The 134,326-nt window shown below is 35.8% G+C and overlaps 4 protein-coding genes, 1 long non-coding RNA gene and 1 pseudogene across 7 annotated transcripts; 5 read left to right on the top strand and 1 right to left on the bottom strand.

The window, feature by feature from the left end:
• Positions 1 to 16,888: 16,888 nt before the first annotated feature.
• On the top strand, positions 16,889 to 37,014 carry LOC132561783 (uncharacterized). Of its 3 annotated transcripts, none has more exons than XM_060226482.1 (4): positions 16,889 to 16,987; positions 30,265 to 30,397; positions 32,258 to 32,378; positions 35,877 to 37,014. In XM_060226482.1, exons 1-4 carry the CDS (start codon positions 16,985 to 16,987, stop codon positions 36,037 to 36,039), a joined length of 420 nt encoding a protein of 139 aa, XP_060082465.1. In that variant the 5' UTR covers positions 16,889 to 16,984; the 3' UTR covers positions 36,040 to 37,014. The 3 variants fall into 3 exon arrangements, with proteins under 3 accessions (XP_060082465.1, XP_060082463.1, XP_060082464.1); XM_060226480.1 differs by lacking the exon at positions 16,889 to 16,987 and adding an exon at positions 19,296 to 19,334; XM_060226481.1 differs by lacking the exon at positions 16,889 to 16,987 and adding an exon at positions 22,493 to 22,602.
• Positions 37,015 to 39,582: 2,568 nt separating this feature from the next.
• LOC132561768 (bifunctional protein GlmU-like) lies at positions 39,583 to 43,191 on the bottom strand. Its single transcript, XM_060226467.1, has 3 exons — positions 43,183 to 43,191; positions 42,908 to 43,093; positions 39,583 to 40,129 (listed from the first exon to the last, which is right to left on the bottom strand). The coding sequence occupies exons 1-3, from the start codon at positions 43,189 to 43,191 to the stop codon at positions 39,893 to 39,895; spliced, it is 432 nt and encodes a 143-aa protein (XP_060082450.1). The 3' UTR covers positions 39,583 to 39,892.
• Positions 43,192 to 45,345: 2,154 nt separating this feature from the next.
• LOC132561772 (putative E3 ubiquitin-protein ligase UBR7) lies at positions 45,346 to 61,150 on the top strand. The gene is made up of 11 exons (XM_060226471.1): positions 45,346 to 45,499; positions 47,011 to 47,132; positions 47,826 to 47,886; positions 48,224 to 48,319; positions 52,660 to 52,713; positions 53,119 to 53,221; positions 55,503 to 55,639; positions 55,828 to 56,016; positions 57,925 to 58,090; positions 60,035 to 60,096; positions 60,292 to 61,150. Exons 1-11 carry the CDS (start codon positions 45,347 to 45,349, stop codon positions 60,385 to 60,387), a joined length of 1,239 nt encoding a protein of 412 aa, XP_060082454.1. The 5' UTR covers position 45,346; the 3' UTR covers positions 60,388 to 61,150.
• Positions 61,151 to 64,522: 3,372 nt separating this feature from the next.
• On the top strand, positions 64,523 to 70,842 carry LOC132561779 (uncharacterized). Its single transcript, XR_009554723.1, has 4 exons — positions 64,523 to 64,545; positions 68,671 to 68,824; positions 70,100 to 70,149; positions 70,761 to 70,842. It is a non-coding gene; the product is annotated as an uncharacterized LOC132561779 (long non-coding RNA).
• Positions 70,843 to 76,568: 5,726 nt separating this feature from the next.
• LOC132561778 (uncharacterized) lies at positions 76,569 to 99,514 on the top strand. Its single transcript, XM_060226477.1, has 8 exons — positions 76,569 to 76,582; positions 77,093 to 77,171; positions 78,123 to 78,161; positions 80,817 to 80,952; positions 81,084 to 81,239; positions 83,596 to 83,904; positions 89,110 to 89,146; positions 99,225 to 99,514. The coding sequence occupies exons 2-8, from the start codon at positions 77,100 to 77,102 to the stop codon at positions 99,235 to 99,237; spliced, it is 762 nt and encodes a 253-aa protein (XP_060082460.1). The 5' UTR covers positions 76,569 to 76,582; positions 77,093 to 77,099; the 3' UTR covers positions 99,238 to 99,514.
• Positions 99,515 to 104,745: 5,231 nt separating this feature from the next.
• LOC132561767 (TNF receptor-associated factor 3-like) lies at positions 104,746 to 117,251 on the top strand (annotated as a pseudogene).
• The last annotated feature ends 17,075 nt before the right edge of the window (positions 117,252 to 134,326 follow it).

The raw sequence follows: 134,326 nt of genomic DNA, 5'->3' as shown, positions 1-134,326 counted from the left end.
ATTCCATTTTGATGGAGATGGAGGGGTATATTGTGTAGGACAATGAGGGGAATATTCCATTTTGATGGATATGGAGGGGTATATTGTGTAGGACAATGAGGGGAATATTCCATTTTGATGGAGGTGGATTGGTATATTGTGTAGGGCAGTGAGGGGAATATTCCATTTTGATGGAGATGGAGGGGTATATTGTGTAGGACATTGAAGGGAATATTCAATTTTGATGGATATGGAGATGTATATTGTGTAGGGCAATGAGGGGAATATTCCATTTTGATGGATATGGAGATGTTTATTGTGTAAGACAATGAGAATATTCCATTTTGATGGAGGTGGATTGGTATATTGTGTAGGGCAGTGAGGGGAATATTCCATTTTGATGGAGATGGAGGGGTATATTGTGTAGGACATTGAAGGGAATATTCAATTTTGATGGATATGGAGATGTATATTGTGTAGGGCAATGAGGGGAATATTCCATTTTGATGGATATGGAGATGTTTATTGTGTAAGACAATGAGAATATTCCATTTTGATGGAGATGGAGGGGTATATTGTGTAGGACAATGAGGGGAATATTCCATTTTGATGGATATGGAGATGTATATTGTGTAGGACAATGAGGGGAATATTCCATTTTGATGGATATGGAGATGTTTATTGTGTAAGACAATGAGAATATTCCATTTTGATGGAGATGGAGGGGTATATTGTGTAGGACAATGAGGGGAATATTCCATTTTGATGGATATGGAGATGTATATTGTGTAGGACAATGAGGGGAATATTCTATTTTGATGGATATGGAGATGTTTATTGTGTAAGACAATGAGAATATTCCATTTTCATGGAGATGGAGGGGTATATTGTGTAGGACAATGAGGGGAATATTCCATTTTGATGGATATAGAGGAAAAATCTTTTTGTGAAAATTCTGTTGTTGGTGAAATTTCAGGTGAGTAGTCCAAGCTTTGGAGGATTGAAATACAGACTAATCTAATGTGGATCATCAAGTACAATTTACAATTGATGAGACAGAGTAGCTGTACAGTATACATTGTTGATATCAGTCTTAAGTTCAAGTTTACTCTGTTGTCATTGAGGAAGTTTATTTTGAAACTAGAATTTCATCCTAAATTATTTGTAAATTGATTTGTAAATTTGTAAAGTATATTGTAAAAACAATATTTTTATATTGTATTTATTTTGATGAATTATTTTCAGCGCGCAGAATTGTTTTTACAGTATTCTGTGTATGTTTGGATCACTGTAGACTTTTGTATGGAAATATACATGATAAACAATGATATTTTATGTGGAAAGATTCCCGATAAGTCCAGTGATCAATATACAGTTTAAGTCCTTTTCATATTCATTGTTCAGAACAATGGCTCCCACTAGGTGAAATTTAAGTTCTATGAGTATAGGACTCGGGACTCGCATGTAGATTTATCACTACAAGTCATGAATGGCCAACTTAACATTTTTAAGGAAAGTCGTAGATAACACCATATTTGTTATTTACAGAGTGCTTCTTTTTCTAAATAGAATATTAAATACAAAACAAAAAGTTAAACATGCTAATTGATTTAAGTTCATTATGGGTGGTGAAAGTGAAGAACAGTTTAACTGGAAGCTAGTTGATTGATGGGTTAAAAAGTTGATAATGTGATATCAAATGTCTGTGCAAATGTTGAAATTTATAACTGTAAATTCAGTATCTGTGTTATAATGGTGTTAACTGACTGGAATGTTCACAATGATGAACCAATTGTAAGCTTTTTGGAGAATTTCAGCCTTTTTTTTCATTCATTCAGAACAATGCAAACTTAAATCTTTTCCCATTAACAGGACTAAAAACTTCAGTTTCAGTCTTTTTTAATCCAATTTCTGTCTCTGCTGTCAGAGGATACAGTATTTTCAAACCAGAGAGAAAGCAGTCAGTACAAAATAGAATTATGCCAGTAATTTATAGCTTAAGAGATTTGTTTTGTTGGCTCATGCAATTATGCTCATTTTGAAATGTCAAAAGGCTGTATATATGAAGAAATGAATATGAATTATATATGGATGTGCATGGATGAAGAACTATACATGAATTGTGTATAAATGAAGGAATTCTGTACTTGAACCTTGTATGGATCAAGAATTATGTACATGAACCTTGTATGGGCAAAGAATTATGTATGTGAACCTTGTATGGATGAAAAATTATGTATGCGAACCTTGTATGGGCAAAGAATTAGGTATGTGAACCTTGTATGGATGAAAAATTGTATGTGAACCTTGTATGGATGAAAAATTATGTATGTGAACCTGGTATGGACAAAGAATTTTATAAACATGCAGATTGAGAATTATCAGTTTACAAGTTCATGGATGAAAAATTACAAAAGTTTGTGATTAAATGATTATAAAGAGCAGCAAGGATGATGTTGATTATTACATCCTACGTTTATTTCATCAGAGTTTCAATACTTTATTTAATTTAACTACATCTGAAATTTCGTATAAAGTGTAAGAATGAAAAGAATTTTCTTGTTTTTAGTCCACCATTTATTAAGGTTCGACTAAATAGGGATGATTTTGTCTGTGTGTCCATCTGTGGATGTGCAGTGCTCATGTAGAAGGTGTTGATATTCAGACCATAGCATCACATTATCAGGTTCTACACTTGATGATAGTAAGTTGGTCATTAGTCAAGGTTAAAGATGTTTTTTCAATAAAAAAAAACCAGACTTTCATACAAGACAACTTCATGAAGAGATTATTTCATGTTCACAAGAAGTTCTACACTTGATCAGAATTTGGCGGCCATTGTGAAGGCAAAAGGTCACTCTTGAATGCTTATATATGAAACGAAAAAAAAAAAAACGCAAGTTGGAAAATTGTTATTAATTTTGTATTAAATATACATAGCTGTATAAAAATCGCGGAAATAAAAGTGCACCATGCCTATCACCCTAACCAATGTTCAAAATTAACCAGGTGTGACGAGAAACCTATGCACATCCGGCGCGGTAAAAACATCAAAAACCGTGCTGTACAAACATATGCTTTCTTTTTCATTCAAACCAGTATCAATTTATCACTAACATCGAGACACATCATCGCCAATACTTTTGCAAACAAAAATTCCTTTTACAATTATGCCACGGTTATCACAGGTTGATAGAGGTCGTGCTATCGCGATGTTTATGGCAGAGAGCACGCAACTTCACGTCGCTCGACACTTCAGAGTTCACAAATCGACTATTAGTCGATTAGTTTCACGTCTTAACGCCACAGGAAGAGTCGATGACCGGCCAAGACCAGGACGTCCACGCGTAACGTCGCGACGTCAAGACCGGGTTGTTAGGCTGGCACACTTGCGTAACAGGAGGTTAATGGCTGCTGAAACGGCAAGGAATACGATTGGTAATCATAACCATCGGATTCATCCCCAAACAGTGATCAACAGACTGCGTGAGGCTAATTTGCGTGCAAGGCGACAGTACGTTGGTTTACCACTAACACCGCAACGTCGAGCACGTCGTATGCAATGGTTGACGGCACATATGCCCAGACGTTTTCCTATGAGACGTTGGAGGTCCATGCTCTTCACCGATGAATCTCGATTCACGTTATTTCGAGCAGATGGCCGTCAGCGTGTGTACCGGCGTCGAGGCGAACGTTTTGCTGACGCCTGTGTTTTGGAGCATGACCGATTTGGGGGTGGATCAGTTATGGTTTGGGCGGGAATCTCCCATGGTTTGAAGATACCTTTGGTGATAGTCAATGGGAATTTAACGGCCGTACGCTATCGGGATGAGATCCTTAGGCCCCATGTTGTGCCGTTTGTTAGGCAGCATCATCTAACCTTGCAGCAAGATAACGCGAGACCACACGTTGCAAGAGTCTGTAGAGACTTTCTTGCGACACAACATTGTTCCTATAGATTGGCCTCCATATAGCCCCGATTTGTCCCCAATCGAGCATTTGTGGGATGAACTAGACAGAAGAATTCGCAATCGCCGTAACCCCCCAAATACCCTCCCCCAGTTAGCAAATGCACTCGTCCAAGAATAGAATAACATTCCAATACGGACAGTCAATGCCCTGATGAACTCGATGCAACGAAGAATTAGAGATGCTATAGCTGTTCGAGGAGGACACACACGATATTAGGGCACGGTTTCAAAACTGCTGCCATTTCAACTTGGATTAACGTAGGGTACTACCAATCATGACCTTCTAGCGAAGTGACCTTTTCTTAAAAATCTCCAAACATTTAGAGGATGTTACATCAATATTCAATATTAACTATTACATATGAAATTTAGACATAATGCTCACAAGTATTATTTTATTAAACCTACAATTTGAAGTTGCGTTTCTGATTCGTTTCAGTATATATAATACCAAAAGACCAAGTCTGAGGATGAGAAAAACACTAGTAGACCTATTCCGGTTTCTTTTTCATCCACAGAAGTCAAAAAGATTCTTTTCAAGAACATTAAAAAACTCCAAAAGGAAGAAGTCTACAAGGAAGTCAGGGTTAGTAATGATTTAACTAAGACTGAAAGAGACAATGAAAAGTCACTAAAAGAGGAAGCCAAAAGGAAAACCATCAATGGGAAATCGGGGGAATATGTCCACTTAGTAAGAGACCCGGAACAGGATTATCCGAGTGGCGGCCAAAAAAGGACCAAACTTTTCATTCCTAATCTGAAGAAATATCTGTCTTGTCTATATACCAATGCAGACAGCTTACTAAACAAACTGGATGAACTGAAATCAAGAGTAATTAACGCTGATAAAAATATACACATGATTGGAGTAACAGAAGTTTATTCTAAAAATAGCAGATTTTCACCAAACAAAAGCGAATATTTAATAGATGGCTATGATATATTCATAAATGATAATGCAGAGACACACCACAGAGGTGTGGCAATATATGTTAGAAAAGAACTTAATGCTGTAGAGATTAATGTGGGTACAACATTTAAAGAAAGCATTTGGGTTAAGATTAAATTAAACGATAATGATTGTCTATTAGCAGGCTGCGTCTATAAAAGCCCAAATTCCCAGAATGAAAATATTGAGGAACTTTATAAGCTTTTAAATTCCGTAACAATGTTAAAAGAATTCACTCATATATTGATTATGGGAGATTTCAATCTTCCAAAAATTGACTGGAATTTACAATCAGCGAAAAATGATCAAGAGAGCGAAAATTTCCTAGAATGCCTAACAGATAACTTTTTTACCCAACATACAAGGAACCAGAATGAGCGTGGGTTGTGAACCGAGTATTGGACCTGATGATAACAAATGAGAATGAAATAATTAACGACATAAGGCATGAAAGTCCTCTCGGTCACAGTGACCACTTTGTACTGCTATTTGATTACATATGCTGTAATAAGTCTGTTAGTCAAGTACCACGCAGAAATTACAACAAGGGTGATTATGAGGAAAGAACTGGAGAAAGTTGAATGGGACAAGATATTGACATGAGATGAGGATATGTATAGAAAATTTACAGACCTTTTTCAATCAACTGTTAGCAAATTTTTACCATTAATTAAAGCAAATGGGTCAATAGAGAGGAAAGAAAGATTGATTCCATTGAACGAGGATGCGAGGAAGAAACTCCATAAAAAGCACATGGCTTGGCAGAAATACATGGAAAGTAGATCGGAAGCCAATTACAAAGAATACACAAAATTAAGAAATCAAGTGAAAACTTTACTTAGGAAAGCACGTCGTGATATGGAAAAGGATATTGCAAGAAATATTAAGTCTAACCCCAAGAAATTCTGGAAGTATATAAACTCAAAGCGAAAAGTGAAAACGGGGATCTCGGATTTGAAAGGGCTAAATGGAGACTCGTCCCTAGTTGCAACACATGACAAAAATAAAGCCGATGCTTTAGCAAGTTTCTTCAGTAGTGTGTTTACACAAGAACCTGAAGGTGACATAACAAATATGGAAAATAAATTTGTAATCCAGCAATTTGAAGACCCTATATGTACGGAAGAAAGCATAGGCAAACTTCTTTCAGTGCTTGATAGTAGTAAATCCCAAGGACCAGATCAAATTCATCCTAAGGCTATAAAGGAATTATACTCAACTATTAATAAACCATTAAGCATAATCTTTCTTCAATCTTTGAAAGACAGCGCGGTACCATTTGCTTGGAAGGAGGCAAATATTACAGCTATATTCAAGAAAGGACCAAAATCGGAACCGAGAAATTATAGACCGGTAAGCCTCACCGGCATATTTGGAAAAACAATAGAAAAGTTCGAAATGCTATCGTTAGTCATATGGAAAATAATAACTTTTTCAGCAAGAAACAATTCGGATTCATTTCTAGAAGATCAACCGTACTGCAGTTATTTATGGTGATGGAAGACTAGACTAATAAATAGATAACGGTGGCGAACTTGATGTCATTTACATTGATTTTATGAAGGCCTTTGACAGTCCCCCACCGTAGACTATTGGGGAAATTACGAAGTTACGGAATTAGTAACCAAATCGTTAAAACACTACTAATTCAAAGTATACAATCTTATTAATTTGAACTCCCCTGTAAGAAGGAGAAATGCTGTTACTTAGGTGTGTAACGTCTATCGTTCTCCTAGTGATATTATTTTTCTTTTAAGCAACCTATTATTTGCCTAGATGTTCAGAGTCGTGAATATTGGGTCTGTAGCATGCTTGCATGGAGGACTACCGAGTTCGAAAGAGTGGCCCTAAAGATTCTTTCAGGATCATCGGGGTCAGATATGATGAACAATTTTAGATAACTTCTCACTATTCAAGATGCTTTGGATAATGGAATAGGGCATACATGTGGTAACCTTGAGATATATTGAAGGTCGCTGAGGTCTTATGTGTTGAAACCCTTTGTACAACTCCTTGTTAACAGCGATGCACATTCTGATATTAGGCTGTAAAAACTATGAAATATAAACTCTTTCGGAACAAGTTTTAAGCTTATATCAATTATTGTTATGAATTGCAAAACATACGTGGTTAGGCGAAGATTATTTATCAAAGCAATGAATTGCTTATTTAATTTTGTTATCCATTTCAACGATCAAGCGTGTGGAATATGTCTAAAAATGCATCCCAATAACTCTTTTTAGAATCCCAAGGTCATGCTATTATTGGCTCAGTATCATGCTGGAGAGGAGGTCTGCCGAGTTTGTTCTTATGAATTACCTTGGCCTAGTTTCAAGGTCACAGGTGTCAAATGTGATTGATGATCTTTAAACAACATCTCAATACTCATGAGGCCCACGGTACAGGAACATTTGCAGTTACTGTATTTGTAATAGTATTGACGATTATTTTGTGAGCACAATGGCTGTACAATATACTATTATTTTTCCCAAAGTATTACAGATCTATTTCACATTTTAATCCCTATTACATTACCCGAATATAAGCAAGAACCAAGTAGTGTTTGATCTACGGTCATAGTCGATGAACGTTTATTTCGATATATTCGCAGTTATATCTCCTCTTTCTGAAATAATTTAATGTATCCACATGTGTCAAAGAGGACTTTAGTGTTCGACACATATCTAGATATATAAGTGTCGAAAAAAACTGCAATGCTAGATACTTGTGTTAAACATGACGCTATGTATGTCTAAAAATACTTTAATATTAGACACATGCCTATGTATACAAGTGTTAGAAAAGCCTTCAATATTAGACACATATCTATGTATACAAGTGTTGAAAAAGCCTTCAATATTAGACATATATCTATGTATACAAGTGTTGAAAAAGCCTTCAATATTAGAGATATGCCTGTATAAATTAAGTGTCGAAAAAGACTGAAATGTTAGAAACGTGTGTTCAACGTGACACGATATATACGTGCCGAAAAAGACTTCGATATTAAGCACATGTCTATGTATAAATTAAGTGTCGAAAAAATACCGCAGTGTTAGAGACATGTGTTAAACATGACGCTGTGTATAGATTGTGCATGTAAGTAGACAAACTCAAGTTTGTTGGTTATGGAATGTTTTGTATGTGCCTTTTCTAGCTGTTTCTGTAGACTGCTTGCACTATGCCAACACAAAGATATATGACGGAGACTTGCAGCGTGATACACGAATATTTTTACACTCTGAAGGTAGTTGAGTTTGTGCTAACAATGGTCCCGCTGAACTGTACAGGGAGGTATTTTACCCATTGGGCTGTGAAACTTGGAATGTGTTAGTTACACACAATATGCGACTTCACTCCACACCACAGCAAGACTCCAAATAATCCTTGTGACGTCATGCTAGACGGGAGTGATAAAAATGACCCTCAGTGGAAGGTCTCCACGTGTACTAGAAATTTGTGGCACGTGTCATCTGACTATCAAGTAGTAGATTTGCTTCCGGGTTAATGAACAGCACGTTACGTCAGTTCTTGTTGTGTTAACTTTGAGCGAGTAAATAAACGCTTTATAGACAAAAAACAAACCCTTTAACATTTCGTAGTTCGTGGTCCAGGTGTATAAAACAATATTTATACAAATGAAAGTTAATTCCTGTTCCAAGCCTCTAGATTAAATTCAGCTGTAGCTTGGATGTTTACTGGAACCAAGGTGTACTGAATCCTGCTCTACATTGTTATATGCTAGAGATAACGCTCACCTCCCGTGCTACCCGCTGTGTACAACGTAGATACTGTATGTAGTGTCCCTCCCCGATATCTACGCCTATCGCTGGCATGTGTACAGACTTCTTCGACGGCGCGTGAACGCACGTGAGCACACGCGCCGGAGTTAATACACTCTCACTCAAGGGCTACTTGGCAGCCCTCTGTAGGAGATCTATTCGTGTCATAGGTTTCAGGAAAACATCATAGAATTCTGAGCCTGTTGGTGTAATTAAGGCGTCTGTTATCTACATTAAGTACAAAAGGAAATTATCGAAATTGAATTCCACTATCATATTGTCCAGTATCAAGTTGTTCGGTAAACAAAAGACAATGAGTTTATACTGAAGTGTGGCGTCACTGAAGTTTGTGTTTGAAAACTTCTAGGCAAGAAGTGCTTAACAGATTTTGAACATCATTAGTGCCATAGAAATTTAGTTAAATGTTACAACATTGTCGTGGACAGAGCTACTTTCCGATAGGGCTAGAACATTATTCGACACGATCCCTTTGTTTGTATAAAGAGTATGACACATCAAGCGACAGAATCGGCTTTTTTTCTAATTTCAACCATCAATGTACAAAACTTTGTGAATGTGATTCGAAAATTTTGAAAAATTTGAAATCATGTCAAAAGAAATTTAGCATCACATAATACAATGGAACCCATGATAAAGGCTTTATGTTAGTATAGAGAGGCAGCGTTTTAGATAGAATACTGTGTAAATCCTTTTTGTCGTTCTCATTTTCTCATAGGTTAGCATTTTGAAGACTTTAAGCATACTTTCGTATGAAGAATTCTTCAACAAATGATTTAAATGGAACAGACAAAGTCAGGCCACTAAAAACAGAGATGCGGGGTCATGTAGGAACTATGGTATGAATCTTCCTCTATTTCAGGCGGTGTCCATCAATAATATATCTATTCTATATAAAGTATTTCGGTTGCACTTGGCTTCTGATAGACCTGATTAATAACACTTGTCATCTCTCAGACCTGAGCTGGTAATTTAGTCTTCTCTCAGACCTGGCTAGTAACACTTGTATTCTCTAAAACCTGACTAGTAACCTAGTGTTCCCTACAACCTGACTAGCAACCTTTGTCTTCTCTTAGACCTGACTAGTAACCCTTCTATTATCTAAAACCTGACTAGTAACCCTTGTCATCTCTAAAACCTTACTAGTAACCCTTGTCTTCTCTAAAACCTGACTAGTAACACTTGTATTCTCTAAAAACTGACTAGTAACACTTGTCTTCTCTAAAACCTGACTAGTAACCCTTGTCATCTCTAAAACCTGACTAGTAACACTTGTATTCTCTGAAAACTTACTAGTAACACTTGTGTTCTCTCAGATCTGAGTAGTAACACTTGTCTTTTCTAAGTCCTGAAAGGTAACCCTTGTCTTCTCTCAAACCTTTCTAGTAACACTTATCTCCTCTTAGAATTGACTTGTCACATTTGTCTTCTCTCAGACCTGACTGGTTACATTTGTCTTCTCTAAAACCTAAGACATTTGTCTTCTGTTGTTGATGTGTATTATACCCACATGAGGGTATGTCGACGAGGGTATGTATAGATCTTCTCGTTCTGAAGTTCGTACGTATCCCAAACGGCGACACCGCTTTTGGGACTGGATTTCTTATCCTTATGTCACGATACTTCACACACGTGTTCACAAACAATACCGTTTGTACGAGCTTGCGTTTTCGTCTTCTCTTGTTAAAAACTAGGTCATCGTTACTTGAAATAGATATTGACAATACTATGACGTCACCGTTCTACATACTTGATTTCTTTTCCGGTGGTCAGAATTATTTACACACATGTTCACAAACATAACTTCTTGTAAAATTTCGCGTTTCGATCTTATTCGGCCAAAAAGAATTAGGTCATTGTTACTGAGTTTTTTTTTACTACAACGCTCTACAAACTGCATTTCTTTTCCGATTGACATGAATGTTCACAAACATAACCTCTTGTTCGAGTTCGCGTTTCAACTTTCTGCGGTCATAAATTATGTCAACGTCACTTTAAATAAAAAAGAACAGAATTTTCGATGTTACCGCTCTACAGCATACATTTTCATAAACATCACCTCTTAAATGAGTTCGCGTTTTAAGATTCAGCGGTCAAACAATTATGTCATCGTTACTATAAACATAAATTGACAAAATTGTTTAAACTAAATTTTAATCATAGTTTCAACGTCCTCACTTACGATAAACTGTATCAATCTTAACATATGATACAAATTTCTCATGAACTTGTGTTTTCATTGTCTCGGCAATTAATTATGAAGTATGGTTCATGCACCATTTTCGCATTTAGAAACCCTTAAAGCCGGTGAGTTATCGATATCAAACGCCGTTTTTTCCCAATTCCTTACTCACTCTAGGTAGGTCAATGATATTCTATGTGAACGCTATTTGGAGCTGTTGCTCAAGGGTAACTTTTCTCGAATCTTAGACTTGGAGGAAATTTCCCAAGTGTTACCGAATGGATTTTTTTACCTGCCTGCAAATTCCAGACACATTAATCTTCGGGAAGTACCATCCTTGTTGATGTTAAACAAATTCAAAACTCGTTGTTGTTGTATTATCGCAGTACTTACACCAACGTTGTAAGTTTCTCTAGTAACTTTCCACATGATCCAAAGCTTGAGAGGCAATGGCAACATTGTAATCGGGGTCGAAATTATCTCACCACTTTCCCAGTTGAGAATAGTTACCGCTGTCGAGCGATATATGGCCCCCAACGGGTACGAAGAGTAGAAACAATGTAGATCTAGATGGATATACAAGCAATTGTGAAAGGGAAGCCCACTTTTTTTGTGATTCATATCCGTAATGTAAACATAGTTGTAGAAATAGACAAAATTAAGTGACTTCGAGGTGAACACCGAGCCGTGAGCCTTGACTTCATCTATATTGACTATTGCTAACATATATTTTGATTAAAAAACACTGATAACAAAATCTGAAAAAAATAGTTGTCAACAGATATTTTGACATCTTTACGTTCCCAACAGCTCTCTTGACAACCGCCATCTCGACGTTGTCATTTCATATTGTAACATAATCTATGTGGAAAGATTCCCGATAAGTCCAGTGATCAATATACAGTTTAAGTCCTTTTCATATTCATTGTTCAGAACAATGGCTCCCACTAGGTGAAATTTAAGTTCTATGAGTATAGGACTCGGGACTCGCATGTAGATTTATCACTACAAGTCATGAATGGCCAACTTAACATTTTTAAGGAAAGTCGTAGATAACACCATATTTGTTATTTACACAGTGCTTCTTTTTCTAAATAGAATATTAAATACAAAACAAAAAGTTAAATGTGCTAATTGATTTAAGTTCATTATGGGTGGTGAAAGTGGAGAACAGTTTAACTGGAAGCTATTTGATTGATGGGTAAAAAGTTGATAATGTGATATCAAATAAGTGTCTGTGCAAATGTTGAAATTTATAACTGTGAATTCAGTATCTGTGTTATAATGGTGTTAACTGACTGTAATGTTCACAATGATGAACCAATTGTAAGCTTTTGGAAAATTTCAGCCTTTTTTTTCATTCATTCAGAACAATGCAAACTTAGATCTTTTCCCATTAACAGGACTAAAAACTTCAGTTTCAGTCTTTTTTAATCCAATTTCTGTCTCTGCTGTCAGAGGATACAGTATTTTCAAACCAGAGAGAAAGCAGTCAGTACAAAATAGAATTATGCCAGTAATTTATAGCTTAAGAGATTTGTTTTGTTGGCTCATGCAATTATGCTCATTTTGAAATGTCAAAAGGGTGTATATATGAAGAAATGAATACGAATTATGTATGGATGTGCATGGATGAAGAACTATACATGAATTGTGTATAAATGAAGGAATTCTGTACTTGAACCTTGTATGGATCAAGAATTATGTACATGAACCTTGTATGGGCGAAGAATTATGTATGTGAACCTTGTATGGATGAAAAATTATGTATGCGAACCTTGTATAGGCAAAGAATTAGGTATGTGAACCTTGTATGGATGAAAAATTGTAAGTGAACCTTGTATGGATGAAAAATTATGTATGTGAACCTGGTATGGACAAAGAATTTTATAAACATGCAGATTGAGAATTATCAGTTTACAAGTTCATGGATGAAAAATTACAAAAGTTTGTGATTCAATGATTATAAAGAGCAGCAAGGATGAAGTTGATTATTACATCCTACGTTTATTTCATCAGAGTTTCAATACTTTATTTAATTTAACTACATCTGAAGTTTCATATAAAGTGTAAGAATAAAAAGAATTTTCTTGTTTTTAGTCCACCATTTATTAAGGTTCGACTAAAAAGTGATGATTTTGTCTGTGTGTCCATCTGTGGATGTGCAGTGCTCATGTACAAGGTGTTGATATTCAGACCATAGCATCACATTATCAGGTTCTACACTTGATAATAGTAAGTTGGTCATTAGTCAAGGTTAAAGATGTTTTTTTCAATAAAAAACCCAGACTTTCAAACAAGACAACTTCATGAAGAGATTATTTCATGTTCACAAGAAGTTCTACACTTGATCAGAATTTGGTGGCCATTGTGAAGGCAAAAGGTCACTCTTGAATGCTTATATATATATAATACCAAAAGACCAAGTCTGAGGATGAGAAAAACACTAGTAGACCTATTCCGGTTTCTTTTTCATCCACAGAAGTCAAAAAGATTCTTTTCAAGAACATTAAAAAACTCCAAAAGGAAGAAGTCTACAAGGAAGTCAGGGTTAGTAATGATTTAACTAAGACTGAAAGAGACAATGAAAAGTCACTAAAAGAGGAAGCTGAAAGGAAAACCATCAATGGGAAATCGGGGGAATATGTCCACTTAGTAAGGGGCCCGGAACACAGATTATCCGAGTGGCGGCCAAAAAAGGACCAAACTTTTAATTCCTAATCTAAAGAAATATCTGTCTTGTCTATATACCAATGCAGACAGCTTACTAAACAAGCTGGATGAACTGAAATCAAGAGTAATTAACGCTGATAAAAATATACACATGATTGGAGTAACAAAAGTTTATTCTAAAAATAGCAGATTTTCACCAAACAAAAGCGAATATTTAATAGATGGCTATGATATATTCATAAATGATAATGCAGAGACACACCACAGAGGTGTGGCAATATATGTTAGAAAAGAACTTAATGCTGTAGAGATTAATGTGGGTACAACATTTAAAGAAAGCATTTGGGTTAAGATTAAATTAAACGATAATGATTGTCTATTAGCAGGCTGCGTCTATAAAAGCCCAAATTCCCAGAATGAAAATATTGAGGAACTTTATAAGCTTTTAAATTCCGTAACAATGTTAAAAGAATTCACTCATATATTGATTATGGGAGATTTCAACCTTCCAAAACTTGACTGGAATTTACAATCAGCGAAAAATGACCAAGAGAGCGAAAATTTCCTAGAATGCCTAACAGATAACTTTTTTACCCAACATACAAGGAACCAGAATGAGCGTGGGTTGTGAACCGAGTATTGGACCTGGTAATAACAAATGAGAATGAAATGATTAACGACATAAGGCATGAAAGTCCTCTCGGTCACAGTGACCACTTTGTACTGCTATTTGATTACATATGCTGTAATAAGTCTGTTAGTCAAGTACCACGCAGAAATTACAACAAGGGTGATTATGAGGAAAGAACTGGAGAAAGTTGAATGGGACAAGATATTGACATGAGATGAGGATATGTATAGAAAATTTACAGACCTTTTTCAATCAACTGTTAGCAAATTTGTACCATTAATTAAAGCAAATAGGTCAATAGAGAGGAAAGAAAGATTGATTCCATTGAACGAGGATGCGAGGAAGAAACTCCATAAAAAGCACATGGCTTGGCAGAGATACATGGAAAGTAGATCGGAAGCCAATTACAAAGAATACACAAAATTAAGAAATCAAGTGAAAACTTTACTTAGGAAAGCACGTCGTGATATGGAAAAGGATATTGCAAGAAATATTAAGTCTAACCCCAAGAAATTCTGGAAGTATATAAACTCAAAGCGAAAAGTGAAAACGGGGATCTCGGATTTGAAAGGGCTAAATGGAGACTCGTCCCTAGTTGCAACACATGACAAAAATAAAGCCGATGCTTTAGCAAGTTTCTTCAGTAGTGTGTTTACACAAGAACCTGAAGGTGACATAACAAATATGGAAAATAAATTTGTAATCCAGCAATTTGAAGACCCTATATGTACGGAAGAAAGCATAGGCAAACTTCTTTCAGTGCTTGATAGTAGTAAATCCCAAGGACCAGATCAAATTCATCCTAAGGCTATAAAGGAATTATACTCAACTATTAATAAACCATTAAGCATAATCTTTCTTCAATCTTTGAAAGACAGCGCGGTACCATTTGCTTGGAAGGAGGCAAATATTACAGCTATATTCAAGAAAGGACCAAAATCGGAACCGAGAAATTATAGACCGGTAAGCCTCACCGGCATATTTGGAAAAACAATAGAAAAGTTCGAAATGCTATCGTTAGTCATATGGAAAATAATAACTTTTTCAGCAAGAAACAATTCGGATTCATTTCTAGAAGATCAACCGTACTGCAGTTATTTATGGTGATGGAAGACTAGACTAATAAATAGATAACGGTGGCGAACTTGATGTCATTTACATTGATTTTATGAAGGCCTTTGACAGTCCCCCACCGTAGACTATTGGGGAAATTACGAAGTTACGGAATTAGTAACCAAATCGTTAAAACACTACTAATTCAAAGTATACAATCTTATTAATTTGAACTCCCCTGTAAGAAGGAGAAATGCTGTTACTTAGGTGTGTAACGTCTATCGTTCTCCTAGTGATATTATTTTTCTTTTAAGCAACCTATTATTTGCCTAGATGTTCAGAGTCGTGAATATTGGGTCTGTAGCATGCTTGCATGGAGGACTACCGAGTTCGAAAGAGTGGCCTTAACCTTCTTTCAGGATCATCGGGGTCAGATATGATGAACAATTTTAGATAACTTCTCACTATTCAAGATGCTTTGGATAATGGAATAGGGCATACATGTGGTAACCTTGAGATATATTGAAGGTCGCTGAGGTCTTATGTGTTGAAACCCTTTGTACAACTCCTTGTTAACAGCGATGCCCATTCTGATATTAGGCTGTAGCATGACGTGACGGATAAACTATGAAATATAAACTCTTTCGGAACAAGTTTTAAGCTTATATCAATCACTCGTTTTGGCGCTGATGGAAGCGTGCGAGGAGTCTTACTGTGGAAAGAAACTGTGGAGTACCAGGGGAAAACATACGTGGTTAGGCAGATTACCACATCTTTCCACATCTGTTCTGGGAATCAAATCGCCCAAGTGAAAGGGTAAATGCGCCATCAAAGCAGCGTGGTGGTATGAATTGCAACGAAGATTATTTAAACTAAATTTTGTTATCCATTTCAACGATCAAGCGTGTGGAATATGTCTAAAAATACATCCCAATAACTCTTTTTAGAATCCCAAGGTCATGCTATTATTGGCTCAGTATCATGCTGGAGAGGAGGTCTGCCGAGTTTGTTCTTATGAATTACCTTGGCCTAGTTTCAAGGTCACAGGTGTCAAATGTGATTGATGATCTTTAAACAACATCTCAATACTCATGAGGCCCACGGTCCTGATATTTGGTCAATTACATGCTGGGGTGGAAGTCTAGATCTATATTTGGTAAAGTGACTCACGACACTCCTTATATAAACCATAGAGGAGTGTCATCTTTTCCGAATATTGATGTTACTTCTGAAACATGTAAAAAACTAAACCTAAATTCCCATGTCCCTGTGCTCAGAGCAACATTCATATTACGACCTGAAGTAGAAATATTACTCGGTACCCTAGCCAAATCAGTTCACTTGGGGCTTTAACAGTGAGACTAGAACTTTTACTAGTCGATGAAGGAAACTACTCCAGTTATGTTATGCCCCCATTTTTACACTAGAAGTCATACATAACCAGTCTATTATTTACACTATCCCTTCGAAGAAGCCTGCGCCCTCCTGACCAAATATGGTGACCTTGGAAAACTCGAAGAATTGATGGCAGTGACCGTTGTACTGTTTGTGACAGACCAGTGTCCCCACCCTGTTGGGCTGGCCCAGTACGGCACTGAGTCACTCCCCCGAGGATCTGCGAGGGAGCGGTTTAGTATGTCAGAGCAGCACCTAGAGCTATTTATAGTAACTCGGTAAGGAAAGCACGCGAGACTTTCCATTGATAGTTTCGCGTCAGTGTTCACGGATCTCAGTACCCATTTCGTCATGGTAAGTCTTAATTTATGTAATACTTAAGAATGGATCGCATGATTACCTGTCAAAAGTCGAACAATCATCAGTCGTTTTAACAATAGTTTAGTGACAAATTTTCTTACAGAAAAACGTACAGGAACATTTGCAGTTACTGTATTTGTAATAGTATTGACGATTATTTTGTGAGCACAATGGCTGTACAATATACTATTATTTTTCCCAAAGTATTACAGATCTATTTCACATTTTAATCCCTATTACATTACCCGAATATAAGCAAGAACCAAGTAGTGTTTGATCTACGGTCATAGTCGATGAACGTTTATTTCGATATATTCGCAGTTATATCTCCTCTTTCTGAAATAATTGTAATGTATTCACATGTGTCAAAGAGGACTTTAGTGTTCGACACATATCTAGATATATAAGTGTCGAAAAAAAAACTGCAATGTTAGATACTTGTGTTAAACATGACGCTATGTATGTCTAAAAATACTTTAATATTAGACACATATCTATGTATACATTGGTTGAAAAAGCCTTCAATATTAGACATATGTCTATGTATACAAGTGTTGAAAAAGCCTTCAATATTAGAGATATGCCTGTATAAATTAAGTGTCGAAAAAGACTGAAATGTTAGAAACGTGTGTTCAACGTGACACAATATATACGTGCCGAAAAAGACTTCGATATTAAGCACATGTCTATGTATAAATTAAGTGTCGAAAAAATACCGCAGTGTTAGAGACATGTGTTAAACATGACGCTGTGTATAGATTATGCATGTAAGTAGACAAACTCAAGTTTGTTGGTTATGGAATGTTTTGTATGTGCCTTTTCTAGCTGTTTCTGTAGACTGCTTGCACTATGCCAACACAAAGATATATGACGGAGACTTGCAGCGTGATACACGAATATTTTTACACTCTGAAGGTAGTTGAGTTTGTGCTAACAATGGTCCCGCTGAACTGTACAGGGAGGTATTTTACCCATTGGGCTGTGAAACTTGGAATGTGTTAGTTACACACAATATGCGACTTCGCTCCACACCACAGCAAGACTCCGAATCATCCTTGTGACGTCATGCTAGACGGGAGTGAGGAAAATGACCCTCAGTGGAAGGTCTCCACGTGTACTAGAAATTTGTGGCACGTGTCATCTGACTATCAAGTAGTAGATTTGCTTCCGGGTTAATGAACAGCACGTTACGTCAGTTCTTGTTGTGTTAACTTTGAGTGAGTAAATAAACGCTTTATAGACAATAAACAAACCCTTTAAAATTTGGTAGTTCGTAGTCCAGGTGTATAAAACAATATTTATACAAATGAAAGTTAATTCCTGTTCCAAGCCTCTAGATTAAATTCAGCTGTAGCTTGGATGTTTACTGGAACCAAGGTGTACTGAATCCTGCTCTACATTGTTATATGCTAGAGATAACGCTCACCTCCCGTGCTACCCGCTGTGTACAACGTAGATACTGTATGTAGTGTCCCTCCCCGATATCTACGCCCATCGCTGGCATATGTACAGACTTCGTCGACGGCGCGTGAACGCTCGTGAGCACACGCGCCGGAGTTAATACACTCTCACTCAAGGACTACTTGGCAGCCCTCTGTAGGAGATCTATTCGTGTCATAGGTTTCAGGAAAACATCATAGAATTCTGAGCCGGTCGGTGTAATTAAGGCGTCTATTATCTACATTAAGTACAAAAGGAAATTATCGAAATTAAATTCCACTATTGTATTGTCCAGTATCAAGTTGTTCGGTAAACTAAAGACAATGAGTTTATACTGAAGTGTGGCGTCACTGAAGTTTGTGTTTGAAAACTTCTAGGCAAGAAATGCTTAACAGATTTTGAACATCATTAGTGCCATAGAAATTTAGTTATATGTTACAACATTGTCGTGGACAAAGCTACAGTCCGATAGGGCTAGAACATTATTCGACACGTTTCCTTTGTTTGTATAAAGAGTATGACACATCAAGCGACAGAATCGGCTTTTTTTCTAATTTCAACCATCAATGTAATCTACAAAACTTTGTGAATGTGATTCGACGTAATCTGTTATTGTAATTGATGCCTATTTCAAATTTTATTTTTGAAATTATGTCAAAAGAAATTTAGCATCACATAATACAATGGAACCCATGATAAAGGCTTTATGTTAGTATAGAGAGGCAGCGTTTTAGATAGAATACTGTGTAAATCCTTTTTGTCGTTCTCATTTTCTCATAGGTTAGCATTTTGAAGACTTTAAGCATATTTTCTTATGAAGAATTCTTCAACAAATGATTTAAATGGAACAGACAAAGTCAGGCCACTAAAAACAGAGATGCGGGGTCATGCAGGAACTATGGTATGGATTTTTCTCTATTTCAGGCAGTGTCCATCGATAATATATCTATTCTATATAAAGTATTTCGGTTGCATTTGGCTTTTGATAGACCTGACTAGTAACACTTATCATCTCTCAGACCTGAGCAGGTACTTTAGTCTTCTCTCAGACCTGGCTAGTAACACTTGTATTCTCTAAAACCTGGCTAGTAACCTAGTGTTCCCTGAAACCTGACTAGTTACACTTGTATTATCTAAAACCTGACTAGTAACCTTTGTCTTCTCTTAGACCTGACTAGTAACCCTTGTCTTCTCTAAAACCTGACTAGTAACCTAGTGTTCCCTAAAACCTGACTAGTAACACTTGTATTATCTAAAACCTGACTAGTAACCTTTGTCTTCTCTTAGACCTGACTAGTAACCCTTGTCATCTCTAAAACCTGACTAGTAACACTTGTATTCTCTAAAACCTGGCTAGTAACCTAGTGTTCCCTGAAACCTGACTAGTTACACTTGTATTATCTAAAACCTGACTAGTAACCTTTGTCTTCTCTTAGACCTGACTAGTAACCCTTGTCATCTCTAAAACCTGACTAGTAACCTAGTGTTCCCTAAAACCTGACTAGTAACACTTGTATTATCTAAAACCTGACTAGTAACCTTTGTCTTCTCTTAGACCTGACTAGTAACCCTTGTCTTCTCTAAAACCTGACTAGTAACACTTGTATTCTCTAAAACCTGACTAGTAACCTAGTGTTCCCTAAAACCTGACTAGTAACACTTGTATTATCTAAAACCTGACTGGTAACCTTTGTCTTCACTTAGACCTGACTAGTAACCCTTATCTTCTCTAAAACCTGACTAGTAACACTTGTGTTCTCTAAAAACTGACTAGTAACACTTGTGTTCTCTAAAACCTGACTAGTAACACTTGTGCTCTAAAACCTGACTAGTAACCCTTGTCTTCTCTAAAACCTGACTAGTAACCCTTGTCTTCTCTAAAACCTGACTAGTAACTCTTGTCTTCTCTAAAACCTGACTAGTAACACTTGTCATCTCTAAAACCTGACTAGTAACCCTTGTCTTCTCTAAATACTGACTAGTAACACTTTTCTTCTCTTAGACTTGACTTGTCACATGTGTCTTCTCTCAGACCTGACTGGTTACATTTGTCTTCTCTAAAACCTGACTAGTAACACTTGTATTCTTTAAAACCTTACTAGTAACACTTGTGTTTTCTCAGATCTGAGTTGTAACACTTGTCTTTTCTAAGTCCTGAAAGGTAACACTTGTCTTCTCTCAGACCTTTCTAGTAACACTTATCTTCTCTTAGAATTGACTTGTCACATTCGTCTTCTCTCAGACCTGACTGGTTACATTTGTCTTCTCTAAAACCTGAGACATTTGTCTTCTCTCGTTGATGTGTATTATACCCACACGACGGAAGTCGACGAGGGTATGTATAGATCTTCTCGTTCTGAAGTTCGTACGTATCCCAAACGACGACACCGCTCTTGGGACTGGATTTCTTATCCTAATGTCACGATACTTCACACACGTGTTCACAAACAATACCGTTTGTACGAGCTTGCGTTTTCGTCTTCTCTTGTTAAAAACTAGGTCATCGTTACTTGAAATAGATATTGACAATACTATGACGCCACCGCTCTACATACTTGATTTCTTTTCCGGTGGTCAGAATTATTTACACACATGTTCACAAACATAACCTCTTGTAAAATTTCGCGTTTCGATCTTATTCGGCCAAAAAGAACTAGGTCATTGTCACTGAAAAGTAGAAATTGACAGAGTTTTTTTTACTACAATGCTCTACAAACTGCATTTCTTTTCCGATTGACATGAAAGTTTGCGTTTCAACTTTCTGCGGTTATAAACTATGTCAACGTCACTTTAAATAAAAAAGAACAGAATTTTCAATGTTACCGCTCTACAGCATACATTTTCATAAACATCACCTCTTAAATGAGTTCGCGTTTTAAGATTCAACGGTCAAACAATTATGTCATCGTTACTATAAACATCAATTGACAGAATTGTTTAAACTAAATTTTAATCATAGTTTCAACGTCCTCACTTACGATAAACTGTATCAATCTTAACATATGATACAAATTTCTCATGAACTTGTGTTTTCATTGTCTCGGCAATTAATTATGAGGTATGGTTCATGCACCATTTTCGCATTTAGAAACCCTTAAAGCCGGTGAATTATCGATATCAAACGCCGTTTTTTCCCAATTCCTTACTCACTCTAGGTAGGTCAATGATGTTCTATGTGAACGCTATTTGGGGCTGTTGCTCAAGGGTAACTTTTCTCGAATCTTAGACTTGGAGGAAATTTCTCAAGTGTTACTGAATGGAATTTTTTTACCTGCCTGCAAATTCCAGTAAACATAGTTGTAGAAATAGACAAAATTAAGTGACTTCGAGGTGAACACCGAGCCGTGAGCCTTAACTTCATCTATATTGACTATTGCTAACATATATTTTGATTAAAAAACATTGATAACAAAATCTGAAAAAAATAGTTGTCAACAGATATTTTGACATCTTTACGTTCCCAACAGCTCTCTTGACAACCGCCATCTCGACGTTGTCATTTCATATTGTAACATAATTTCATCCACCCACATTACGCTGACGCGTCATAGTGTCATATTTCGTCGTCACTCTTCATTGTTGATATATTCAAAAAAAGATCTGTTGATAGAAAACGTCTCCAACATCCAAACTATTCTTACTAACAGTGAAATGCTGTTAATGAAGTGCTGCAGGATCGGCCTATCTAGAACTACGGTACTGTCCGTTAGGTAGTAATTGTGGTATTTGGTACTGCTTGTAAATGTTAATATTAGGCTAGTCATAACATAGATACGATTATTAGGCTATCAACATAATATTTATGTAAGGAGTATGCAAAGACTCATCAACACGGGACACATTGCCGGGTGTTTCGAGTGACTGATGAGGAGACGTGTTCTAGTTATAATGGAGAGGAATGTACGCGGACAGAACTTCAATAAGGAAGATCTCCCATCATACCACAGTCGATATATATGTACACACCGACAGAAATGTGGTTTTGATAAACACACTCGTAGCTAAGCTGAGCACTATACACGTAATATACGATGGAATGCATGTGCATTTCGTACGAGCACTTCTCCGCAGAGACTGTAACGTAGCACTGGATAAACAAGTAAGCAGGCAGAGGACTTCTTATGGCGTTTCTAACGTGGCAGGGACAACGATACACTAGCGGTGCACCCGTAAGTCAGCATCTCCTTAATATTTGTCTTACCCCGAGTCCAATCAATTCTACCCCGGATTCCGCTGCCCTACTCCAGAACAGATTGTCACGTGTGCCATACTTTACAAAGCTATGCCAACAGCTCTGGCTTGGCTCTCCTTGCTTCCGTTTGGTCTTGACCTCCCATATCGAGTTAATAGTATGATCTAGGTATTTAATATAATCGACATCTACAGAAAGCCTAGGCTAGTCTCAGTGTTTTGCTTTGACATCATCAGGGCTCAACACTGTTTCCGGAAATGAATCATCTGGGGTCTAAAACCTGTATCCAGAAATTGATTATTAAAGGTCTGATGCCTGTATCGGGAAATGGATCATAAGGTTTTAAACCTGTTTCTGGAAACGATATATTCAAGACTGTAAGCCTATATCCGGAAATGAATCACCTAAGGTATGATGTGTGTATCCAAAAACGGGCTATATACGGTTTCACACCTGTATCCATACACGAATCACCAGGGATCCAATGGCTGTATCCTGCATACCAGGAACAAGTTATGTTTGATGAGAGTTATCAATAAACAATTCATTTAAGTTTAAGCCTGTTTCCGGAAACGAAATAATTTGGAGCAGATTCAACAATAAAGCTTAACGACCAGCTTCAACACCAATCCAATAACGGGGGCATACCGAGAGTAAGGAGAGCACGAAGTGTCCGAGAAAGTCGTTGCCGCGTGTTACAGTGGTGCGTGACTACTGTGTGAAGGTTGTTCTGCTGAAACTCTGTCTGAATGATACCAGCTGTTTCAAAAGACAATCTGCAGCTGTCGGTCAGGCATGTGTCCAAACCAATATCAACAAACTCAATCTTTATTGGAATGATCAGGAAGTCGTGCGATTTGTCCTATTAATACTACAAGATGCACCGGATATGACGTTATACCGGAAGTTTTACATATATTATTATCCACATTTAAACAGTCCGGTGGCGAGGACATATTACCAATGTGCGTACACGTTTTGATTTACTAAGCGTGTTATAAATGAAAAGAAGTGATGGATTCAAGTTAAGGGAACGGATGTAAAGCATGGAGAAATTCTCAACAGTACTTTCTGATCGGTTACAGTAACCAAAACAATGGGAAAAGAACTGATTGCATTATCGAAACTGTTTTATTAAAACCAAGAAACAATTTTCGATGTACACTTGGTGGCAACGAAGACTATCATTTTATGAAGATATTTTGAATATCATTTAGTGGAGCAGTAACAAAAATGAAATACATGTCACAGCAAAGAAAGGTTTATCAAACGTTCATTTGAAGATTACTCGAATGTAAAATCACGCTCGCGAGAATAGGACAAAACTTCGCCAGAGTTGGCATTCTTTACACTCGTGGGTGGGGAAAGGGGTGTGGATGCATGGTTGGGGGTGGGGGTGTTGTTGTTGAATGTAATTGCGCATTCTCTCACAGAGTGGCTTGCGGTACCTTGCAACCCTATATAGCTGTGACTGTCAAGAACAATAACGCTATCTTTAGAGGAGTAGGTGGATAGTTGGCCATACCGTCACAGTTCAAGGTTATACTTCGTGTTTCTCAACTGGATTGCTGCTTTCGGTTGAGGTAAATCTGTTCAGTCTGTTCCGAAAACATTCATCTGAAAGCAATCCAGTTTACTTGGGTTGAGACACAAAACTGGCTGGCGTTATAAAAGGGAGGATACTGGTAGATATCCACAGATCAGGGAGAGAGTATTAAGACTTCAATGATAAAAGCGATTTGATGTTTGTTGTCATTAATGGTTATACCGAACAGAGGTACACGACTGGTGTGAAGAGAACGAAAATAGCACACATGACGCAGTGAAGCATCAACTCAAGTACACCATCCCCCTCCTTACTTAAATCAGGCCCCACAGGTCGAGAATACTACTTCGGAAAACTGCAAACATTGGGCAAAAATCCACGTTTTAATTGTAAACTCTAAACTGAAATTGTTATAGTCTTGTGCTACCTCTTGTAGTTATCAGACAGCAACATCATGAATAGAAGCGAGGAACCCGTCTCAAGTGTCTACATATACAGACGGTAACAGACGGTAACCGTAATAATCGACACTACTGTATAACTGATGTCAACAGTTACAGACGGTAACCTAAACACACTCGACACTACTGTATACCTGATGACAACAGTTACAGACGGTAACAGTCGACACTACTGTATAACTGGTGTCAACAGTTACAGACGGTAACAGTCGACACTACTGTATAACTGATGTCAACAGTTACAGACGGTAACAGTCGACACTACTGTATAACTGATGTCAACAATTACAGGCGGTAACATTTACAGTCGACACTACTGTATAACTGGTGTCAACAGTTACAGGCGATAACAGTCGACACTACTGTATAACTGATGTCAACAGTTACAGTCGACACTACTGTATAACTGATGTCAACAGTTACAGACGGTAACAGTCGACACTACTGTATAACTGATGTCAACAGTTATAGACGGTAACAGTCGACACTACTGTATAACTGATGTCAATAATTACAGGCGGTAACATTTACAGTCGACACTACTGTATCACTAGTGTCAACAGTTACAGGCGATAACAGTCGCCACTACTGTATAACTGATGTCAACAGTTACAGACGGTAACCGTACCAGTCGACACTACTGTATAACTGATGTCAATAGTTACAGACGGTAACCGTTACAGTCGACACTACTGTATAACTGATGTCAACAGTTACAGACGGTAACCGTAACAGTCGACACTTCTGTATAATTAATATCAATAGTTACAGAAGGTAACCGTAATAGTCGACACTACTGTATAACTGATGTCAACAGTTACAGACGGTAACAGTCGACACTACTGTATAACTGATGTCAACAGTTACAGACGGTAACAGTCGACACTACTGTATAACTGATGTCAACAGTTATAGACGGTAACAGTCGACACTACTGTATAACTTATGTCAATAATTACAGGCGGTAACATTTACAGTCGACACTACTGTATCACTGGTGTCAACAGTTACAGGCGATAACAGTCGCCACTACTGTATAACTGATGTCAACAGTTACAGACGGTAACCTAAACACACTCGACATTACTGTATTACTGATGTCAACATTTACAGACGGTAACCTAAACACACTCGACACTACTGTATACCTGATGTCAATAGTTACAGACGGTAACAGTCGACACTACTGTATAACTGATGTCAACAGTTACAGACGGTGTCAGTCGACACTTCTGTATAACTGGTGTCAACAATTACAGGCGATAACATTTACAGTCGACACTACTGTATAACTGATGTCAATAGTTACAGACGGTAACCGTAACAGTCGACACTACTTTATAACTGATGTCAACAGTTACAGACGGTAACAGTCGACACTACTGTATAACTGATGTCAACAGTTACAGACGGTAACCATAACAGTCGACACTTCTGTATAACTGATGTCAACAGTTACAGATGGTAACCGTAACAGTCGACACTTCTGTATAACTGATGTCAGCAGTTACAGATGGTAACCGTACACTTCTGTATAACTGACGCAACAGTTATAGATGGTAACCGTACACTACAAACACGTGCAGAAGATTCTGGTGTCAAAATTATCATGGACATTTGATGTTCCGTTAATCCTAATACAATATACGACAAAAGAACTTATGCACAAGAATGTGAACCAGATTGATTACTGAAAATGTCGTTATTACGTTTCCCATTTTTTTTTTTTTTATAACAAATTCATTAGATGTCAACAAAAGCACGTAGGTATACAATATACTTATAGTATGTCCTCATGCAAGAGGGCTCTCACTCACCACACATATACAAATTGTACACGTAGACAAAGCATTGGAAAATATATCAGACTTTATATTGAAATACAGATTCGCCGGCGTGGATAGGGAGTAGCGAGAACCGCCTCACTAACATCCACGATCCAAGTCGAATATGTATATTCAGAATACTATTTAAACTTCTAAAGCAGAATTTTGTAGGGTATGTAGAAATTTTGAAACTCGTGTTCAAGTGTTTGATTTATAATACCAGAGACGTATATATGTGATATATACGTCTCTGATAATACTCTGTCATTTTAGATAGTGTGCAGGTACAAGTACTGTGTCGTGATACTATCATTCGTACTATCACCTTCCTCATCTTTTTCATTCATTCGCCCATTTATTTTTTTTCGTCATACCTATTCATTCATTCATTCATTCATAAATACTTAATTTATATAAGTCCGGATATACATTACCATGCTCCGTTACAAAATGTATTAACATCAAAACGTATTTCCGGCTGCACAAGGAGGATGGTAAATATAAATTTTGTTGCAAATTTCGTGGGTTTTTCTAGAAGAATACTAGAAATAATTTAGAATTTGTACTTAAATACATATACAATAAGTCCAATCGCCACTGAATAAGGAGTAAAGAATGTAATCATGTAAACGATTGTACCTAGTCCGGCACATCCACGATCCAAGTCGAATATGTATATTCAGAATACCATTTAAACTTCTAAAGCAGAATTTTGTAGGGTATGTAGAAATTTTGAAACTCGTGTTCAAATGTTTGATTTATAATACCAGAGACGTATATATGTGATATATACGTCTCTGATAATACTCTGTCATTTTAGATAGTGTGCAGGTACAAGTACTGTGTCGTGATACTATCATTCGTACTATTACCTTCCTCATCTTTTTCATTCATTCGCCCATTTATTTTTTTTCGTCATACCTATTCATTCATTCATCCATTCATTCATTCATTCATTTCATTCATTCATTCATTCATTCATTCATAAATACTTAATTTATATAAGTCCGGATATACATTACCATGCTCCGTTACAAAATGTATTAACATCAAAACGTATTTCCGGCTGCACAAGGAGGATGGTAAATATAAATTTTGTTGCAAATTTCGTGGGTTTTTCTAGAAGAATACTAGAAATAATTTAGAATTTGTACTTAAATACATATACAATAAGTCAAATCGCCACTGAATAAGGAGTAAAGAATGTAATCATGTAAACGATTGTACCTAGTCCGGCACATCCACGATCCAAGTCGAATATGTATATTCAGAATACCATTTAAACTTCTAAAGCAGAATTTTGTAGGGTATGTAGAAATTTTGAAACTCGTGTTCAAATGTTTGATTTATAATACCAGAGACGTATATATGTGATATATACGTCTCTGATAATACTCTGTCATTTTAGATAGTGTGCAGGTACAAGTACTGTGTCGTGATACTATCATTCGTACTATTACCTTCCTCATCTTTTTCATTCATTCGCCCATTTATTTTTTTTCGTCATACCTATTCATTCATTCATTCATTCATTCATTCATTCATTCATTCATTCATTCATTCATTCATTCATTCATTCATAAATACTTAATTTATATAAGTCCGGATATACATTACCATGCTCCGTTACAAAATGTATTAACATCAAAACGTATTTCCGGCTGCACAAGGAGGATGGTAAATATAAATTTTGTTGCAAATTTCGTGGGTTTTTCTAGAAGAATACTAGAAATAATTTAGAATTTGTACTTAAATACATATACAATAAGTCAAATCGCCACTGAATAAGGAGTAAAGAATGTAATCATGTAAACGATTGTACCTAGTCCGGCACATCCACGATCCAAGTCGAATATGTATATTCAGAATACCATTTAAACTTCTAAAGCAGAATTTTGTAGGGTATGTAGAAATTTTGAAACTTACTTCGGTTATGATTCCTGGTGTTTCAGGTAATAGTTCATTTTGTACTAAAGTTATGAACTGTTCTGTAAATTTACAATGATAAAACAAATGATTTTGGGTTTCAATAATTTGCTTTCTGCACAAGTGGCAGGTGCCATCAGATATATTCATGAGACTTAGTTTGTATTCTGTATATATGATTTGATGAATTGCTTTCCAATGAAATTCTTTTATTTCATTTTCTGCAACAATTAATTTGTTACAACAATTATTCCATATTTTATCCCAGTCAAAAGTCATTTCTAACTTTGTTTCACACTTTTTTTTTCTGATCTAGGCTTAGAAGTTTTGACTAAGAATTGTTGTAATAGTTTCAATTTTATGTCTTTACTTTCCAATATTTTCATTTTGTTTTTCATATTTAAGCAAATCTGAAAATTTTCGTTTACAAAAATATCTGGTTTAAATGTCAATAGATTTATTGTTTCTTGATCTTGGTCTTTCATTATTTGAATAAAATGTCAAGGAATGGAATTCCTATTTTAATTTCAATTTCACTTTTTAGAAAAGATGGAAAAACAAGAGGTTTATTCTGAGATTGAAAATGAATACTACAAAAGAGATTTTGGTTCATTAAGTCTATTTTACTGGTAATTTGCCTAAGACTCAAAAATTTTGACCAAGCTTTCAAACTGTCAGAGTAGAATTTTGACAATATTCTGTCAAAATTGCTTCTTTTCAAATCAGAACATGTACATAAAAAATACTTCATATCATACTTTCATTTAATTTAGAGAGAAAATATCTACCAACTACACGCCAGCTATCAGATTCAGTGTTTAGTATAATATAGTCGGCTGGTATATTGATTGGACTACACCCCTAGACTACACCTATATGGTCGGCTTGTATATTGATGGGACTACACCCCTAGACTACACCTATATGGTCGGCTTGTATATTGATGGGACTTCATCCCTAGACTACAACTATACAGTTGGCTGGTATATTAATTGGGCTACACCAAAATAGTCGGCTGGTATATCGACTGGACTACACCCCTAGACTACACCTATATGGTCGGCTGGTATATTGATGTGACTTCATCCCTAGACTACACCTATATAGTCGACTGGTATATTGATGGGACTACACCTATATAGTCGACTGGTATATCAATTGGACTACACCCCTAGACTACACCTATATGGTCGGCTTGTATATTGATGTGACTTCATCCCTAGACTACACCTATATAGTCGGCTGGTATATTGATGGGACTACACCCCTAGACTGGTATATTGATGGGACTACACCCCTAGACTACACCTATTTAGTCGACTGGTATATTGATGGGACTACACCTATATAGTCGGCTTGTATATTGATGGGACTACACGCCTAGACTACACCTATATAGTCTGCTGGTATATTGATGGGACTACACCCCTAGACTACACCTATATAGTCGGCTTGTATATTGATGGGACTACACCCCTAGACTACACTTATATAGTCAGCTTGTATATTGATGGGACTACAGCCCTAGACTCCACCTATATAGTCGGCTGGTATATTGATGGGACTACACCCCTAGACTACACCTATATAGTTGGCTGGTATATTAATTGGACTACATCGCTAGACTACACCTATATAGTCGGCTGTTATATTGATTAGATTACCTTACTTGACCACACCTATATGGTCGGCTGGTAAATTCATTAGAGTACATTTACTGATCTTCACATACATGATTGACCGGTAACCATCAGCTACTGTAAGAAAACCCAGCCTCAGACCTTGGCCGTTAAACCCAGAAGTAAATATGTATTGTGCTCATAGATTAACACTTCAAATACATGCTTAGTTGTTGTATACTTGATACAATACTTTTACAGACGTCCGGAGTAACTGTCAAAGATGAGTGCATGAAGGTATTTGAAGAAATGAAACTTGGGCACAAATGGAAGTATGTGATATTCAAAATCTCTGAAGACAAAAAGGAGATAGTGGTAGAACAAACGTCTGCAGGTGAGAGCCTTTAGTAGATACATGTACACGTAATGTGTAAGAACGCCAGGTGTGAGCATCACCTGACGTTTGTTGGTACTTTTATGTGTAATATCTGTTGGTACCCGTGAACGTGATGTTTTACATTTGTATGTAATATCTGTTGGTACCCGTGTACCTGATGTTTGTTCGTACATTTGTACGTAATATCTGTTAGTACCCGTGCACGTGATGTTTGTTGTTACCTTTGTACGTAATATCTGTTGGTACCCGTGTATGTGATGTTTTTTGTCACCTTTGTACGTAATATTGTTACAGGTGCACGTGATGTTTGTTGTTATTTTTGTACGTAATATATGTTGGTACCCGTGTACCTGATGTTTGTCACCTTTGTACGTAATATCTGTTGGTACCAATGTACATGATGTTTGTTGGTACCTGTGCACATGATGTTTGTTTGTAACTTTGTACGTACTATCTGTTGGTACCAGTGTTCGTGATGTTTGTTATTATTTTTAGCCCACCATCAGCAGATGGTCCGTGGTCCGTCCATCCATAAACAATTCTTGTTACCGCTATTTCTGGGAAAGTATTAGATGGATCTTTCTCAAATTTCATATGCAGTTTCCCAATGGTCCCTAGTTGTGCATTGTACATTTTTTGGACTGATTTGAATTCAAGATGGCTGACAGGTGGCCATCTTGGAGGTTGAAAGTAAAAGTTTGTTACCGCTATTTCTGGGAAAGTACTGGATGGATCTTTCTCAAATTTCATATGCAGGTTCCCCTTGGTCCCTAGTTGTGCATTGTACCTTTTTGGACTGATCTGAAATGAAGATGGCTGACAGGCAGCCATCTTGGATTTTGAGAGTAAAATCTTGTTACTGCTCGTTCTGGGAAAGTACTGGATGGATCTTTCTCAAATTTCATATGCAGGTTACCCTTGGTCCCTAGTTGTGCATTTTCTGGACTGATTTGAATTCAAGTTGCCCCACAGGCAGCTATCTTGGATGTCAGTAATACAGCACAAGCATATTTTCTTAGATATTCTATCATATTGATTCAAGACCATCTCCATTATCCACCTGTAACTGACTGATCTAATAATACTTTGGGATCTTTTTCAAATGATATTTGCTAATAGGTGCTTAATAAAAATATCTTGTGCCATCATTGAGTACATTCAATGAAGACCAGTTCATGAACATTTACAAAACCTGTAACACCAAAAAAAAAAAAATAAACAAATCTTCAAGAACTGAAAACAGATCCTCAAATGGTGGGCGCCAAGATCCCTCTGGGATCTCTTGTTGTATGTAATATCTGTTGGTACTAGTGCACATGTTTGTTGTTATTTTTGTATGTAATATCTGTTGGTACCAGTGTACTTAATGTTTGTTGTCACCTTTGTATGTAATATCTGTTGGAGCCAGTGTACGTGATGTTTGTTGTCACCTTTGTACCTAATATATGTTGGTACCCGTATACCTGATGTTTGTCGGTACCTTTGTACATAATATCTGTTGGTACCAATGTACGTGATGTTTGTTCGTACCTTTGTACATAATATCTGTTGGTACCTCTGTACGTGATGTTTGTCACCTTTGTACGTAATATCTGTTGGTACCAATGTACACGATGTTTGTTGTTATTTTTGTACGTAATGTCTGTTGGTACCCGTGTACGTGATGTTTGTTCGTACCTTTGTACGTAATATCTGTTGGTACCTGTGCACGTGAGTTGGTAGGGTTGACAGATGAGGGCCTTTAGTGTTTATCTATGTACGTAATATTTGTAAGAATGCTGAATAAGGGCTTTTTGTACAGTATATACATGTATATGCTGCATTAATATGTTTCAAAATTTTCTTTGTCCATTTCAGATGATACGTACGAAACATTTCAAGAACAGTTGAAGGCAGGAGGACATTGTCGATATGGCGTGTTTGATGTGCAAATGAATGCACCACCCATAATCAAGGAAAAACTTGCATTCTTCCACTGGTGAGTTCAGGCCAGTCTCGGTGTCGAAATCAAGTGCCCTGTATACCACAAGTTATGACATAGTGGTTTACATATTAACATAGATAGCATAAAAGATAACATATTCACATAGAAAACATACATTGTATCGTTATAACATTAATAACATACAACCCATACAATTAAAAACGTAAACGCAACCCATATAATTGTAAACGTATTCCCAACACGTGTAAACACAACCCATATAATTGTAAACGTATTCCCAACACATGTAAACACAACCCATATAATTGTAGACGTATTCCCAACACGTGTAAACACAACCCATATAATTGTAAACGTATTCCCAACATGTGTAAACACAACCCATTCAATTGTAAAGGTATTCACAACACGTGTAAATACAACCCGTACAATTGTAAACGTATTCACAACACGTGTAAACACAACCCATACCATTGTAAACGTATTTCCAACATGTGTAAACACAACCCATACCATTGTAAACGTATTCCCAATACGTGTAAATACAACCCATTCAATTGTAAACGTATTCACAACACATGTAAACACAACCCATACAATTGTAAACGTATTTCTTACACGTGTCAACACAACTCGTTACACTTATCAACACAATTATTACACTAGATTTTACATTAACACTATTTTGTAGTGTAATCGCATTCCTTCCACGCATGAACAAAACCCTTACACAAGTAAACGTGCTTCTGTCATGCGCAACCACAATCCTTACATGTACGTAAATCTTACACGTGCTATTTGCAATCGTAACGTGTGTAAACGCACTCCTTACATATATTTAAAACCATTTCTAACATGTCTGTTCCAACTCCTAACATGTATGAACCCACACCTAACACGTGACACACCACTTTCAACATATGTAAACCACCCCCATACACGTGTAAACACACTCCTTACAATTTTGTCAATCAACGTTTGTTTTCTAATTTTAAAATCCAACAAGAGAAAAAAAATCCGTGGATATTAGTTAATACTGCTTCATCTGGCAGAAATAAACTTGCTTGTAAACAAATCCACGAGCAAGAAAGCATAACCCTCACTTTCATGTAACCTGAAGATAAGGTTACATTTCAGTGATGGTTATGTTTAGCACGTTTACACCTAACTTTGAACCACTTACAGGTAACACCATATGCCTTGTGTAAGTTAAAGGTCAAAAGTAGGTGAGCGTGACCTACTTTTGATACGTGACACACAACCTCGTGTAGTCACTAATCCCTGTCCCGAAAATGAAGTTTAAGCTATTAGTTTGTAGGAGATATAGCACAGAAAAATGTTTAATTTATGTCGGCCAACGGGCTCACCGAGTATTCCAACAATGCTAGAGTATGCGCGGCAGGAGACATAGGACGGCCACCTTGTCGCAATGTCAATATAACCCTGAACCACTTAATAGTAACCCTAACGAGTGTAAACATTACCTAGAATCACTTAATAGTAACCCTAACGAGTGTAAACATTACCTAGAATCACTTAAATATAACCCTAACGAGTGTAAACATTACCTAGAATCACTTAAATATAACCCTAACGAGTGTAAACATTACCTAGAATCACTTAAAGATAACCCTAACGAGTGTAAACATTACCTAGAATCACTTAAAGATAACCCTAACGAGTGTAAACATTACCTAGAATCACTTAATAGTAACCCTAACGAGTGTAAACATTACCTAGAATCACTTAAAGATAACCCTAACGAGTGTAAACATTACCTAGAATCACTTAATAGTAACCCTAACGAGTGTAAACATTACCTAGAATCACTTAAAGATAAGCCTAACGAGTGTAAACATTACCTAGAATCACTTAAAGATAACCCTAACGAGTGTAAACATTACCTAGAATCACTTAAAGATAACCCTAACGAGTGTAAACATTACCTAGAATCACTTAAAGATAACCCTAACGAGTGTAAACATTACCTAGAATCACTTAAAGATAACCCTAACGAGTGTAAACATTACCTAGAATCACTTAAAGATAACCCTAACGAGTGTAAACATTACCTAGAATCACTTAAAGATAACCCTAACGAGTGTAAACATTACCTAGAATCACTTAAAGATAACCCTAACGAGTGTAAACATTACCTAGAATCACTTAAAGATAACCCTAACGAGTGTAAACATTACCTAGAATCACTTAATAGTAACCCTAACGAGTGTAAACATTACCTAGAATCACTTAAAGTTAACCCTAACGAGTGTAAACATTACCTAGAATCACTTAAAGATAACCCTAACGAGTGTAAACATTACCTAGAATCACTTAAAGATAACCCTAACGAGTGTAAACATTACCTAGAATCACTTAAAGATAACCCTAACGAGTGTAAACATTACCTAGAATCACTTAAACTTAACCCTAACGAGTGTAAACATTACCTAGAATCACTTAAAGATAACCCTAACGAGTGTAAACATTACCTAGAATCACTTAAAGATAACCCTAACGAGTGTAACCTAACGCCTGAAAACTTTACCTAGAATCACTTAAAGATAACCCTAACGAGTGTAAACATTACCTAGAATCACTTAAAGATAACCCTAACGAGTGTAAACATTACCTAGAATCACTTAAAGATAACCCTAACGAGTGTAAACATTACCTAGAATCACTTAATATTAACCCTAACGAGTGTAAACATTACCTAGAATCACTTAAAGATAACCCTAACGAGTGTAAACATTACCTAGAATCACTTAATAGTAACCCTAACGAGTGTAAACATTACCTAGAATCACTTAAAGATAACCCTAACGAGTGTAAACATTACCTAGAATCACTTAAAGATAACCCTAACGAGTGTAAACATTACCTAGAATCACTTAAAGATAACCCTAACGAGTGTAAACATTACCTAGAATCACTTATAGATAACCCTAACGAGTGTAAACATTACCTAGAATCACTTAAAGATAACCCTAACGAGTGTAAACATTACCTAGAATCACTTAAAGATAACCCTAACGAGTGTAAACATTACCTAGAATCACTTAATAGTAACCCTAACGAGTGTAAACATTACCTAGAATCACTTAAAGATAACCCTAACGAGTGTAAACATTACCTAGAATCACTTAATAGTAACCCTAACGAGTGTAAACATTACCTAGAATCACTTAAAGATAACCCTAACGAGTGTAAACATTACCTAGAATCACTTAAAGATAAACATTACCCTAACCCGAGTGTAAACATTACCTAGAATCACTTAAAGATAACCCTAACGAGTGTAAACATTACCTAGAATCACTTAATAGTAACCCTAACGAGTGTAAACATTACCTAGAATCACTTAAAGATAACCCTAACAAGTGTAAACATTACCTAGAATCACTTAAAGATAACCCTAACGAGTGTAAATATTACCTAGAATCACTTAAAGGTAACCTTAACGTGTATATATACATAACATTGGACCACTTGATGATAACATTAACATATATTATGTTACGTCCACAGGAATCCGGACACGTGTAATATCAAGGAGAAAATGTTGTACGCTTCCAGTTTGAAAGAACTGAAAATGAAACTGAAAGGAATTCAAACAGACATCCAAGCCAAAGACGACGATGATCTATCGCTGGCCAATGTACATGAGAAGTGTTCAGACAGATATGCATAGCCATCACGTGATCAGTTAATAGACATGGTCAAATGACAACGGACATATCTCGTATCATTGTGAACACTCGACAAACAGCCTTCACCAGTATTTACAAGAGAAAAGTTTACATGACGCTTATCACTAGATGGTATCTGTAGGTAATTTAGGTTAAAACACCATTGTCTGTACGTCCGAGCTATTTGTACGTCTCTTGGTTCGTCTGTCCAGGATTACAGTTTTGTTTTGGATGTAGATGTTGAATAACAGAAGTGTAGGGCATCTAGATTACTAGTTTTTAAAATATATGAAATTATAAAGATAATTAAGGGACATTTAATATATGTATGTACGTATTATAGTGATATTTGTAGCATTTTACTCTCGAGAAATTCCGACAGTGTTTTATATATTTAGAGTTTATACAGAGCTGGTGATAAAGCAATATATTAATATATAAAGACTAGACCCTAATACGTTTACTTATCACAGTTTGTTATAAATGTATATATATATACATCTAAATCCACTTTTCATTCCAAAGTTAAACACTTAATACACTTACAAAATAACCAATTATATACAATTAATTGTCAGAAAAACGTGCATGTAATGGGACACGTGTATTGAATTATATAATATGTAGATGATGGATTTATCATCACAGTTAATCAGATGAAAGGTATTTCAGTGTGGCCACGAAAAGAGAGTGGTAGAGTGAGTACGCACATTGATGCACGTGCGCACAACGTAAACTCGGCAGGGGCGTTCTGTAAAGTATGGATTGTAGTTTGGCGGACCTTCCGTTGAGATGGAATCGGACAAAGACATGAAACAGTGATGGGAACAGGCCGTTCATTTTCAGCAACATGCTTTTTTCCTGCAGTAAGAATGTCACAATATCGTTTGCACGTGAGCTACGAGAAGGACGGCCAGATACTTGTACATTCTCTCATCATCAAGCGAATCTCATATTAAAAATATATTCATGGCTGAGATGATGGGGTTTGTGTTTTGTTTTCGTGTGTATGCCAACAAAGTCTCCAAATTGAAGTTATAAAGCCGCTATCTTGTGCCTTTGTTAACTTTCGGTATTGTATTTGTTATTGGAACTTAACAACTGAGACTAATTTTAATGGCTAATAAGAGAATTGACGCTTTTTTTATACAGTCTTGTTATATCTTTTTATACAGTCGAACTTTGTCGATTCGAACTATGAAAACCCGAATACCCCGCTTAACTGAAAGTAGTTTACTTATTTGTAAACAGTTCTGCATTGTCAATTGTAACATCTACTGATTAGTTGAAAAGCTCCAAGTAAAAAAAAAAAGAAAAATGAACTTAATGCCCAACCCTTGCCTGTTGGGGTGAATGTCATTTGAATCAAATGCATCAAATTAAGTTAGCCTTCTATCCATGTATACGCTAACTAGTCACCGACAAGCTATGCTGCCAAGTGCAATCTCTACAAACCAGAGTTACATAGTCTAGGATGAGAGCTAATTTTCAGTTCTAACCAAAACCAACAGAGATACCTGGTTACTGACAAATGACACTTTAGTTCCAACCTTAAGCAATTGAGCAACCTAGACACCAACGAGACAAGTCCCAGTATTAACCAACTTAGTTACTGACAACTTATACAAAACAACAGTGAACAGAGCTATCTTGTTACCGAAAAGCAACACTGTCAAGTTATACTAACCAACACAGCTACCTGATCACCGACAAGCGACAGTGTAAAGTTAAACTAACCAACACAGCTACCTGATCACCGACAAGCGACACTGTCAAGTTATACTAACCAACACAGCTACCTGATCACCGACAAGCGATACTGTCAAGTTATACTAACCAACACAGTTACCTGATCACCGACAAGCGACAGTGTAAAGTTAAACTAACCAACACCGTTACCTGGTCACCGACGAGCGACACTGTAAAGTTATACTAACCAACACAGCTACCTGATCACCGAAAACCAACACTGTCCAGTTAAACTAACCAACACAGCTACATAGTCACCGACAAGCGACACTGTCAAGTTATACTAACCAACACAGCTACCTGATCACCGACAAGCGATACTGTCAAGTTATACTAACCAACACAGTTACCTGATCACCGACAAGCGACAGTGTAAAGTTAAACTAACCAACACAGCTACCTGATCACCGAAAACCAACACTGTCCAGTTAAACTAACCAACACAGCTACATAGTCACCGACAAGCGACACTGTCAAGTTATACTAACCAACACAGCTACCTGATCACCGACAAGCGATACTGTCAAGTTATACTAACAAACACAGCTACCTGATCACCGACAAGCGACACTGTCAAGTTATACTAACCAACACAGCTACCTCATCACCGACAAGCGATATGTCAAGTTATACTAACCAACACAGCTACCTGATCACCGACAAGCGACACTGTCAAGTTATACTAACCAACACAGCTACCTCATCACCGACAAGCGACACTGTCAAGTTATACTAACCAACACAGCTACCTGATCACCGACAAGCGATACTGTCAAGTTATACTAACCAACACAGCTACCTGATCACCGACAAGCGACACTGTCAAGTTATACTAACCAACACAGCTACCTCATCACCGACAAGCGACACTGTCAAGTTATACTAACCAACACAGCTACCTGATCACCGACAAGCGATACTGTCAAGTTATACTAACAAACACAGCTACCTGATCACCGACAAATGATACTGCCAAGTTATACTAACCAACACAGCTACCTGATCACCGAAAACCAACACTGTCCAGTTAAACTAACCAACACAGCTACATAGTCACTGACAAGCGACAGTGTCAAGTTAAACTAACCAACAGAGCTACCTAGTCACCGACAAGCGACATTGTCAAGTTATACTAACCAACACAGCTGCCTAGTCACCGACGAGCGACACTGTCAACTTATACTCACCAACACAGCTACATAGTCACCGACGAGCGACACTGTGAAGTTATACTAACCAACACAGCTACCTGATCACCGACAAACGATACTGTCAAGTTATACTAACCAACACAGCTACCTAGTCACCGACAAGCGACACTGTCAAGTTAAACTAACAAACACAGCTACCTGGTCACCGACGAGCGACACTGTCAAGTTTTACTAAACAACACAGCTTCCTAGTCACCGACAAGCGACATTGTCAAGTTATACTAACCAACACAGCTATCTGATCACCGACAAGCGATGCTGTCAAGTTATACTAACCAACACAGCTACCTGATCACCGACAAGCGATACTGTCAAGTTATACTAACCAACAGAGCTACCTCATCACCGACAAGCGACACTGTCAACTTATACTAACCAACACAGCTACCTAGTAACCGACAAGTAAGACTATCCAGCATGTTATTACATATGTAGTTAATAGTTTATCTAAGTTGAGTCTTTTGACTGCCACCATGAACATGTGCGACACACTGATAATGTAATTCATTAATAAGTAATTGCATTTGAGAGACATACCATGTCGGATGTACAATGCGAAGGTCTGATCTTCACTTAGTCCCGACAATGGTAAGTTTGGACAAGTTATTCAATTTCTTCTTATTTGAAAATGTAAGTAAATTGACTAGTTCAACCACACTTTTTGTCGTTATTTAAAATATCCATCAATATAATGTTCCTTAAAGTTAAGGTCACGTTATACGAGCATTGCATTGCCAGTGCAGTTCATATAGCACGTGTTATTTACATTCCACAATGATATACTGTCGAAATGCTGCGCTTCTGAGTAGGACGAGAGTGATATTGGTAAACAGACATTTTAATAAATTCTCCGTGTCGACGCTCGCCAAGTTTGTAATAGAGCAAAGCACGAGACTTATGAATTAATGATGAGCTCGTTATATCCTGTCTGAGTGTCCAACTCCCTGGTAAAAACCACACCCCCTGTGTTACCAATAACGACTTCCGCAGTTGTGAACACGACCAAGTCACCAATCACGTGACCTCCGATGACATGCCCGTCGACGTCGCTGAGACTAATGTGGAGATGACCTCCGCCGGACAAAGTTCCTACTAGCGATACGATCTCAAAGTGACCCTCAAATGTCTTCACCTGAAAAGCAGAAGGATATAATCAAAATGAAGTAATCCAGATCACGTGGTCAGAACACCGTAATGTACGTAGTCCAGAGATATCAAGGTGGCGACGGCAAAGCGCACATTACTGTGGTACCGACATGCTGATAGCGTACATTTCTGCGGTGTAGGTATCATAACAGAGTTGTCGAATGTTGTCATCTAAGTAAAAGTTACAAACGAGTTTCGAAATCTGTGTAATAATCCGACATCGATTTTGGCAGTAACTTGGAATTTGGTGCAGTTAGGATGCAAGAAATTTTCATTTATCTTTTAGTTTTCTAGCTCCAAAGTTTACATATCACACTAGTTAGCGTTTTAACAGTGATAAACATATAGTAAACATCAGAATATTGGTTTAGACCTAGACGCACTTTTCAAAGGAGGGAACGTTCCAATGGAAATTCAAAATGGCATGCTCCTAGTGCTCATTCAGTTGTTACATGATTTCGTATCAGTACGAACATCATCACATAAATATGATAATTTCATATCAGTACGAACATCATCACATAAATATGATCATTTCATATCAGTACAAACATAACCACATAAATATGATAATTTCATATCAGTAGGAACATATCATAAATATGATACATATCACATAACCACGTAAATATGATCATTTCATATCAGTACAAACATAACCACATAAATATGATCATTTCATATCAGTACAAACACCATCACATAAATATGATCATTTCATATCAGTACAAACATCATCACATAAATATGATCATTTCATATCAGTACAAACATAACCACGTAAATATGATCATTTCATATCAGTACAAACATAACCACATAAATATGATCATTTCATATCAGTACAAACATCATCACGTAAATATGATAATTTCATATCAGTACAAACACCATCACATAAATATGATCATTTCATATCAGTACAAACATAACCACGTCATTTCATAAACAAACATCATCACATAAATATGATAATTTCATATCAGTACAAACATCATCACGTAAATATGATAATTTCATATCAGTACAAACACCATCACATAAATATGATCATTTCATATCAGTACAAACATAACCACGTAAATATGATCATTTCATATCAGTACAAACATAACCACATAAATATGATCATTTCATATCAGTACAAACACCATCACGTAAATATGATCATTTCATATCAGTACAAACATAACCACATAAATATGATCATTTCATATCAGTACAAACATAACCACGTAAATATGATCATTTCATATCAGTACAAACATAACCACATAAATATGATCATTTCATATCAGTACAAACACCATCACGTAAATATGATCATTTCATATCAGTACAAACATAACCACATAAATATGATCATTTCATATCAGTACAAACATCATCACATAAATATGATCATTTCATATCAGTACAAACACCATCACATAAATATGATCATTTCATATCAGTACAAACATCATCACGTAAATATGATCATTTCATATCAGTACAAACACCATCACGTAAATATGATCATTTCATATCAGTACAAACATCATCACGTAAATATGATCATTTCATATCAGTACAAACACCATCACGTAAATATGATCATTTCATATCAGTACAAACATCATCACGTAAATATGATCATGAAATGTTTTAAATGAATACTACGACATTCAGCAGTTATAAAATTTCATATATAACCCTAACACATTCACTCGGGAAAGTAACCGATGTGTCAGCTTTCGGATGAAGCTCAGTTTTAAATGAACAGAAATTAACTTTTCATGTTGTAAATACCTGCCTTTGTTTATGTAGTGTCGAGACCAAAGTTTTGTCTAAAAGTGTGTGTAATGATTTGGTAAAATAATGTTAAATAACATCGGATATATGCATCGAAATCCCGTAATAGCTGCCCATTTTCTTAAACGCCGCCATCTTAGTGTGACCCCTCCGGTTCACGGATGAACCAGTACACAGTAACAATGGCCTTTCATATGTCATATGACAATCAGGCTATGGTCCAAATCGAAACGGTACCTATGCCGGTTAGATGCTGTGAGAGCTCAATACGTGTTTCTGATCGCCAATCCAAACTTCAGCAGTTAAGATATTATAATCATCAGAACATGGCCATGTAACTCTATTAAATCATATACGCTTAACGAGAGAAAGGGTGAAAGACTAGGAAGTCAGAGGGCCAATGTTCGATCCCTGATTCAAATGATGTCCGATCTCCGTTTAACGACAATGCCGCTTTAACTACTCCCAGATCCCTCCAAATACGTAGCTTTATAGTGTAATATCTTAATGGCCGACTTGTTCATTCTTTAAAAATGCTTATCACATTACTTCTACGTCAAACACATAAACGTCACGACTTTACATGTTACTGGTTATCGAACTTGTCCGTAATTTTGTAAATGAACATATCCATCCGAATAAACTGGAGTAATGGTAAAAAATAATGATCAAGACTATGTGAACTTTCTTAGTAATAAACATTTTCGATAAAGCAATAACTGATCCTTCAATATCTACTAGCGACACTGCACTTAACTAACCCGCTGCGCTGGACAATGCAATACATAACAGCTAAAGGGACACCGGGGGCCCTCTCATTAAAACGTGTGACTAGCCTCTCGATTTATTACCTAAACAGAGGATGACCATGTCTATGGAGAGAGGAAACTTTCAGATTTAGATGATGTGTGTGGCCACAGGGATTTGGCACGAATTTCCGACCATATGATGCGATATACATTATACATACAGTGGTACTGTCCGACATTCGCAGTGTAGCTTTCGTCACACTTCCGACACATGTCAGCACAAAAGCACCTCGTAAACCTAAGGTCTGTACCACGTTCAACAGTTCATGTTTGATTTCCTCGCCTGGTCTCAGTCGGACTGGATAACAGGTCAGTGCATACGTGCTGACACCTCTTGCTTCCTCGGCCTAAAACACGTGGCAATAAAAATGAATTGATTTGAATAAAGAGATATTTTTCAAGGGTTGGCAAAAGTAAATACACAAACAGCGAGTACCTCTTCCATGATGAATGCCCGGGTATAACTTTGCTTCGGAAATTAGATTGCGGCGCGCTGTAATTTTGACGGCGTGAGCGGCTGAAACACAGTTACGTATTCAAATACCAGATTTTATTTAGATCTTATTTCATTTGAAAATCATAGAATGTCATTTCAACCTCAGTACAGAAAGACAAAAGTATCACGCAAGAGGCTTGCCATTTTTGTATCTCTTCATCCTTGTCAAAATACAGCTTATATCTTAAAGAGACTGACCATGTATTCTCTATGTCACTCATCACATATAGCTGATACCAAATGGCGAAATAACGACATATCAATCACTATAAATAGCTGATACCAGATGGCGAAATAACGACATATCAATCACTACAAACAGTTGATACCAAATGGCGAAATAACGACATATCAATCACTATAAATAGCTGATACCAAATGGCGAATAAACGACACATCAATCACCACAAACAGTTGATACCAAATGACGAATTAACGACATATCAATCACCACAAATAGCTGATACCAAATGGCGAATTAACGACATATCAATCACCACAAATAGCTGATACCAGATGGCGAATTAACGACATATCAATCACCACAAATAGCTGATACCAAATGGCGAATTAACGACATATCAATCGCAACAAATAGCTGATACCAAATGGCGAATTAACGACATATCAATCACCACAAATAGCTGATACCAAATGGCAAATTAACGACATATCAATCACTATAAATAGCTGATACCAAATGACGAAATAGGACAATTCAGTCACTACACATATCTAATATCAAATACAACATAACAGAAAATTCAAATGAGATTAACACTGTGAATGGCCCGTACACGTAAGCAATCTAATTACCACTGTTATATATTGTTACACGAATTAATCAAGCAGAAGTACTTTGTTTGTTATAAAAACGCGCTAATGATCTCTGGAATAAATACAAAATTAAACTTGAGCAATTAATTTAAAAGCCGACGAATCTGTGGCTTATTTAGTCATCATTTGTGTAAGGACGTCAATATAATGTGAAATATTCTCATGTCTTTTAGTTAAAAATTCGTACCAATTAAGAAAAGTTTTCTTAAAAATAAATTGTACGGGAAACATTCCAGTCATATATAATTGGAAATTATTATTACCACTAACTGCAATTATGGATCTAACTAAATGGATTGGTATTTTTTTGTATCTTTGGCCGATTTCGTTCGTCGATATGACTAGTTGGACGTACCTGTCAACTTAATTATAATCCAAACTCTAATTCAATAAAACGTGGGCAAAATACGAACAAAAGAAATGTTACTCGGAGACTCCTTAAAAGGTACAAAGAAAATAAGACCAGTTGTTCCTGAAGAGTAAGCGTTTCCTGCTTCAACGACGACACTCGCCATGTAAACATTTGTCAATCCAAGTAAATAATATCACGTTTTCAAATGACAAAAAGGTATACACCAACGGAATCAACGGGTAAACTAAAGTGCATCAAACACGTCGAGCTTCATATTGCACAAAGAAGAAAATATTTCTCAATGAGATGAAGTTACTATGACGACCGTAAAATTTCTCCATATTTTTATCAATCTGCATCTCTTGAAATCCTGTGTTCAGTACCAGTTTGTCCCTCTTAGTTTACGACTTCTCGCACGAACACTTAAGACCCTTGACTATCGAATCATCTGCGACATGTAAACTTCCAGTTCTGGTAGGTATATGCGATCGACGTAGTTAATCAACTTTTTTGTTATTTAAAGACAAGACGTGATCAATATATATGAAAGTGAAATTAAAACCATGTTCAAACTCCAAGTCATATTAGGAAGGAACTAGCGATCTTATTTTGCTTTTTGATCTGCATTAAACAATCAGGTGCCCACCCTAACATTACTTATTCGAGTATTAACTAAACGTCGAGCGAACAGAATTGTCCGGCTGTAATGAAAATGGTTAAATAAATACTCATCAAAAACACACGGTAGATAAATAATGAACTGCATATAAATTATATATTCATTTGTTTATGTATCTTTATTTCATTATCAGTTATGGCCACATGTTCGTCGTAATTTGTTTCATTTTGTAATTCTAATCGCTTCAGCCAATTATTGGAAAGCTGTGCGATCTCACTTCCGGAACGAACGTAAACATGGCTTCTGAAAGTTTGGCGCCATCTACGAGTAATGACTGTGAAACCAGCTGTGTTTCGATGGTAGATGTGCTGAGAGAGGAGGAGGAACTGGAAGCAGACGCCACCGCCGTCCTGGGAGATAGTGACATTCATAATTGTACATATCCATCGGTACGCGTCATGACAGTAACTTTTGTGTATTTCATGAATCAGCAGATTTTCTTGGGACAAGGATATTTTTCACTTGCATTTCTGATAATCATTGTTGACCACAGCGATTTCCGCTGTTAGAATCTCTTATTCCGTGCTTTAAAATCATCTTAACATTATACGACACATTTCGAAAGTAGACATATTCATGGCTACTGCTAGCAACGTTGAAAAAGGACATTATTTGTGGCTACTGCTAGCAACATTGAAACTTGAAATACGTCATTACTGTACGGACATCTTTATAACTGAGGGATTATTTGATGTTAGGGATTGATAGAAGTGAAGAGAAAAGAAATAAGTTCAGAAACAGAGACATAGTATTTGTTATTTTTACTCAAGGATCTATTACTTATTTGATCTCCAAATGTAAATGGAACATGTATAGGTGTCGATTTTCATACAAGCTAGCTCTATGGGCCTTGTATATAGAAATGTTTTCGAATTTCTTGTTTACTTACAAAGTAGCCTTTTAATTTAACTAAAATGATTTGATGACTGTGATACACAGTTTCTTGTTTAATTTTAAAGGAAAATTATTGTGACATTTGTAAGGAAATGTGCTGGAGCCTAAGTTTTTTTTTCATCTTCAGGAAAGATTGGATTGGAGTTATGATGCATCCTCTCATTGATCATCCAATTAAATGTGTCATAACTCCCCAAGTTATTAAATGGCAAGTTGTTCCAGACCTTCCAGTCAACAGTTACAAGTTCTTGGGCAAAATGAGTATGGAATAACTTTAAATAAGACATCCAATATACAGACAGAAGAGTTTGGCTACAAAAAATATGTCCATCCACACTTATAATAATCTAGTTTATGTTAGGATCCATGGCAGGCCAAAAAAAAAAAAAAAAAAACAAATGGTACAAGACCTGGCAGATTGTTGTTCACAACAGTTACATCAGCTGTGTCACAGACATACTTGAAACCTGCAGCTATCCTTCACTTGAACACAGATGGGAACATGCTTCTGTCTGTCTATTTGCTATAAAAAAATAAAAAAAAAAATAGATAGTTCAGTTGTGTATGATGGTGATCTCCTGATTTTACTGCATATCTGACATTACAGATTCCAGATACCACACACCTCTACACACTAACACTCCAGTAGTCGTTCTTCTTCAGAACAATCCAAATTTGGAACAGCCTGCAAACTTGCATCACATATTGCCAGCAGTGTTATCCTTGTGACACTGAAGTCACAAATTAAATGTTCACTTTCTTTTCATCTTATGTGTGAAAAAAGATTGAAAAAAATTAGTGTATCAACACTCCTGAAACTCCCTGATTCCTCTGGAAGGTTCATGATATTGAACATACCACAGTGCTTATTTGGAAGTAAGTGGGTGTCCTACAGGAAGGAAATGGAAAATGGTTCTGATGCATTTTTCGAAAGTAAATTGGCTCAGGGCAGAGGAAGTGAAATTTTGATAGGGAAAGATAGTGACAGAATGTTTTTATATTGCAGGGATACATTCCTAGACAGGCCCTTTATTCCTGTTTGACATGTAATGGACAAGCTGGGATATGTTTGGCCTGCAGTTATGAGTGCCATGAAGGCCATGATCTTTGTGAACTCTACACCAAAAGGTGACGTACAACTTGTATGATAGTACTGTTTATTTGTTGTCTGTGTACTTAGTAAGCAACTCATTCATCCAAGGACTTGAAATTCTACAACAAACATGGCGAGTAAGGGGCAATATTGATTTGAAGTTGCATATCATTTACATTAAAATTTTGAAAAAGAACAATGGAAACAGTCATGGTTAAAAGTTCTGGAATACATTGATACAAAAGGTTGAAGAACAGAGGATGAGTTGATACAACTATGGTATAATTCCCAAAGATTTAATTCTCTGGGCAAGTAGCTGTTGGTTTAGATACAGGACAACCGAGACATCTTAAATAATACTGTGAAATTTGTAAATGAATATTTGAAAAAGGAAATTGTGCATGATATTAGCTTGGCTGAAGATATGAGAAATTGATATTAGTAAAATCTTAAAAAGAACCTATCTTTGTTTTGAATCATTTTAGTGCATATGTGATCAAGGTGGATGCATGTGGCCGATATACACATTAGCTCAAATTTCTACCCTTGTCTCACTAATACCAGAATAAGTGAAGTTTCCACACCAATACCAGTACAATGTAATTACGATTAATGTTACTGAACTTTTAACATGAAAATGTTTTTAATGTGTGTAACTCAGGTACTGTACAAACAGAAGAAAATTTGAGATTATATTATTATTGTTAGTTAATCTGTTTTATTTTCAGAAATTTTAGATGTGATTGTGGTAATGACAAGTTTCCTGGCAGCAAATGCAAGTTATATCCAGTAAGTCCAGAAAGCTGTACCTATTAAGCATGATTAATAAACCTTCTGAATCATGGTTTATGAGCAATGAATTACCAACTGCGCAGGTTTGGTTTTTGATCCTTTCTTACAATTTCAAGGAATTAAATGTGAGATAAAAAACTGTGATTAAAATTTAACTTCCTTTCTTTTATACAGTACACCATGTTATATCACCTATTAAGCTCTATAACATTGTTTGATTATTTAATTAATAATCATGTGACAAAATTTGACAAAGTTAAACCAAATTTGTCTGAATCACAATATCTTATTTGCTACTAGTGGCTACTTTTTTCTGTCAATTGCATCATTTCAGACAAAGGATCCCTCAAATGCTCGGAACAAATACAACCAGAATTTCAAGGGGCTGTATTGTGTGTGTGTGCGACCCTACCCCGATCCTGAGGATGAGGTGTGTAGTCTGTATAGTGTATATAACAGTACCCAGATCCCAAGGATGAGATGTGTAGTATGTATAGTGTATAGAACACTACCCAAATCCCCAGGATGAGGTGTGTAGTCTGCATAGTGTATATAACACTATCCAGATCCCAAGGATGAGGTGTATAGTCTGTATAGTGTGTATAACACTACCCAGATCCCCAGGATTAGTTGTGTAGTATAGTGTATATAACACTACCCAGATCCCAAGGATGAGGTGTGTAGTCTGTATAGTGTACACAACACTACCCAGATCCCCAGGATGAGGTGTGTGGTCTGTATAGTGTGTATAACACTACCCAGATCCTCAGGATGAGGTGTGTAGTATGTATAGTGTATAGAACACTACCCAGATCCCCAGGATGAGGTGTGTAGTCTTTTTAGTGTATATAACACTACCCAAATCCCCAGGATGAGGTGTGTAGTCTGTATAGTGTGTATAACACTACCCAGATCCTCAGGATGAGGTGTGTAGTATGTATAGTGTATAGAACACTACCCAGATCCCCAGGATGAGGTGTGTAGTCTGTATAGTGTATATAACACTACCCAAATCCCCAGGATGAGGTGTGTAGTCTGTATAGTGTGTATAACACTACCCAGATCCCCAGGATGAGGTGTGTAGTATGTATAGAACACTACCCAAATCCCCAGGATGAGGTGTGTAGTCTGTATAGTGTATATAACACTACCCAGATCCTCAGGATGAGGTGTGTAGTATGTATAGTGTATATAACACTACCCAGATCCCCAGGATGAGGTGTGTAGTCTGTATAGTGTATATAACACTACCCAAATCCCCAGGATGAGGTGTGTAGTCTGCATAGTGTATATAACACTATCCAGATCCCAAGGATGAGGTGTATAGTCTGTATAGTGTGTATAACACTACCCAGATCCCCAGGATGAGTGTAGTCTGTATAGTGTATATAGGTGTGTAGTCTGCATAGTGTATATAACACTACCTAGATCCCCAGGATGAGGTGTGTAGTCTGTATAGTGTATATAACACTACCCAGATCCCCAGGATGAGGTGTGTGGTCTGTATAGTGTATATAACACTACCCAGATCCTCAGGATGAGGTGTGTAGTATGTATAGTGTATAGAACACTACCCAGATCCCCAGGATGAGGTGTGTAGTCTTTTTAGTGTATATAACACTACCCAAATCCCCAGGATGAGGTGTGTAGTCTGTATAGTGTGTATAACACTACCCAGATCCTCAGGATGAGGTGTGTAGTATGTATAGTGTATAGAACACTACCCAGATCCCCAGGATGAGGTGTGTAGTCTGTATAGTGTATATATACCCAAATCCCCAGGATGAGGTGTGTAGTCTGTATAGTGTGTATAACACTACCCAGATCCCCAGGATGAGGTGTGTAGTATGTATAGTGTATAGAACACTACCCAAATCCCCAGGATGAGGTGTGTAGTCTGCATAGTGTATATAACACTATCCAGATCCCAAGGATGAGGTGTATAGTCTGTATAGTGTGTATAACACTACCCAGATCCCCAGGATGAGGTGTGTAGTCTGCATAGTGTATATAACACTACCTAGATCCCCAGGATGAGGTGTGTAGTCTGTATAGTGTATATAACACTATCCAAATCCCCAGGATGAGGTGTGTAGTCTGTATAGTGTATAAAACACTACCCAGATCCCCAGGATGAGGTGTGTAGTCTGTATAGTGTATATAACACTACCTAGATCCCCAGGATGAGGTGTGTAGTCTGTATAGTGTATATAACACTATCCAGATCCCCAGGATGAGGTGTGTAGTCTGTATAGTGTATATAACTTTATCCAGATCCCAAGGATGAGGTGTGTAGTCTGTATAGTGTATATAACACTATCCAGATCCCAAGGATGAGGTGTGTAGTCTGTATAGTGTATACAACACTACCCAGATCCCCAGGATGAGGTGTGTAGTCTGCATAGTGTATATAACACTATCCAGATCCCAAGGATGAGGTGTGTAGTCTGTATAGTGTATATAACACTACCCAGATCCCCAGGATTAGTTGTGTAGTATAGTGTATAGAACACTACCCAGATCCCCAGGATGAGGTGTGTAGTCTGTATAGTGTATATAACACTACCTAACTCCCCAGGATGAGATGTGTAGTCTGTATAGTGTATACAACACTACCCAGATCCCCAGGATGAGGTGTGTAGTCTGCATAGTGTATATAACACTATCCAGATCCCAAGGATGAGGTGTGTAGTCTGCATAGTGTATATAACACTACCCAGATCCCCAGGATTAGTTGTGTAGTATAGTGTATAGAACACTACCCAGATCCCCAGGATGAGGTGTGTAGTCTGTATAGTGTATATAACACTACCTAGATCCCCAGGATGAGGTGTGTAGTCTGTATAGTGTATATAACACTACCTAACTCCCCAGGATGAGGTGTGTAGTCTGTATAGTGTATATAACACTACCCAGATCCCAAGGATGAGGTGTGTAGTCTGTTTAGTGTATATAACACTACCTAGATCCCCAGGATGAGGTGTGTAGTCTGTATAGTGTATACAACACTAACAAGATCCCCAGGATGAGATGTGTAGTCTGTATAGTGTATATAACACTACCCAGATCCCCAGGATGAGGTGTGTAGTCTGTATAGTGTGTATAACACTACCCAGGATGAGGTGTGTAGTCTGTATAGTGTATATAACACTACCCAGGATGAGGTGTGTAGTCTGTATAGTGTGTATAACACTACCCAGGATGAGGTGTGTAGTCTGCATAGTGTATATAACACTACCCAGATCCCCAGGATGAGATGTGTAGTCTGTATAGTGTATATAACACTACCCAGATCCCAAGGATGAGGTGTGTAGTCTGTATAGTGTGTATAACACTAACCAGGATGAGATGTGTAGTCTGTACAGTGTGTATAACACTACCCAGGATGAGGTGTGTAGTCTGTATAGTGTGTATAACACTACTCAGGATGAGGTGTGTAGTCTGTATAGTGTGTAGTGTATATGATCCTACCCTGATTCATAGGTGAGGAATATAGACTGTATAGTTGATGTCACCACACCCAGATCTCGTGACGGAGTTGTGCAGTCTGCATCAAGTATGAAATATGTCCTGGCAGATATTCTATAACATCTCATTATCAGTTTCACCTTGAATGAGGTTTTGTTACAGAATATCATGAGCATGTGCTTACATCATCTTTATTCTTTTGTTTATGAAGTGCACATCATCCATTATGTCTCATATTAAATATGTTTACATGCAATAGCTGGATATGGACATGGGGGTTGGGTTGGACATTTGTAAACACCTTCATGCTGGGACAGATTTTGGTCAAATTCTTGGTGACAGTGGTATTTATGTCTTGGAGACATTTTTAGCACACCATCATCAGAAGGTGGGCTATTCAAATTGCTCTGTGTCTGTGATCCGTCGTAGGTTCTCCTTGGTCCATATCTGTGCCTGTTTGATTTTGGGACTGATGAAAAAAAACACTGGCTGACAGGCAGCCATCTTGGATTTTTACTTTGAAAGTTTGTTATCACTATTTCTTGAGAAGTACTTAATGGATCTTTCTTAGATATAAGTTCCTCTTTGTCCCTTGTTGTGCCCATTTAATTTTGGAACTGATCAAGAATAACAAAATGGTCATCAGGGGGTTATCTTAGATTAACTTTGCAAGTTTGTTATCACTATTTCTTGAGATCTACTCTGTAGATCTTTCTACAATTACATGTATAGGTTCCTTTAGGTCCCTAGTTGTGCCTGTGTGAGTTTGTGACTGATCAGAAAAACAAAATGGCCCACAGGTGCCCATCTTGGATTTTGTCTAGTAGATATTGTTATTGCTATTTCTAAAGAAGTACAGAATGGATATCTCTCAAATTTCATACATATGTTCCCTTTGGTCTCTCCTTGTGCTTGTTTGCTTTTGGGACTGATCAGATGATTGGCTTGACCCATTTTTAAAGTCTCAGGAGTCAAATGTTTTGAAATATTCAAATGACTTCTTTTGTATATCCAAAGGCCCAGACTATATATTTGCTCATTAAAATAAATTGATGAATGACTTCCAAGAATGTTCAAATGAATGATCTTGACCCTTTTTCAAGGTCACAGATATAAACAGTTTTGAGAACTTAAAAGCTTCTTCTTTCAATAAATAATCAGTCCTGTGGAAAAAATATATCATGTATGGGCTGTTAAGGCCCAGGACTTTTCGTTGTTGATAAAAATACATGTTTAACCAAAGGTAATTTATTCACACAGTCCTAAATTATAATAAACTCATTGGTTGTTGTGTGTTTTCAGATTGAGGACGAGATGATACAATGTGTTATATGTGAAGACTGGTACCATGGACGGGTATATACTATATTTTTTCTCAGTAGTTGTATACTATTCAAACTAAGGTGGGGGAAGTAGCTGAAGTATCTTTTATTTTTGGATTGCTTTTCAAGTTTAAATGTTGATTTAAGTTAAATTCACAGTTGCAATAAATTGAAAATTCTTTTCAACTTAATTTTGTATGTTTCACTCACTACACCAATCCCCCTGGAATGATCAATTATAAAAATCATGAAAAAAACCTGTTACAATCAGCTGATTGTGAGGATTAGTATTTTCAGTGATACCATGTTTCTATATAAGTTGATTTGACTGGTGTTGTAGCATTTTCATAACTGGATATATGTTTCTAGATTATACAGTCAAAACAACATTCAGACAGGAATATTTCTACATATATTGAAGTTTTTTTTTTACTTACAGCATCTTGGAAACAAAGACATACCATTAGACTTTGAAGAAATGGTATGCACAGGATGTATGCAGAAGTTTGACTTTCTTTGGGCGTACAACCTCTACAGTCAAGGTACCAGCCTATTAGTGTTTATTCTGTCTAGAGATATCCCTAGCATTTATCTTCTGTCCAGAGATATCCCCAGCATTTATCTTCTGTCTAGAGATATCCCCAGCATTTATCTTCTGTCTAGAGATATCCTCAGCATTTATCTTCTGTCTAGAGCTATCCCCCAAATTTATCCTCTGTCCAGAGATATCCCATGTACACACAACACTTACATTTAATAGTGACACATACACATAAATACTCATACTGATACATGCTTACACACAATAAACACATTCAATATAATAAATTATGCAAAAATATACTTCGTTTACATACTTGCATATCACAGAATATAATATGTAGAGAAATGAAAGTGAAGACAAAAGAGTAGAAAAATACTAGACATTGCTAACTTGCTAACTGTGGAAAAGAAATATTAGAAGAAGAGGGTTGGAGATGTGAGATGGGTTTTTTTGTTTGTTTGCTGTTTTACTTAAGGAATGTCAAGGATAATTAGTTGAAAATGTTTAGATATCAAGCTGAATAAGGTTTTTCCATTTACTCCATTTCTAGATTTTTAGATCGAAAAAGTAATCTTTACTATTTGTTATATACTTCTGTAAGTCATAGTAATCGTTCTTATTGTTGAGTAAAACGTTGACATTTACGGACCTTTTAAGACATCTGTTTCTCTAGATATATTGTATAATGATAAGAATGATTATGTTATCAACAGGAAAATTAAGACTTTTGTCATTAATTCCAAATAGGAAGGATTGATTATTGATTGAAAAGGGTATATAAAGATCATCTAGGAGTGTTTTAGAGTTTCTAGACTTTGTGGTAGATTTTGTACTCCCTGGCATTCCCACATTAAGTGATTTATAGTTTCCCTTTATGAATTACAAAATGAACATAGTGGACTAACAACTATAATTACAATAGTTTTGAATTTGTGGTAAGAATTTATAGTGTGATATTTGAAATTGAAGCCATTGAAATTTAGTATTTTTTGTGACTTTATACAGAACTGTATCAATTTTATTCCATCCTCTTTAATCAAACAGGAATTGTTCTAGCCATTTTATTGTACCAGAAGCTATGATGTTATTTTGATTAAAAATGTTAAAGAAAAATTTGGATCCAGAAGTTTTTGCAAAAATATCTTTATTTTTGGAAGTAAGAAAGGGCAAATAACTGGTTTCAAGTTAATTGGTGAAGGATCAAGTAGACATTTTTGTGAATTGCAGATATTAATCCATGAACTTGAAGAAAATTTGTATGAAGTTGATATTTTTCTGAAAGTTCTTCAGAGGTATAGAAGAAAACGCTATCTGTATTCTTGATCAGATCTGAGTGTGTATTCCTGATGTATACCCAGATTGATTTTTATTTTGCCAAATATTTTGGGTTAACACTGATCTTTCCTCAAGATCTCTTAATTTCTTTTGAATTATTCAATATGTACAAATATTTAAACACGTCTTTCCAAAAGTTGTTAAATACATATATTACTGTATTTTGATATATATTCACTACCAATATTCATCAACACATCCATATCAATTTTGTCTTTCAACATTGCCTTTTATTTCCCTTTTTTGTTATATGGTCTCCTAACCCACCCCAGTTTAAGAGCATCAGTATTTGCATTCAAATTAACCATCTTCAATCCACCATGTTTCTTTAGATTTTGTCTGTTTTTTCTATTCCAGAGAAATTTAAAAAATACAATATTGATTTCTTTAATCACCTTTTCACTGGGATTCAGAAGGGATCTAAACAAATGATTGAATGAATGCTGACACAATATGTTCCCAGTAATTGATATGTGAAGTCATTGCATTGGCAGTGGGGTATTAGTTATCTTCTAGATGACAGTTCTAATTTTCATCAAAATCCATACATCTATATGAGATCTGTTTAAATAATTGCATTTATCAATTTAATACCTGAAACAACTTTCAAGTATTGTAAAAGAATGATCTTCACTGAAATGAGAAGAGAGCATCTGCATTTCTGTGAGATTAACATGTTGACACTAGAGTAATTCCTTGTGTTTTTAACTGTCACAAGATAATGTGTTTAACCAATAATTATATATATATACATATGGACACTTGAAAATTTATGAAAATGATGTTGAAAGACTATTTTCCTGCAATTTATTTTGATCACAATACAGTTATGATCATGAGTATTGACTCGGTAACCCAAGATAAGTTTGACGAACAAATACTACCCATTCTCAGGTGACCATTTGAGGTATATAATCTATTGTGTATATTCTTATCCTTCAAAGAAACAAAGAAAATTGAGTCAGATGATAGTACAGATGTTGTTGAGGTGGGAGGCAAACAGAGGAGCAATGATAGTCCAAAGGGAGGGGAAAAGAAGAGCACAGAGACATCACTGCCTACATGTAAAGGGGATGCAGAAGTGAGTATTTTACAACAATTTCTAGTGAAATCTGAAAGACAACAATATATCGTGATATCTGTTAGACAACTATACTTGGGGACACTAGATAGACAACAGTAGATAGCAACACATGTTGTATGGCTAATGTAGAGGTTGTGATAGGATTCATGTTTTACGTTGTAAAGGTTAGGTATTGAATGTTTTAGGCCAATAACTGTGATACAGAACCGGTGATGAAGAAAGCCAAGATTGAAAAGTCTGGGGATCCAAAGCAAGAAGCAGCCCCTTCTTGTCTTCTGAAACAGTTACAGAGTAGGGATGTGATAGCCAGAGATTGCTCCACCTTCTGGAAGGCTGGATGGAGAAATAAGCTGTGTGTATGTCCATGCTGTAAGGTAATGGCAATGTCTTGTCAAGATATAGATAGTATATACAAACACCAGAGTTTCTATGCTATGACCAGGCACTATTTGTTCTAAAATATAGAAGGTCATGGTGTTAACACTGATATGGGTTGTTTTTGTCACCAAACCTGAAGATCCAAGTTCGCTGATGACATACCGCAGCAATGGTTGTCTGTCTGTTTATCTGTTCACCATTCTACATATCACTACTGATCATGGATGACTGAGCAGATTTTGACCAGTTTTGTTCAGAATAATCCTTTGGGGGAAGGGTACTCATTTACATATGGGAATCTTTTTTTGCATAAACAATGGGTTTGACTTCTCTTGGGCCTGTAATATCAGGGGCCCAAAATGGAAAATTTAGCATAAACTTTAAAATCCTTCTTCTTCTTCGGGAATAATTTGATTTTGTCCAAATTTGGTCTGAAACATCCTTCTGTGAAAAGGATTTGATAATGTATAATGGTGGGTCTCAACCCCCTGAGGCTGATGGGGAGAGGTGGGGTCAGATAGGGAAAATATAGCAGATGTTTTTAAATTCTTTTGTAAGAATACAAGGATTCTGTCTCAATTTTGTCTGTATAATCCTTGGGTAATGAGGAGTAATGGGGCAGAAGGGCCAGTGTCCAATAGGAGAAACAGCAAATTCTTAATAATCATTCTTCTTTTGTAGGATTGTTCCAATTTTGTCTGAAGCATCCTTGGGTGAAAGGGAATTAATTTTGTTTAAACAGTGATTCTCAACTCCCTAAGATGGGTCAGGCAGGGTCTAATAGGGGAAACAGTATATTCGTTCTTTAAAATCCTTCTTCTGTATGAGTTTCAGGATTTTGTCCAAAAGTCTGAAGCATCGTTGAATGAAGGGAAAACAGTTGAATGTTTAAAATACTTTTCATTTAGTTTAGCTGAAAGACTTTTGAACTAAACCAGGTAGGCAAGATTTAGATGAAAATTCCTGTGCAGGCTCTTTTGAAGTTGAATGGAAGCAACCTGACATAATTAACGAAATCAGGATCAAGATGGTCAGTTTATTAACTAAACATTTTGAGGTTGCCATATGGAACTACAACCTGTTGCTACATTTTTTTAATTTACAAAGCAATACTAGCACCATGACCCTGCTGTTTTACTGTATGGAGTCTCTGCTGATTAATACTAACAATTGAACATATACAGAAAACAGACAGAAGACAAGATTTATAAAAAAACAAACAATAACCAATGTATGAAAAATTTAAAGAACAGTATTACCAAGTAAGGTCAGTATTCAAATGAATTTAGCCCTGTATCATCAAATGGTGGGCTGTTCAAAGCACTCTTCATCTGTGGTCTGTCTGTAAACAATCCTTGTTATGACTGTTTCTTAAAAAGTGCTTGATGGATATTTTTCAGACTTTCCCTCGGTCTCTATACAAATAATGGAGTGACAGCCATCATTGATTTGATGGTAAAAGTTTGTAATCACTATTTCTTGAGAAGTTCTGGAGGGATATATCTCAAACTTCTTATGTAGGATCCCCTCTTTCTTTAGTTGTTCCCATTTAATTTTGAATTTGACCAGCCGTATTGGATTTTAAGAGTTGAAGTTTGTTATTGTTATTTCTTGAGAAGGACTTGAAAGGTATTTCTCAAACTTAATATATATGTTCCTCTTGGTCCGAGTTGTATCCATTCAATTTTTAGACTGACTGGAGAACATTTTGGACTGTGAAAGTTGAAGCTTGTTATCATGACTTCTTTGAAAGTTCTTGTTAGATCTTTCTTAGAGACAATTTGTAGGAGAGAAGAAAAGAGGAAAGAAGTCTTCTATAGAATCAATAAAGGTTATAAATATCAATAGTGGACGCGAAGATCTCTCTAAGAACTTTAGATGCCTAGTATTTGTTCATTACGTAGGAGATGTATAAAGACAGAGGAATAACATTCATCATAGATGAGTCAGACACAGTAACAGCATATGAGAAGAGAGGTAAAGATAAACAGACACCATCCTCCCAGTATGACAAGGGACTGCAGGCTCTGTCAAGTATGGACCGCATACAACAGGTTGAGGTTATACAAGGTCAGTGAACTGATGTATATGTGGTATATAAATATGTGATGGGGATCTGAACAGATACATGTATTTTGTGATAAAGGTATTGAAAGATACAGGTATTGACAGATAAGGTGTTATATGATGACGTTGTACAATAATAGTATTATCGTGTGTTCTTGCACAGGTGTTATATGATGAATATGTGCATGGATACAGGTGGTGTGTTCTCACACAGGTGTTATATGATGAATGTGTGCATGGATACAGGTGGTGTATTCTTACACAGGTGTTCTATGATGAATATGTGCATGGATACAGGTGGTGTGTTCTTACACAGGTGCTGTATGATGAATGTGTGCATGGATACAGCTGGTGTGTTCTCACAATGGTGCTGTATGATGAATGTGTGCATGGATACAGGTGGTGTGTTCTCACACAGGTATTGTTATGAAGATGTTGATATGTATTCAAGTGTTTTGTGATGAAAGTGTTTAACAATACAGTTCAGTGGTGAAGATATAAACATACAGGTATTTTGGTAAAGGTCACCCTGCTTACAGAAACAGGTGTTTTTGAATGAATGTGTTGACTGAAGCAGGCATTGCATTGTGAGGTATGGACGGATGCAGTCACTGCACAATGAAGATATCAGATACTATAGTGTGTGGTGAAGGTGTTGCCAGGTAATGTCATGTGTGATGAAAACTGACAGATAAAAGTGGTCAACTGTTGACTGAAATCTTAAAATTTTATCAGTTCCTTTTAAATTTGTCACTAATCAATACAGGGGTACAGGTTATCCTTGGGGATGACAGTTGTTAGACACTAGCAGGGGTACAGGTTATCCTTGGGGATGACAGTTGTTGGTAGACACCAGGGGGTACAGGTTATCCTTGGGGATGACAGATGTTGTTAGACACTAGCAGGGGTACAGGTTATCCTTGGGGATGACAGCTGTTGTTAGACACTAGCAGGGGTACAGGTTATCCTGAGGGATGACAGTTGTTTTTAGACACCAGCAGGGTTACAAGTTATCCTTGGGGATGACAGCTGTTGTTAGACACCAGCAGGGGTACAAGTTATCCTTGGGGATGACAGTTGTTGTTAGACACCAGCAGGGGTACAGGTTATCCTTGGGGATGACAGCTGTTGTTAGACACCAGTGGGGTACAAGTTATCCTTGGGGATGACAGTTGTTGTTAGACACCAGGGGGTACAAGTTATTCTTGGGGATGACAGTTGTTGTTAGACACCGCTGGGGTACAGGTTATCCTTGGGGATGACAGTTGTTGTTAGACACCGCTGGGATACATGTTATCCTTGGGGATGACAGCTGTTGTTAGACATCACTGGGGTACCAAGTTATCCTTGGGGATGACAGCTGTTGTTAGACACCACTGGGGTACCAAGTTATCCTTGGGGATGACAGCTGTTGTTAGACACCAGCAGGGGTACAAGTTATCCTTGGGGATGACAGTTGTTGTTAGACACCAGCAGGGGTACAGGTTATCCTTGTTATCCTTGGGGATGACAGTTGTTGTTAGACACCAGCAGGGGTACAGGTTATCCTTGGGGATGACAGCTGTTGTTAGACACCACTGGGGTACCAAGTTATCCTTGGGGATGACAGCTGTTGTTAGACACCACTGGGGTACCAAGTTATCCTTGGGGATGACAGCTGTTGTTAGACACTAGCAGGGATACAGGTTATCCTTAGGGATGACAGTTGTTCATTGACCACTGGAGTGTTAAATTAAACAGAAAGTACTTTTAACGTCTTGTTGAAATTTCTGGTTTTATTTTCATTTGTGTATCAAAAAGTGAGTCTACTGTAAGTAGTAAGTAAGTTTACTGAGGAAAAGGAAGAGTTTTAGAGAATTCCTTCTTTAGATAAGGTGAACCTTGTGTAGAAGTTTTCCACAGCAACATACACATTATACATGTAGTGATTTTATTCAATTCAAACAGGGTTCAATGACATGAAGAGTGAGCTGAGTACTTATCTGAAAAAGTTTGCTGATGATGGAAAGGTATTTTAATTTTCTATCAATAAAATTTCAGTCCCTGGTATTCAAAATATCCTGCATGTATATAAAGTTATTGAGGTATTCAGTGCACAGTTTAAATAGTAATATTCATAGTAAAATTTTGGTTGATAAATTGTAATGATTGTAGTTGCATGTTATGGTGAGTCGGTATGATCACTTTCTGATGATGTTTTTTAGGTTGTGAAAGCAGAAGATATCAGAGAATTCTTTTCACAAATGGAAGCAAGAAAGAGACAGCGGGCAGCTGCCCCATTCCAATATTTTTGTAAGTGATAGGAGGAAACAACCTCAGACTTTGTAGCTGGAACAGTGATCAATTTTTATTAATATGTTATGCTGAAGTACAGAATTCAGTCATGGAATATGGAACATTTTGAAAATTTGTCAACATTGCTGAAGTGAATTGTTATTTCTTTGAGAGATATGGACCACAGGTACTGATTTAATGGCAGAGGTGTTACATGATTTATCAGGCTACATAGTGAATGGTGGTGATTGGGAAGGTGATGTTTTATTATCCTGTAAAAGTTATCTGATATTCCCATGTTTATTTCAATTTTAGTTACACATTTTAAATCATGGATGTTGTACAACTTCAATTTCAGTTTCCTTTTATTTGAAAATATTATGTACTTCCTGAAAATTCTTTATCATATTCAGATGATCTATGAAGTGTGATATTTTAATATAAATTCATATGCTGTTAAAGGCAAATGAATCAATAAAGACTTGGTACTAAGATACAAATTCTCTACAGGGGTAATATGATATATTTTCATCATGCTTGAGATCTGAAATAGTGTTTTACCTTACAACATGAGATATTGGATCAATATAATACAATTACCGCTATTATTCTGGGATGTCGGGAAGTTCGCCATATGAGAGGTGTTGGTTTCTTGAGGGAACAGATTCAGTGTAACATGACATCTCAAGGATGGGCAAATAATCATGCCTACCACTGACAAAGGCAATGATTGTTTTTATTTCAGTGAAAACATCTCTTTTTTTAACTAATAAAATATGAATAAATGAATGTTTTGATTGTATTTTGTAATAAAAAACTACAAATCATTAGCATTGATAATAAACTCTTTGTCCTAAGACCCTGATAATTTTGTTTACAGAATATTTAAATCATGCATGAATGTCAAGTCTTGGACACCAATACAGAGGGGGTCACCTTGCCTTAATTGTTTTTAATTGAATCAAAGTCATTGATCCTGATATCGACACAATTTTCTTAACTTTATTTATTTACTTCCGTAACCAATGTTTTGGCTGTGAATTGAAGTAGGGCTATTTGGCATTTCAAAGATCTTCATCTTGTAAATTTGGCATGTTGATGACAGGAATGGCTTTTCTACATTTCAAAGGTCTTCAACTTGAAAAATTGGCCTTTTTATGACAAGAAGGGCTACTCCACATTTCAGAGATCTTCAACTTGGGAAGTTGGATTTTTGAAGTTTCTATCCCAAAGATCCCCAATAGAAGAGATTAGCCATTTCCAATATTTCAAACAGTAGAGATTGGTCTTTGGATGATAGAAAGTTTCCATTTCAAAGATCCCCATTAGTAGAGGTTAGCAGTTTGAAAGATTTCAAACAGCAGAAGTAGGCCATTTCAAAGATCTCCAGCAATACAGGTTGGCCTTTGGATGACAAGGAAGTTTCCATTTCAAAGATCTCCAACAGTAGAGGATGACCATTTCAACGATCTTCAACAGTAAGGATTGGCAGTTTCAAAGATCTCAATCAGTAGGGATTGACCGTTTCAAAGATATGTAACAGTAGGAATTGGTAATGTCAGAGATCGCCAGCAGTAGATGCTGGCCATTGTAAAGACCTCCAAAAGTAGGGATTGGCCGTTTCAAAGATCTCCAACAGTTGATGTTAGCCAATTTATAAGATTTCCAACAGTAGAGGTTAGCCATTGGAAGACAAGAAGCTTCCATTTTAAATGGTCTCCTACTCAAGAAGTTGAATGACAATATGAGTGTTAAGGGTCATTGGCAGTTGATCAAAAATCAATCACTTATTTTTCCTGATAGGAGTAAGAAGTAGAATGTGAATCTATGTTCACCTTGATTTTAGCCCCTCCAAGGAACCATTCTTGTTTGTTTGAAATTAAATTTGTGTAGGTATCATACCGGGGTAGGTATAATTTACACATAGTTGTCAAGGATTGAACATTTTGCTATTGCTATTAAAATAATATTGAAGACTTTTCAAAATAAAATCATTATTCAAACTAAAGATTTTCATGAAAAATCTTGAAAATGTGAAACTCTACATAGCTTGAAGAAATTACCATGACCTATATTCAAAGTTATGGGGTCAGATTTGTTAAATCCTTTGGAAAATGACCATTCAAGGTAAACCAGAGAGCATAGAATCATGATGTTTAGTTGTCATGTTTTCCAACCCAACAAGAAATAACTTTGACCCGTATTCAAGGTGGCAGGAGTCAAATTTGTTTAAATCCTAAAATGTCTCCTCATTAATTAAGACTTTGAATACCAGTAATGCAAAAGATAATGCATTTATAATCAGCTGTAAACACTCGGTAAATGATGTAGTCCATTTAAATACCACACAGCTTGAGTAAAGAGCCACCTCTTGGGAGAGGGTTAGGACCCTAATTTGGAAAAGGAGCAAATCATTGGCGTGAAGCATCCTTGGATGAAGAGGAATCAATTTTATGTCAACTTTAGTTCTAGGGGCATTTTTGAATGTGAGGGATACGGCCCAATTGGGGAAATATAGTAGCTTTTTAGGTCGCCTGAGCGGAAGGCTGTTGTCATGCGTCGTGCGTTAACTTTTCACATATTCAACTTCTTCTCAAGAACCACTGGATGGATTTTGACCAAACTTGGCACAAAGCATCCCCATGGGAAGCCGCTTCAAGTTTGCGAAGAAAAAGGGCGTGGCCCCAATAGGGGCCTCAGGGAGGGATAAAGGGGGTAAAATTAGGTAAATCTTTAAAAATCTTCTTCTCATGAACCATCAGTCAGATTAAATTCATATTTGATATTTAGGGTCCTTATGGCAAGGTCTACAAAGTTTGCAAATGAAAAAAAAAATCGGGTCAAAAACGGCCCCGCCAGGGGGCGCTCAAAAGGGTCAAAATTTCAACTTTGACAGATTTCAACCAAATTTGGTAGAAAGCATCCCTTAGTGAAGTACATATGAAATTATGTTCAAAAAAGTGATTATGTCCCCTTTGGGGCCCATAAGGGGTGTAAAAGGGGCCATATGTAAAAACCTTAATTAAATGACTTCTTCTCAAGAACCAGTGGATGGATTTTGACCAACTTGGCACAAAGCATCCCCATGGGAAGCCGCTTCAAGTTTGCGAAGAAAAAGGGCGTGGCCCCAATAGGGGCCCCAGGAGGGGGAAAAAGGGGAAACTTGGTAGGAATGTTCTACACAAGGTCCTGGCAAGTGTTTTAACTTTTTGGGGCGATTCAAAATCCAAGATGGCCACCCTGGCCTCAGTTTGGCTAAGACATTATGGACTTCCTCTCAAGAACCATTGGGTGGGTCATGTTCAAACTTGGTACAGATGTTTTACACATGGTCCTGCACAAGTGTTGTTACATTTTTGCAACATTTTAAAATCCCCAGATTATTGACATATATTCCTCAAGTGACCGTTAAGGCCCCTTGGGCCTCTTGTTAAATATTTCCTTCTGTATACAATTACAAGATTCTGTCCAAAATTGGTCTAGAACATCTTTCGATTAAAGGGAATCAATCATGTATAAATGGTAGGTGTTGACCAGCGGGATTGGGAGGGGTGGGGGTGGGGCCCAATATGGGAAAAAGGATGAAATCTTTAAAATTCTTCAGTAAAATGCCTAGATTTTGTCCCAATTCTGTTTGAAACATGCTTGGGTCATAGGGAAATAAGTTTTTCTGATTCCACATTTTAAAAATTGATATTAACAACCTTAAATACTTCCCAACCTAAAAGAGTTTACCTTAATGAGTGGAAATTATTTATTTCTATAGCGCTGGTATCTTTGATATGTTTGTGTTGCCATAGTTACGGAACAAAAAAAAATTATAAGCAACAGTTTTTTTCCAACTGTAATGTTAGAACTACGACATACTGCACAGAAATTGTCAGTCAGAGATAATTATTTTCCTGATTTTTCAACACTGGATTCGGATCCTTTTTTATAATGACTCATTTCCGCTCGTAATACCCTCGTCAAGAACGATAGTTTACCAACTTTAGTGAAAAAGTTAGACTAATTGAAATTTTAGTATGGAATTAGGATTACAGCAAGTTTCATGCTTATAATAAGTTTAAGAACACTAAAGGAAGAAAATAATTTTGAAGTGACATAGCGAAATTGGTCTTAACCAGGAAATTAGCTCAGCCTAAAATAACTAATTGATATCCGGGTAGTAGCAGCGGACTAGGGTAAGTCAAATCGCATTTTACACTCGATGATTCTTAAATAAATATTCCTTTTATTGACGATAAAACTAACGCACATTTACTAACAATAAATATAACTATCACTGACGCCATACTCAAAGAAGCCTCAGATATCTTTTGTTATCATCTAAGTTTTAATAAATCAGGCTTTTCACTTCTTTGGCAACAAGTTGACCGGAAGTTGACATTTATCCTGATAACAATATATGAGAAAGTTTCCTGGTTTGTTAATCTCTACAACATATCCAAAGATGAACTTTGAATCTTGAAACGTTGAGATATAACTACATAATAACGTAGAAATACACTTTTTAAAGGTTCAAACATATATGACCCCTGTGACCTTGAATGTCTGTCAAGGTTATTCATATTTGCAAGCCTTATAATGTAACATCTGATGATCAATATATCCAAAATATTAGTTCTCTGGACCAAGGGAAACTTGACAAGAAGATTGTTGAATACTGGTACCCTATTTTGTATATTGGAAATTTGACCCCTTTCGGAAACCAATATTTAACATTTTGAGGGAAGTTTTTCTTAGGACAATCAATAGGAAGACTCCACAGAAGGTTTATAATTAATTTTCATCATTGTATGCCTTCTAGAAATTGAGAAACTGTCATTTAACGATTTTTAGTTAATTGACATCTGTGACCTTGAAAGTGGGTCAAGGTCATTTATGTTATCAAACTTTGTTGCCAGTTACATATGCTTCTTATATGCAAAACATCAAGCCTCTAGGCCTTCCAGAACTTGAGAAGAAGTTTTTCAAAGATTTGTACCCTAAATAGCTCTTTCGAAATTTGTGCCCTACCGAAAACCGGAAATTGAACTTTTAGGAAAGTTTTTCTTATGACAATCAATAGGACGTGTCCCCTGAAGGTTTATAATTAATTTCCATCATTGTGTGCCTTCTAGAAAGTGAGAAACTGCCATTTAAAGACTCTTAGTTAATTGACCTCTGTGACCTTGAAAGTGGGTCAAGGTCATTTATATTATCAAACTTTGTTGCCCGTTACATATGCTTCATATATGTGGAATATAGAGTCTCTAGGCCTTTCAGAACTTGAGAAGAAGTTTCTCAAAGATTGGTACCCTTGATAGCACTTCTCAACATTGACCCCCTACCGCAAACCGGAAGTTGAATTTTGAGGTACGTTTCTCTTATATCAATCGACAGGAAATGTCCACAGAATATTTATGTCCAAAGTTGAAGACTTTGGGCTGCTTAAAAATGGAGAAATTGCCATTTAACGATTTTTACATAATTGACCCCTGTGACTTTGAAAGTTGGGCAAGGTCATTTATATTAACAAACTTGATAGATAATTAAACAGACATCTTACACATGAAATATCAAGATTCAAGATTTTGCAGAACTTGAGAAGAAGTTTGTCAAACTTTGTAACTGAAAATAACACTTTTGAACTTTGACCCTTACCGAAAACCAGAAGTTGTCCTTTGATCCCAGTATTTTCTGGTGGAAAGTGGTTTTTTTTTTTAATTTACATAATATGAAATAAAAGGGCACTAGCTTAAACAGTTCTTGAGTTACGGCATTTTAGGTAAAACCGGAAATGACGTCATGGCGGCCATTTTGTTTTTCCGATGAATTTGTAAATATCATTAAATGGTAGAAGACACTTGGGGAAATCTTCTCAGTAACAATTTGATAAAATATAGCCCCTCAATATTGATCTAGAACGAGTTTTTCCTATTTGCCGGCATTTTTAAAAGATCAAAGAAAATTTTCAAAATGGCGTACAGCGGAAATGGTAAACGTTTCAGAAGGACTGGAAAAACTAAATTCATCGGAAGGACGTTCTTTAATTTGTTAAATTTTGAAAATTTTACCCCACAGCGAGCTTTTTTATTTGACATATTTTGTATTAATATGGCATGAGAAAAAGTTAGATATGGAAATTCTCTACAAATAGTATTATTGCACAAACTCTGTACAATCAATGGTTTTCGAGATATTGCCGTTTTTAAGTTTTTAACTTATGACGTCATGGCAGCCATATTGGATATTTGACCTATTTGAAAATGTTCCTGTAACACCTTCAGACCTTATTTATAAACTTTCACTCATCTAAGATAGTGACTCCACAAAATACGGAAGAATAAAAGAAGAATAAGAAGAATAAGAAACTGAACAAAAACAATAGGTCTTTTCACCAGTTAGTGAAAAGCCCTAATAAGAATAAGAAACATAACAAAAACAATAGTTTTTTTCACCAGTTAGTGAAAAGCCCTAATAAGAAACATAACAAAAACAATAGTTTTTTTCACCAGTTAGTGAAAAGCCCTAATAAGAAACATAACAAAAACAATAGGTCTTTTCACCAGTTAGTGAAAAGCCCGAATAAGAAACATAACAAAAACAATAGTTTTTTTCACAAGTTAGTGAAAAGCCCTAATAAGAAACATAACAAAAACAATAGGTCTTTTCACCAGTTAGTGAAAAGCCCTAATAAGAAACATAACAAAAACAATAGGTCTTTTCACCAGTTAGTGAAAAGCCCTAATAAGAAACATAACAAAAACAATAGGTCTTTTCACCAGTTAGTGAAAAGCCCTAATAAGAAACATAACAAAAACAATAGGTCTTTTCACCAGTTAGTGAAAAGCCCTAATAAGAAACATAACAAAAACAATAGTTTTTTTCACCAGTTAGTGAAAAGCCCGAATAAGAAACATAACAATAACAATAGGTCTTTTCACCTTTGGGTGAAAAGCCCTAATAAAGATAAGAAACATAACAAAACAAATAGGTCTTTTCACCTAATAATAAGAAACATAACAAAAACAATAGGTCTTTTCACCAGTTAGGGAAAAGCCCTAATAAGAAACATAACAAAAACAATAGGTCTTTTCACCAGTTAGTGAAAAGCCCTAATAAGAAACATAACAAAAACAATAGGTCTTTTCACCAGTTAGTGAAAAGCCCTAATAAGAAACATAACAAAAACAATAGTTTTTTTCACCAGTTAGTGAAAAGCCCTAATAAGAAACATAACAAAAACAATAGGTCTTTTCACCAGTTAGTGAAAAGCCCTAATAAGAAACATAACAAAAACAATAGGTCTTTTCACCAGTTAGTGAAAAGCCCTAATAAGAAACATAACAAAAACAATAGGTCTTTTCACCAGTTAGTGAAAAGCCCTAATAAGAAACATAACAAAAACAATAGTTTTTTTCACCAGTTAGTGAAAAGCCCTAATAAGAAACATAACAAAAACAATAGGTCTTTTCACCAGTTAGTGAAAAGCCCGAATAAGAAACATAACAAAAACAATAGTTTTTTTCACCAGTTAGTGAAAAGCCCGAATAAGAAACATAACAAAAACAATAGGTCTTTTCACAAGTTAGTGAAAAGCCCTAATAAGAACAAGTCTATTCTCACCAATTACAGGCCCAACTCTCTTTTATTAATTGTACGAAAATAAATTTAAATTCATACTTGGCCATTCCTTATCATCACCTTTCCAGTTAGGTTTAAGACATGGCGACTCACCAGCCAACCAGCTTCTATCTATCGTTAATGATATGTATTCTTTACTTGACCAAGGCAAGGAAATACGAATGTATTTTTCAAGAACTGATTGCCAATGTTTCAGGATCAGTATATAGATTGCTGGTTGTGATTACGTGTTAATGGGTTTAACACTAGTAATGTCTGAAACACTTAAGAACTATTAGTGAACTACAAACTATAACAATATAAAGATTAGTTTCTGGACAAAATTTCTTTGGTTGGTATTGTGACTGCCGTATTTGCTAATGAGAGCTTTACTAGTTGTGTCTCTAAGCATTACTGGTTGTTATTCAATGAAAAGCACTAATATCTAAATATGTAAGACAATTGGTACGAACAATTGTCTTTCTTTTCTTTTTGTCTTATATGTCCAAAAGTAACTACCAAACACTTCTCCCGAATTCCCTGAGCCATAACCAATGAAATCATATCTCACTTCGCTTTGTTTCCTGCATCTCGTTACATGTACAACCAAGTAAAAAGTGAAAAACAAAGAAATCCAATATATTTAGTGGATTAGTGAAACCCATACTGACAATTCTTCATGATATGTATTTCTTTTGCAGGGAAATATACCAATTTGAAATCTTTTAAGAAAATATTATATAAATGTCATCAATATCTGAAATTGAAAGAACACAACAGGTGGCAAAGTTTTGGATGTGGCGGATACAGTGGATGGTGAGAGTGGCCTTGGTGATCGTTTTCACAATACCCCAGGTAATTGTCTGATAGTTACATGCACTCATTTATCCTTTGCTCCTGGTAAAACCCATTTCACATTGGATGAATTTTCGAATAGCAGAGCGAATTATATCGAACGGCTTATATACTAAACGGTTCACCCCAGCTTCGGAAGATACCTTCCAGAATAAGTTTGTACGAGTAACATTTAAATCCAGACTGAAATGTCATATTTTTTAACGAAATGAAAACATGCGAAAAACAGAAAGCTTGTATAGAAATTCATTATTTATCGACATGTTGGCTCAAAAACCATAAATACTTCCCCATTTTCTGCATCCACCGCAAGTTGTCAAGTATCGACTTGTTAAAGATTGTTGCCTATTATTTAATGTATTCTACGTAATTATTCACATCTAAAACTTTACAAATTACATCAGAGGAATCGGGTGCTTTTGAAATAGATATGGCCAAATCAACATGAAAGCTAGAATCGCCATTTTGTTACATGATTCCACATGGGATTTAGCTGAAAATTGTCTGGAATAATCATGAGATGGCCCTGCCCAAGAAACGTAATATTTTAAGTCCAGTTTCCAATATGCCGGTCATTGTCAACAATAAAACGTATACTCTTTAAACTTTTTCTCAAGTTCCAGTTTTTAGATTTTATTGAGTTAAACATGGGTTGAAATGTAGTTTTGGTAGTTTCAAAATTCAAGGTGACTATCATCTCATTTCTGGTCAATTCGGGGACACAAGATTTGCGTAACATCCATTATTATACACAACAAACATCTCGATCTTCTACCAATGGGATTTTCTGGAAATCTGCCAGGAATGATCTTTGGATGTGTTCTAGCTAGAGAAATACATTTCATATTCGACGAGTGCAATTGTCAAAATAAAACATCAGTCCTGTCAAAATTCTCCATGACAGCAAATCCATAAGATGATTGCGTAATATTTTTTTTGTGAATTACACAATATTTTAAACTTCTTCTCATGCTTCACCAGTGGGATTTAGCTCAATTTTGCCTGGAATGATCCTAAGATGGTCCGTAGTACCTTCTATTATTTTAAAGTAACATATGAATTTAGAATAATTTTAATTATATCTAGTTCTTGTTCGCACTACCAATGCAACTATTGCTGTATTTATTATGTCTTAAAGTCAGAAGACTGCTCAACTACACACATTACAGCTCGCTGGGGATATAGAAAAATAAATATAATGTATATGTAAATATATGTATCTTATATATAAGTCTGCTACAGTCAATAATATCAAGTTATATTTTGTCTCTTTAGGCAATATCGTCTGTGGTTGAAGTTGGACCCTTCGGCCCCGAACTAAGCCTGTAAGTACATCACTAGTGTTTCACTACTTGATCTGAAGCGACATTATCATTAATGAAATTACAGTTTTCAAGAATTTGTGTATTCATTATGAATGAGGACTGGGTTGTTTTATTTCAATAGACATTTCATATGCTGTAAGTATCATCATTTATGACTTTACATTTGCATATGCTTCTTGCTACACCGCTTTAGTCATTGTGATTGTTAGTGCTATTCGTAGATCTCAAATATTTTATACCAAGTAATGGGTTATTGTTCTGTATTAATATGATTAAATAGATTGGGACAAGAATACTTTTCTTCAATTTGTAAAACATGAAAATTATAATACTCTGTATATAATAAAATCAGATCACGTGTATACCCCAGTCTGCTTGGGAGTGTACTGTTGAACTGATGGATATGTCCGATTTGCTCAGCTATTAGGACATACAAAAACCTACTTAAAAAATTATTAAAATTGAATGAAAAGAAAAAAGATAGGTCATTTCAGTCGGTTGTAACAAGTCTAGACATGGCCACTGTCTGTATTATATCTGCATCTGAAATTAAAAAAAACCATACAGCATATATATCGTACTGTTATGAACTTGAGTTTCGATTTTACTAGGACCAGCCAAAATCATTCTGTCCACCCATACGGGATTTCGACTGTTCTGTCTACAGAAAAGTAACGACCTGGCTCTTCTTTAATAGGACCTGTGGATATTGCTGCTTTCCTATATTCATAGTTAACGGTATGCATTTCAGTTGATTATTTCAATGTTCATTTGAAATGGAATTTGTTAATTAAAGACTGGAACACAAATAGATATCCAAAGTTAAATCTGTTCTCACCGATGAGTGCCTGGCAAATGATTGGTGACAATTACCTAGTCTTTATGTAACATACAAAGATGGTTGTTTATCATAATGTATAAGTTAATTGCCAAAATTGAGAACGGCTTAATCTGCTAATTAATGAAATATATTTTGGCCAAAATATTTTCTATAAATGCCGCCTATGCTATAAGATTCAAGTCTAAGCACTCTTGGTTTAAGCAAATATTAAGCAAACAGTAAAAAGGCTCCTCATGAATTGATAAAGCCCCTTTACAAGGTATCATCGCTAAGTGCCAATAAAGGTCAATATTTGCGATAACAGTACGAAGACACTATGGACAGTATGGAACAATGAAGAACTGACGTGGAAACATTTTGACCTCCATCTCGTCTCTCGCATTATAGCCTCTGGACAAGTCCCTTATTTAGTGCAATACGATACGCTATCTATCCGAAAACAGTTTGTATTGAAACTATTGAATGACAAAGCTTGATTGAAACCTAAAATAAATGGATACCTTGTAAGTGATAAACGGCAGAGCAAAGGACCTTTCTTTATACGATGGATTTGTAGGTAAATACCTATGCAGAAGGAAACTGGCTGTTTGTCCTCCTCGGACACTGTGATCAACGCCATACATCTACATGGGATGACAACACAGGGACAGATTATGCGTCCACGAACATTTACAAGGTCCTCTTTTATAGTATACAACAAACGATCACTGTTCACATCACTTAAATAAACAATATCGTCAACACACAAATTTTCACCCACTTTAAGGTCCAACAATATGATACATGTTTACATATACATTCTGTTTAGTAGCAAACTAGTTGTCTCCTTGTTTATCCGTATCCTGTCCTGATTTGATGCTTTAATGCTAGTTTACGCACGCAATTAAATTTTGGCAGTATTTGAAACCGTATCAATAACATGTGTAAGAACATTGGAAATTCCTATTCAATATCTTTAGTAAGTGAGTATCTTGTTGTTGCCCTATAGTAAATGACCAGTCTACGGTGATCTTTTCACTGTATTGTATTTCCTCTGAACAAGATGATCTAACTTTAATCCACCTGTATCAACTCGATCCTCATCTACGTTGGTACCATCACTTCATTTACGGACATGCTCTCCTGCTCATCGCATGCTAGAGTTTCCTACTATCAGCACAAGCTAACAAGCAAGGTAAGATGAGGCGCAAATTAAACAAGAAAAGTTCGTTATCGTTGATACTACATTACATTAATATTGCAAACTATGTGACAAGAGGAATTTGAATTGTTTACTTGTAGTTTACCCACTAAACTCACAGAATTACTTACAGACTAAACTAACAGAATTACTTACCGACTAAGCTCACAGAATTACTTACAGACTAAACTCACAGAATTACTTACAAACTAAACTCACAGAATTACTTACAGACTAAGCTCACAGAATTACTTACAGACTAAGCTCACAGAATTACTTACAGACTAAACTCACAGAAATACTTATAGACTAAACTTATAGAATTACTTACAGACTAAGCTCACAGAATTACTTACAGACTAAACTTACAGAATTACTTACAGATTAAACTCACAGAATTACCTACCGACTAAGCTCACAGAATTACTTACAGACTAAACTCACAGAATTACTTACAGACTAAGCTCACAGAATTACTTACAGACTAAGCTCACAGAATTACTTACAGACTAAGCTCACAGAATTACTTACAGACTAAACTCACAGAATTACTTACAGACTAAGCTCACAGAATTACTTACAGACTAAACTCACAGAAATACTTACAGACTAAACTTATAGAATTACTTACAGACTAAGCTCACAGAATTACTTACAGACTAAACTTACATGATTACTTACAGATTAAACTCACAGAATTACTTACCGACTAAGCTCACAGAATTACTTACAGACTAAACTCACAGAATTACTTACAGACTAAACTCACAGAATTACTTACAGACTAAACTCACAGAAATACTTACAGACTAAACTTATAGAATTACTTACAGACTAAACTCACAGAATTACTTACAGACTAAGCTCACAGAATTACTTACAGACTAAGCTCACAGAAATACTTACAGACTAAACTTATAGAATTACTTACAGACTAAACTCACAGAATTACTTACAGACTAAGCTCACAGAATTACTTACAGACTAAACTCACAGAATTACTTACAGACTAAGTTCACAGAATTACTTACAGACTAAGTTCACAGAAATACTTACAGACTAAACTTATAGAATTACTTACAGACTAAACTCACAGAATTACTTACAGACTAAACTCACAGAAATACTTACAGACTAAACTTATAGAATTACTTACAGACTAAGCTCACAGAATTACTTACAGACTAAACTTACAGAATTACTTACAGATTAAACTCACAGAATTACTTACCGACTAAGCTCACAGAATTACTTACAGACTAAACTCACAGAATTACTTACAGACTAAGCTCACAGAATTACTTACAGACTAAGCTCACAGAATTACTTACAGACTAAGCTCACAGAATTACTTACAGACTAAACTCACAGAATTACTTACAGACTAAGCTCACAGAATTACTTACAGACTAAACTCACAGAAATACTTACAGACTAAACTTATAGAATTACTTACAGACTAAGCTCACAGAATCACTTACAGACTAAACTTACAGAATTACTTACAGATTAAACTCACAGAATTACTTACCGACTAAGCTCACAGAATTACTTACAGACTAAACTCACAGAATTACTTACAGACTAAACTCACAGAATTACTTACAGACTAAACTCACAGAAATACTTACAGACTAAACTTATAGAATTACTTACAGACTAAACTCACAGAATTACTTACAGACTAAGCTCACAGAATTACTTACAGACTAAACTCACAGAATGACTTGTTTGATCACTGTTGGAGAATTGTATCAAAATTACAATATTTCCATACGACCACTGATACATCACCGAGTTGAATAGCTCTGTCGATACGGCTAACTGTTAATTCCTCTTCTATTAGTTAACTTTATAATGTGAGAACAAATGCACCTGACTATATACCTAACTGACCCATATGTTGATTTCATGATTATGATAATTTATTCATCTTTTCCTTAATTCTCCTTACAAATGGTAATCAATTCAGCTGCTACGTCTTAATCAGAATGACATTTGCGCAGAAGCTCATCCCTCCTGCATTTCTTCTGACTATTGTGTAAATAACTCATTTCTTATGAAAATCCAGAACAAAATTGACAATTTCGAAGTGGTTGGAATCCAAATTATAGGAACTAATAACTGTCGGCAAAACTGCCCAAAGGATGACTTTGCATTCTTATGAGCTGACCAACAGCTATCGCATAAAAAAAATTCTCATTACTCAGTGAAATTCTATATTTAATTGGTCCAGAAATCACGTAAAAATACACAATTCTGTGGGTATATTCTGAACCGTAATCAAATACAGCTTTTGTCGAACGTATTGAACAATGGAAATCATGATCGTGAGACAGGCCAGGATTGAAATATCATTTTAACAGATATATAGATCTATAAGTGAACTATCTTCGGTTGTCGTTTCTCCGATGAGAAAAGTTTATATGGAAAAACAATTACAAGAAAAATAACGAAAAAAATATTTTCATTTCATTTCATTACAAAATATTTACTAGTAAAAAGATTAGACAAGACTGTCAAATTTGACCAATTATATAGTAAATCAAATTTTAGTTCCTCACTTATCAGAACATAATATCCATACACTTCACAAGTCTATTAAGTATACAAATATATAGCTACGAGTCTCTGGACAGCAAACAGTGATGAATCTTTAGATCATACAACGCTTTGTCTTTGTGACAACATACAGCTACGAATAATTGGACAACACACAGCTACGAGTTTTTGGACACCATACAGCTACGAGTTATTGGACAACATACAGCTACGTGTCTTTGGACACAATACAGCTACGTGTCTTTGGACACCATACAGCTACGAGTTTTTGGACAACATACAGCTGCGTGTCTTTGGACAACATACAGCTACGAGTTTTTGGACAACATACAGCTACAAGTTTTTGGACAACATACAGCTACGTGTCTTTGGACACCATACAGCTACGAGTCTTTGGACACCATACAGCTACGAGATTTTGGACACCATACAGCTACGTGTCTTTGGACACCATACAGCTACGAGTTTTTGGACAACATACAGCTGCGTGTCTTTGGACAACATACAGCTACGAGGTTTTGGACAACATACAGCTACGTGTCTTTGGACACCATACAGCTACGAGTCTTTGGACACCATACAGCTACGAGATTTTGGACACCATACAGCTACGTGTCTTTGGACACCATACAGCTACGAGTTTTTGGACAACATACAGCTGCGTGTCTTTGGACAACATACAGCTACGAGGTTTTGGACAACATACAGCTACGTGTCTTTGAACAACATACAGCTACGTGTCTTTGGACAACATACAGCTACGTGTCTTTGGACAACATACAGCTACGTGTCTTTGGACACCTTACAGCTACAAGTTTTTGGACAACATACAGCTACGTGTCTTTGGACAACATACAGCTACGTGTCTTTAGACACCATACAGCTACGTGTCTTTGGACACCATACAGCTACAAGTTTTTGGACAACATACAGCTACGTGTCTTTGGACAACATACAGCTACGTGTCTTTAGACACCATACAGCTACGTGTCTTTGGACACGTTAGAAAATATTTCAATAGTCTATGCTTTTCTTAGGGGTTTGTATAGCTGATGGTAGTGTTTCTATTTTATTAAAGTTTCTAAAATTGTATTTTAATTCAACTTTTCTATCTCAGTGTTTTCAATATCATTTAATCATTTGATTGACGTATCTGTACACGTATACGTAAGAGGGGGCTTTCATAGGCTATATATGTTGCCCAGTTCCATTTGACATCAAGATTCTGACAACAAAACATCCTGAAAAAACCCTTATAACAAACTCAAAATTTTTCGTCATATTAAAATTGAAGTAAATAGGAAATGTATTACTTACCATTGGTACTTAATTTATTCGGCCAGTTATGGAATATACTTACATAGTACAGAATAACAGCATTCTAGAGGCTTACTTAAATCGGCACAAAAAGAAGCAGCTTGGTTCATTATAGGCCTTCAAGCAGGAACATCATATGGTTAAATTCATACTGAACTTAGGTGGGAAATTTGGCGTCAAAATATAAACAAATCATGTATAACATAATGTATAGACTCCCACCCCAATATTTACAAGATTCAATATGGCAATCCTAATTTATTTCGTAAAAATATTTAACGGCAGAGCGTTTCGTTTTAGTACCAGACCGAAGAAACAGTAGCCTGTCAATACTAAAGCCTGTGACGTCATATGTTTGTGATCCGGGTTGATAAATCAGACCGCTGTCATATTACCTACCTACAAAGTTGAACCACGGTTGTGTATATAAGTCCGTGGTTGAACTAACTTTCCATTGGCCTGAGTAGACACTTTCCCCAAAGCTGCCAAATTAACAACTCTAAAGGGATCTAGTTTACAACAACTATCATAAGGTAAATATCCTACATATCTGAATCCAAGATCATACAGTTAATGGAGCGGGTGAGGAGATTTATTTATAGAATAGATGTGTCAATGAAGTATGTCTATTTCATTTGCTAAACGAGACCAAGACCCATTGTGATAATGATGCAATTCTGTAATTCAGTACATTAGTAGGACTAATATATTTTACGATTTTGTGAGGGGTATCAACACCCTTATAGTATTGCGTTCGTCTAAAAATAGATGTTATTAGAAAATCCTGCGCTATATTTAGAACAAATGGTTAGTATAAAAATAGAAGATTGAGAGAAGACTCGCCATCTCCCTGTTGACTAACCTATGACAAAATACCTTGTTCAAAAACGGACAACATCGGTTTGTTTAGCATCTATTAACCACATTTGCTTGGTTTGCTTTGATTCCAGTATTTTTACGGCTCAGAAGATCTTATTTCGATTGATTTATGTTTCTCTGTTCATATTTTTCACCCTTTACTGAGAACGTATGTTTTGTTTCAGGGGTGATATGAGTTCATGGCAGTTGGTCAGCCTGATTACGGTGACATTACATGTATCTTTGGCAAATACTACTAATAAGGTGAGAAAGCATAGAGCAAAGTTCATATTACAGTCTGTGTCACACGACAGTATAAACTACACTAGTTTTATCATTAACTCATCCTCAATACTATAGGTATCATGACCACTATCGCTCTCTGCACCCCTGAAATATTTCATGGCAAAATTGAATGTTCGATGTCCAAATAAGACGAGGAGACTAGTTTGGTCCTGTAATATACATTAAAACAAAACTCGCTGTCTCATAACAGTATAATGTTCTGGTTTCAAAGTTGAGTGTCGTTCCTTTGCAATATTAATTATATTCTACTATGAAAGGTTCAGGAATGTCGAGAGACAGTGAGCAAAATCCCTGTTGGCTGAGGATATCAAAAACTTAAATTGCTTGATATTGCCAAAATATTAAAAAAAAAACAAAAACAAAAACAAACAAAATGAGAATTGGTATCTATCTGTGGGTCATAAAAAATATACTGATTAACCATTGCATACATGAATGTAGACGGCATGATCCCTCCAGTGATAAATGCTAATTATCTATGTATATTATAGAGATCATAATAATGATAACATCTCTCCGATGATAAATACTAATTATATACGTGTATATATATTATATATATCACAATAAAGTTAACATCTATTCAGTGATAAATAATAATAATCCGCTTATTTTATAGAGATGAAAATAATTTAAAGCATCTCTCAGGTGATAAATACTAATTATCTATGTATAAAATAGATACCACAATAATGGTAACATCCAGTGATAAAAACTCATCCAGTTACTTTACATTGTCATTCTGGATTGTAGTTTGTAACTTTGTCTTGTTTTATGCTGTATATATGTGATGTAATTTTGTCTTGATAAGGGGCAGATTGCCTCGAAAATTTTACAATTTACTTGTTCGTTCTCTCGTTCTTAATTCATTCTTCATTTATTTGATTCATTGTATATTTCTTTGTTAAGGTGAAATGCGAATACTTCGTACCTGGTACCCACCCTTCAGTAAGTATACAAAGAATAGTGAGAATAACGAAATTAGGCTTAATAACGACAGAAATATCAAAATGGAATATATTACACGAAAAATTGACAATTTTATTCTTCGTTATTTTACACTCGTTTTCCTACGTAATGGAATATATTTACGATTGTTTCTCATGATCACTCCTAAGTGCATTTACCAACAAATATTTTTCCAGACAACAGTCTCTGTATGTCTCTCTCTCTCTCTTTCATAATGTCTTTTCTTACTTTTAATGCCAATATTGGAATAGGGTAAGTAAATATGTATTAGTATAATAAATATTGATATAATAAAGTGAGAAACAATGTATTTCTTTCATTATGCTAAAAAGTGGATAAAATTGTGAGTTTTTTGCCGACACCATTTCATCCTTATAATTTTTGTTTTTTAATATTACCATATAAATTACTTTTATAGATGAAAATGTGCTTCTGTTTTCAAGAACATTTTACAGACTCTTAAATGTCTCCGTATACATGTAGTTATAATACCAAGTCCTAGTTCTAAAATATGTTCCTAGGGTCTAAATTTAGATTAAAGTCGTCTTTGATTGACATCACTAATGCTAATGCTTTATCATTACTGTACGTATATCAACAATAAATGTTAATGTTATGAAAGTGTTGATTTATAGTGATTGCCTCTTAGATTGTCTTGAGAGACTCTGCACATGTAACCACAAGCTTCTATAATAATGAATGGATCGATTGGATATTATCCTACTAATCACCTTACGATGTAATGTTGATTGTTTCTCTCTAAACTCCCAAATTTGTTCAGTGTACTTGCTGCAATGGCAAATTATCAACGAAGGAGAAACAATAAAAACAAGTCTGTTGCCCGGGTCGTGGTATTCAGCAACATTCGATTTATATCTATAAACAATACTTCAGAGTTATAAATATATATTTATCTACCTAGAGATCCGAAACCGGAAGATTTTCAGCTTTTTCATGAATATCTTTGTTGCAAAATGTGCATTAAAGCTTTTATTAGACAAGTCTTTTTACATGAGGGAGAGGAGATTAAATGGAAAGGATAAATTTGCCTACACTCTGATAACATTTCCAAGATACTTGCCATCGTCAAATCGTATGGAAAATTGCCCTATGCATTGTATATAAATTAAAGTTGAACTCATAGCTTTATCTAATATAATTGAATGGTATCAGATAATAAGCCAATTTCAATGGAATTTGTTATGGAATGGTATTTTACGCTCCCACACAGTTCAATCGTACTCAAGCATGAAATGATTCTTGCATAAATGATATAGATCCTGTTTCATACAGGTAATGCGAAGCTGTGCAATCTCGCAAAATGGCAGACACATTGTCTTGGCAGTTTATTAGCTTTTTTGCTTGGATAATTTTCCCGTGAACAGTCAGGGAAATTTTGAGGTGGGGTTTTTTGGTAGAAGGTTGTGCCAACCTCACACTGAACAACATACGCGAATTTAACACAGCTAATCCCAACATACTTAGCTCTCCGTTACTTTCTGCTTTAAAGACATATCTGAACAAAGACTTAAATAATGAATGTGTGTCTTCAACTATTTTCAAAACTGAAGGCAATAGACTAGCTAATATTGTTCTCTGTCAATTACGAAATAATTGCAGTAATTTAAATTATGATTTATATTGTGACCATCTTGTGGATAATCCTTCTTGTGCTTGTTCATATGAAAATGAAACATTTTCTCATTACTTCCTGAATTGTCCTTTGTAAGCTTGGCAAAGAAATTCATTATTTGTTTCAATCTTTAATAATCATCATAATCATGTAGATTTAACTACTCTTCTCAAGGCTGTTCTGCTTGTAATGAGCTTACTAATAAAATATACTTGAAGCTGTACAGCTGTATATTGGACAGACCAGAAGGTTTAACTTTTTTATATCTTAACTACACATAGCAAGGATGATATGAAAATATGTTGTTTTATCATGCTTTACTCAATATTGACAGACAATTACTGGATACCAGATGAATATGAAATATACAAATCCATATACACTAACTATGTATAGTCTACAAACCATAATAAAATAATAAATTTAAATTATATTGACAGAATTGGCAGTGCAAATGCACATGGGATTTTAATGCCAACCTGTCAATCTATTTGATATAAAATTTATCATTGATATGTGTTATTGCAAGTGTATACAAATGTAGGTTGCTGTATACTATATTTATATATATATATTGTGCATATTGTATGCGAGATGTGTGAGAATTATCTCCCTTTATTTGTTTTTCCTTGTTTTTTCCATTTCTGTGTTTATAAATTCACTTTCATTTCTAATTATATAATTTACATCATTACTCTTAAACTTTGTTAACTTTGGCTTCGTGGAGATAATTTATATAGGCTTTGCCTGTTATTCAATCCACATTGACTGTACCATCTTTGTCAATGAAATTTGTTGAAATGAAAACTCATGTTAGGAACATATCATATCTAATTATTAATGAAAGGAGAGTTATTGACCTTTGCTGATATATATAACAAATAAATAGAAATCACAACTAATACAAAGTCCAATGTGAAGTAATGCACTAGTAGCCTGGAAGTTCATTCATTTAGATATGATGGCGGTACCTTCACACCACATGTATTCATCTGTTTCAGGTGCAGCCGGACACGTATTGTTCACGTATAGAATTCGAATGGAATTGTTCTAACGCTATACCCGGGACAACCTGGCACTTCTTAGAAGGCTACATTGGGCTAGGTCGCTGTTGTGAACCCGTTTATGGATGGAATGGTAAAACTCTTATTAACATTTTAAACAAAATCATGCCAGGTTGATTAAGTATACCATGTCAAAAAAGAAAACCACAGAAGTAAATATAGGAAATTACTGAATAAATATTGCTTCTGTTTATCTTTCGATAGGAACATTTATAATATGTGATAGAAATGGAGAAGCCGACAAACTGACCCCCTGTGATGAGGGACGACATAACTACAACCATCCCTTCTCCTCCGCGGATACTGTTTACGGGTATGAACACCCAGACACGGTATGCGAAGTACAGGGTGCCTTAAAGGGTATGTAACAAACAATGATTATTTATAATGTACAAAGTTGTAGACATTATAAGGGAAACCCGCTGTGGCTTTAAAAGGTTTCTAATTTGAGGTATCTTTGCTTTATTTTATACTTAGATAGCAAATAGTACAAGTCTGGCATTGCGAGGAAAATGATTAGTAAAAATATCCACAGAATCGTATGACAGTGGCAAAATATAAACAAAAAAGATACATATTCGTTGTTGCCATGTAAATATTGGTAAACCCAAGCAAGTAAAGGAAACACATTCTTAGTTGTTTTGTTAATATTGGTAAACCTAATCAAGAAAAGGATACAAATTCTTTGTTGTTATGTAAATATTGGTAAACCTAATCAAAAAAAGGATACAAATTCTTTGTTGTTATGTAAATATTGGTAAACCCAAGCCAGTGAATGATACGTACTCTCTATTTTTCTATTTCATCACTGACTCTCGTCATGCAAATATTGATAAATCCAAGCCAGTATTTTATACTTATTTTTATGATGAAAATTAAGTTGAGAACAGCAAAATCACAAAGTAAATAAAAAAGTATCGAACGCAACTCTATATTTGATTTCCCCAAAAGATTGTGTTGGGGACTTAATATTTTAAGTCGATATTATTTCGCTCTTTGCACGTCATAGTTGAAAGCTGTCCATGTTAGTGTGATTGTAGGAGTAGATAAATCAAAGTACTGAAAGTACTGAAAGGCTAAACGTACTGAAAAATGTTCACAAATAACCGCAAAGCTATATTACTTTCCCCATACTCCTACACTTTGGAATGCAAAAATTACTGAAATAAGAGAACCAGAGGCTACTTTTCTTAATTTTAAGCGATTTTATATCTTCTTTAATTCTTATTTCAAATTTGACGACAATAATGTGAACAAATCAAAATAGATAAAAAAAAAATAAAATACACACCACCATATATTCATCGCCAACAAGCCAAATGATAAATAGCTCTATGATGAAGTTGACTAAATAGATCCTTTGAAATACCCAAGATGTTGCAATTACTATCCAATCAATATGAGGATTTAGACAAATCGGAAGGACTTTATACCTACTTCTTGCAAAGTAATAGTCCTTACTTATTATAATCATATTTGTAGTTGAGGAAAGTAGATAAGGTGTACACAGCATTTCAGATAGATTAACGTGTAAGTAATTACATTAAATGTATTTACATGCCTATCTTCCTTGAAGTATCATGGTTAGACTTTTCTTCCAGTCATTATGTCTATAAAGACATAGTTCTTTCAGATTAGACTTCCATACATATACAACATTTACAATATTTTCACTATAGCTACTACTATTTCTGATCTCCAAAGCATTAGATAATGCCACCATGACACGCTAAATGAATAAATATGTTATGGAAATATTTCGTTCTAGTTAATTGAATTATAAACATGAATATTTTGGGTTTTTATACGCGCTTTGTTTGAAGGAATATTTTCATTTCAAGGAACTTTGATACACATTAACAAACCTTGAGAAATCAGCACAATCAATCTTCATCAAATAAAACTAAAAGACAAAAAAATGTAAGTTATAACAAAGTCAACATCATGATCAGTACAGCATTAAAAATATATTATTCATAAATCATGAACACCAAATGTACCTTGCCTACGAAACGCAAACTTTTTATCTTGAAAAACTTGAAAAAGTGTCATGGCATATTTTGAAATATTTAGTAATGGTATTGTTATTAAAAAAATAAACTTATTTTGGATGCTTTTAAAATAGCGATTTGAAAGATCGCGGCATTATTTACGCTGAAAATTGCCGCTAGAGGGCTCTAACTCTAACGATATTTCAGCCAATGAGAAGGCCAGGATTGGTAAATTTTGTCTGAAAGGCCGTCGCAATAGGCTATGCGTACTGAGTACGTTTAGCCTAAAAAGAATCGGTTGTGTGCTTGATTTCCGAAAATTTATCACTTATTGCAGATAATAATTTGTTTTACATTCTTACTCAAACACTCGTAACTATCATGTCATACGTTTTCTACATAGCCACCACCAATATATGAATATTCTCGAATGTCTCCTATTCTCTGTGAAAGGAACATTAACATACACAAGTGTCAGTATATGCTAAGTGGCTAGGATAAAGAACGTGCTTCTATTCAAAAGGAGGCCATTGGTAGTCTAACTCTTAGATAAATAAGTAAATAAATACTGTTGTATGGAACTTGTAACAACATGGTGAAAACGTACTCTGATAATCATGCTTTATTTTCTGGCACATGCGAGTATTTTAATGAGTATATGGTATAAGGGCATACCTAATATACTAGGTAAGATACTTACAGGACCTTAACAAATGTTATAACAGGGATGGACAGACCACATGTTGTTTGGAAACAACACGAATTTATCAGCAGAATTGGAAATTCGATCACCTTGATAGTTACTTTTAACTCGACTACAGAGCCTGTTAATGTTGGTTTACTCCACAACGAGGAACAATTTCCCGTGCAGATGTCGTACGACGTGTACACGGCTAGCCCAGATAGGAAAGATAAATATGTTGTACACATTACTATCAGCAACGTCACGACAGCAGACGGTGGACAGTATCAAGCCGTAGTCACCAACAAACGGGCTAGTGGGTGGAGTGACATAACTCATCTTACAGTTAAGGGTACGTACACCTGATTTTATTCACTCAAACGAGAAGTTGAAATAACCTACGAATATAGATCTAAACGTTTGAAAAATAGTTTAACTGTTACCCTTTAACTGTAGCCAAAAATAGACTCAAAAGTTTGCTGACAGATATATATTCAAATAAAGATATTTTCACGTGAGGTCTAGCTAAAATCAAATTAAATGAGATTAACATACGGTACCAGAATACTATGAGAATAATAATTATTTTGTATTAGGGCTTAATGTGAATAAAGGTATAATAACACAGTATGTCATATGAACTTCATAATGAGCTCAAAAATACCAAGAGAGCAATTTTGAAAAGAAGAAACAATAAACTAAATCTGGATAATGCAAATCAATTAATTTTTTTCAGAAATTGATTGTCTATGTGTAGTGACCTTCATCTAAGAACTGCAAACGTGAATAATGACTTGAGAAGCAAATGGGAATTTTTTTTAAAAAGCTCCATAAACACTAGAACTTTTTTAATAAGCTTTCTATGACTTCTACAGAAGTCACTAGATAATTAAATAAAAAAGACTGTAAAAAGTCACTAGATTATTAAATAAAAAGACTGTGTAAAAAGTCACTAGATAATTAAATAAAAAAGACTGTGTAAAAAGTCACTAGATAATTAAGTAAAAAAGACTGTGTAAAAAGTCACTAGATAATTAAATAAAAAAAGGCTGTGTAAAAAGGCACTAGATAATTAAGTAAAAAAGACTGTGTAAAAAGGCACTAGATAATTAAGTAAAAAGACTGTGTAAAAAGTCACTAGATAATTAAGTAAAAAAGACTGTAAAAAGTCACTAGATAAATAAAAAAAGACTGTGTAAAAAGTCACTAGATAATTAAGTAAAAAAAGACTGTGTAAAAAGGCACTAGATAATTAAGTACAAAAGACTGTAAAAAGTCACTAGATAATTAAGTAAAAAAGACTGTGTAAAAAGGCACTAGATAATTAAGTAAAAAGACTGTGTAAAAAGGCACTAGATAATTAAGTAAAAAAGACTGTAAAAAGTCACTAGATAATTAAGTAAAAAAGACTGTGTAAAAAGTCACTAGATAATTAAGTAAAAAAGACTGTGTAAAAAGTCACTAGATAATTAAGTAAAAAAGACTGTGTAAAAAGTCACTAGATAATTAATTAAAAAAGACTGTGTAAAAAGTCACTAGATAATTAAATAAAAAAAGACTGTGTAAAAAGTCACTAGATAATTAAGTAAAAAAGACTGTGTAAAAAGTCACTAGATAATTAAATAAAAAAAGACTGTGTAAAAAGTCACTAGATAATTAAATAAAAAAAGGCTGTGTAAAAAGTCACTAGATAATTAATTAAAAAAAGACTGTGTAAAAAGTCACTAGATAATTAAGTAAAAAAGACTGTGTAAAAAGTCACTAGATAATTAAGTAAAAAAGACTGTAAAAAATCACTAGATAATTAAGTAAAAAAAGACTGTGTAAAAAGTCACTAGATAATTAAGTAAAAAAGTCTGTGTAAAAAGTCACTAGATAATTAATTAAAAAAGACTGTGTAAAAATTCACTAGATAATTAAGTAAAAAAGACTGTGTAAAAAGGCACTAGATAATTAAGTAAAAAAAAGACTGTGTAAAAAGTCACTAGATAATTAAGTAAAAAAGGCTGTGTAAAAAGTCACTAGATAATTAAGTAAAAAAAGACTGTGTAAAAAGTCACTAGATAATTAAGTAAAAAAGTCTGTGTAAAAAGTCACTAGATAATTAATTAAAAAAGACTGTGTAAAAATTCACTAGATAATTAAGTAAAAAAGACTGTGTAAAAAGTCACTAGATAATTAAGTAAAAAAGACTGTGTAAAATGTCACTAGATAATTAATTAAAAAAGACTGTGTAAAAAGTCACTAGATAATTAAATAAAAAAAGACTGTGTAAAAAGTCACTAGATAATTAAGTAAAAAAGACTGTGTAAAAAGTCACTAGATAATTAAATAAAAAAAGACTGTGTAAAAAGTCACTAGATAATTAAATAAAAAAAGGCTGTGTAAAAAGTCACTAGATAATTAATTAAAAAAAGACTGTGTAAAAAGTCACTAGATAATTAAATAAAAAAAGACTGTGTAAAAAGTCACTAGATAATTAAATAAAAAAAGGCTGTGTAAAAAGTCACTAGATAATTAATTAAAAAAAGACTGTGTAAAAAGTCACTAGATAATTAAATAAAAAAAGGCTGTGTAAAAAGGCACTAGATAATTAAGTACAAAAGACTGTAAAAAGTCACTAGATAATTAAGTAAAAAAGACAGTGTAAAAAGGCACTAGATAATTAAGTAAAAAGACTGTGTAAAAAGGCACTAGATAATTAAGTAAAAAAGACTGTAAAAAGTCACTAGATAATTAAGTAAAAAAGACTGTGTAAAAAGTCACTATATAATTAAGTAAAAAAGACTGTGTAAAAAGTCAATATATAATTAAGTAAAAAAGACTGTAAAAAGTCACTAGATAATTAATTAAAAAAGACTGTGTAAAAGTCACTAGATAATTAAATAAAAAAGACTGTGTAAAAAGGCACTAGATAATTAAGTAAAAAAGACTGTAAAAAGTCACTAGATAATTAAGTAAAAAAGACTGTGTAAAAAGTCACTAGATAATTAAATAAAAAAGACTGTGTAAAAAGTCACTAGATAATTCAGTAAAAAAGACTGTAAAAAGGCACTAGATAATTAAGTAAGAAAGACTGTAAAAATTCACTAGATAATTAAGTAAAAAAGACTGTGTAAAAAGTCACTAGATAATTCAGTAAAAAAGACTGTGTAAAAAGTCACTAGATAATTAAGTACAAAAGACTGTAAAAAGTCACTAGATAATTAAGTAAAAAAGACTGTGTAAAAAGGCACTAGATAATTCAGTAAAAAAGACTGTGTAAAAAGGCACTAGATAATTAAGTACAAAAGACTGTAAAAAGTCACTAGATAATTAAGTAAAAAAGACTGTGTAAAAAGGCACTAGATAATTAAGTAAAAAGACTGTGTAAAAAGGCACTAGATAATTAAGTAAAAAAGACTGTAAAAAGTCACTAGATAATTAAGTAAAAAAGACTGTGTAAAAAGTCACTAGATAATTAAGTAAAAAAGACTGTGTAAAAAGTCACTAGATAATTAAGTAAAAAAGACTGTAAAAAGTCACTAGATAATTAATTAAAAAAGACTGTGTAAAAAGTCACTAGATAATTAAATAAAAAAGACTGTGTAAAAAGGCACTAGATAATTAAGTAAAAAAGACTGTAAAAAGTCACTAGATAATTAAGTAAAAAAGACTGTGTAAAAAGTCACTAGATAATTAAATAAAAAAGACTGTGTAAAAAGTCACTAGATAATTCAGTAAAAAAGACTGTAAAAAGGCACTAGATAATTAAGTAAGAAAGACTGTAAAAATTCACTAGATAATTAAGTAAAAAAGACTGTGTAAAAAGTCACTAGATAATTCAGTAAAAAAGACTGTGTAAAAAGTCACTAGATAATTAATTAAAAAAGACTGTGTAAAAAGTCACTAGATAATTAAGTAAAAAAGACTGTAAAAAGTCACTAGATAATTAAGTAAAAAAAGACTGTGTAAAAAGTCACTAGATAATTAAGTAAAAAAGTCTGTGTAAAAAGTCACTAGATAATTAAGTAAAAAAGACTGTAAAAAGTCACTAGATAATTAAGTACAAAAGACTGTAAAAAGTCACTAGATAATCAAATAAAAAAGACTGTGTAAAAAGTCACTAGATAATTCAGTAAAAAAGACTGTAAAAAGGCACTAGATAATTAAGTAAAAAAGACTGTAAAAATTCACTAGATAATTAAGTAAAAAAGACTGTGTAAAAAGTCACTAGATAATTCAGTAAAAAAGACTGTGTAAAAAGTCACTAGATAATTAAGTACAAAAGACTGTAAAAAGTCACTAGATAATTAATTAAAAAAGACTGTGTAAAAAGGCACTAGATAATTCAGTAAAAAAGACTGTGTAAAAAGGCACTAGATAATTAAGTACAAAAGACTGTAAAAAGTCACTAGATAATTAAGTAAAAAAGACTGTGTAAAAAGGCACTAGATAATTAAGTAAAAAGACTGTGTAAAAAGGCACTAGATAATTAAGTAAAAAAGACTGTAAAAAGTCACTAGATAATTAAGTAAAAAAGACTGTGTAAAAAGTCACTAGATAATTAAGTAAAAAAGACTGTGTAAAAAGTCACTAGATAATTAAGTAAAAAAGACTGTAAAAAGTCACTAGATAATTAATTAAAAAAGACTGTGTAAAAAGTCACTAGATAATTAAATAAAAAAGACTGTGTAAAAAGGCACTAGATAATTAAGTAAAAAAGACTGTAAAAAGTCACTAGATAATTAAGTAAAAAAGACTGTGTAAAAAGTCACTAGATAATTAAATAAAAAAGACTGTGTAAAAAGTCACTAGATAATTCAGTAAAAAAGACTGTAAAAAGGCACTAGATAATTAAGTAAGAAAGACTGTAAAAATTCACTAGATAATTAAGTAAAAAAGACTGTGTAAAAAGTCACTAGATAATTCAGTAAAAAAGACTGTGTAAAAAGTCACTAGATAATTAATTAAAAAAGACTGTGTAAAAAGTCACTAGATAATTAAGTAAAAAAGACTGTAAAAAGTCACTAGATAATTAAGTAAAAAAAGACTGTGTAAAAAGTCACTAGATAATTAAGTAAAAAAGTCTGTGTAAAAAGTCACTAGATAATTAAGTAAAAAAGACTGTAAAAAGTCACTAGATAATTAAGTACAAAAGACTGTAAAAAGTCACTAGATAATTCAGTAAAAAAGACTGTAAAAAGTCACTAGATAATCAAATAAAAAAGACTGTGTAAAAAGTCACTAGATAATTAAGTAAAAAAGACTGTGTAAAAAGGCACTTGGAACTTATATCATTTTTTAAAAGTCTCGAAACAATTAAATCAAAATGATGGAATGAAAATGTTCATACAGAAGTGACGTATATTTTCCATGAATAAAGTTGAGCGGTGCTACAAGTATATGGTTATTGTATCAAAAATGTCATCTATGAAAAAATCTTGATCTTTCTTCTTTTGTTTCATTTTAAAGGATTTCCGTGTAAACCCATTGTGTTGCATGTTTCCTTCGATTATACGTTTGAGTCGTTGGAATGTCCGTACATCTATCACTCAATTTTTCACTTTGATTTTAGACACGGGCAAGATTAGTTCTGGCTCACAACCAATCAGGTAGGTACTGTTTTGACTTTTTTTGAACATTTATTTTTTATATCTGTAGGACATTAATGTCGTAGCTGAAGCTTGTATTCTGTAAGCTGGTTATTATATGTAGTCTGTGTATGTGATTATGTGTAGTAGTTTATCACAGTTACTTAAAAATTTATAAGTACTCCATACGGAACCGGAAAGGACAATAGTTTTTCGTTGTCCTTCTGTCCTTTCGCTCTCTCGTCCTATTTTCTACACTATTATTCATGGAACTTCATACTTGTGCTATGGGTTCTTCTTGGATAGACGGTGTGTCGCATATCAAAAGTAAGTCATTGTGGTTTTGACTTTTGACCTACACTCCTACACTATTTGTTCACCGGGATTAAGGCCTTTAAAGTTTCAATAGAAATAGTTCATTATCCTTTTTGAGGACATAAATTCTACTTCTGATCTATTTTAGACAATCAGCAACGTTGAAAGTTTCGAATCCCTTGAACCCAAAAACAGGTCAATTGACTGTAATAAAGGAAAAGTAAAACAAATCGAGACTGACTTCATTCTTTTCCTGCAACATTAATTGAAAAAAAGTGTATATGCTTCTCGTATCAATGGGAACTATTTTAGAGTTTACCATGCTTGAAAAAGTTTTCAGTCTGAATTTTATTAAAAGTTCAAGTAACCCAGATATTTCTTTTTGGATTCGAACAATATTATAAAGTGCTCGTTAGCGCTGCCTTCACCTCTATATAACCTTGGATGTGTGCAGTATGTGTCCGCATTCATCTTTACATAACCTTAGATGTTTGTGTAGTATGTAATTGCTTCACCTTTACATATAATCTCAGATGTCTGTGTAGTATGTACCTGCCTTCACCTTTACATAACTTTAGATGTCTGTGAAGCATGTGCCTGCCTTCACCTTTACACATAACCTTTGATGTCTGTGTGATATGTACCCGCCTTCACCTTTACACATAATTTTAGATGTCTGTGTAGTATGTGCCTGCCTTTACTTTGACACATAATCTTATATGTTTGTGTAGTATGTGCCTGCCTTTACTTTGACACATAATCTTATATGTTTGTGTAGTATGTGCCTGCCTTTACTTTGACACATAATCTTATATGTTTGTGTAGTATGTGCCTGCCTTCACCTTTACACATAATCTTATATGTCTTTGTAGTATGTACCTGCCTTGACCTTTACATAACCTTAGATGTCTGTGTAATATGTACCTGCCTTCACCTTTAAACATAATATTAGATGTCTGTGTAGTATGTACCTGCCATCACCTTAACACATAATCTTAGAGGTCTGTGTAGTATGTGCCTGCCTTGGCCTTTACACATAACCTTTGATGTCTGTGTGGTATGTGCCCGTCTTCACCTTTACACATCACCTTTGATATCTGTGTAATATGTACCCGCCTTCACCTTTGCATATAATCTTAGATGTCTGTGTAGCATGTGCCTGCCTTCACCTTTACACATAATCTTAGATGGCTGTGTAGTATGTACCTGCCTTCACCTTTACACATAATCTTAGATGTCTGTGTAGTATGTACCCGTCTTCACCTTTACACATAATCTTATATGTCTGTGTAGTATGTATCTGCCTTCACCTTTACACATAACCTTTGATGTCTGTGTAGTATGTACCCGTCTTCACCTTTACACATAATCTTATATGTCTGTGTAGTATGTACCTGCCTTCACCTTTACATAACCTTAGATGTCTGTGTAATATGTAACTGCCTTCATCTTTACACATAATATTAGATGTCTGTGTAGTATGTACCTGCCATCACCTTTACAAATAATCTTAGAGGTCTGTGTAGTATGTGCCCGCCTTCACCTTTACACATAACCTTTGATGTCTGTGTGGTATGTGCCCGCCTTCACCTTTACACATAACCTTTGATGTAAGTGTAGTATGTACCCGCCTTCACCTTTACACATAACCTTTGATGTCTGTGTGGTATGTGCCCGCCTTCACCTTTACACATAACCTTCGATGTCTGTGTAGTATGTACCCGTCTCCACCTTTACACATAATCTTATATGTCTGTGTAGTATGTACCTGCCTTCACCTTTACATAACCTTAGATGTCTGTGTAATATGTACCTGCCTTCACCTTTACACATAATCCTATATGTCTGTGTAGTATGTACCTGCCTTCACCTTTACACATAACCTTTGATGTCTGTGTAGTATGTACCCGCCTTCACCTTTACACATAACCTTTGATGTCTGTGTGGTATGTGCCCGCCTTCACCTTTACACATAACCTTCGATGTCTGTGTAGTATGTACCCGTCTCCACCTTTACACATAATCTTATATGTCTGTGTAGTATGTACCTGCCTTCACCTTTACATAACCTTAGATGTCTGTGTAATATGTACCTGCCTTCACCTTTACACATAATCCTATATGTCTGTGTAGTATGTACCTGCCTTCACCTTTACACATAACCTTTGATGTCTGTGTGGTATGTGCCCGCCTTCACCTTTACACATAACCTTTGATGTCTGTGTAGTATGTAACCGTCTTCACCTTTACACATAATCTTATATGTCTGTGTAGTATGTACCCGCCTTCACCTTTACACATAACCTTTGATGTCTGTGTAGTATGTACCCGCCTTCACCTTTACATATAATCTTAGATGTCTGTGTAGTATGTACCTGCCTTCACCTTTACATATAATCTTATATGTCTGTGTAGTATGTACCTGCCTTCACCTTTACATAACCTTAGATGTCTGTGTAGTATGTGCCTGCCTTCACCTTTACACATAATCTTAGATCACATAACCTTTGATGTCTGTGTAGTATGTACCCACCTTCACCTTTACACATAATCTTAGATGTCTGTGTAGTATGTACCCGTCTTCACCTTTACACATAACCTTTGATGTCTGTGTGGTATGTACCCACCTTCACCTTTACACATAATTTTAGATCACATAACCTTTGATGTCTGTGTAGTAAGTACCCACCTTCACCTTTACACATAATCTTAGATGTCTGTGTAGTATGTACCCGTCTTCACCTTTACACATAACCTTTGATGTCTGTGTGGTATGTACCCACCTTCACCTTTACACATAATCTTAGATGTCTGTGTAGTATGTGCCTGCCTTCACCTTTAAGCATAATCTTAGATGTCTGTGTAGTATGTGCCCGCCTTAACCTTTACACATAATCTTAGATGGCTGTGTAGTATGTACCTGCCTTCACCTTTACACATAATCTTAGATGTCTGTGTAGTATGTACCCGTCTTCACCTTTACACATAATCTTATATGTCTGTGTAGTATGTATCTGCCTTCACCTTTACACATAACCTTTGATGTCTGTGTAGTATGTACCCGTCTTCACCTTTACACATAATCTTATATGTCTGTGTAGTATGTACCTGCCTTCACCTTTACATAACCTTAGATGTCTGTGTAATATGTAACTGCCTTCACCTTTACACATAATATTAGATGTCTGTGTAGTATGTACCTGCCATCACCTTTACACATAATCTTAGAGGTCTGTGTAGTATGTGCCCGCCTTCACCTTTACACATAACCTTTGATGTCTGTGTGGTATGTGCCCGCCTTCACCTTTACACATAACCTTTGATGTCTGTGTAGTATGTACCCGCCTTCACCTTTACACATAACCTTTGATGTCTGTGTGGTATGTGCCCGCCTTCACCTTTACACATAACCTTCGATGTCTGTGTAGTATGTACCCGTCTCCACCTTTACACATAATCTTATATGTCTGTGTAGTATGTACCTGCCTTCACCTTTACATAACCTTAGATGTCTGTGTAATATGTACCTGCCTTCACCTTTACACATAATCCTATATGTCTGTGTAGTATGTACCTGCCTTCACCTTTACACATAACCTTTGATGTCTGTGTGGTATGTGCCCGCCTTCACCTTTACACATAACCTTTGATGTCTGTGTAGTATGTACCCGTCTTCACCTTTACACATAATCTTATATGTCTGTGTAGTATGTACCCGCCTTCACCTTTACACATAACCTTTGATGTCTGTGTAGTATGTACCCGCCTTCACCTTTACATATAATCTTAGATGTCTGTGTAGTATGTACCCGCCTTCACCTTTACACATAACCTTTGATGTCTGTGTAGTATGTACCCGCCTTCACCTTTACATATAATCTTAGATGTCTGTGTAGTATGTACCTGCCTTCACCTTTACACATAATCTTATATGTCTGTGTAGTATGTACCCGCCTTCACCTTTACATATAATCTTAGATGTCTGTGTAGTATGTGCCCGCCTTCACCTTTACATATAATCTTAGATGTCTGTGTAGTATGTGCCCGCCTTCACCTTTACACATAACCTTTGATGTCTGTGTAGTATGTACCCGCCTTCACCTTTACACATAACCTTTGATGTCTGTGTAGTATGTACCTGCCTTCACCTTTACATATAATCTTATATGTCTGTGTAGTATGTACCTGCCTTCACCTTTACATAACCTTTGATGTCTGTGTGGTATGTACCCACCTTCACCTTTACACATAATCTTAGATGTCTGTGTAGTATGTGCCTGCCTTCACCTTTAAGCATAATCTTAGATGTCTGTGTAGTATGTGCCCGCCTTAACCTTTACACATAATCTTAGTTGTCTGTGTAGTATGTGCCTGCCTTCACCTTTACACATAATCTTAGATCACATAACCTTTGATGTCTGTGTAGTATGTACCCACCTTCACCTTTACACATAATCTTAGATGTCTGTGTAGTATGTACCCGTCTTCACCTTTACACATAACCTTTGATGTCTGTGTGGTATGTACCCACCTTCACCTTTACACATAATCTTAGATCACATAACCTTTGATGTCTGTGTAGTATGTACCCACCTTCACCTTTACACATAATCTTAGATGTCTGTGTAGTATGTACCCGTCTTCACCTTTACACATAACCTTTGATGTCTGTGTGGTATGTACCCACCTTCACCTTTACACATAATCTTAGATGTCTGTGTAGTATGTGCCTGCCTTCACCTTTAAGCATAATCTTAGATGTCTGTGTAGTATGTGCCCGCCTTAACCTTTACACATAATCTTAGTTGTCTGTGTAGTATGTACCTGCCTTCACCTTTACACATACTCTTAGATGTCTGTGTAGTATGTACCTGCCTTCACCTTTACATATAATCTTAGATGTCCTTGTTGTATGTGCCTGCCTTCACCTTTACACATAATCTTAGATATCCTTGTTGTATGTGCCTGCCTTCACCTTTACACATAATCTTAGATGTCTGTGTAGTATGTGCCTGCCTTCACCTTTAAGCATAATCTTAGATGTCCTTGTTGTATGTGCCTGCCTTCACCTTTACACATAATCTTAGTTGTCTGTGTAGTATGTGCCTGCCTTCACCTTTACACATAATCTTAGATGTCCTTGTTGTATGTGCCTGCCTTCACCTTTACACATAATCTTAGATGTCTGTGTTGTATGTGCCTGCCTTCACCTTTACACATAATCTTAGATGTCTGTGTAGTATGTGCCTGCCTTCACCTTTACACATAATCTTAGATGTCCTTGTTGTATGTGCCTGCCTTCACCTTTACACATAATCTTAGATGTCTGTGTAATATGTACCTGCCTTCACCTTTACACATAATCCTATATGTCTGTGTAGTATGTACCTGCCTTCACCTTTACACATAACCTTTGATGTCTGTGTAGTATGTACCCACCTTCACCTTTACACATAATCTTAGATGTCTGTGTAGTATGTACCCGTCTTCACCTTTACACATAACCTTTGATGTCTGTGTGGTATGTACCCACCTTCACCTTTACACATAATCTTAGATCACATAACCTTTGATGTCTGTGTAGTATGTACCCATCTTCACCTTTACACATAATCTTAGATGTCTGTGTAGTATGTACCCGTCTTCACCTTTACACATAATCTTTGATGTCTGTGTGGTATGTACCCACCTTCACCTTTACACATAATCTTAGATGTCTGTGTAGTATGTGCCTGCCTTCACCTTTAAGCATAATCTTAGATGTCTGTGTAGTATGTGCCCGCCTTAACCTTTACACATAATCTTAGTTGTCTGTGTAGTATGTACCTGCCTTCACCTTTACACATACTCTTAGATGTCTGTGTAGTATGTGCCTGCCTTCACCTTTACATATAATCTTAGATGTCCTTGTTGTATGTGCCTGCCTTCACCTTTACACATAATCTTAGATATCCTTGTTGTATGTGCCTGCCTTCACCTTTACACATAATCTTAGATGTCTGTGTAGTATGTGCCTGCCTTCACCTTTAAGCATAATCTTAGATGTCCTTGTTGTATGTGCCTGCCTTCACCTTTACACATAATCTTAGTTGTCTGTGTAGTATGTGCCTGCCTTCACCTTTACACATAATCTTAGATGTCCTTGTTGTATGTGCCTGCCTTCACCTTTACACATAATCTTAGATGTCTGTGTGGTATGTGCCCGCCTTCACCTTTACACATAACCTTTGATGTCTGTGTAGTATGTACCCGTCTTCACCTTTACACATAATCTTATATGTCTGTGTAGTATGTACCCGCCTTCACCTTTACACATAACCTTTGATGTCTGTGTAGTATGTACCCGCCTTCACCTTTACACATAATCTTAGATGTCTGTGTAGTATGTGCCTGCCTTCACCTTTACACATAATCTTAGATGTCCTTGTTGTATGTGCCTGCCTTCACCTTTACACATAATCTTAGATGTACACCTTTACACATAATCTTATATGTCTGTGTAGTATGTACCTGCCTTCACCTTTACACATAATCTTATATGTCTGTGTAGTATGTACCCGCCTTCACCTTTACACATAATCTTATATGTCTGTGTAGTATGTACCCGCCTTCACCTTTACACATAAACTTTGATGTCTGTGTTGTATGTGCCCGCCTTCTCCTTTACTCATAATCATATATGTATGTGTAGTATGTACCCGCCTTCACCTTTACACATAATCTTTGATGTCTGTGTAGTATGTACCCGCCTTCACCTTTACACATAACCTTTGATGTCTGTGTAGTATGTACCTGCCTTCACCTTTACATATAATCTTATATGTCTGTGTAGTATGTACCTGCCTTCACCTTTACATAACCTTTGATGTCTGTGTGGTATGTACCCACCTTCACCTTTACACATAATCTTAGATGTCTGTGTAGTATGTACCTGCCTTCACCTTTACATAACCTTTGATGTCTGTGTGGTATAATCTTTACACATAATCTTAGATGTCTGTGTAGTATGTGCCTGCCTTCACCTTTAAGCATAATCTTAGATGTCTGTGTAGTATGTGCCCGCCTTAACCTTTACACATAATCTTAGTTGTCTGTGTAGTATGTGCCTGCCTTCACCTTTACACATAATCTTAGATCACATAACCTTTGATGTCTGTGTAGTATGTACCCACCTTCACCTTTACACATAATCTTAGATGTCTGTGTAGTATGTACCCGTCTTCACCTTTACACATAACCTTTGATGTCTGTGTGGTATGTACCCACCTTCACCTTTACACATAATCTTAGATCACATAACCTTTGATGTCTGTGTAGTATGTACCCATCTTCACCTTTACACATAATCTTAGATGTCTGTGTAGTATGTACCCGTCTTCACCTTTACACATAATCTTTGATGTCTGTGTGGTATGTACCCACCTTCACCTTTACACATAATCTTAGATGTCTGTGTAGTATGTGCCTGCCTTCACCTTTAAGCATAATCTTAGATGTCTGTGTAGTATGTGCCCGCCTTAACCTTTACACATAATCTTAGTTGTCTGTGTAGTATGTACCTGCCTTCACCTTTACACATACTCTTAGATGTCTGTGTAGTATGTACCTGCCTTCACCTTTACATATAATCTTAGATGTCCTTGTTGTATGTGCCTGCCTTCACCTTTACACATAATCTTAGATATCCTTGTTGTATGTGCCTGCCTTCACCTTTACACATAATCTTAGATGTCTGTGTAGTATGTGCCTGCCTTCACCTTTAAGCATAATCTTAGATGTCCTTGTTGTATGTGCCTGCCTTCACCTTTACACATAATCTTAGTTGTCTGTGTAGTATGTGCCTGCCTTCACCTTTACACATAATCTTAGATGTCCTTGTTGTATGTGCCTGCCTTCACCTTTACACATAATCTTAGATGTCTGTGTTGTATGTGCCTGCCTTCACCTTTACACATAATCTTAGATGTCTGTGTAGTATGTGCCTGCCTTCACCTTTACACATAATCTTAGATGTCCTTGTTGTATGTGCCTGCCTTCACCTTTACACATAATCTTAGATGTCTGTGTAGTATGTGCCTGCCTTCACCTTTACACATAATCTTAGATGTCTGTGTAGTATGTGCCTGCCTTGGCCTTTACACATAACCTTTGATGTATGTGTAGTATGTACCCGTCTTCACCTTTACACATAATCTTAGATGTCTGTGTAGTATGTACCTGCCTTCACCTTTACACATACTCTTAGATGTCTGTGTAGTATGTGCCTGCCTTGGCCTTTACACATAACCTTTGATGTCTGTGTGGTATGTACCCGCCTTCACCTTTACACATAACCTTTGATGTCTGTTTAGTATGTACATGCCTTCACCTTTACACATAATCGTAGATGTCTGTGTAGTATGTGCCTGCCTTCACCTTTACACATAACCTTTGATGTCTGTGTAATATGTGCTTGCCTTCACCTTCACACATAATCTTAGATGTCTGTATAGTATGTGCCTGCCTTCACCTTTACACATAACCTTAGCTGTCTGTAGTATGTGATTTAGCTTCATACACAATACTAAACTAATTTTAAAGTGCTTGATGTACAGATAATAGACCAAATCTCCTTCAAATACTGGGAGTGTGTAAAAATTAAGTGTTAATTACCGGAATACAAATACTGGGTGCTCAAACCAAGATTTTTCTGTGAAACGCACATGTCGGCTGGCGAACAAAGCTTAAATGTTTCCTATGTCCATCAAACATTATTTCTCTATTGAAGACCGTTCCGTATATATTTTGTATTTAGAGCACGCATTTTATTTCACGGTAGGGGCTGCATGTTCTTCTTCGTGTGCATGGCCTGTGTGTTGCAAGTCTTGTAGAAGTTCTATGGAAATCGTGTGGTGCTACAGTGAGTATACTAGCTTTACGTTAAATAAACAATAAATTATGTTTCCGGTTGCTAATTCCAATTGACAAAAGAAGTATATATATAGCCAACACCAAATCCTATTATGAAATAAAGGTACGTATTAGACATATATCGTCATCTATTTGGCGTAAACGATTCTGTTGGATTCGGCGAGGACAGTAACGCAATGGAAATATTACATTTGTGTACGTTTCAATTCTCTGCAACTGAAATCCATCGTGTATTATTAATGATCGACCCTTGTCGTAAGAAAAGTGTTATTTTCTTGAAAACTTCGAGATGTTCTGCACCTTTCAAGAATCTTTCTTAATGATTTTATCATGTATGGTCAACATCAGAATTTGATATCCTTCCTACATTTATGAAAATGCCACTGGCCGATTTTAGATTTGACCACCAAAATTAATACAAGATGATTTTGAAAGCGAAACTAGAAACACGATGGCAACCTAAGCAGGAGTGATTAAGTAAACTGTGCTTGATCTGGACTAACAAACAGAAACTGAAATGGTAGCTTTTATGTGATAATCTTCAATACACCAATGGTTACTCACAAAGCGAAAGAGATTGCATCCCCTGGAGTATCTAGGATGCTATATGATAACGACACACTCAAATAAGTAAAATAAACAGGTGCAAACTTGTGACGCAATCGGGATTATTTGTAAATCAATCTAACTTGATCTATATAGAATTAGTTTTTGTGTGTCGGGTTGTGGTATATATAAACGATATCATAACTTGTCCAGAATATCAATAAGGCGACGATGTTTGATACAAAGCTCGCTTCCGAAAATATTTGACACAATTATTTGTTTTCTGTTACAGCGACACTATCTCACACAATTATTTTTTCTGTTACAGCGGCAACATCTGACACAATCATTTATTTTCTGTTACAACGACAATATGATTTGTTTTCTTTCCTGAAATACGGGGTAATACTCAGTGAGAAAGGATAATTGTGACAGATAAAACAAGACAAGATAACAGTATTTGTAAGTGGAACACATGAAAGAAAAAATCAGGACATGAACTGTTTTCTGTTTTGTATCAATTTTCCACGATTAATGTACAATAATTTGTAACTGTGTTGACAGCTTTTGTTACATGTGTGATCAACTCAGGTCGCCTTGGTGAAAAACCTGGCGCATTGCCACCACCAGACCATTTATTTATAGATATGTTTGTATGATCAAACGTTTATCTGATATTAGCACGTGTCAAAGATAAAAAACATGTCTTAAGATCAAACACGTGTCTTATGTTGAACACATGCCTTTAGACGGAACACGTGTCTTACACTAGGCACCTATCTGAGATTTGTATAGCACGTGTTGAAATTAATCAAAATCAGTACTTCAGATAAAAATGTATCTAAGATGAAACACACTCTTAATTTGCCTCCGATTAAGGTGTGACTAAGGTCTAACAAATATGTTCCTAATAACGAACATACGTGAAAGAATATGACCGCTTGTTATATCTGTGATATATTTAATGATTGTACCTGTAATAAAAATGGCAAGACGTTCACGGTCTCTTCTTCTTTTTTCATTAAGTCGATTGTTCACGGTATAAGTACGGTCCATCTGACACCTATTTTCAACAACATTTAATACCAGATTCTTATAACAGAATTTTTTGACAAAGAAATCAATTAAAATGTGTCTTTTTTGTCTGGTTTCTTTTCCAGAAATATCTGCTAGCCTCTCTAAATTGATCCCAAAACATAACTACTATACAGTTCACGTCATGTCTATAAATCTACCTCCAACTTTCGAATTGTTTACGGTAAACAACTGGCTTCGGCACAAGGCAGGAGTGAAATCTCATTTCTAATAGTCACATTGATCAATATATAGCGTTAGTGTCTTATTTTGTCGTTTCTGGCTATCAAGAAAACCTTTTTATATTTTAACTGGCTTCGGCACAAGGCAGGAGTGAAATCTCATTTCTAATAGTCACATTGATCAATATATAGCGTTAGTGTCTTAATTTGTCGTTTCTGGCTATCAAGAAAACCTTTTTATATTTTAACTGGCTTCGGCACAAGGCAGGAGTGAAATCTCATTTCTAATAGTCACATTGATCAATATATAGCGTTAGTGTCTTAATTTGTCGTTTCTGGCTATCAAGATAACCTTTTTATATTTTACATGACAAAATATGATACTAATGAAATCAGTAGATTGTAAACAAAAACAATAGATATTTCCTGTTGACTACAAATACTTACATGTAAAAAAAATATTCCACAACACTATGAATTTTGCAATTTTTCTTAACTTGTACTCATATATTTTGACCCCATCTCATATCAGAACAAACTACCCATTTACTCCACATATCTCCACAAAAAATTGTAGATACATACAGGTTCAAGTATTTGGATAACACACAGCTGTGAGTCTACATAAAAACATACATCTTCCTGTCTATGCGTCTAAGAGACATTGGAAAACGTACACAGCTGTGAGTATTCAAACAGACTTGCATATGAAATAAATAAACGACCAGTGAAGACAGCAGGTATATGGAGATCCCTATAAAAGCAAAAAGCAATTGTCATCCGTTGGAAAACTCCAAGAAACAAAAGACAAGTAGCGCATGGAAACTCATGAGTAGTATATCGGTCCACGAATTCCGTAGTGAGGTGACCTGTATGTGTACAATACATATTACAAATATTTGAATGCGTATTACCAGTTATTACAACAGTTCTTACGTGACAGTAAGCAGGTGACAAATTCATTACTTCAAGGGAAGTAACTCTAATCACTATTTTATTTGAATTAACCAATGACCAATATATATACCTGTAGCCTGGAAAAACTGTATATATATATATATATATATATATATATATATATATATATATATTACAAATATAAGCCTGTAGATTGTATATATATAGTTCAATTAGATGAGAACATTGTGTATCGTTTAAATATGTAAACATAAAAGGCCAACAAGGCAATGTAATTGTGGCACACACGTACACACACATACATATATATATACATTACAATCTGATGGGGAGTAATTATATGTGACAGTCACTTTCATCCGACAGATGGCCAGTACAGTGTGTATATGTACTGTGGCTTAAGTAGAAATAATATGTGAGATTAAACTTCTAGGGAAAACAGGACGACCGATTGTGAGATTATTCTGGGGACGGAGTTGTTTGGTGGGTTTATTCTCAGGGTGGAAGGATTCTTCCATTACAACAGACATCTTGAGAAGGTGCAGATGAACTACTTTTCTTAATAAAGATGTATCTTTTAATAGGAATAACCCCCACCCCAAAACAAAACACAAAAAAAAAAAAAAAAACTAGATTTGAATGGTACTCGAGACAGTCGGCCTCACGAGATAATTTTACCCAAGCTGACGACACTCCTCTCAAATGAAACGCATAACCAGTCTCAGAAACCCAACACCGTCTCAAAACATCAATACATTTCTTTCTAAATATAACTTGAACTCCAGTTTGCTATAAATAAGACACTGTAATGATGGCACTCCCGTTTCTATTCTCGGCAATAGACATAAGCATCATGTATAACCTTACAGTCATCATAGCTGATCTGACAACAGGAACGAAGCTAAGGTAGGTAAACACACATTGACTATCTAATTGATACAGACGAACTCATCATTGAAAATGTCTTGTTTTTGTAAAACTATGTAATCGAAAATGTGGAGCCTTGTTCGATTTACTAGCTCCAATTTCGTTAATCAGGGGTCAGATCGAAAGTTTTTATCAGCATTTTATGTTACATAGTCTGTGATGTGATCAGTTGTAGAATAGTTCCGAACCTTGACGACATGATATATTTAACAATATCAAATATATATATGTAACAGAGGTCTCGATTTATACCAATACCTCCGTTAGGATTCGAACCTTCCACTAAAAAAATCGGAAAACCTATGTAATAAATCAAACACAGGCTTGTATGTAATTCCCCATGTGGATTGAGTAAAAACATAAACATTATTGTAAAACAGTGCATAGAGTGTTGATTGAAGTTTGCCACTTTTCCTTCACCCTCGCTAAAATACAGTTTATATCTTAAAGACACTGACCATGTATTCTCACTATGTGTTGATCACAAACGCCTTACACAAAAAGATAGCAGAATCAATCTTTTTCCTGATGATCCAACAATTTTTCTGTCACTCAAGTTCAATTTTAGAAACGGAAAACAGCTAAAATCGTGATTTTATATAGGTTTGTTCACTATAAATCTAATATACAGGTTTGTTTTGACTGTAGTTGTACAATTTTGAGTAATACTACATCTGAACACATAGTTCCGCTAATACTTGACTACCTTATTGATATGAACTCTGATGAAATGTTCCATAAACTAAGAACTACGCCGACTGATCGAAGATTATATTTGGATAAAGCGATTCTTATGTATAGATCAATTATTGGAATGACACCTGACTACCTAACTAACCTGATATTCTTAAATACAGCTCCAGATATTCCGAAAGCAATACTGTTTTCGTTACGAGAATTAAATAACTGTACTTTTCATTACTCTGGAATTCCCTGTCCGTGGAGGTCACGTTATCTAAGTTGAAACGCTTAAAAACTACATATATCAGTCATGCAACGAACAGCTCTTAGTGACTCATTTCAAGCTGCAATTGATTCAATGTAATGTAATGTCTTGTCATGTATGCATGTATATATGTATGCATGGATGGATGTTTAAATGTGTGTACGTGTAAAAGTGTACATGTGTGTACGTGGAGGTGTATGTGATTGTGTGTGAGGTGTATGTGTATGTGTGTGATGGCGTATGTGTATGTGATTGTGTGTGAGGGTGTATGTGTGTGTGAGGGTGTATGTGTGTGTGAGTGTGTGAGGGTGTATGTGTATGCGTATGTGAGTATGTATGAGGGTGTATGTGTGTGATTGTGTGTAGGGTGTATGTTTATGTGTGTGGGGGTGTATGTGTATGAGTTTGTGTGAGGGTGTATGTGAGTGTGTGAGGGTGTATGTGTATGCAATTGTGTGTGAGGATGTATGTGTATGTGTATGTGTGTGATGGTGTATGTGTATGTGATTGTGTGTGAGGGTGTATGTGTGTGAGTGTGTGAGGGTGTATGTGTATGTGAGTGTGCGAGAGTGTATGTGTATGTGATTGTGTGTGTGGGTGAATGTGTGTGTGAGTGTGTGCGAGGGCATAGTGAGTGTGTGTGAGGTGTACGTGATTATATGAGGGTGTATGTGTATATGTGTGTGAGGGTGTATGTGTATGTGAGTGTGTGTGAGGGTGTATTTGAGTGTGTACGAGGGTGTATGTGTATGTGATTGTGTGTGAGGGTTAATGTGTGTGCGAGTGTGTGCGAGGTTATAGTGAGTGTGTGTGAGGTGTATGTGTATGTGATTGTGTGTGAGGATGTATGTGTATGTGATTATGTGTGAGGGTGTATGTGTGTGTGAGGGTGTATGTGTATGTGATTGTGTGTGTGGATGCATGTGTATGTGAGTGTGCGTGATGGTGTATTTGAGTGTGTGCGAGGGTGTATCTGTATGTGATTGTGTGTGAGGGTGAATGTGTGTGTGAGTGTGTGCGAGGGTATAGTGAGTGTGTGTGAGGTGTATGTGATTGTGTGTGAGGGTGTATGTGTATGTGAGTGTGTGTGAGGGTGTATTTGAGTGTGTACGAGGGTGTATGTGTATGTAAGTGTGTGTGAGGGTGTATGTGAGTGTGTGTGAGGGTGTATGAGTATGTGTGTGAGGGTGAATGTGTGTGTGAGTGTGTGCGAGGGTATAGTGAGTGTGTGTGAGGTGTATGTGTATGTGATTGTGTGTGAGGATGTATGTGTATGTAATTATGGGTGAGAGTGTATGTGATTATGTGTGTGGGTGTGTGTGTATGTGTGAGGGTGTATGTGTATGTGATTATGTGTGAGGGTGTATGTGTATGTGAGTGTGTGTAAGGATATATGCGTATGTGAGTTTGTGTGTTGGAAGGAAGGTTAACTCCTATATTGTTACCCTCATAAGATAACGGTGTTACTATTATTATCATTCATATCAGTGTCTCCGTTAGAATTCGAACCCTTAACCGACCGATGTAAAAGAGAAATACTCTCTAGTCGAGTTGTACATTACGGCCAGTGCTTCATCATTGATAAGAGTTCCAAACTAAATTACCCAATTTGAAATGTTTTCATGCAGCACGTTATGTTTGTGTAGTGTTTTCAGATCAAGAATACATGGCTGCGGACATCTGTTCTGATCGACCGGACTTTGTGGAACCAGATAGGGTTTACATCTGCATTATCTGTAAAAATGTACTACAGAATCCATACCAGCTAGGTTGTGGACATCACATGTGCCAGGAACACTTACAACACATGTTTGTCAATAATAATTCGTTCACCTGTCCTGAGCAGGCATGTGGCTCTGTTAGTGAACTTGATCAGGTAAGATCAATACTAATCTGATCAAAGTATAGATTTAACAGGTGAATTGAAAAAAATATAACAAAGGAAATTGAGTTTATTTATTAATGGATAAAGTCACTTACAAAATATATATCGCTCGTTTATGTTTCGGTGCATATAGTCAGTGTGCAACTCTTACAAATATTGGATTGTGAAGAAAAAAATCCCTTTTGAATATTTTCATTTTTGGGTGTTCCTTTTTTTCTTATTTTGGTAAAATTGTCTTCCATCAAAAACAGTGTAACTATTGTCCATCATTGTAACTACGCCAACTGTCGTAACCTTGCCTACCCTTGTAACATTGTAACCATTGTCCATTATTGTAACTACACCAACTGTTGTAACCTTGCCTACCCTTTTAACATTGTAACCATTGTCCATTATTGTAACTACACCAACTGTCGTAACCTTGCCTACCCTTGTAACATTGTAACCATTGTCCATTATTGTAACTACACCAACTGTCGTAACCTTGCCTACCCTTGTAACATTGTAACCATTGTCCATTATTATAACTACACCAACTGTTGTAACCTTGCCTACCATTGTAACAATGTAACCATTGCCCATTATTGTAACTACACCAACTGTTGTAACCTGGCCTACCCTTGTAACATTGTAACCATTGTCCATTATTGTAACTACACCAACTGTTGTAACCTTGCCTACCCTTGTAACATTGTAACCATTGTCCATTATTGTAACTACACCAACTGTTGTAACCTTGCCTACCATTGTAACAATGTAACCATTGTCCATTATTGTAACTACACCAACTGTTGTAACCTTGCCTACCCTTGTAACATTGTAACCATTGTCCATTATTGTAACTACACCAACTGTCGTAACCTTGTCTACCCTTGTAACATTGTAACCATTGTCCATTATTGTAACTACACCAACTGTTGTAACCTGGCCTACCATTGTAACAATGTAACCATTGTCCATTATTGTAACTACACCAACTGTTGTAACCTTGCCTACCATTGTAACAATGTAACCATTGTCCATTATTGTAACTACACCAACTGTCGTAACCTTGCCTACCCTTGTAACATTGTAACCATTGTCCATTATTGTAACTACACCAACTGTCGTAACCTTGTCTACCCTTGTAACATTGTAACCATTGCCCATTATTGTAACTACACCAAATGTCGTAACCCAGCTTACCATTTTAACAGTTGCCTATTATTGTAAACACAGCCAACTTTCATAACTAAACCTACCATTGTAAACTTGCAACCACGCCCACTATTGTAACCACGTCAACTGTGATAGCCCAGACTACCATTGTACTATTGTAACCATTGCCCACAATTGTAATTATTGCCTGTATTATAGCACAACCAACTCTAATAAACCGCCCATAATTGTAACCTAACCTTCCATTGTAACCTCAACTGCTGTAACCCCTTCCACTATTGTAGCCCTAGTGCTAAGTAACATTTGCTAAAGCAAAATATTTAAGAAACAAATACTTCCTGTGTTAGTTTGCAAGTATCACTTTTTTTATATAAGGTCTTGCTGAGGAAAGCGATAACAAACTCATTTTTTTCAAAATCCGCGATGGTTTTTTCCTTAGTTAGTACACGTAGATTTTAATTTACCGGTTGTCACTATTTGGCAGGTGTTTCCAGATGGAGGCCGGAAGCGGGAGATCGCCTGCTTGCTCGTTAGGTGTTCGTACCGGATTATCGGGTGTGAAGAGATCATGGAATGGAGAAATCTCCAGGTTTTTATTACTAGGTCATCTCGAAGGGTCTTGATTACCTATAGTCACCGTGCTTCGTCCATCGTCGTCCGTGCTGCGCCGTCAGCCGTGGAAAAACTTTTGACATTTTAAGCTTCTTCTAAAGTTCCACATGTGGGATTGAGCTCACATTTATATGAAATGAATCTGAGATGGTCCTGACCAAGTGTTGCTATTTTTCGTCTGTCTGAAATCCAAGATGGCCGCCATCTTGAAAAACATAGTTTAAATTTCTTCTCAAGTTTCACTGGTGCCATTGAGCTGATAATTGATAGGGATGTTAAGGAAAGGTAGCCTACAAAATAGTGTTTTTTCACTGTGTCAAAGCTTTCACATGGCAGCCTGCCGCGGCAGTCATTTTGTAACATTATAGTCGTTTTCCAGAGCAACTCCTATTTGCAAGTTTCACCAATGGGATTGAGCTCAAAATTGCTTAAAGTGATCCGGAGATGGTCCGTACCAAGTATTGTTAGTTTTCAGGTAGGTCCGAAATTCAAGATGGCCGCCATGTTTGCCATGTTGAAAAACACATTTTAAACTTTTGTTCAACTTCCACTGATGGGATTCTGAATGATGGGATGCTGAAACTTTCCTGAAATAATGCTGAGATGGTCCTGGCCAAGTGTTGTTATTTTTCAAGATTGTTTGAAAAAATATGGCTACCATGACCCTCCTGTTGAAAAAAATCTTAAACTTGTGCCACTAGTGTAGTTTAACTAAATTTTTGTGGAAATATTAAAGACAGGAATCGAGCAGAGTGTTCTCATCCTGGCCACAAGTACGACATTGTGGTAATATATTTTATTCATCTTTGCAACATTTTAATTCAAGATGATGGTGGTGTTGAATTATTTTGATAACTTGTTAATTTTTTGAAAGATTTGTTTTTTGTATGATGTGAAGAAAATTAAAAATAAGTAAAGTGACAAAGATTCAGGCAGCACATTTTTGTAAATATCATTGGAAGAACACAATTTTTTCTGAAATTAAATAAAGCGGACAGAACCCCAGGGCCCCAAATGTTACTCATCCTGAAATATCATTGGTGGATGAAACATTTCATATATATAGGAAACAGGACTAACCCCTTTTCACACAAGGGTTGTGCCTTCAAAAGGTAAACTGACTCAGATTTAGAGTTGAATGCCGTCTGAAAACTTTACTGTCAAAAAATAGGTAACACTTGTTACAGTTACCTACTGCTCACCAAAACTACCAACTGCATCACGGAAAACAGCTTCTTAGTTTGGAATTCCATTCAAAGGTGAAAAATAACCCTTCTTCAAGCTGAAAAAAAATTGTAGTCAGACGATCGTTAAGGCCTGTTGGCCTCTTGTTATTTCTTGAATACATCTTATTATAATCCCTCATTAAGATCTTTATTAAAGAAACAACTATATCTCAATGAATTGACATGATAAATATTACATTTAACATGTAAAGTCCATATGGCGCCCTCCCTTCACTCCCTCATCCCCCTGGTGGTGCCTTAGCCACTATATAAACAGAGTCAATTTTTTACACTCTCTAAAATTTTACACTGCAGGAACATTGTGAGCGGTGTCGTTTGACAACAGTGGAATGTCCAAACATGTGTGGCGAAAAGGCCATCTCTCGTGGTGAGGTAAGTAGCATTCCCCAGCACGTGGGACGATGTATCCCCTTGCCCTTACCATCTTATAAAAACACCCAAGCCGTGCAACAGTAATCGGTTACTTGTGAAGAATCCGTTTAAAAGATATTTCCAGAACTCCATTCGCCAACTTCCTACAGTTTTTGAGTAATGCTGATTATGGTCTTAATTCAAGCTCGTAACATGTACATATACACCAATCCGTAACTTAACCACCATTTAACTTAACTCGTAGCGACACTATTAAGAGTTTCAAATTTTGTGAGAAGCGGAAGTGGATATCTAAAGGCGGTAACCGCCTAAGAAAATAACCATTTTCTGAAAGAATTTAACAAATTGACACAAAGTTAAAAATGAACTCTTCCTTCCTCAAATATTTTATGTTGTATGTGCCTAACTAATTCATTATCTTTCGATCAATATCAGCTGGATTGACAGATAACATACCAATCGTTTAGTATCGTTCAACTAGTCTCTTGCTGTCTGATAGACTGGTTCCAGTCGTCTGCACTCGTTACGTCAATCATCACGAAGTGATCAAGCGTCTGGGTGAACGAAATTACGTGTTCCTATGTCCGCCATCATGCTATACGCTATTGGATCAAAGCATAACTAGGAATTCCACTTCTGTGTCACAACTTTATAACTGATGCTATGAATATTTGTTTTTCACTTTTTTTCTTTGCAAGTGTTACCTTTAGAGCTAACATCGATAGATCGATTGATTGATTGGTTTTCCGTCTCCGCGAATCCTCCCGTTGACGGGTATCGCCAGTGTTGTGGGGACATGAGGTGGAGACCTGTATCCCCCTAGAGGGGTGAAACCGTCTGTTGAAGTTTATTATACTGGGTTTAGAAGACGGCGCCGGGGCCTAATACCTCACCCTAAGTCCAGTAGTCTGAAACATGTCCAAAAGCGGACAGGAAGGGTTAGGGGCCTTCACTGATCTGATTTGTATTAGGGTAATTTTGAAGACCGTCAAATGCCTTAAAATCGTACGGCCTAACACTATCTCTAAACCCCTAGACCACAGAAGGATCTTTAGCGTGCAAGTGTTGATAATCCTCCTATGGATACTTCGCTCGAGTTATGCGCCGTGCTTGCGCATTTGCCAACGGTCGGCATTATGCCACTACTTCTGGTACTCTCTCCGGGTTGTTGATTTAGACTCGTTTTCGATGCACATCGTCATTGTTTTAAAGAAAACTTGAGATAGCACTATTTTTGGAAAATATTTTCCCGGTCAGCCTGGACACTCGACCGTCAAATACGGTTAGGAGTCTTAAGTTATGAATATACATCTAAGAGCAATGCCTATTCATGTGGGAAAATTGAAAAGTTCACCTATATCTTACTAGGTGGGTGTTGACCACCTTCAATACCTTTAACGTCTACTTCGTAATTTCCACATATTGAATGAGGTCTTACTTGATATTAAACGATGGAAAAGAGAGTTTCCTAAGATAATTTTGTACATGGCATCAATGAGCGCAGTATCTGAGAGAAAAGTTTTAAGGTATACGTGTCGCTAAGTAACAAAAACATTGTTTTGACAGGTGTGTGACCATATGAAGGAGTGTCCATGAAACCCACGTGACTGCTCGTACTTTGAGCAGGGCTGTTCATATAAGGTGAGTCTATTAATCAACCTTACGTGATGGTCGGTAGACCTGGTCCATCTGACCATATTTTAGGGGGATCTGATGATGCATATATTCAATGTTCATGTGTTTTAATTTTGACATTTTAGGTTATGTCTATTTTCTGACCATATTATTTAGGGTACAGGGAAGCAAAGTATTTATTATGACCAATTATTTGAGGTACGTTGTATCTCCATATAGATTCTGACCGATGTTTAAAGGTACCTGTATATAGATTCTGACCGATGTTTTAGGATACCTATATATAGATTCTGACCGATGTTTTAGGGTACCTGTATATAGATTCTGACCTATGTTTTAGGGTACCTGTATATAGATTCTGACCGATGTTTTAGGATACCTATATATAGATTCTGACCGATGTTTTAGGGTACCTATATATAGATTCTGACCGATGTTTTAGGGTACCTGTATATAGATTCTGACCGATGTTTTAGGGTACCTATATATAGATTCTGACCGATGTTTTAGGGTACCTATATATAGATTCTGACCGATGTTTTATGGTACCTATATATAGATTCTGACCGATGTTTTAGGGTACCTATATGAAGATTTAGGGTACCTATATATAGATTCTGTTATAGGGTACCTATATATAGATTCTGACCGATGTTTTAGGGTACCTATATATAGATTCTGACCGATGTTTTAGGGTACCTGTATATAGATTCTGACCGATGTTTTAGGGTACCTATATATAGATTCTGACCTATGTTTTAGGGTACCTGTATATAGATTCTGACCGATGTTTTAGGGTACCTATATATAGATTCTGACCGATGTTTTAGGGTACCTATATATAGATTCTGACCGATGTTTTAGGGTACCTATATATAGATTCTGACCGATGTTTTAGGGTACCTATATGTAGATTCTGACAGATGTTTTAGGGTACCTATATATAGATTCTGACCGATGTTTTAGGGTACCTATATGTAGATTCTGACCGATGTTTTATGGTACCTATATATAGATTCTGACCGATGTTTTAGGGTACCTATATGTAGATTCTGACCGATGTTTTAGGGTACCTATATATAGATTCTGACCGATGTTTTAGGGTACCTGTATATAGATTCTGACCGATGTTTTAGGATACCTATATATAGATTCTGACCTATGTTTTAGGGTACCTATATATAGATTCTGACCGATGTTTTAGGGTACCTATATATAGATTCTGACCGATGTTTTAGGGTACCTATATGTAGATTCTGACCGATGTTTTAGGGTACCTGTATATAGATTCTGACCGATGTTTTAGGGTACCTATATGTAGATTCTGACCGATGTTTTAGGGTACCTATATGTAGATTCTGACAGATGTTTTAGGGTACCTATATATAGATTCTGACCGATGTTTTAGGGTACCTATATGTAGATTCTGACCGATGTTTTAGGGTACCTATATATAGATTCTGACCGATGTTTTAGGGTACCTGTATATAGATTCTGACCGATGTTTTATGGTACCTATATATAGATTCTGACCGATGTTTTAGGGTACCTATATGTAGATTCTGACCGATGTTTTAGGGTACCTGTATATAGATTCTGACCGATGTTTTAGGGTACCTGTATATAGATTCTGACCGATGTTTTAGGATACCTATATATAGATTCTGACCGATGTTTTAGGGTACCTGTATATAGATTCTGACCTATTCTGACCGATGTTTTAGGGTACCTATATGTAGATTCTGACCGATGTTTTAGGGTACCTGTATATAGATTCTGACCGATGTTTTAGGGTACCTATATGTAGATTCTGACCGATGTTTTAGGGTACCTATATGTAGATTCTGACAGATGTTTTAGGGTACCTATATATAGATTCTGACCGATGTTTTAGGGTACCTATATGTAGATTCTGACCGATGTTTTAGGGTACCTATATGTAGATTCTGACCGATGTTTTAGGGTACCTATATATAGATTCTGACCGATGTTTTAGGGTACCTATATATAGATTCTGACCGATGTTTTATGGTACCTATATATAGATTCTGACCGATGTTTTAGGGTACCTGTATATAGATTCTGACCGATGTTTAAGGGTACCTATATATAGATTCTGACCGATGTTTTAGGGTACCTATATGTAGATTCTGACCGATGTTTTATGGTACCTATATATAGATTCTGACCGATGTTTTAGGGTACCTGTATATAGATTCTGACCGATGTTTTATGGTACCTGTATATAGATTCTGACCGATGTTTTAGGGTACCTGTATATAGATTCTGAGTTTTAGGGTACCTATATAGATGACCTTATATAGCTGACCGATGTTTTAGGGTACCTGTATATAGATTCTGACCGATGTTTTAGGGTACCTATATATAGATTCTGACCGATGTTTTAGGGTACCTGTATATAGATTCTGACCGATGTTTTAGGGTACCTGTATATAGATTCTGACCGATGTTTAAGGGTACCTATATATAGATTCTGACCGATGTTTAAAGGTACCTGTATATAGATTCTGACCGATGTTTTAGGATACCTATATACAGATTCTGACCGATGTTTTAGGGTACCTGTATATAGATTCTGACCTATGTTTTAGGGTACCTGTATATAGATTCTGACCGATGTTTTAGGGTACCTATATGTAGATTCTGACCGATGTTTTATGGTACCTGTATATAGATTCTGACCGATGTTTTAGGATTAGGGTACCTGTATATAGATTCTGACCGATGTATTAAAGGTACCAGATTCTGACCGATGTTTTAGGGTACCTATATGTAGATTCTGACCGATGTTTTAGGGTACCTGTATATAGATTCTGACCGATGTTTTAGGGTACCTGTATATAGATTCTGACCGATGTTTTAGGGTACCTATATGTAGATTCTGACCGATGTTTTAGGGTACCTGTATATAGATTCTGACCGATGTTTTAGGGTACCTATATATAGATTCTGACCGATGTTTTAGGGTACCTATATATAGATTCTGACCGATGTTTTAGTGTACCTATATATAGATTTTGACTAATGATTTAGGTTACCTGTATATATATTCTGACCGATGTATTAGGGTACCTATATATAGATTCTGACCGATGTTTTAGTGTACCTGTATATAGATTCTGACCCTATATATAGATTCTGTTATTACCGGTTTTAGGGTACCTGTATATAGATTCTGACCGATGTTTTAGGGTACCTGTATATAGATTCTGACCGATGTTTTAGGGTACCTATATATAGATTCTGACCGATGTTTTAGGGTACCTGTATATAGATTCTGACCGATGTTTTAGGATACGTATATATAGATTCTGACCGATGTTTTAGGGTACCTATATATAGATTCTGACCGATGTTTTAGGATACCTATATATAGATTCTGACCTATGTTTTAGGGTACCTATATATAGATTCTGACCGATGTTTTAGGGTACCTATATATAGATTCTGACCGATGTTTTAGGGTACCTGTATATAGATTCTGACCGATGTTTTAGGGTACCTATATGTAGATTCTGACCGATGTTTTAGGGTACCTGTATATAGATTCTGACCGATGTTTTAGGGTACCTACTGACCGATGTTTTAGGGTACCTATATATAGATTCTGACCGATGTTTTAGGGTACCTTTATATAGATTCTGACCGATGTTTTAGGGTACCTATATATAGATTCTGACCGATGTTTTAGGGTACCTATATGTAGATTCTGACCGATGTTTTATGGTACCTATATGTAGATTCTGACCGATGTTTTAGGGTACCTATATGTAGATTCTGACCGATGTTTTAGGGTACCTATATGTAGATTCTGACCGATGTTTTAGGGTACCTATATGTAGATTCTGACAGATGTTTTAGGGTACCTATATATAGATTCTGACCGATACCTATATATAGATTCTTAGGGTACCTATATATAGATTCTGACCGTTTTAGGGTACCTTATATAGATTCTGACCTATATATACCTATATTAGATTCTGACCGATGTTTTAGGGTACCTATATATAGATTCTGACCGATGTTAAAAGGTACCTGTATATATATTCTGACCGATGTTTTAGGATACCTATATATAGATTCTGACCGATGTTTTAGGGTACCTATATATAGATTCTGACCGATGTTTTAGGGTACCTATATGTAGATTCTGACCGATGTTTTATGGTACCTATATATAGATTCTGACCGATGTTTTAGGGTACCTATATGTAGATTCTGACCGATGTTTTATGGTACCTGTATATAGATTCTGACCGATGTTTTAGGATACCTATATATAGATTCTTACCAATGTTTAATGATGTCTATAAATATATTCCGACCAATGAATTAGGGTATCTATATATATATATTTTGACTGATAGTGTGTACTATATATAGATTCTGAAAGGTAAAGCCTCTCGTCCTCGTTTAAGTATTTTAATATACAAGTGTGATAAAGAAAAAAGTCATAGTCCCAATACGAATCTTACAACCCCAATGTTTGTACACTAGTATTCATCAATATTTAATATATAGATTAGGCTTGTCAAGAATGGACGGATTTTATTAAGTTATTATTTATAAAAGTTATAAATGCGGGATATTTGCCTAGATTCCTACATTCATATTAACCCGAATTAAATGTGAAGAGACAGGAAAGACATGTAATATAGTAAGTAAAGATATCAATATTAATTTCTGTTGGAACTATTGCGTTGTTATTTGCGTTGTCAGCGACGCTCTAGTGGCGCCATCTACTGCTCCTGATAAAATTTGGTTGTTCAACTGAACTCACCACTGTTCCATGTATGTATCAGGTAATTTGTTAATGTTTTCTGAAAATCTACGCCTATCAAATATAAATTTAATGCCTCGAATCATTTCTACAATGTATGATCGATACCAGATAAATGTTTCACTAGAAAAGTTTTATTAGGGTTGAAATGCACTTTGTGGCCTGTCTTGATTGCCGTAACCAGGCTCTCATGGACCTTGTTGGCTAGGAAGTTTGCAAAGTGTAGATAAGGATTTCTTGGCTGTAGTAATCATTATTGATATTTTAAGTTATTTTAAAAATAGGTAAAAGAGTTTTTTTCTTTTTTTTTTGTTTTGTTTTAATTGTTTTCAATGCCATTCTTAAAAGTTGATACTTATTTAGCAGACCCTCAACCCCCCCCCCCCCCCCCCCCAAAAAAAAGAAGAAAATTAAATATGAAAAAAAAACCCCACAACTTTCACTTAAACACTGACTTTGTAAGTTGGGCTGCCAAATTTTCTAAAACTCTAAAACAACAAATTTGATTTTATCGAAGTAACCTTATAACTTCAGGCAGAGTTGCGTAGTTTGAAGGAAATGTTTCTGGCTATGAGAGAGGACAACCAGGAATTACACGAAAAACTTTCGAAAGCCAAAGAAGACATGCGGGAGATGAAGGTGGGTAAAGGAGAGTTGTCCATCCTTGTGTGAGGCACTACAGATGTCGTACCTTCTGGATGAGGGGACTAGAAAATACTGAGTCACAGTGGAGTGGGGTTGCTAGCCAGTCTTGTTTGATTTATTCAACACTGTCAAACAAGGCTTTCTGTGGTTTTTGAAATTTTAAGAATGCTCCTATGTTTTATGGAAAATGTATAAAATCTTTGGGTATGTCGTAGGTGCCCTGATCGTTAGAATTATTTCACGTAAGCCGGGAATGGAATCCTTGTTTGAGTTACCTCTCTTCGTTCAGGTTACACTGTCGTGGGTTGATTTAGAACAGAGTCGGCTTTCCATCTTACTTGGCAAAGACAAACATCTGAAGAGCAAAATACGAGTGTTTCAACCCATATCGTTGACCAATTTGATGCAGATAGCCTTTCACATGTGTCGCTACATCAATCTGTCAAAAAGGACTTTTCACTCAGCTTGAATTCATCGTAGGCATTGTTTGACCTAATATCGCTAAAACAATGCTTCATATCGAATACCGAGAGGTACTTATTTCTTTTATGCTGGCACAGACGACTAGAAAAATCCAATAGTTAATTCATTTTGAGATGTGTTTCCGATATATTTGTTGAATTTAATGGACATAAAGAAAAATCAAAACAGCGCGCCTTTCGTACTATCGAAACCTCAACACAATGCGTTTATCTTACGACAGGCACAAAGATACCATGACAGTTTTATTTCTTGTTCTAAATAATATATTAATCACAAAGATGAGAATCTTGTATCTTAACAGATATTCTATATTTTATGAACACTACTTAAACAATTAATGATTCAGCGAATCAATGCACGTGTTGAAATATATGCACCAGCTGTGTACCTGTATTCCAATATTGACAGTCCCAGTGTAAATCTGTATATCGGTAGGGCTTCCTCTTATGTTTAGTATGCCCCCTCTTATGTTGTTTATCGTCGCACCGCGATGGTCACACGGATATATTACAGTCCTTTGTTTACAGAAAGTCATGGTTGGGTACGGGGAAAAGAACATCCACGTGATGCGGAAGTTAGATGATGTGATAACTAAAGATGTCACAAAAAAACTGTCTGATGACGTCATCTGTCTAAAGGAAAGTCTGACCTCATGTGTAGGAAAGATAACCTTTCTAGAGAGAGCAGGACCCATACCGGGAATCATTGCTGGTAACATTTGAATTTTCTCATTTCATATTTACTAAATCATTGTCTACCATAAGCAGTAAAAATCGAATTCTAGAACGTTTGATAATTTTTTAGATTCCGAGAATTCAACAAAACTTTTGTAAACATGAATATATTCCTTATATACGACCTGCATCTTTTTATGCTTCACAGGTCCAGCACTGACTCACATGGAACGTCAAATGTCCAAGTTCGACACCGAAATGAACAAACTTCATCTCGAAATCAAGCTTCTAGAAACAGCTGACCATACGGGAACTCTGATGTGGAAAATACAAAACTATGGACATCATAAGGAGGAAGCCCTTTCTAGTAGGAATCTTTCGCTCTATAGTCAGCCATTTTACACCGGTCGTTATGGTTACCGTATGTGTGCACGTGTATATCTGAACGGTGATGGGAATGGCAAGGGGACTCATCTCTCTTTCTTCTTCGTTGTGATGAAGGGGGACTATGACGCACTGCTGGAGTGGCCATTCAGACAACACGTGACATTAATTTTACTCGACCAGAGCGGTATGGGACAGGACATCCGCGAGACGTTCATACCTTCGACTACCGGAAACAGCTTTCAGCGCCCTGAAACGGAAATGAATGTGGGATGTGGTGTCCCGCGTTTTTGTTCCCTTGGCAAGCTGGAGTCGGATACGTATCTCAGGAATGACACCATATTCCTGATGGTGAAGGTCGACTGCGCTGATGTGCGAATGTTGTAGAGCTAGCTGTACAGTCGGTGGCCCGACGATTGGCTGACTGTAAAACAGTGTAAAATCAGTCCCTATGTAATACTTCAATCTGCTTGAGTGTTTGATTTTGAAAAAGCCTGACATATTAAAGGCACTTTTTTGAGGTAGTCCTGGAGGTGAACATGGATTTCTGTTTCTTGTTGTACAATCTGATTAAAATTACCGGTTAATTACATTACTTCTATCTTTCATCCACCTGTGTATCTGTCCTTCAGACCAACATTTCTATGTATAAACCCTTCCTCACTCCTCATGCACGATTGCCTTGGGACTCAACAGCTCAGCCATCCTGACAGATTAGCTTAACAGCGTGGAAGGCCCCACCCACGGGACGATGCTGTCCAGTAAGCCAATGACAGAACGAGGTATATTTAGTAGCTAGTCTGGAAATCGTGCAGACCGAGTCTTTCGATCGATCTCTATGGAGACGCACATTGTCTTATCAAAATACTCACGAGAGACATGTGTCTGGCCCACGATCACAAACCAGTGATACTTTTAAATTTCATTAACTTAGACTACGCAGTTGATTTTGTCAAGGTTCCGGAAGTGGACGTTTCTGTCGTCATAACAACGTTTTGATGGAAACATTTTGATCACTTTTCACCCTTAAAAGCATGTTCTGACAAGAGTCAAACAAAAATTTAAGAGTCCCCTGCATAGCAGGATACCCTGGTCCGTTTTGCTACGGAAAATGACGTCGTCCACCTTTATCGTCGGGTATCGCATTTGTTTTGCTACAGAGCAGATATGTTGTTTGTTTCTCAGGTTAAGCACACGAAATGTTGTTTGTTTCTCTGGGTAACCATACCAGATGTTGTTTGTTTCTCTGTGTAAGCACACGAGATGTTGTTGTCTTGGTAACCATACCAGATGTTGTTTGTTTCTCTGGGTAACCATACCAGATGTTGTTTGTTTCTCTGTGTAAGCACACGAAATGTTGTTTGTTTCTCTGGGTAACCATACCAGATGTTGTTTGTTTCTCTGTGTAAGCACACGAAATGTTGTTTGTTTCTCTGGGTAACCATACCAGATGTTGTTTGTTTCTCTGTGTAAGCACACGAGATGTTGTTGTCTGGGTAACCATACCAGATGTTGTTTGTTTCTCTGGGTAACCATACCAGATGTTGTTTGTTTCTCTGGGTAACCATACCAGATGTTGTTTGTTTCTTTGGGTAACCATACCAGATGTTGTTTGTTTCTCTGTGTAAGCACACGAGATGTTGTTTGTTTCTCTGTGTAAGCACACGAAATGTTGTTGTCTGGGTAACCATACCAGATGTTGTGTGTTTCTCTGGGTAACCATACCAGATGTTGTTTGTTTCTCTGTGTAAGCACACGAGATGTTGTTTGTTTCTCTGTGTAAGCACACGAGATGTTATTGTCTGGGTAACCATACCAGATGTTGTTTGTTTCTCTGTGTAAGCACACGAAATGTTGTTTGTTTCTCTGTGTAAGCACACGAGATGTTGTTGTCTGGGTAACCATACCAGATGTTGTTTGTTTCTCTGTGTAAGCACACCTGATGTTGTTTGTTTCTCTGGGTAACCATACCAGATGTTGTTTGTTTCTCTGTGTAAGCACACGAAATGTTGTTTGTTTCTCTGGGTAACCATACCAGATGTTGTTTGTTTCTCTGTGTAAGCACACGAAATGTTGTTTGTTTCTCTGGGTAACCATACCAGATGTTGTTTGATTCTCTGTGTAAGCACACGAGATGTTGTTGTCTGGGTAACCATACCAGATGTTGTTTGTTTCTCTGGGTAACCATACCAGATGTTGTTTGTTTCTCTGGGTAACCATACCAGATGTTGTTTGTTTCTTTGGGTAACCATACCAGATGTTGTTTGTTTCTCTGTGTAAGCACACGAGATGTTGTTTGTTTCTCTGTGTAAGCACACGAGATGTTGTTGTCTGGGTAACCATACCAGATGTTGTGTGTTTCTCTGGGTAACCATACCAGATGTTGTTTGTTTCTCTGTGTAAGCACACGAGATGTTGTTTGTTTCTCTGTGTAAGCACACGAGATGTTGTTGTCTGGGTAACCATACAAGATGTTGTTTGTTTCTCTGTGTAAGCACACGAGATGTTGTTGTCTGGGTAACCATACCAGATGTTGTGTGTTTCTCTGGGTAACCATACCAGATGTTGTTTGTTTCTCTGTGTAAGCACACGAGGTGTTGTTGTCTGGGTAACCATACCAGATGTTGTTTGTTTCTCTGTGTAAGCACACGAAATGTTGTTTGTTTCTCTGGGTAACCATACCAGATGTTGTTTGTTTCTCTGGGTAACCATACCAGATGTTGTTTGTTTCTCTGTGTAAGCACACGAGATGTTGTTGTCTGGGTAACCATACCAGATGTTGTTTGTTTCTCTGTGTAAGCACACGAGGTGTTGTTGTCTGGGTAACCATACCAGATGTTGTTTGTTTCTCTGGGTAACCATACCAGATGTTGTTTGTTTCTCTGGGTAACCATACCAGATGTTGTTTGTTTCTCTGGGTAACCATACCAGATGTTGTTTGTTTCTCTGGGTAACCATACCAGATGTTGTTTGTTTCTCTGTGTAAGCACACGAGATGTTGTTGTCTGGGTAACCATACCAGATGTTGTTTGTTTCTCTGTGTAAGCACACGAGGTGTTGTTGTCTGGGTAACCATACCAGATGTTGTTTGTTTCTCTGTGTAAGCACACGAAATGTTGTTTGTTTCTCTGGGTAACCATACCAGATGTTGTTTGTTTCTCTGGGTAACCATACCAGATGTTGTTTGTTTCTCTGGGTAACCATACCAGATGTTGTTTGTTTCTCTGGGTAACCATACCAGATGTTATTTGTTTCTCTGTGTAAGCACACGAGATGTTGTTTGTTTCTCTGTGTAAGCACACGAGATGTTGTTTGTTTCTCTTTGTAAGCACACCAGATGTTGTGATTCTCAGGTTAAGCACACGAAATGTTGTTATCTGGGTAAGCACACCAGATGTTGTGTTTCTCAGGTTAAGCACACGAAATGTTGTTATTTGGGTAAGCACACAGGATGTTGTTTGTTTCTCTGGGCAAGCACACGAAACGTATTGTTTCTCATACAGCGATGAGTTTTAATTCATATTGTTGTACAAAACTAAAACGGGTGTAGATGTATATCAAAAGTAAATCGTTAGCAAATGAAATTCATCTGTCAGGTTTTTTGATGATATTCAACGAACATTGGTGAACTTCCATACACGTGTTCATTCCTGTGAACATGGCCTTAATACAAACAGAAAAAATTTCGACAATGAAGCAAAACATCATATGAATTGTTATTGTAGGCATCACGTTGGAATTCATTACTCACATTTCTGAAAACGCAAGTAAAAACGTTTCTTCTTAGGGAAAATCTAACGTTTTTATTTTTTTTCCACAGAATCAAAAATCAACGAATTTATGAGTCCACGAAACTGTCTAATTTGTAGAAACAACGAAATTTGAACCCAACGAAAATAAATGAATCCACAGTAGTAGAACTGTAGAATGGCGCTGAAAAAAACACATTTTAATCTACATTTTTCATAAAAAAAAAAAAAGAAAAAAATCTTTCTGTGGGATCTATTTGGTTCGAATACAAGACAAAAACAGTTTTTAGCATGAAAATGAGAATCGGTTCATGTGATACTACACAGAACTAACCTTTATACTACAACATAAGCTAAGAACAGATGCCTTACTACATTGTATTTCACATGTGTTCTCTCTCCAAGCTTGCTATTGGTCTATATACCGAAACATTTTTATGACGGAGGCCGCTCTAAGGTCAGGACACGAAACACAGGAGGACTTGTCCGTCGTTTCCTCTATCGTTGCAGGGTATACATAAATCGACATATAAATCCAACCCAAGTCTGTCAATATTGATTTAGACGCTGTCAAATATAGCAAAATTTACATCCTGTAGTTTTTTTAATGATAAACCTGAAAAATATGACGTTCAATACGAAAATGAGCTGGAGAAGAAATCCATTTTGTTTCAGTAGAGATTGTACAAAGGCCACAAAAGGAAATAACACCAGACAATAAAATGATTAGAAATAGAAGCAAAAGAACCAAGTAAGACTTAAACTGCATCATACAGCTATCTTATTCTTCCAAGGTTCGTCAGTGTAGCCAAAAGCCTATATTGCGATACACTAGTTCCGAAATGCAATGAGTTTTGTAAATTCCAGTTTTGAATTAAGAAGAACTTAAGGTATAAGTGTTTATTCTGAAACATGTCTCTATATTCCTAAAATTAAAATATAGCAGGCAGTTCACGGCAGATCTGTACAACCTGCAATCATAAAAATACACTGTTTGTCTGAGATTTACATCAGTCCTTTTTTCTGATGTCAGAACTACTCAATTTGACGTTCAAATATTTATTTATTCTTCTGGAGACCGACAGTCACCTGCCGTCTACAGGTAGCGATATATGCGATATTGTATTATTGTTGTTTCAATAAAATGCCACGCTAAGTAGGAATGTTATCAACACTTTGTCAGAAATACGATATATATTTTGCTAACCCCTCGCGCACAAATTAATGTGTTATTTGTCTGACAAAGGAAACATCGTTTTCAGCTAAAAGGCCTTCTATGTGGTCGTATTTCTCGCAGATTTCTTTTTAACATAAGTTTTTTGGAAAGACATGAGACGAAGAGCTCAAACAAATGCGTGGTTAGGATGAAAAGGCAATATCAATAACCGATTGGTATCGATCGATACACAACCGCTTATTTAAATTAAACAGTCATGGAATTTTATCGACTTCAATCTGTATCCAATTTCAAGCGAATACACGAAATTACGAGTGTTTATTTGAACAGAGCGCTTTTATTTTCAGAGTAAGATTATTTCTATGGAATGAGTTATAGTCTGCCGCCGGGTCGCGTTACAACATTGATGTATCCCACCACTGATGGCTCCAGGTCGAACATGAGCACGGCAGTGATTGATCATCTGTGACGGGAACAATAAAGTGCCGTGAAAAAGGCGGACCAATCAGATTGGTGCCAAGACATCTCGTCATTAAATTCTTTACAAGGCAGGCTTGAATTCACTGAAGCAATTTCAAAAATGAACATCTCTAGGTATTTGTTTTATTAACTGCTGGCGCCATCCGCCGATACATAATACAATGTACAGATTTTAAGTTAAAGTGGTAGACACATGCGTTGCGATAAAACACGGCACACCTACATTGTTATAAAAAAACAACACAAATACATTGCAATAACTTTTGACAAACAAACAGTTGTAAAACACTTTAATAGAAAATAAAAGATACGTTGTAATAAAACGCGACACACATGCATTGTAATAAAGTACAATACACATATATTATACTAAAACACTGTAATAAAACGTACGTAAAATACACATTGTAATAAAACACATCACACAGTGTATGTACATTGTGATGAAATATATCACACATAGTATGTACATTGTGATGAAATACATCACACAGTGTATGTACATTGTAAAAAACATATCACACATAGTATGTACATTGTAATAAAACATATCACACATAGTATGTACATTGTGATGAAATACATCACACAGTGTATGTACATTGTAATAAAACATATCACACATAGTATGTACATCGTAATAAAACATATCACACATAGTATGTACATTGTGATGAAATATATCACACATAGTATGTACATTGTGATGAAATACATCACACAGTGTATGTACATTGTAATAAAACATATCACACATAGTATGTACATTGTGATGAAATACATCACACAGTGTATGTACATTGTAATAAAACATATCACACATAGTATGTACATTGTGATGAAATATATCACACATATTATGTACATTGTAATGAAACACATCACACAGTGTATGTACATTGTAATTAAACACGTCACACTGTGTATGTACATTGTAATAAAACACATCACATCACATATAATATGTACATTGTAATGAAATACATCGCACATAGTATGTACATTGTAATAAAACACATCACACAATGTATGTACATTGTAATTAAACACGTCACACTGTGTATGTACATTGTAATAAAACACATCACATATAATATGTACATTGTAATGAAATACATCGCACATAGTATGTCGTTGCAATAAAACACATCACACATAGTATGTATATTGTATTTAAACACGTCACACATATTATGTACATTGTAATAAAACACACCACACATATAATATGTACATTGTAATGAAATACATCGCACATAGTATGTATATTGTAATGAAACATATCACACATAATATGTACATTGTAATGAAACATATCACACATAGTATGTATATTGTAATGAAACATATCACACATAGTATGTACATTGTGATGAAATACATCACACAGTGTATGTACATTGTAATAAAACATATCACACATAGTATGTACATTGTGATGAAATATATCACACATATTATGTACATTGTAATGAAACACATCACACAGTGTATGTACATTGTAATTAAACACGTCACACTGTGTATGTACATTGTAATAAAACACATCACATCACATATAATATGTACATTGTAATGAAATACATCGCACATAGTATGTACATTGTAATAAAACACATCACACAATGTATGTACATTGTAATTAAACACGTCACACTGTGTATGTACATTGTAATAAAACACATCACATATAATATGTACATTGTAATGAAATACATCGCACATAGTATGTCGTTGCAATAAAACACATCACACATAGTATGTATATTGTATTTAAACACGTCACACATATTATGTACATTGTAATAAAACACACCACACATATAATATGTACATTGTAATGAAATACATCGCACATAGTATGTATATTGTAATGAAACATATCACACATAATATGTACATTGTAATGAAACATATCACACATAGTATGTATATTGTAATGAAACATATCACACATAGTATGTACATTGTAATAAGACACAATACATTATAAATTATGAAGTACATTTATATAAGGTCACGTGTAGGATTGAGAATTATATAGAGTCTGAGGTATTTACAATTGTAAATCGTGGATACCAATATCATATAACATCATCGTGTTCATTCAAACTCAAAATTCAAGAAATGAGTGAAGCATATGAAAAAAAGAGATATTTACAATGAGACATTTGAAAAAGTACACGAAGAATAGGCATGTGTTTCGGAACGGTAGCGGTCTTCTGTTCAATCGGTTACAAACAACATGTAAATATATTGGCTAATCCAAGAAAGTAACCCTACCTTCCTGGTGATAGTAGATAAATTACAGAATATGTTCACGCCGGACACGTACAAAGTCATATCTTACAAAGACATAGAATACTTTCTCGTTATCATGATGGCAACGCATTGACCCATTGAACTTCTAAATAGCCTCATCTGTGTGAACTTTTTGAATCTCAAGGTTGCCTGCTTACACGTTAGTATATGAAAATATGGACATAATTGTTTCCATAAAACTAAGTATTCATCAATCTTCTTTTAATCAGCTGGCGACATCTTTCATGGATATTTTAACCTTGATTATCAAGTTAACTGTGAAAAGTAAACACTGAAGGTTGAGAAAGCAGGCTTTTTACTATCTAGAAACGTAAAATTCAATAAGGGAAATCGATGTCATTCCGCTTATCATGTATGAAGTTGTTATGGTGATGGAAAAGATCTAGGAAAGCTGCAGATGTAATGAAAAGTTACGTTTTTGTTTTAGTTAGCTCACCTGTCCCGAAGAACAGAAAAGGCCTAGAGGCATGACATTTTACTGATATATATATATATCACCAAATGAGCGCTGCAAGCCCTTTGCGTCTCTTGGTTTTTGTTTTTTTGTTTTTCTTTTATCTATTTATATTTTTAATAATTTGGTACTTTTGCTACATTGACCTTCGACAACCGATGACAATGATGATTTTCAAAACGTCAAAGCAAACCCTAAGAACAAGCCAAAAAGTTTTTTTACCTGTCGTATATTGAAAAAGTACGTTCTTCTTACAGCATGTAGTTTAGATTGTTCTTGTAAAATCCACAGCTTACCGAATGTATGAAAACTAGAGCAGTAACCTTTGATATGATGTCAGCGAATTTAGTGCTGGAGAGGTTTACTCACGGTTAGCGAATTATATTGATGGAGAACTAGGCAGATATATCATTCAGACGTTAATATAATTTCAGAATGAGAGATTATTGTTAATAATCATCACTAAACCAATAAATCTTTAGACGCCAGATAATTTGTTTAAGTATGTAAAAACATATTTTGATGAGGTCGTTGCCAGACAACGGTCTCCATTTTGTAACAAAGTTGTTCGAATGATTTTCGAATTGAGTCATTTATATCTGCTGGAGACTGCTGGAAATTGAGGATTGGAACCACAATCATTTCATCGTATAAAAAATTTCATTTGTTGACAATTAAGAAACATTTTCGTTAATATCCTGATACATTAGCAACTGTCATATGTGACGTGGAATAGAATCGAGTTTCACGCCATTAGAAACAGCTTTAATTAATACAGGTAATCGGCTTGTTGAACCGTTACAGATTGTTCGTTAAGGAACCTTTCCGCCATTTCCTTTTTTCAGCTGGTGTGCTGCCCGCCTGGAACTCTTCAAAGACTAGAGTTTGAGAATCAAAATCGATGAATAGACAGGGTGACCTCCTTTTCTATAAAAATGACCCGACAAAAAAGCAGCACTCCGGTGGAGTCGTCTCGCTCCACCAGCTCTTGATATGAAGAGTAACCTCCCTTATATGAACGTACCACAAACGCTTGCTGTGGTGAAAGCTCTAACTTATCTCCTGACGAGTTATGACTTAATTTGTTGATAGTAGAATATATATATTCATTCATTAGAAAAATTGCTCACGTTCAAACAAAATATAGTTTGCAGAACACATCTTTATTTGGAATTATGGAAGAGCTATTTTTTAGGGTTTTTCATTTCCATGTCAATGTTGGGTATATTCTACCGTTACTATGGTTTTGTTACACAACCCCGTAGTCATCACCTAAAACTTGATAATGTAATGGTATAAGGAGACACCTTCCATAACACCAATTACACCAATAATTAGCTATCTGTCAAACATACCCAGACAAGCAGACATTCCATATTTCTTTTAGTGAGTTCGTCTTTATTAGGTTTGAAGTGGATGGCGGACACGATACGGCTTCCCGCCTTAACGTCTCTGGTTGTTAGGCTGTATAAATACCCACCTCACATTCTAAAGGTTTCAGCCATTACAGTTGCTTTATGGTGGTCAGTCTCGGATGACCAATTAACTCTGAATAAACTAGGGCAATATATTAAATGTTTCCAATTTTCGATATGTAACAGAAGGAAATACCATCAAAGAGGGGATATTGTTCCTTGTTTTTTGTTTAATTTTCATAACAAATGGGCTTTTAAATGAAAAGTCCTGACGCTGGCTTGCCCGAGGTTTAGCTTGACATATCGTTGGCATGTTCCACTGTAGGTTAGGCTATTCCTTGGGTTGTCAAGGGACATTTCTATGATTAACTTTTCCTAGTTTTGGCTGTCCAGGTTTGATTAGAGGGTATTGGTCCAAAGTTGGCTCGGCCAATGGATGGCTTGTCCAAGGGTAGACTTATATAAGAATCGTTTAGACTATTCCCGCCGGTTGGCTCGGCGAAAGGCAGGCTTGGCCGAAGGTTGGATTGTCACTTATTTAGTTCACTATGGTTGGTTTCTCAATGACTTTTCATGTTCTAAGGTTGATTTGTCCTAGGGTTGACTTTTCCAAGGTTTGGTTTGTCGTAGGGTTGGCGTGTCCCAGGGTTGGTTTATCCTAAAGTTAGCATGACCAAAGGCTGGGCACGGTTGTCCCCGGTTTGGCTTATGTTATGGTAAAACAAAAATTTCTCAAAATATTGGTCATCTGTTGTCTCACACTTACACTTGCTAATTGTGGTCAACATTTATCATAGACTGGTCATCTATGGTCAACAGAACCTTACACTGGTCAGCTATGGTCAACAGATACCTTACACTGGTCAGCTATGGTCAACAGACACCTTACACTGGTCATCTATGGTCAACAGATACCTTACACTGGTCATCTATGATAAACAGTTATTTTACATTGGTCTTCTGTGGTTCACATTTATCTTACAATGGCCATATTTGAACAAACGTTACTTGACATTAAATCCTAGTGACCACTGATGTGTCGTTCGACAGTAAACAACATGTCGGAGTTAGAGTGAATTGAACTGTTCCCATCAGTGACTGAGAGAAGCAATTTATCTCTGACAACATTCACTTTGCTTCTTGTACAAAGATCCAAACCGGGACAATTTTATAGTGTACCCGTTGTTGACCGATAAAACATCAGGTAGATAATTTCCAATCCGTAATGTATGGCTTATATTTCAACATGATAGATATTTACAAATCGTTTGTTGTTAATAAAAAAAATAGTACATTATATTTTGTGGAGAACCGTAGACTTGTCTCCCTGATGACGTCAGTACTACTGTGTACAGGTCAGTCCCTTGGATCCCTGTTTAACTTATGATTAAGTCTAATGCAGTTCTTAATTACGACGAGGTGGAATGTTCGATCAGAATACATTATGTACACCAAGGTGTGTTTACTAAGTAATAAACGACGAGGTAAATTAATCTTTTACTCGATAAAGTTGGCTTTGTGATACATCGTGATCTGTGGAACTTTGTACACTCCCACGTATTTAGCTACAACTGTTAACAAATGACAAACTAAACTAGACATTGATGATACATGGTACACAATTCTTCAGTTTGTCTAGCATTTGTTGGTCACTTACGTCATACTGTGATTAAGTTACTGCATGCAGTAAAATATAAATGAACATCGTTTCTGCAGATCGACGATTGAGAATCCTTGGAGGCGTCTAATGTGAGAAATACTCCAAAAATTGATGATTTGTTCTCGGGTCCTCTATTTGGCTACAGTTTGCAATATCCCAAAACATACAAAAAACTAAACAGTAACATAGAAAGACTGAATACAATACCTGCTCCATATGTTTTTATTGTATTTGGCGGGGTTGCACTAGATGCATTTTAGCTCGCGCATAAATTCGACAAAATTACATTTAGATAAATCAATAAATGTTTAATATGAGACTTTATTTGTTCTAATGAACTATTTTATTCACAAAAAAATCATGAAATTGATGTTATATCCATTGAAGTATGGAACTATACTTCAGTTTTTGTTGTTGTACGTCATAAGACTTAATTCAGCAAATGGCGTATCGTCAACGTCAGATAAACAGAGATTGAACTCCAAAGTGTTGAAGTTTTCATAGTCTGAAATTCCAGTAAATGTTGCGATGCAGTATAGATGGAATACAGGGTAAGTGTCTTGACATAAAAGCGGCATTTTGGCACGGGACAGACTAATGTGGCTCACCTGTTTTGCATTTTTTTCACCCTCCCAAAATACAGGTACTATTCGCAAATAATGTAGGGAATATTTTTAAGACGTTGTCAATGTAATATCTATCCATTTATATGTACGGAAATTACAGACAAAATTACACTTTCCACAGCTTCTGTAAATAGTATAGTTGCAGGAGAAATTTACAACGATAAAACATTTAATTACATATCAAATCAACATTAGTACGGTAGATCACAGTCAAACTTTACCGACATAATCAATATCTACATACAGACAATTGAAACATTGCTATTTTGATATTTTAGGAACTAGTTTCATAGTGAGTTACCCATCTCAGACATACGAGACCTGAGATAGACAAAATCTACTGCGCTTGAAATCGCTATTTCGTGACAGAATAATAACCAGTGTACCTCTCACAAACCTATCCCCCCGGGAAAGCAAGCATGTCAGGTTGTAGGATAAATAACACTAGTGCTCCTCCAGCAGTCGATGTCTTCCGCCATAAATCGAGCAGCTAATCGAGTGCTTGTCGAATCATTAGCATTCCGTGATTGTTAAAATGAAACACCACGCAAAGATAGCATGACTTTGATATGTTAAAATGAACTGGTATCATCAACCCTTGTTATATCAAAAACCTAAAACAAACACGGAAAATCGGCAGCGAACAACGCTACATAGCAATGTTTCGTCTACAGCAATGTTTATAAAGCTCTTTTTGTACAAAATGTTGATGTTTGTTTTGTACAATGTATTTGTTTGTTGTACAATACGCCGATGTTTGTTTTGTAAATTGTATCCATTTTTTGTACAATATGCAGATATTTATTTTACACATTGTGTGTGTATGAGATTTACAGCTAGATCTGTGAATACAGTTTACAGAGATAGGCCTTAGGTTTTCTTATTTCATCCTGTTTGATTCAATTAATAATATGAATAATAACATCACATTATGATTAATGTGGACTGACATTGTCAGGAATGACAATGGGCACGTTTGTTTGTTTTCTAACCATCATCTCGGTGTGCGAGAGTTTGTGTCACACGCTAAATAAGATAACACCCTAGGTCTGTAGCAGATACACACTTGAAGCGCTGATAGTTATCTCTGTTACGTCAACGCCCCAGTCTCCTCCATCCTACCCTCCTGGGACAGCCTTAACGATTATGTGACACTTCATATCGAAAACAATTTGTCATTTATACACTTTGTTCATAATTCACAAGCTGATGTGCAGGCAATACGATTTATCACTAATAATGATTAGTTTCAGATGACATGAGGCGAAAAACGTTCTCTTAATTCGGGAATTAAATGAAGTCATATGTTTACAAATAAAACTGTAATCTTCACTCACAATCATATCTAATATATATGTTTTCTTACAAAGAATAACAACCAGTAACGATGTTTAAAGAAATGTTGGTAATTTTCATGTTACATAATTATTCCAGATTATTGGGATTTACGGTCGTAACAATGATCTCATTGCGTTATATCAGTATTATATGTCTTACTTTTAGATTAAGATAAATTGTCTCGGTAAATCATTCTGTTTGAAAAACTAAAGAAGACTGTCAAGATAACCCATTCTGTAAGATAAACTAAGGTTGACTGTCAAGATAACCCATTTTGTAAGATAAACTAAGGTTGACTGTCAAGATAACCCATTTTGTAAGATAAACTAAGGTTGACTGTCAAGATAACCCATTTTGAAAGATAAACTAAGGTTGACTGTCAAGATAACCCATTTTGTAAGATAAACTAAGGTTGACTGTCAAGATAACCCATTCTGTAAGATAAACTAAGGTTGACTGTCAAGATAACCCATTCTGTAAGATAAACTAAGGTTGACTGTCAAGATAACCCATTCTGTAAGATAAACTAAGGTTGACTGTCAAGATGACCCATTCTGTAAGATAAACTAAGGTTGACTGTCAAGATAACCCATTCTGTAAGATAAACTAAGGTTGACTGTCAAGATAACCCATTCTGTAAGATAAACTAAGGTTGACTGTCAAGATAACCCATTCTGTAAGATAAACTAAGGTTGACTGTCAAGATAACCCATTCTGTAAGATAAACTAAGGTTGACTGTCAAGATGACCCATTCTGTAAGATAAACTAAGGTTGACTGTCAAGATGATCCATTCTGTAAGATAAACTAAGGTTGACTGTCAAGATAACCCATTCTGTGAGATAAACTTAGGTTGACTGTCACGATAACCCATTCTGTAAGATAAACTAAGTTTGACTGTAAAGATAACCTATTCTGTAAGATAAACTAAGGTTGACTGTCAAGATAACCCATTCTGTAAGATAAACTAAGGTTGACTGTCAAGATAACCCATTCTGTAAGATAAACTAATGTTGACTGTCAAGATAACCCATTCTGTAAGATAAACTAATGTTGACTGTCAAGATGACCCATTCTGTAAGATAAACTAAGGTTGACTGTCAAGATGATCCATTCTGTAAGATAAACCAAGACTGACTGTCAAGATAACCCATTCTGTAAGATAAACTAAGGTTGACTGTCAAGATAACCATGTCTAAGGTTGACTGTCAAGATAACCCATTCTGTAAGATAAACTAAGGTTGACTGTCAAGATAACCCATTCTGTAAGATAAACTAAGGTTGACTGTCAAGATAACCCATTCTGTAAGATAAACTAATGTTGACTGTCAAGATGACCCATTCTGTAAGATAAACTAATGTTGACTGTCAAGATAACCCATTCTGTAAGATAAACTAATGTTGACTGTCAAGATGACCCATTCTGTAAGTCAAGTTAACCCATTCTGTAAGATAAACTAATGTTGACTGTCAAGATAACCCATTCTGTAAGATAAACTAATGTTGACTGTCAAGATAACCCATTCTGTAAGATAAACTAATGTTGACTGTCAAGATAACCCATTCTGTAAGATAAACTAATGTTGACTGTCAAGTTAACTCATTCTGTAAGATAAACTAAGGTTGACTGTCAAGATAACCCATTTTGTAAGATAAACTAATGTTGACTGTCAAGTTAACTCATTCTGTAAGATAAACTAAGGTTGACTGTCTAGGTTATTCATTCTGTAAGATAAGCTAAGGTTGACTGTCTAGGTTATTCATTCTGTAAGATAAACTAAGGTTGACTGTCTAGGTTATTCATTCTGTAAGATAAGCTAAGGTTGACAGTCTAGGTAAATCCTTCTGTTTGAAAAAGCAATACAGACATTTTAGGTAACCCACAGGTAACATATTCTGTAAGATAAAGCAATGCAGACATTTAGGTAATTCATTTAATGAAAACAGATAGTCTGTCTAGATAATTCATTCTCTTTGATAAAGCAATATAGACATTTAGGTAACCCATTTAATGAACACAGATAATCTGTCTAGGTAACATATTCTGTAAGATAAAGCAATATAGACATTTTAGGAAACCCATTTAATTAACACAGATAGTCTGTCTAGATAATTCATTCTGTTTGATAAAGCAATATAGACATTTTAGGCTATACCAATTGTTTTATACTTGTTAGGTTGTTCCATTTAAGGGTGAATATTACAACAAGATACTTTTATCTATACCAGTATTAACTAATCGTTACCAATTTTCTATGTGATTATAGTAATCACACCAATACAGGAGAAATTTCTCTGTTGGTATAGTATCTGTACTTTATTGTCTTCCTGTATGATAATGTTTTTGCCGTTGTCATAGCAATTGTATAACCGTAACATTTCTTTTATCTTTTATTTATTTGATTGCCATCATAGCTCTTCGTATAATTAATGAGCATCTCGCTTCTAATTACTATAACACAACAGCAAATTGTTACCTTCGAACTATCATCCAGATACACGCACCGGGGTTAATGATTGTACACTTTAGAATGTAGAAACTAAAGCTTTGAGTGTTTCATCAGAAACCTTGAACGCATCATCAGAAACCTAACATGGATCCTCAGAAATCAAGAACGTGTAATTAGAAAACAGGAATTCTTATCAAAACGAAGAATATTAGAACTTTGAATACTCTGGTTACCACCTCAAACCTACCACCAGTTAGGAACCTACTGTTGATTGTATAACTATGTGAGTGACCTCAATATATGGGTGTCGACATTCTGTCTAAGATATAACTTTGTCTTTGTTCCCTCGTATAGCAAAGCTCTACAAAATGTATTTACAGAATATTCGTCCTGTGCAGCGTTATATCATCCAAAACGATTACTGGCGATGAGAACAAACTGTGTCCTTTGCTTGGTTGACTTGTTTTTTTTCGAGGCTAAATTTATCGAAGTCCTCCAGCTTCACTTTCAGAGATACTAGTTACGTCTTCAAATAACAAAAAAGCGATCATCGTATATACCCACCAGAACTGAAAATCAAGGACACAGCATACTCGTCTACATCAGCTTATCTCGAACTTTCCCTACAGCAAATCAACATGGACAGATTTCCAGCAAGCGTAAGGATTTCAATTTCTCTATTGTGAGTTTTTCCAATTCTGGATAGGAATAACACTGCATCTCCAGCCTATATTTACATGTCATAATTGATTCGATATCCAAGGGCCTATTCCCATTATCATGAAGAAATCGTTATTGTGTGTGCGATATGAAGCTGGACGTTTTTGATGCTTGTTAGTTTGCCTGTTGTATCCGTTGTTGTACACCTTGTTACCTTCTCATTTGATATTATGACATTACTTACTTAGACTGACCAATAATTACATAGCGAGTGTCGTCGATGAAGCAGAAGACGCTTACACATCCGGAATGCATGGTTTTATAATCCTTGCACTTTTCAGGAGTTTCCATTTAAATCTTTCTTTTCATCATATTTACGCTATCTTTATTGAATTCGAGTTTAGATTATGATCATGTTGACATGGCGGTATTCTCTTAGTTTTTTTATAGTACAATGTGATTATTAATCTTCTACACTTGTAACACGTGAATACAATGTTGACGATTACTTGTTTGTGAGCGAGCTGTCATTGGATCGATATCAGAAGGTAAAGTAACAGCACACAGTGGATTTTATGTTTTTATTGCAGCAACTAATTGATACTAAATGTATTAAAATATGTGATGCAGTAGTGAGTGACTAAAGATTTACAACACATTGAGCAACCTCAGGCTAAATCTTGAAATCCACCAGGGTGTTTGGTAACCTCTGCCAATTCAACTTAACACAAATCAAAGGACAACATTGGTTTCGTGTTGAGAGATCTGTCCTGAATAAGGACTTTCAGCATTTGTTCAAACTAATGCATTTTAAGATTAATTAATGAAGTATGGGTTTCGTGCTGTTTAATCTCACTATTGTAAAACCAGTTTTAAAGTCAAAACAGTCAAGATTATTTTAATTAAAATACAAATTTGAGGGTAAAAAAATGTCTCATGACCAAATACTGATCCCGATAGCACCGGAACGAGGTTTCAAGATACATATGGAGGGAGGAAATTGACATCAAAATAGAAAGGATATATTATATTAAATAAACCATTAATCATGTTGTAATTTAATGTTAAATTAGATATTTTGGCAACCACTAGCAAACCCAATCTGCTTCACCGACACTGTCTTGACTTTTTTCCAACAGGAGTGAGCCATGCCA

Source organism: Ylistrum balloti, unplaced genomic scaffold (genome assembly GCF_031769215.1).
Source record: "Ylistrum balloti isolate Yb309-2 unplaced genomic scaffold, AGI_CSIRO_Ybal_v1 Utg371276, whole genome shotgun sequence".
Classification (NCBI taxonomy): Eukaryota; Metazoa; Mollusca; class Bivalvia; order Pectinida; family Pectinidae; genus Ylistrum; species Ylistrum balloti.
Note: the sequence above shows the minus strand (reverse complement) of the source record. Positions and strands in the feature narration are given on the sequence as shown.

Coding starts and splice junctions, on each gene's coding strand:
- LOC132561778 (XM_060226477.1), top strand. CDS start 77,100: ATGAGTTCATGGCAGTTGGTCAGCCTGATTACGGTGACATTACATGTA. Junction 78,162..80,816: donor TACCTGGTACCCACCCTTCA/GTAAGTATACAA, acceptor CATCTGTTTCAG/GTGCAGCCGGACACGTATTG. Junction 80,953..81,083: donor ACCCGTTTATGGATGGAATG/GTAAAACTCTTA, acceptor ATCTTTCGATAG/GAACATTTATAATATGTGAT.
- LOC132561768 (XM_060226467.1), bottom strand. Junction 40,130..42,907: donor GAATGTCGGACAGTACCACT/GTATGTATAATG, acceptor TCTGCTTTTCAG/GTGAAGACATTTGAGGGTCA.
- LOC132561783 (XM_060226481.1), top strand. CDS start 22,555: ATGGCGTTTCTAACGTGGCAGGGACAACGATACACTAGCGGTGCACCC. Junction 30,398..32,257: donor GGTAGAACAAACGTCTGCAG/GTGAGAGCCTTT, acceptor TGTCCATTTCAG/ATGATACGTACGAAACATTT. Junction 32,379..35,876: donor AAACTTGCATTCTTCCACTG/GTGAGTTCAGGC, acceptor TTACGTCCACAG/GAATCCGGACACGTGTAATA.
- LOC132561772 (XM_060226471.1), top strand. CDS start 45,347: ATGGCTTCTGAAAGTTTGGCGCCATCTACGAGTAATGACTGTGAAACC. Junction 48,320..52,659: donor ACCCCGATCCTGAGGATGAG/GTGTGTAGTCTG, acceptor GTGTGTTTTCAG/ATTGAGGACGAGATGATACA. Junction 55,640..55,827: donor CATGTAAAGGGGATGCAGAA/GTGAGTATTTTA, acceptor TGAATGTTTTAG/GCCAATAACTGTGATACAGA.